Source organism: Bos indicus, chromosome 11 (genome assembly GCF_029378745.1).
Source record: "Bos indicus isolate NIAB-ARS_2022 breed Sahiwal x Tharparkar chromosome 11, NIAB-ARS_B.indTharparkar_mat_pri_1.0, whole genome shotgun sequence".
NCBI lineage: Eukaryota > Metazoa > Chordata > Mammalia > Artiodactyla > Bovidae > Bos > Bos indicus.
In genome coordinates, this window is record NC_091770.1 from 51,568,505 (window position 1) to 51,712,683 (window position 144,179).

Genomic DNA, 144,179 nt, shown 5'->3' on the forward strand with positions numbered 1-144,179 from the left:
CACTTTTCCCTTGCTGCTTTTAATATTTGATCTTTGTGTTTGACCTTCCTTAATTTGATTAATGTGTTTTTTGGGGTGTTTCACTTTTTTGTTTATCCTGTTTGGAACCCTCTGGGTTTCTTTGACTTGGGTAGCTATTTCCTTCCCCATTTTAGGGGAGTTTTCAACTATTATCTCCTCAAGTATTTTCTCATGACCTTTCTTTTTGTCTTCTTCTGGGACTCCTATGATTTGAATGATCGGGCCTTTAACATTGTCCCAGAGGTATCTGAGGTTGTCCTCACTTCTTATTAAAAGAATTAATCTTTTTTCCTCTTTGCTTCATTTATTTCCACCATTCTATCTTCCACCTCACTTATCCTACCATCTGCCTCAGTGATTCTACTGTTGGCTCCTTCCAGAGTGCTTTTTATCTCTGTTATTGCATTAATCATTATTGATTCTTTTTTATTTCTTCTAGGTCCTTAATAAACATTTATTGCATCTTCTCAATCCTTGTCTGTTGTCTATATATCTGTAATTCCATTTTGTTTTTAAGATTTTGGATCATCTTTACTCTCATTATTCTGAGTTCTTTTTCAGTAGATTCCCCATCTCCTCCTCTTTTGTTTAGTTTGGAGGGTACTTACCATGTTCTTTTACCTGCTGAATATTTCTCTGCCTTTTCATTTTGTTTAGATTGTTATGTTTAGGGTGGACTTTCTGTATGCTGGAAGTTTATGGTTCCTCTTTATTGTGGAGGTTCCTCCCTCTGGGTAGGGTTGGACGAGTGGCTTGTCAAGGTTTCTTGGTTAGGGGAGATTGTGTCTGTGTTCTGGTGGGTGGAACTTCATCTCTTCTCTCTGGAGTGCAATGAAGTGTCCAGTAGTGAGTTTTGAGGTGCCTGTGGGTTTGGTTTGACTTTGAGCAGCATGTATTTTAATGCTCAGAGATATATTGCTGTGTTGCTGGAGAATTAGCATGGAATGTCTTGCTCTGGAACTTGTTGGCTCTTGGGTGGAGCTTGATTTCAGTGTAGGTATGGAGGAGAAGGGGAGGACAGAGGATGAGATGGCTGGATGGCATCACTGACTTGATGGACATGAGTTTGAGTGAACTTTGAGAGTTGGTGATGGACAGGGAGGCCTGGCATGCTGTGATTCATGGGGTTGCAAAAAGTCGGACACAACTGAGTGACTGAACTGAACTGATCTGAACTGATGGAGGCTTTTGGATGAGTTCTTGTCAATTAACATTCCTTGTAGTCAGGAGTTCTCTGGTGTTCTCAAGTTTGGATTTAAGCCTCCTGCCTCTGGCTTTCAGTCTTACTCTTCCTGAAGCCTCAAGACTTCTCCATTCATACTGCACTGATGATAAAACATCTAGGTTAAGGATGAAAAGATTTTCCACAGTGAGGGACACCCAAAGAGATTCACAGAGTTACACGGAAAGGAGAAGAGGTAGGAGGGAAATAGAGGTGACCAGGAGGTGAAGGGGAAATCAAAATGGGAGAGAGCAATCTAGCCAATAATCAATTCCCTATGTTTATTCACCATCTGGAACACCCAGAGAGGTTCATGTAGTTACATAGAGAAGAGGGAGAAGCAAGATAGAGGTGATCAGGAGGAGAAGAGAGGCAGTCCAAAGGGGGAGACCAATCTAGCTAGTAATCAGTTCCCTAAGTGTTCTTCACAGGCCAGAACACCCAGAGAGATTCACAGAGTTTAGTAGAGAAGAGAAGGGGGAGGGAGGAGATAGAGGTGACCTGGGGAAAAAAGGGGAGAGTCAAAAGGGGAGACAGAAATCAAGCCAGTAATCACACCCCTAAGTAAACATGGGTACTGAAGATTAGATTCTTAAAGGTACAAAATTGATAACAAACACCAAAAAGCAAAGATTAAAAATCTAGATTAGAGGTTAGACTCTCAAAAATACATAACAAAATCAATCACAAAAATTATAAAAATATATATATATATATATATATATGTGAAATTTGCTTTAAAAATAAGGTCTTTTTTTTTTGCAAGGCAATAGTAGGTTATAAAAATGAAAATTAAAGGAGTAATCAGTTCAGTTCAGTCACTCAGTTGTGTCCGACTCTTTGCAAACCCATAAATCGCAGCACGCCAGGCCTCCCTGTCCATCACCAACATCCGGAGTTCACTCAAACTCACGTCCATCTAGTCGGTGATGACATCCAGCCATCTCATTCTCTGTCCCCTTCTCCTCCTGCCCCCAATCCCTCCAAGCATCAGAGTCTTTATCAATGAGTCAACTCTTCTCATGAGGTGGCCAAAGTACTGGAGTTTCAGCTTTAGCATCACTCCTTCCAAAGAACACCCAGGGCTAATCTCCTTCAGAATGGACTGGTTGGATCTCCTTGCAGTCCAAGGGACTCTCAAGAGTCTTCTCCAACACCACAGTTCAAAAGCATCAGTTCTTCGGTGCTCAGCTTTCTTCACAGTCCAACTCTCACATCTATACGTGACTATTGGAAAACCATAGCCTTGACTAGATGGACCTTTGTTGGCAAAGTAATGTCTCTGTTTTTGAATATACTATCTAGATTGGTCATAACTTTCCTTCCAAGGAGTAAGCGTCTTTGAATTTCATGGCTGCAATCACCATCTGCAGTGATTTTGGAGCCCCCAAAAATAAAGTTGGACACTGTTTCCACTGTTTCCCCATCTATTTCCCATCAAGTAATAAAGAACTTAAAAATAAAATAATCACTAAGTGATAATAGTAAAAATGTATTTAGGAATTTCTCTGAAGCTGTTGAGAGCAGTTTGGGGTCCTTTCGATTTCAGATAGTTCCTTGTTCCAGCTTATACTTCGTCTTAAGGCCTATAGGCCCCTTCCAATGTAGTCAGTGCTAACTACAGGGTTTTAATCTGTTGCACTTGTCACTTCCAGAGTGGCTCCCTCTTCTTTGTTTATTTTGGCTTCCTCTGTTTGCAAGTTTCTTCAGTGTCTAATTTCTGCCCTGACACAAGGGGGTGAATGTGGTCACTTATTTAGGCTCACTTATGGCAATTGTCCTGTGGGGAGGGAGGAACACTGCAAACAAATATCACTGCCATGTATGGGGAGTGCTTACAGTGTCTTGGCCACACTGGGGTTGTCCCAGCTCATGGCTCCTGTGCTTTCCCGGTCTACACTGCTCAGATTGCTCTGAAGCGGAACTGTCCAAAGCAGGCCCCGGGTTGCATGCACTTCCCAGGTCTAAGCTGCTGAGGTTCAGGTTCTCGGGTACTCCACAAAAGCACAAACTCGGTTGGGCCTGTTTTTTGTGCCCTTCCTAGGTCCGAGGGGCTCAGGCAACCAGATGCTTGGTGAGGGCACTATCCCAGGTGTGTGGTGCTTCTTATCACCTCCCCAGTCCCACCACTCAGTTTCCTGGGTGTGCTATAAGAACGCTGTTTCAGGTGTGCCATGTGTCTCCTCTCAGGGCCTGATCTCAGGCTGTGACCCTTCTGGTAGATGTCAACCGTCTAGGATCCCAGGAAAATTTGGTTAGCAACTGGAGCCTGCTCACAGTTTGTAAGAGGATGCTGTGTCTGGGGCCGAGATGGCCTCTTGCCTTCTGGCTCTGGCTGTTTCCCACCTGCCTCTCTGCCTCCAGCAAGGGGATGGGCTGTTCTGCAGCTAGCTGGCTTAGAGCTTTTCATGGGAAGGTTCTCTCTCTCTCTCTCTCTTTTTTTTTTTTTCCTCTCTCTCTCTCTCTCTCTCTGGCAATCCCACAGTTTGGGTTGCTGTCTCACATTAGCTCCTTCAGATTGTCCTCAGGGCATTCAGTCCTGGTCCTTACCCTAAGGATGCAACCCATGACTCCCCTGCTGGCTGGTGGCAGACATGAGCATCTGGGCTATTTCTCCACTTGGAGTTGTGGTTAAGGCATGTATTCTGTTTTTTTTTTTCTTCCATCCCAATTATGTTTCCCTCTGAGATTCCAAAACTCCCCACAAACCAGCTGAAGAGAGGATTTCCTGGTATTTGGAAACTTCTCCTCCTTTGCAACTCCCTCCCCAGTATGAGTCTCTGTCCTTAACTCTTTTGCCTCTCTTTTTGTGTTTTATATTTTTTCCTCCCTCCTTTCAAAGAATACAGGCTGCCTTTCTGGGTGCCTGGTGTCCTCTGCCTGCTTTCAAAAGTTGTTTTGCTGAAATTACTCAGCATTCAAATGATCTTTTGATGAATTTGTGGAGGAGAAAGTGGTTTCTCTGTCCTATTCCTCACCATCTTAAGTTCTTGACCTCAGTAAATCTTTAATCTAATTTTCTGTTGATGGGTGGGGCTATGTTCCCTCCCTGTTGTTTGACCTGAGGCCAAAAAGATACTGGCAAAATTTTCTGGTTTCAGTTAGACTCATCCCCAGTCTTGAGAAATGTTTCTCCAAGCTGATTAAAAAGGGAGCTTCATAAGAGACCTTATTTTTCCTCAGAGCCCTGTCACTGAGAATCGTGATGAAGTTGCAAAGACTGGTTAGAGGGCTGAAAGTGCCTAAAGTTTTTGAATTTATAACAATTCCTGGCTCTTTTCAATAATAGTAGAAACCAGGAGAGTTTTAATTTTTTTTTATTTTTTTACTTTACAATAAAGAGACACAGATGTATAGAACAGTCTTTTGGACTCTGTGGGAGAGGGAGGGGGGATGATTTGGGAGAATGGCATTGAAACATGTATAATATCATATAAGAAATGAATTGCCAGTCCAGGTTCGATGCAGGATACAGGAAGCTTGGGGCTGGTGCACTGGGATGAACCAGGAGAGTTTTGGTTTCATTTAGAGGCCTTCACTTGTTGAGAGTAATCATATGTACAGTCTTCTTTTTAAGTGACTCATGTTGAATTTTAGAGAATTGGTTTTCCAGATTAAGTAAATAGTAAATGGACATGCTTTTCCATTCTACTCTGGTCTTTTTGACTAGAAGAGGTAAGTCCCAGTGCAGCCCTTTAATAAATATAGAGTTAAATGCTACCCCTATAGAATCAATATCTGAAGGAAGGTCAGAATTTATTTTTATTTATTTAAAAATAATTTTGATTATTTATTTTTGGCCATGCTGGGTCTCCATAGCTGTCTGAGCTTTTCTCCAGTTGTGTCGAGTGGGGGTTATTCTCTAGTTTTGGTGCATAGGATTCTCACTGTGGTGGCTTCTTTTATTGCCGAGTGTAAGTTCTAGGATGCATGGGCTTCAGTAATTGTGGCACATGGACTCAGGAGTTTCAGCTCCTGAGTTCTAGAGTTCAATAGCTGTGGTATATGAGCTTGCTCCAAGGCATGAGGGATTTCCCTTGGATTAGGAGCTGAACCCATGTCTCTTTCATTGGCAGGTGAATTCTTTACCACTCAGCCACCGGGAAAGCCCCAGAATTTTATTATAAAACAATTTGAAGTTGATTATAATATTCATGAATGGTTCATCAGAATTTTCTGTGCAAGCGTGAATTTTGTTTCAATAGATAGGTTTGGAAGATCGCTGAGAATTTTTGATGAAGTCACCTGGCTCTAGGTTGATTGTATACTAAGTAAGTGAGATGTTCCCTTGGTTGCAACTATAGAAACCTTTCAGCATTTTCTGAGTCAGAAGTTTTATCTAAGGCTGGACCTGGCTTTACTGAAAGCATGTGAAATAGTTGACTTAAATTAGAATAATAAGATTGATTAGTTTAATTAACTATATTAAATGCCTTAACAAATCTGGAGGATCTTCATTTACTTTGGGAAAATCTTTGACTATGGCTTGCAGTTCAGCTGTAGTCCATGCAATATAATAAACTGAGAATTTAGTATTTGGATCCTCATAAGGCTTAATTTTAAAGTAGCAGATTCCGGTAAGTTCAGAAGGAAAATACGTAAGAAGAGTTTCATAGTAAAAGGGAAGTCTGATGAAATAATATGGGGGAACTGAGGGTATAAGGCAGGTGTAAATGGTATAAAAGTGGGGATGAAGATGGTGCTAGAAGTGAAGCCTGACCATAAGGAGCCAAAAATGAGAGACAAGATGGTACCAGAGCTGGAGCCTGAGACAAAGGAGCCAAGAAAGAAGAAAATGAGACTTCAGGAGCTATTTTAAATTTCTTTAATCATTTTTATTTTGCCTCAGTTAATCTTAAATTCTTATTTTGCAGAGAGAAAATTTTCCTGACAATGTTTGGAAACCTCAAAATACCAATCAAAATAGACATACTGTTCAGTTCTGAAAATTCAGTTTTAAGAAAATTAAGTATGAGAATTTAAAAAGTTTCCCATAATAGCCATTGATTATCTAAGTTTCCTTTGATCAGACAGGTCCATTTAATTAGAAATGCACATAAAGAAGATCATGGTTTTTAAACATGAAATTGGTCAAAGTCCTTATGGGGGACATGCTCTCAAAACACTTAGATAGCTAGATCCCATTTTTCAGAGGATTTTCTTTAGCATAAAAGAACAACAGGTTAAAAAGCAGCTTTAGAAAGTGGTCCAGTTTCATTCTTTTACAAGTGGTTGACCAGATTTCCCAGCACCACTTGTTAAAGAGATTGTCTTTAATCCATTGTATATTCTTGCCTCCTTTGTCAAAGATAAGGTGTCCATATGTGCGTGGATTTATCTCTGGGCTTTCTATTTTATTCCATTGATCAATATTTCTGTCTTTGTGCCAGTACCATACTGTCTTGATAACTGTGGCTTTGTAGTAGAGCCTGAAGTCAGGTAGGTTGATTCCTCCAGTTCCATTCTTCTTTCTCAAGATCGCTTTGGCTATTCGAGGTTTTTTGTATTTCCATACAAATTGTGAAATTATTTGTTCTAGCTCTGTGAAGAATACTGTTGGTAGCTTGATAGGGATTGCATTGAATCTATAAATTGCTTTGGGTAGTATACTCATTTTCACTATATTGATTCTTCCAATCCATGAACATGGTATATTTCTCCATCTATTAGTTCCCTCTTTGATTTCTTTCACCAGTGTTTTATAATTTTCTACATATAGGTCTTTAGTTTCTTTAGGTAGATATATTCCTAAGTATTTTATTCTTTCCGTTGCAATGGTGAATGGAATTTTTTCCTTAATTTCTCTTTCTGTTTTCTCATTATTAGTGTATAGGAATGCAAGGGATTTCTGTGTGTTGATTTTATATCCTGCAACTTTACTCTATTCATTGATTAGTTCTAGTAATTTTCTGGTGGAATCTTTAGGGTTTTCTATGTAGAGGATCATGTCATCTGCAAACAGTGAGAGTTTTACTTCTTCTTTTCCAATTTGGATTCCTTTTATTTCTTTTTCTGCTCTGATTGCTGTGGCCAAAACTTCCAAAACTATGTTGAATAGTAATGGTGAAAGTGGGCACCCTTGTCTTGTTCCTGACTTTAGAGGAAATGCTTTCAATTTTTCACCATTGAGGATAATGTTTGCTGTGGGTTTGTCATATATAGCTTTTATTATGTTGAGGTATGTTCCTTCTATTCCTGCTTTCTGCAGAGTTTTTATCATAAATGGATGTTGAATTTTGTCAAAGGCTTTCTCTGCATCTATTGAGATAATCATATGGTTTTTATTTTTCAATTTGTTAATGTGGTGTATTACATTGATTGATTTGCAGATATTGAAGAATCCTTGCATCCCTGGGATAAAGCCCACTTGATCATGGTGTATGATCTTTTTAATGTGTTGTTGGATTCTGATTGCTAGAATTTTGTTAAGGATTTTTGCATCGATGTTCATCAGTGATATTGGCCTGTAGTTTTCTTTTTTTGTGGGATCTTTGTCAGGTTTTGGTATTAGGGTGATGGTGGCCTCATAGAATGAGTTTGGAAGTTTACCTTCCTCTGCAATTTTCTGGAAGAGTTTGAGCAGTATAGGTGTTAGCTCTTCTCTAAATTTTTGGTAGAATTCAGCTGTGAAGCCATCTGGACCTGGGCTTTTGTTTGCTGGAAGATTTTTGATTACAGTTTCAATTTCCATGCTTGTGATGGGTCTGTTAAGATTTTCTATTTCTTCCTGGTCCAGTTTTGGAAAGTTGTACTTTTCTAAGAATTTGTCCATTTCTTCCACGTTGTCCATTTTATTGGCATATAATTGTTGATAGTAGTCTCTTATGATCCTTTGTATTTCTGTGTTGTCTGTTGTGATCTCTCCATTTTCGTTTCTAATTTTGTTGATTTGATTTTTCTCCCTTTGTTTCTTGATGAGTCTGGCTAATGGTTTATCAATTTTATTTATCCTTTCAAAGAACCAGCTTTTGGTTTTGTTGATTTTTGTTATGGTCTCTTTTGTTTCTTTTGCATTTATTTCTGCCCTAATTTTTAAGATTTCTTTTCTAACACCATACACAAAAATAAACTCAAAATGGATTAAAGATCTAAACGTAAGACCAGAAACTATAAAACTCCTAGAGGAGAACATAGGCAAAACACTCTCCGACATACATCACAGCAGGATCCTCTATGACCCACCTCCCAGAATATTGGAAATAAAAGCAAAAATAAACAAATGGGACCTAATTAACCTTAAAAGCTTCTGCACATCAAAGGAAACTATTAGCAAGGTGAAAAGACAGCCTTCAGAATGGGAGAAAATAATAGCAAATGAAGCAACCGACAAACAACTAATCTCAAAAATATACAAGCAACTCCTACAGCTCAACTCCAGAAAAATAAACGACCCAATCAAAAAATGGGCCAAAGAACTAAATAGACATTTCTCCAAAGAAGACATACAGATGGCTAACAAACACATGAGAAGATGCTCAACATCACTCATTATCAGAGAAATGCAAATCAAAACCACTATGAGGTACCATTTCACACCAGTCAGAATGGCTGCGATCCAAAAGTCTACAAGCAATAAATGCTGGAGAGGGTGTGGAGAAAAGGGAACCCTCTTACACTGTTGGTGGGAATGCAAACTAGTACAGCCACTATGGAGAACAGTGTGGAGATTCCTTAAAAAACTGGAAATACAACTGCCTTATGATCCAGCAACCCCACTGCTGGGCATACACACTGAGGAAACCAGAAGGGAAAGAGACACGTGTACCCCAATGTTCATCGCAGCACTGTTTATAATAGCCAAGACATGGAAGCAACCTAGATGTCCATCAGCAGATGAATGGCTAAGAAAGCCTTGGTACATATACACAATGGAGTATTACTCAGCCATTAAAAAGAATACATTTGAATCAGTTCTAATGAGGTGGATGAAACTGGAGCCTATTATACAGAGTGAAGTAAGCCAGAAGGAAAAACATAAATACAGTATACTAACGCATATATATGGAATTTAGAAAGATAGTAACAATAACCCAGTGTACGAGACAGCAAAAGAGACACTGATGTATAGAACAGTCTTATGGACTCTGTGGGAGAGGGAGAGGGTGGGAAGATTTGGGAGAATGGCAATGAAACATGTAAAATATCATGTAGGAAATGAGGTGCCAGTCCAGGTTTGATGCACGATGCTGGATGCTTGGGGCTGGTGCACTGGGATGGCCCAGAGGGATGGTATGGGGAGGGAGGAGGGAGGAGGGTTCGGGATGGGGAACACATGTATACCTGTGGCGGATTCATTTTGATATTTGGCAAAACTAATACAATTATGTAAAGTTTAAAAATAAAATAAAATTAGAAAAAAAAAAAAGCAGCTTTAACAGCTAAATTCAAAGAGTTTATAACTCAAATAGCCTTTAGTGCTAATACCAGCCAATTCTAAGAAAACAGCTTGGTACCAGGGGAGCCAGACTGAAGACTTCTCTGCCAGTTCTCATAGAACAGCCCCTATTCCCAAGAAATGGGCCAACAGAAGAACTGGCAAAATTTCAATGAAATGGCCCCTGCTCCCCCAAAAGAATGGGCCAAATCCTTCTCAGCCAGCTTTGGTTGAAATAGCCTGATCTCAAAATCAAATCAAAATTCCAATGAGTATTCATATATAGAGCAGTACCTTAGCCAGAATGGAGGAAACCTTAGAACGGATCCCAAATAAAGTCTGGAGAGTTTTAAATGGAAAGAGGGCATGAGCTTGGATTCAGAAGAAATACATACCTTCAAACTTCACTGTCAGGGAGAAAATCAAGGAACTCTATGGACTCAGTTGTGGATATTGCATCTGTTTTCTCATAAGCCCCAGAGCCTTCAGAAGTTTCTCTCTGATTCCCATATGAATAAGCAAATGTTGACGAAAAGCAAAAAGATGCAGTTCTCTCTTTAGTAAAGGCTTCACTCACGATCAGCAGAAAATCACACTATGGGTTCCGCAACCATAGAGAGGCATGAGCAAGTTCCTGCACAGCAAGGCACCATTTTTATAGAGGGGGAAAGGAAGTTGAGAGGATTACAGTTAACAAAAAGTTAAAGTTTACCATGGCTTTTTATTGGCTGAGTCCTTGACAAGAAAAATATTGGTTCTTTCTTATTCCTGTTGGGTTCTGGTATTATCACAGGATGTAAGAGCTCCCCTTTATGGTCCCCTGACTATTTAATTGGAGCTTCTGTTTATTAATTATTAGTGCATTTTAATTACTTTCTCTATTCATCTTTATACTTTTCTTTTGGCTTAGTTTGATTTTTTCATTTATATTTTGTTCCTTTCCTAAGCTGATAATTGACTATCTCTTGCTTTATCTTTTTATTGTTTACCTTTAAATTAAGATGCCACTTTAAAAAACTAAATATATCCATTGCTTTCACTCAACTTCCAAATACTTCTAGGATTTAGGATGATTAATATCCCACACCCCCCACCCTCAATCAGTCACCTGGATTTCACGTTATTATCATTTTCTACTTTCATTCACATTTAGTTTTTCTGTTTTGATCTATTGTAGATAAACAAATAATGATGTGTGCACCTTTGCACATTTCTGTATTAACTCTTTCTTCTTGAATTTCAGACTTTCTTTTTGTGATTATTTATCTTCCTACTAAATGTAAATAAAAGTGCATAGTAATTATATCTCAGAACTTTGAAGTTTTCTCACATTGTTCTGTCATATGGTTGTGCTGTTAAGATAATGTCTTGATGTTCATTTTGCAGTCACTTGCTTTTTCCTCCTTCTTAGTTTTTTTTTTTTCCTCCTAGATTTTCAATGTTGATACACTTATATGGGCATTTTTGTTGATTTTTCTTTGTTGATATTCATTGGACTTCTTGAATTTGAGATATGGTATCTTTTATTGTTTCTGTGCCATGCTGTGCTTAGTCACTGTCATGTCTAACTCTTTGTGATCCCATGGACTGTAGCCCACCAGGTTTCTCTGTCCATGGAAATTCTTCAGGCAAGCATACTGGAGTAGATTACCATGCCCTCTTCCAAGGGGTCTTCCCAACTCAAGGATTGAACCCAAGTCTCCTGCATTGTAGTCAGATTCTTTACCATCTGAGCCATGAGGGAAGCCCAAGAATACTGGAGTGGGTAGCCTATCCCTTCTCCAGTGCATTTTTCCTGACCCAGGAATTGAACTGGGATTTCCTGAGTTGCAGGAGGATTCTTTACCAGCTTAGCTACCAGGGAAGCCCTAGTAGAAGCCTTCTTTCTAGTATATCCAAAATAAACATTTATTTAAAAATTGCCTCTCTCTATGAGATTTTTTTTTCAGTTTAAATGCCAGTTGCTTTACAGCATTTTATCCTATCCAGATTCTTAAATTCCCCATCCTACTTAACGTGTGATTTGTATTATAATACTTATCATCTACTTTTTAACTTGATCTTTATTTGACTCTGATTATTTGCTTTTTTCCCAAGTCCTTTTAAATTTACTGATTTTATTTTTTTCATTTTAAACAATCTAGTAATAAATTTATTTTGATATGTTTGCCCATTTTTGATGATTCCTTGCTTCTTGAACACATATTCAATCCCATGTTTGTTCTCTTCAAATACGTATGATGTCATTCTTTATGTTTCAAAATTTGAAGATTTTGAGGATTGAGTCTGAAGCTTATTTATTTATTATTCCTAAGTCCTCATAATAATAGCAAATTTGCATGTGTTTGTAAGTGTGTATTTATGAATTTAAGCAAACTCCAGGAGAGAGTGGAGGACAAAGGAGCATGGCATGCTACCATCCATAGGGTCACAGAATTGGACATGACTTAGCAACTAAACAACAATAACATGTGATAATACAAAATACAAATATAATAATGTACTATGACATAACACAAATATATGTCATGTAAGTATATATACTTTGATTAAGTTAACCAGTGGGTATCTTGAGGAATCTATTTTAGGGTTATTTTATGCATAAGTGATTATTTACATTATCTTATGCACAAAGCTCAAAGGCTGCCAATCTCAGCACAATTAATTAATTTATTAACTTGGAATCTTTCTGATAATTCAAGTGTTGTATATTGGAGCACCAAATCCAGATGAGGGAATAGCTATAGTTTGAATTCTGGGGGCTGATTTTAGTACATTTTCCACTTGACCTGTAGGTCAAAAAGAAGTTCCTTGATTGCCTTCTTTTGCCATCAGGGCATATTTTCCTATCTTACCCCTTCACAGAAGGAAGAGCTTTCTGACATGTCTCTTTAGGTGAAGTGCTTTGAAGAACCCAAGGGATTATTTATGTTTCTCGAGTGGTAGTTAAAACCAAGTTTGTACCTCTCTGATATTGGCTAATCCCCTCAGATTTACCACTCAGATTTTCATTTTTCTATTTTTATGTATTCTTTAAATTTTCTCTCTGGAAGTTATTTTATTTTCTCTTTTTGCTTAGCTTTGCATTTATAATGATTTTTAAAATTATTATCTAGCATATTTTGTCCCTTCAGTCTTACCTGTCTGTTTGCAAGTTATACATTTCTCAGAAGGGATCCCTTCCCAGAACACTCAGTTTGTCTTTTTCCATCAATGGGAGTCTTCTGGTTTAATCCCCATTTGCTTTCACTTCATCTAGTACCTCTATTCTGACCACGAACTAACATTTATAACTCCAACTGTATTTCTCATGTTCTAAATCCTTATAACACTCAATGTTTATTCCTTAGTTCACATATGGTACTTGCTTTTGAACTCTTCTTGAGATCAAAAGTTGTTTTGTGCTTTCTAGACCTTGAATCCAAATTAATCAAGTTCGGATAATCTCAGGTTCCTACTTTCCAAATGTGATGAATTCAACTATTCTATTCTTAATAGTTAACAAAATGCTTTATCTGACCTCCATAGAACCTGTCAATTTTACAGCTATTACATGAGACAAATTTTCTGTTTATTGTATGTGTATTCCAGTTAAAATGCTAGACACAAAATAAAAAGATAGACAAAATTGTCCATAGCTAGTCAATTTGTTTGACAAAATGTGAACTATGCAAATGAAAATGAATAATGATAGTTACTACATATATATATATATATATATATATATATATATATATATATATATGCAGTGGAAGTGAGAGATATATTTAAGGGACTAGATCTGATAGACAGAGTGCCTGATGAATTATGGACAGAGGTGTGGGACATTGTACAGGAGACAGGGATCAAGACAATCCCCATGGAAAAGAAATGCAAAAAAGCAAAATGGCTGTTTGAGGAGGCTTTACAAATAGTTGTGAAAAGAAGAGAAGTGAAAAGCAAAGGAGAAAAGGACAGATATTCCCATCTAAATGCAGAGTTCCAAAGAATAGCGAGGAGAGATAAGAAAGCCTTCCTCAGGGATCAATGCAAAGAAATAGAGGAAAACAACACAATGAGAAAGACTACAGATCTCTTCAAGAAAATTAGAAATACAAAGGGAACATTTCATGCAAAGATGGGCTCAATAAAGGACAGAAATGATAGGGACCTAAGAGAAGCAGAAGATATTAACAAGAGGTGGGAAGAATACAGAAAATAACAATACAAAAAAAGATCTTCACAATCTAGATAATCACGATAGTGTGATCACTCACCTAGAGCCAGACTTACTGGAATGCAAAGCCAAGTGGACCTTAGGAAGCATCACTACAAACAAAGCTAGTGGAGGTGATGGAATTCCAGTTGAGCTATTCCAAATCCTGAAAGATGATGCTGTGAAAGTGCTACACTCAATATGCCAGCAAATTTGGAAAACTCAGCAGTGGCCACAGGACTGGAAAAGGTCAGTTTTCATTCCAATCCCAAAGAAAGGCAGTGCCAAAGAATGCTCAAACTACCACACAATTGCACTCATCTCACACACTAGTAAAGTAATGCTTAAAATTCTCCAAGCCAGGCTTCAGAAATACTTGAACTGTGAACTTTCAAATGTTCAACCTCATTTTAGAAAAGGCAGAGGAACAAGAAATCAAATTGCCAACATGTGTTGGATCACCGAAAAAGCAGGAGAGTTCCAGAAAAACACCTCTTTTTGCTTTATTGACTATGCCAAAGCCTTTGACTGTGTGGATCACAATAAACTGTGGAAAATTCTGAAAGAGATGGGAATACCAGACCACCTGACCTGCCTCCTGAGAAATCTGTATGCAGGTCAGGAAGCAACAGTTAGAACTGGACATGGAACAACAGACTGGTTCCAAATAGGAAAAGGAATAAGTCAAGGCTGTATATTGTCACCCTGCTTATTTAACTTATATGCAGAGTACATCATGAGAAACGCTGGACTAGAAGAAACACAAGCTGGAATCAAGATTGCTGGGAGAAATATCAGTCACCTCAGATATGTAGATGACACCACCCTTATGGCAGAAAGTGAAGAGGAACTAAAAAGCCTCTTGAGGAAAGTGAAAGTGGAGAGTGAAAAAGTTGGCTTAAAGTTCAACATTCAGAAAACGAAGATCATGGCATCTGGTCCCATCACTTCATGGGAAATAGATGGGGAAACATTGGAAACAGTGTCAGACTTTATATTTTTGGGCTCCAAAATCACTGCAGAGAAGGCAATGGCACCCCACTCCAGTACTCTTGCCTGGAAAATCCCATGGACAGAGGAGCCTGGTAGGCTGCAGTCCATGGGATCGCTAAGAGTGAGACACGACTGAGCGACTTCACTTTCACTTTTCACTTTCATGCATTGGAGAAGGAAATGGCAGCCCACTCCAGTGTTCTTGCCTGGAGAATCCCAGGGATGGTGGAGCCTGATGGACTGCCATCTATGGGGTCACACAGAGTTGGACACGACTGAAGTGACTTAGCAAAATCACTGCAGATGGTGACTGCAGCCATGAAATTAAAAGACGCTTACTCCTTGGAAGGAAAGTTATGACCAACCTAGATAGCATATTCAAAAGCAGAGACATTACTTTGCCAACAAAGGTTCGTCTAGTCAAGGCTATGGTTTTTCCTGTAGTCGTGTATGGATGTGAGATTTGGACTGTGAAGAAGGCTGAGTGCTGAAGAATTGATTCTGTTGAACTGTGGTGTTGGAGAAGACTCTTGAGAGTCCCTTGGACTGCAAGGAGATCCAACCAGTCCATTCTGAAGGAGATCAGCTCTGGGATTTCTTTGGAGGGAATGATGCTGAAGCTGAAACTCCAGTACTTTGGCCACCTCATGTGAAGAGTTGACTCATTGGAAAAGACTCTGATGCTGGGAGGGATTGGGGGCAGGAGGAGAAGGGGACGACAGAGGATGAGATAGCTGGATGGCATCACTGACTCAATGGATGTGAATCTCAGTGAACTCTGGGGGTTGGTGATGGACAGGGAGGCCTGGCGTGCTGCAATTCATGGGGTTGCGAACAGTTGGACACGACTGAACGACTGAACTGAACTGAACTTATAACATACTTCACTCTATATGAGTCTCTAGGTTCACCTACAGCTATGCAAAAGGCACAGTTTCATTCCATTTTTATCTGTCTACCTCTTTAAAGCAGTAATTTTCCATTGTGAAACATTCTGGTCCCCTTTCTTTGTCTTATCTACATCTGTTCTAGGTTTTTGCTTTATTGTTACCATGGATTTAATTAAAACAACTTAAAGCTGACAAAAACTGCTTCAATCACATACAACAGCTTCATTTTATATTATTTATTTATTAAGAAATTATAGTAGCTATAGTTATTTTTAATACTCCTTTAATTTAACCTTTATACTATAGTCAAGTAGTTGACATACTACCCTATTATACAATAGGGGTTTTCTAAATATATTCAAAAAATTAAGATCATGGCATCCAGTCCCATCACTTCATGGCAAATAGAAAGGGAAAATGTGGAAGTGATAAGATATTTTATTTTTTTTGGGCTCCAAAGTCACTGCAGACTCTGACTGCAGCCATGAAGTTAGAAGACACTTGCTTCTTGGAAGGGAAGAGATGAGAAACCTAGACTGAGTATTAAAAAGCAGACACATCACTGTGCCAAGCAATGTCCATTTAGTTAAAGCTGTAGTTTTTCCAGTAGTCATGTATAGATGTGAGAATTGAACCATAAAGAAGGCTGAGCACCGAAGAATTGACACTTTTGAATTGTGGTATTGGAGCCAGCTTATAGGAAAATACCCTGACACTAGGGGAGATTGAAGGTAAAATAAGGGGGCAACAGAGGATGGGATTGTTAGAGAGCATCACTGACTCAATGGACATGAATCTAAACAAACTCCAGAAGATAGTGAAGGACAGGAAAGCCTGGTGTGCTTTCATGGGTTCACAAAGAGTCAGACATGACTTAGCCACTAGTTAGCTTTTTTTTTTTTTTTTTTTCTTTCACTTTTAAGAACTCCTTGTAGCATTTTTCACAAGGTAGTTCTAATGGTGAGGGACTCCTTCAGCATTTGTGTCTCTGAGAAAGTATTTTTTCTTCATATTTGAAGGATAACTTTGCTAAATATAGATATTTTTAAATTTCAACATTTTGAATGTATCATTCTATTCTCTGGTAAGATTTCTGCTGAGGAATCAATAATAACCTCATGAGGGTTCTTTTTCAAGTTGAGATTATTTTCTTTGGTTGCTTTTAGGCTTTTAATTTACCTTTGATTTTTGACACTTTTAGTGTATCTTAGAGAGGATCTTTTTGCACTGAGATAATAGAGTGATCTATTAATTTCATGAAGTTTAGTATCTAAATATCTCTGCTGGTATAGGAAAGTGAAAGTGTTAATCACTCAGTCAATCTGAGTCTTTGCGGCCCCATGGACTGTAACCCACCAGACTCCTCTGTCAATGGAATTCTCTAAGCAAGAATACTGGAGTGGATAGCCATTGTCTACTTCAGGAGATCTTTCCTACCCAGGAACTGAATCCAGATCTTCTTGCACTGCAGGCAGATCTTTTACCATCTGAACCACCAGAGAAGCCAGGTTTGGGAAGTTCTGAGCTATTATTTATTTAAATAAAAAAAAAATAGCTTTGACTAGAAAGATCTTTGTTGGCAAAGTAATGTCTCTGCTTTTTAATATGTTGTCTTGGTTGGTCATAGCTTTTCTTCCAAGGAGCAAGTGTCTTTTAATTTCATGGCTGCACTCACCATCTGCAGTGATTTTGGAGGCCCCCCCTCCCCGCCCCCAAACAAAAACTCTCACTATTTCCATTGTTTCCCCATCTTTTTGCCATGAAGTGATGGAACTAGATGCCATGATCTTAGTTTTCTGAATGTGGAACTTTAAGCCAACTTTTTTCACTCTTCTCCTTCACTTTTATCAAGAGGCTCTTAAGTTCTTCTTCACTTCCTGCCATAAGGGTGGCATCATCTGTGTATCTGAGGTTATTGTTATTTCTCGCAGGAATCTTGATTCCAGCTTGTGTTTCACCCAGCCCAGCATTTCACATGATGTACTCTGCATATGAGTTAAATAAACAGGGAGACGATTTACAGCCTTGACTTACTGCTTTTTCAATCTGAAACCAGTCTGTTGTTCCATGTCCAGTTCTAACTGTTGTTTCTTGAACTACATACAGATTTCTCAGGAGGCAGATAAGGTGGTCTGGTATTCCCATCTCTTGAAGAATTTTCCACAATTTGTTGTAATCCACACAGTCAAAGGCTTTGGCATAATCAGTAAAGCAGAAGTAGATGTTTTTCTGGAACTCTCTTGCTTTTTTGATGATCCAACAGATGCTGGCAATTTGATCTCTGGCTCCTCTGACTTTTCTAAAACCAGCTTGAACATCTGGAATTTCACAGTTCACGTCCTGTTGAAGCCTGGCTTGGAGAATTTTGAACATTACTTTGCTACCATGTGAGATGAGTGCAATTGTGTGGTAGTTTGAACATTCTTTGGCATTACCTTTCTTTGAGATTGGAATGAAAACTGAACTTTTCCAGTCCTGTGGCCATTGCTGAGTTGTCCAAATTTGCTGGCATATTGAGTACAACACTTTCATAGCATCATCTTTTAAGATTTTAAATAGCTCAACTGGAATTCCATTGTCTTCACTAGCTTTGTTCATAGCGCTGCTTTCTGAGGGCCACTTGACTTCACATTCCAGGATGTCTGGCTCTAGGTGAGTGATCACACCATTGTGGTTTTCTGGATCATGAAGATCTTTTTTGTATAGCTCTTCTGCATATTCTTGCCACCTCTTTTTAATGTCTTCCGCTTCTGTTAGGTCCATACAATTTCTGTCCTTGATTGTGCCCATCTTTGCAGGAAATGTTCCCTTGGTATCTCTAATTTTCTTGAAGAGGTTTCTAGTCTTTCCCATTATATTGTTTTCCTCTATGTATTTTCATTGATCACTGAGGAAAGCTTTCTTATCTCTCCTTGCTATTCTTTGGAACTCTGCATTCAAATGGGTATATCTTTTCTTTTCTGAATTGCCTTTAGCATCTCTTCTTTCATTAGCCATTTGTAAGCCCTCCTCAGACAACCATTTTGCCTTTTTGCATTCCTTTTTCTTGGGTATGGTCTTGATCACTGCCTGCTTTGCAGTGTCAGGAACCTCCATCCATAGTTCTTCAGATCTAATCCCTTGAATCTGTTTGTGACTTACACTGTATAGTCATAAGGATTTGATTAAGGTCATACCTGAATGTTATAGTGGTTTTCCCTGCTTTTTTCAATTTGTCTGAATTTAGCAATAAGAAGTTCATGATCTGAGCCACAGTCAACTCCCTCTCTTGTTTTTGCTAACTGTATAGAGCTTGTCCATCTTTTCCTGCAAAGAATATAATCAATCAAATCAATCAATCAATATAATCAGTGGCAGCGATGGTTCTGGCATATCCCTCTTAACAAATTCAATGTGTCTGTCGATGATGGAGAGTGAATTAATCTAGTTGAGTTTCATCAAGAAAGTTCTAGAATGAGGAATTTTCCTCTAGTAACCTTATACAGCAGCAAAATTGAAAGAATAAATAGTTACAATGATAAGTAGAAAGACTAAGTTCAATAAAGAAATGAGGGAGTGCAAGTTGATGAATCATAAAAGTAATTTAGAGTACAAAAATATATTTAGTTGTAAAGCTAAGCTCTAAGTTAACATAAGAATGCCTAGTCTACAGAATTTATTGTAGGGTATAATGTTGTTGCCTAGTGAATAAAATGTTTGTTTATATTTTGTTTTAAAAAACAAAATATACAGTAAAGAATAAGTGGGTCAAATTGACTAAGTGGCCAGATTAGAGCAGAAAAGAGAAAAAGATAAATGGAAAGAACTATCATCAGTTCAAGCTGGTTTTAGAAAAGGCAGAGGAACCAGAGATCAAATTGCCAACATCTTCTGGATCATCGAAAAAGCAAGAGAGTTCCAAAAAACTATCTATTTCTGCTTTATTGACTATGCCAAAGGCTTTGATAGTGTGGATCACAACAAACTGTGGAGGATTCTTAAAGAAACGGTAATACCAGACCACCTGACCTGCGTCTTGAGAAACCTATATGCAGGTCAGAAAGCAACAGTTAGAACTGAACATGGAACAACACACTGGTTCCAAATAGGAAAAGGAGTACATCAAGGCTGTATATTGTCACCCTGCTTGTTTAACTTATATGCAGAGTACATCATGAGAAACGCTGGGCTGGAAGAAACACAAGCTGGAATCAACATTTCCAGGAGAAATATCAATAACCTCAGATATGCAGATGACACCACCCTTATAGCAGAAAGTGAAGAGGAACTCAAAAGCCTCTTGATGAAAGTGAAAGTGGAGAGTGAAAAAGTTGGCTTAAAGCTCAACATTCAGAAAACGAAGATCATGGCATCCGGTCCCATCAGTTCATGGGAAATAGATGGGGAAACAGTGGAAACAGTGTCAGACTTTATTTTTCTGGGCTCCAAAATTACTGCAGATGATGACTGCAGCCATGAAATTAAAAGACTCTTACTCCTTGGAAGGAAAGTTATGACCAACCTAGATAGCATATTGAAAAGCAGAGATATTACTTTGCCAAGAATGATCCATCTTGTCAAAGCTATGGTTTTTCCAGTGATCATGTACAGATGTGAGAGTTGGACTGTGAAGGAGGCTGAGCGCCTAAGAATTGACGCTTTTGAACTGTAGTGTTGGAGAAGACTCTTGAGAGTCCCTTGGACTGCAAGGAGATCCAACCAGTCCATTCTTTTTGTTTGTTTGTTTGTTTGTTTTTCTTTTTTAATTTTATTTTATTTTTAAACTTTACATAATTGTATTAGTTTTGCCAAATATCAAAATGAATCCGCCACAGGTATACATGTGTTCACCATCCTGAACCCTCCTCCCTTCTCCCTCCCCATACCATCCCTCTGGGTCATCCCAGTGCACTAGCCCCAAGCATCCAGTATCGTGCATCGAACCTCGACTGGCATCTGGTTTCATACATGATATTTTACATGTTTCAATGCCATTCTCCCAAATCTTCCCACCCTCTCCCTCTCCCATAGAGTCCATAAGACTGTTCTATACATCAGTGTCTCTTTTGCTGTCTCATACACAGGGTTATTGCTACCATCTTTCTAAATTCCATATATATGCGTTATTATACTGTATTGGTGTTTTTCCTTCTGGCTTACTTCACTCTGTATAATAGGTTCCAGTTTCATCCACCTCATTAGAACTGATTCAAATGTTTTCTTTTTAATGGCTGAGTAATACTCCATTGTGTATATGTACTATAGCTTTCTTATCCATTCATCTGCTGATGGACATCTAGGTTGCTTCCATGTCCTGGCTATTATAAACAGTGCTGCAATGAATATTGGGATACATGTGTCTCTTTCCCTTCTGGTTTCCTCAGTGTGTATGCCCAGCAGTGGGATTGCTGGATCATAAGGCAGTTGTATTTCCAGTTTTTTAAGGAATCTCCACACTGTTCTCCATAGTGGCTGTACTAGTTTGCATTCCCACCAACAGTGTAAGAGGGTTCCCTTTTCTCCACACCCTCTCCAGCATTTATTGCTTGTAGACTTTTGGATCGCAGCCATTCTGACTGGTGTGAAATGGTACCTCATAGTGGTTTTGATTTGCATTTCTCTGATAATGAGTGATGCTGAGCATCTTTTCATGTGTTTGTTAGCCATCTGTATGTCTTCTTTGGAGAAATGTCAACCAGTCCATTCTTAAAGAGATCAACCCTGGGATTTCTTTGGAAAGAATGATGCTAAAGCTGAAACTCCAGTACTTTGGCCACCTCATGCGAAGAGTTGACTCATTGGAAAAGACTCTGATTCTGGGAGGGATTGGGTGCAGGAGGAGAAGGGGACGACAGAGGATGAGATGGCTGGATGGCATCACTGACTCGATGAACGTGAGTCTGAGTGAACTCCAGGAGTTGGTGATGGACAGGGAGGCCTGGTGTGCTGCGATTCATGGGGTCACAAAGAGTTGGACACGACTGATCGACTGAACTGAACTGAACTGACCATAAGAAAGGGAGTCTTGGTGACTCACTTTGCTTACTCTTGAAACTAACACAAGGTTGTAAATCAACTATACTTCAATGCAAATTAAAAAAAAAATCATCATTGAATTGAACTCCATAGTCATACATTATAATAGTAAAATGGAACTAAATTTGCTAGTTCCAGCAGTAAAGGAGAATCCCTTGACAAGGTAAAAGGCAATAATGCCTAATTAGACAATCAAAATGAATATATATAGGATTTAAGCTCTAACTCAGTGGCTTAATATAGGTCACTTAATATAGGTCACTCCTTAATATAGGTCACTTAATATAGGTCACACCTTAATATAGGAGAGGAACTGCTGGGGTTAGATAAAATTCTTGATATAATAGTTTAAGATCGGTAGTCGTAGCAAGGTGAGGTTGTTGAATTAGTCTTTGAAATTAAACAGTTGCTCCTTAAGGAGGCCATTTTCAAGGAGATTGATATATCAGATCATTGATCTACATGGCATTCCTGATGCAAGCAGTAACATTATTTATTGGTTTACAGTTTTATGCTTCCCAGGACGTTTCCCTGAGCCAAATAACTAGGTCATGTTGACTGAGATCATCTTAATTCATGGTAGTGATAGCTCAGCTATGTTAACACAGGTGGTCATAGTTGAAAAGTCTAACAGGCTGTGATAACAATTAGGTCAATCAAGTTTTAAGGTCTGTTTTCCTTTGATTTATTTTTTAATATGTATACATTCATTCTTCTAGTGTGGTCATACTTTAGTCATATTCCACTATAAGTGTCTGTTCAGAATAGTAATGTCATTATCTTGCTGATGTCTGTATACTATTTCATTGAGCATGTTAGAGTTCAAATACCACACTATTTGGGGATAATTGCAGCACTAAAATTTTTCTCTATTATAAAATAAAGTCTGTGAACATGTCAATAGTGCACTTTTTCAGAGTATTTTTTGTTCTAACTACATTGAAAATTATACTAGACTTAATATTTCAAGTTTCCATCAGTTTCAATCAGGAAGATAATGTAATTTATTTGACAGCAGTATTGGCATCTAACAGTTAAGCATTGATTTAAGTTCCATATCTCCCCTGAGACAATCAAAATGTTGTGACAGGACTTCCACATGATGCTTTAACTAGAGAAGCAATCATTTTAGACAGTATTATCATCAACAGTGTTCTTATTCAAGTAGTGCTGGCACTAAGAATGTGTACTATCAATAAGTGAAGTATAACACACAACATGTTTTTCTTTTAGGATTCTGATCCAAAAGTTATATACAAATTTCCTTCAAAATCACACAGCTAAGATTATTTTCATAAATGTTTATTCCAGAAGTCTAGAGTGCCTCTTCAATCAAGGAATACAGCTTTATAAGTCTTATTATAAACAGTCTAGAGCAAAATTAACTTTGGCATTTCACAGCAAGACCAAAGTTATTATATACTAATCTTGAGATAGCATTATTTTAAATGCTCTATAAAAATTATTTGATCAAGATTATAGAGACTTTGGAAGATTCCTGAGCCCCTGTATTATGGAGTAGATAGAGTGTAGATTACTGAAGGTAAGAGGAGTAAGGAAGGAAATGGGAAGAATTGTGATAAATAGAAACTGTGCCAAATAGAAAAAAAAGTTCTTTAATGTATGTTATACCGATGGAATGAAGAATTTAGGAAAACCATCCTTATACTGATCAGGAAAGTAGCAGGAATTCTGGCATCATTAGTTAGTGAAAGAATTAGTTGCTCAGTCCTATACGACTTTTTGTGAACTCATGGACTATTTCTCTACTCATGAAATATTCCAGACACGAACACTGGAGTAGATCACTGTTCTCTTTTCCAGAGGAACTCTCTGACCCATGGGTTGGACTCCAGTCTCCTGGATTGCAGGAAGATTCTTTATCATCTGATTCACCAGAGAATCATTAGTGAGGTAGACAGTTAATTGAATAACTCAAGTGCAGGCGGCTGCGACAGGCACACCAAAACGCGCCCAAGAGGAGCCACCCCATGTCCAAGGTCAGGGGCAGAAGCCGGGAAGACCCCATGCCCGAAGGGCAGTGGCCAAGAGGAGTTACCCCATGTCCAAGGTCAGGGGCAGCAGCCGAGAGTACCAGACTGCGACTGCGCAGGAATGACTGAGAGGAGCTACCCAGCATCGGAGGTCAGAGGGGGCGGCCGAGAGGAGATACCCAGCATCCGAGGTCAGGGGCAGTGACGAGAGGAGTTATCCTGCGTCCGAGGTCAGGGGTGGCTACGAGAGGAGTTACCCTTCGTCCGAGGTCAGGGGCGGCTGCTGGGAGGAGATACCCTATGCCCAAAGCCCGAGGCCAGGGGTGGTGGGCAGGAGGAGCTACCCCATGCCCACATGCCCCCATGTCTGAGGCCAGGGGCGTGGCCAGGAGGAGCAACCCCACGCCCATACCAGGGGTGATGGCAGGGAGGACCAACCCCACATCCAAAGAGCCGTGGCTGCACGGGCGCAGGGGGGCCTAGAGGAGCTATCCCACGTTGAAGGTCAGCAAGGATGACGGTGAGGAGATACCCCTCGTACAAAGTAAGGAGCAATGGCTAGGCTTTGCTACAGCAGCCGTGAAGAGATACCCCACGCCCAAGGTAAGAGAAACCCAAGTAAAATGATAGGGGTTGCAAGACGGCATCAGAGGGCAAACACACTGATACCATAGTCACAGAAAACTAGTCAATCTAATCACACTAGGAACACAGCCTTGTCTAACAATGAAACTAAGCCATGCCCGTGGGGCAACCCAAGACGGGCGGGTCATGCTAGAGAGAGTTGACAGAATGTGGTCCACTGGAGAAGGGAATGGCAAACCACTTCAGTATTCTTGCCTTGAGAACCCTATGAGCAGTATGAAAAGGCAAAATGATAGGATACTGAAAGAGAAACTCCCCAGGTCACTAGGTGCCCAATATGCTACTGGAGATCAGTGGAGAAATAACTCTAGAAAGAATGAATGGATGGAGCCAAAGCAAAAACAATACCCAGCTGTGGATTTGACTGGTGATAGAAGCAAGGTCCGATGCTGTAAAGAGCAATATTGCATAGGAACCTGGAATGTCAAGTCCATGAATCAGGCAAATTGGAAGTGGTCAAACGAGAGATGGCAAGAGTGAATGTCGACATTCTAGGAATCAGAGAACTGAAATGGACTGGAATCGGTGAATTTAACTCAGATGACCATTATATCTACTACTGTGGGCAGGAATCCCTCAGAAGAAATGGAGTAGCCATCATGGTCAACAAAAGAGTCCGAAATGCAGTACTTGGATGCAATCTCAAAAACGACAGAATGATCTCTGTTCGTTTCCAAGGCAAACCATTCCTTATCACAGTAATTCAAGTCTATGCCCCAAACAGTAACACTGAAGAAGCTGAAGTTGAACGGTTCTATGAAGACCAACAAGACCTTTTAGAAATAACACCCAAAAAAGATGTCCTTTTCATTATAGGGGACTGGAATGCAAAAGTAGGAAGTCAAGAAACACCTGGAGTAACAGGCAAATTTGGCCTTGGAATACAGAATGAAGCAGGGCAAAGACTGATAGAGTTTTGCCAAGAAAATGCACTGGTCATAGCAAAAACCCTCTTCCAACAACACAAGAGAAGACTCTACACATGGACATCACCAGAAGGTCAACACCGAAATCAGATTGATTATATTCTTTGCAGCCAAAGATGGAGAAGCTCTATACAGTCAGCAAAAACAAGACCAGGAGCTGACTGTGGCTCAGACCATGAACTCCTTATTGCCAAATTCAGACTTAAATTGAAGAAAGTAGGGAAAACCACTAGACCATTCAGGTATGACCTAAATCAAATCCCTTATGATTATACAGTGGAAGTGAGAAATAGATTTAAGGGCCTATATCTGATAGATAGATTGCGTGATGAACTATGGAATGAGGTTCGTGATATTATACAGGAGACAGGGATAAAGACCATTCCCATAGAAAAGAAATGCAAAAAAGCAAAATGGCTGTCTGGGGAGGCCTTACAAATAGCTGTGAAAAGAAGAGAAGTGAAAAGCAAAGGAGAAAAGGAAAGATATAAACATCTGAATGCAGCGTTCCAAAGAATGGCAAGAAGAGATAAGAAAGCCTTCTTCAGCGGTCAATGCAAAGAAATAGAGGAAAACAACAGAATGGGAAAGACTAGGGATCTCTTCAAGAATATTAGAGATACCAAAGGAACATTTCATGCAAAGATGGGCTCGATAAAGGACAGAAATGCTATGAACCTAACAGAAGCAGAATATATTAAGAAGAGATGCCAAGAATACCCAGAAGAACTGTACAAAAAAGATCTTCATGACCCAGATAATCACGATGCTGTGATTACTGACCTAGAGCCAGACATCCTGGAATGTGGAGTCAAGTGGGCCTTATAAAGCATCACTACGACCAAAGCTAGTGGAGGTGATGGAATTCCAGTTCAGCTATTCCAAATCCTGAAAGATGATGCTGTGAAAGTGCTGCACTCAATATGCCAGCAAATTTGGAAAACTCAGCAGTGGCCACAGGACTGTGAAAGGTCAGTTTTCATTCCAATCCCAAAGAAAGGCACTGCCAAAGAATGCTCAAACTACCGCACAATTCCACTCATCTCAGATGCTAGTAATGTAATGTTCAAAATTCTCCAAGCCAGGCTTCAACAATATGTGAACCATAAACTTCCTGATGTTCAAGCTGGTTTTAGAAAAGGCAGAGGAACCAGAGATCAAATTGCCAACATCCGCTGGTTCATGGAAAAAGCAAGAGAGTTCCAGAAAAGCATCTATTTCTGCTTTATTGACTATGCCAAAGCCTTTGACTGTGTGGATCACAATAACCTGTGGAAATTTCTGAAAGAGATGGGAATACCAGAACACCTGATCTGCCTCTTGAGAAATTTGTTGCAGGTCAGGAAGCAACAGTTAGAACTGGACATGGAACAACAGACTGGTTCCAAATAGGAAAAGGAGTTCTTTAAGGCTGTATATTGTCACCCTGTTTATTTAACTTATATGCAGAGTACATCATGAGAAACGCTGGACTGGAAGAAACACAAGCTCGAATCAACATTTCCAGGAGAAATATCAATAACCTCAAATATGTAGATGACACCACCCTTATGGCAGAAAGTGAAGAGGAACTAAAAAGCCTTTGAGGAAAGTGAAAGTGGAGAGGGAAAATTGGCTTAAAGCTCAACATTCAGAATACGAAGATCATGGCACCCAGTCCCACCACTTCATGGGAAATAGATGGGGAAACAGTGGAAACAGTGTCAGACTTTATTTTTTGGGGCTCCAAAATCACTACAGATGGTGCCTGCAGCCATGAAATTAAAAGACGTTTACTCCTTTGAAGGAAAGTTATGACCAACCTAGATAGCATATTCAAAAGCAGAGACATTACTTTGCCAACTAAGGTCCGTCTAGTCAAGGCTATGGTTTTTCCTATGGTCATGTATGGATGTGAGATTTGGACTGTGAAGAAGGCTGAGCACCGAAGAATTGATGCTTTTGAACTGTGGTGTTGGAGAAGACTCTTGAGAATCCCTTGGACTGCAAAGCGATCCAATCAGTCCATTCTGAAGGACATCAGCCCTGGGATTTCTTTGGAAGGAATGATGCTAAAGCTGAAACTCCAGTACTTTGGCCACCTCATGCGAAGAGTTGACTCATTGGAAAAGAATCTGATGCTGGGAGGGACTGGGGGCAGGAGGAGAAGGGGACGACAGAGGATAAGATAGATGGATGGCATCACTGACTCGACGGACGTGAATCTCAGTGAACTCCGGGAGTTGGTGATGGACAGGGAGGCCTGGTATGCTGGGATTCTTGGGGTCACAAAGAGTCGGACACGACTGAGCAACTCACCTGATCTGACTTCATCTGGTTTATTATAACTATTATTTTACATTAGCAAGTATGTAAAAGACTAGCTGATAAGATATTTATCATAATTTGACAGATTTGGGTGCTCAAGGCAAATTATCTAGAGTGAGAAGAGAAAAACCTGAGTAAAAATGGACGAAAGGTAAACCAGGAGTAAAATATTGCAAGGAGAAACATACTGCTCTAAATTTTTTAGATTGTACCTCCCTGCCTAAAAAAAACACACTTATTTCTCTTGGACCTCTGAATAATTCATTTGGAAATAATAATTCATGTTCTCTGTATTCCTCTCCTTTGGAGATTGTAGTGGAAGAAACTTGTTGATATGTTGCTTGGTGACATGAAGCTTACACATTAACACATTATCTCTTGCACCCAGGGCATGTTCTGCACACAGTTAGAATGTAAAACATTTATCAAACTGTTACTATTTCAAGGCTTTCTTGGCTTAATAATGATCTCAAAGCTTCTACCATTTTATACACATAAACATATATCCAGAGAATCTTTTCACTTAGCTCTGTATACAATATGAAAATAAAAAACCCTGAGGCACCACTTGCTACATGGTGCACCCAAATATATATAATCTACTCAACTAGAGCCTATAAAAGGAAATTCTATGAGATGACCATCTCAGAGCAATTAAAGACCTTGATACACATAGTAAGAAGCAGTGCTGAGCTTTGCTCCTGGATATTTTATCCATAATACCATGCTCTGTGTCAAAAATGTTAAATTTTTTTGATTAATATAATTCTTTTACTTCAAGATATTTTACTTCTTTGATTCATCTCTTAAAATCAAAACTATTAATGACATCAGTATTAGTTATTATTGTACCTGATGTTTAAAATCTTTCATTTATTTTAATCAAAACCTTCTGTACTTTGATAATAAAGCTGACAGCAATTATTGGTTACAGCGGAGAAGGCAATGGCACCCCACTCCAGTACTTTTGCCTGGAAAATCCCATTAATGGAGGAGCCTGTTGGGCTGTAGTCCATGGGGTCGCTAGAGTCAGACACGACTGAGCGACTTCACTTTGACTTTTCACTTTCATGCATTGGAGAAGGAAATGGCAACCCACTCCACTGTTCTTGCTTGGAGAACCCCAGGGACGGGGAAGTCTGGTTGGCTGCGGTCTATGGGGTCGCACAGAGTCGGACACGACTGACACGACTTAGCAGCAGCAGCAGCAGCAAGCCAATATAAATAGCATAAGATACACAAGAAAAACATCTTGTGTTCCAGAAAAATATCTACTTCTGCTTTATTGACTATGCCAATGCCTTTGACTGTGTGGATCACAACAAACTGTTGAAAATTCTTAAAGAGATGGGAATAACAGACCATCTGACCTGCCTCTTGAGAAATTTTTATGCAGGTCAAGAAACAACAGTTAGAACTGGACATGGAACAACAGACCAGTTCCAAATTGGGAAAGGAGTGTGTCAAGGCTGTATATCGTCACCCTGCTTACTTAACTTATATGCAGAGTACATCATGAGAAATGCTGGGATGGATGAAGCACAAGTTGGAATAAAAATTGTTGGGAGAAATATCAATAACCTCAGTTACACAAATGACAAAACCCTTATGGAAGAAAGTGACAAAGAACTAAAGAGACTCTTGATGAAAGTGAGGGAGGAGAGTGAAAAGGTTGGCTTAAAGCTCAGCATTCAGAAGACTAAGATCATGGCATCTGGTTTCATTACTTCATGGCAAATAATTGGGGAAACAATGGAAATAGTGACAGAATTTATTTTTGGGGGGCTCCAAAATTACTGCAGATGGTGACTACAGCCATGAAATTAAAAGACGCTTGCTCCTTGGAAGAAAAGTTATGACCAACCTAGACAGCATATTAAAATACAGAGACATTACTTTGCCAACAAAGGTCCACCTAGTCAACACTATGTTTTTTCCAGTGGTCATGTATGAAAGTTGGACTATAAAGAAAGCTGAGAACTGAAGAATTGGTGCTTTTGAACTGTGTTGTTGGAAAATACTCTTGAGAGTCACTTGGACTGCAAGGAGATCTAACCAGTCCATCTTAAAGGAAATCAGTCCAGAATACTCATTGGATGGACTCATATTGAAGCTGAAACTCCAATACTTTGGCCACCTGATGTGAAGAACTGACTCATTTGAAAAGACCCTGATTCTTGGAAAGATGGAAGGCAGGAACGACAGAGGGTGAGATGGTTGGGTGGCATCACCAACTCAATGGACATGAGTGTGAGTAAACTCTGGGAGTTTGTGATGAACAGGGAGGCTTGGCATGCTGCAGTCCATGGGGTTGCAAAGAATAGGACATGAATGAGCGACTGAACTGAACTGAACACAAGAATAGGTGTTTCCCAGGTAGTACTAGTGGCAAGAATTCTGCCTGCTAATGCAGGAGATGTAGAAGATGCTGATTTTATCCCTGTGTCAGAAAGATCTCCTGGAGTTCATGGCAACCCATTCCAGTATCCTTACCTGGAGAATCCCATGGGCGGAGCAAACTGGTGAGCTACAGTCCATAGGGTCACAAAGAGTCATATACAACTGAAGTAACTTAGCATACATGCACACACAAAAATAAATCAAAATGGCATAGAAATAACAAACCTGGAAATGAGATATTTTATAAGATATTGAGAAAACACACAGAAAAGAAAACAGCTTTGTTTAAATCAGCTTATGCAAATTTACTTTTCCTTTCTTGGACTGAATATTGGTCTATTCACCATAAGCTATCCCTTCTGAGCTAGGTTAGCTAAGATTATATTTGAAAACCATCAAGTAGACTCTAAGATGTTTGTTCAAAAGGTTGATTTTACTTAAGTAAGAAGATATTTTATGCAGGAGGAGAGGCTAAAAGAAAATTTACAATCTAGTTAATCTTTAACAAAAGGAATTGGTTAATTAAATTTAATTAAATTAGTAAATTAAATAATATAGGAGCTCATACAGCTCAATATCAGAAAAACAAACAACTCACTCAAAAAGTGGATAGACGACCTTAATAGACATTTCTCTAAAGACTTACCGATGACCAAGAGGTACATGAAAATATGCCGAATATCATTAATTATTGTGTGTGTGTGCTCAGTCACTCTGTTGTGTCTGACTCTGTACAACCCTGTGGACTGTAGCCCGCCAGACTCTTTTGTTCCTGGGATTTCCCAGGCAAGAATATTGGAATGGATTTACGTTTCCTCCTCCAGGGAATCTTCTGGACCCAGGGCTGGAACTCAAGTATTCTGTGTCTCCTTCATTGCAGACAGATTCTTTCCTGCCGAACCATCATTAATTATTAGATAAATGTGAATCAAAACTACTGTGATATATCACATATACATATATTTATATATACATGCATGTGTGTATGTGTAAGTATAACTGAATCATTTTGCTATACACTTGAAACTAACACAACATTGTAAATCAATTATATTTCAATAATGTTTTTTGAAAAAATTCAAAGCATATTTATAGTGGAATCTCTTTAAGGTGCAATAATCAACCTTGGGTAGATACTTATGTATGTTTTAGAGGTACAACAGAATGGTCATGTTGTAGAGAATGCCACTGTGAAGCTATAGCCTTTTTCTGTCACCCTTACAGCAAAGACTATGAATCTTATTCACAGCCACTTTCAAAGATTCTGATAGAGATTAATACACAATTATTCACGGAATACTCTTACTTTCTTCTTCCATCATGATATAATTTTAAGTAAAGAACAAAAGATGTGTTTAAATGCAAGAATGAAAATATACTTTTATAATTTAAAAATTAGTGTTCTTCTTATGATTATTTTTCCTGTTTTTATTTAAAATTTTAGGTCACATCTTTCCTGCCTATCATTTTTTGGAATGAAGAACTTTTACCTATTTATAAACTCTGATATCTCCTTTGTCCTTTTAAATACCATTTGCTCCTATACTGTGATAATTATATCCTTCTTGTGGTTTAAAAAAAATATATATTTATATATATATATATATCCTTGTGAGTTTCTGGTAGTCTCATTGTTCATTTGATGAACTCAAATTTCCTGCACACTAAGACTGCATACATGGAAGATGATCATTTATCTTAGGAAGATAGAAAGAAGCCCTATTATGTAATCCTTATTATATATATATATATGTGTGTGTGTGTGTATATATATATATATATATATATATATATATATATAGTTAAATTTGTTCAGTCATGTCTGACTCTTTGAGAAACCATGGACTGTACTCCAGGCCAGAATACTGGAGTGGATAGCCTTTCCCTTCTCCAGGGGATCTTCCCAAACTAGGGATCTAACACAGGTCTCCCACATTGCAGACAGATTCTTTACCAGCTGAACTACAAGGGAAGCCCAGGAATACTGGAGTGGGTAGCCTATCGGTTCTCCAGTGGATCTTCCCAGACCAGAAATCAAGCTGGGGTCTCCTACATTGCAGGTAGATTCTTTACCAACTGAGCTATGAGGGAAGCCCATATATATATGGGGATGTATGTATATATATATATATAATTTTATATAGTATTATACATAATATGTTTGCATGCTTAGTCACTACAGTTGTGTCCAACTCTGTGATCTATGGATTATAGCCAACCAGGCTGCTCTGTCCTTGGAATTCTCCAGGCAAGAATACTGGAGTGGGTTGCCATTTCCTTCTCTAGGGAATCTTCCCAATCCAGGGATCAAACCTGCGTCTCTAATGTCTCCTACATTGGCAGGCAGATTCTTTACCACTACCACCATCTGGGAAGCCCATTATACATAATATATATACATATATAACAATTTTACTCCATTGACTTTGATAATGAAAAAGAAAGCTACCGTGGTACCAGGCTTTTGCCTGAGTATCCTGATCACATAGACTTTTGTAAGGTTGCTGTCTGAGGCAGTAAGGGCCTTAGGAAAGTTCTATCTGTGCCAGACTTTATATTGCATCAAGGACATCAATTTTGGGTTGTTTTCTTTTAATATGTGGTATGTGTTTAATATTTCCCTCTGGCTGTGATGAATAGTTGACTTATACACTCTTTTGGTAATTGTGCTAAAATGAATAGTCACTACTGCTTGCATAGTTTTGCCTTTCTCTGAAGAACAGAAACAGCACACTATAATCACACACTGTAAATCATACTCTTGGATCAGAGTAAAGAATAGAAAGCTGCTCATGCTATATATTGATCCTGTGTTCATCTCTTTAAGAGTTGCACTGTATTCTCCATCCTGCAGAATTGGTCGGGTGAAAATCCTTGAATCAGTTTCTCTTCTGAAGGCCAAATCCCATGCCAGCTTTGACCAGGACCAATGCTGGTCCTTTACACACTGCCAGGCTGATCTCTACACCTTTCCCTCAGCATCTTTACTTACCCTCTGGCCTGACATATCTATCCTCTTAGTAATTCAAATATGTTCTATCTTCAAGTTTCAACTCAAGTCGAGTTTTACTTTATTTTATTTTATGAGGATGTTCTGAATACCTTAGCTAGCAACCACTCCCAAAATCTTTGTGACTAAATAAAACAAAAAAACTTTTTTATTCACTCAAATTTCCCTGCAGATTTGGTGACTCATGAAAGTCATAGTACTCCGTATAATGACTCAGTAATTCAGGCTACTCGATATCTTGACTCAATATTTCAGCACCACACTTCATCTACTTTGGCTGTAGAAGAAAAGAGGAGGCTAGAGAATTTGGGTGAGTATTAAATGCTTCAGTTCAGTTCAGTTCAGTCGCTCAGGTGTGTCCTACTCTTTGCGACCCCATGAATCACAGCACGCCAGGCCTCCCTGTCCATCACCAACTCCCAGAGTTCACTCAAACTCATGTCCATCGAGTCAGTGATGCCATCCAGCCATCTCATCCTCTGTGGTTTCCTTCCCCTCCTGCCCCCAATCCCTCGCAGCAACAGAGTCTTTTCTAATGAGTCAACTTTTCGCATGAGGTATTGGAGTTTCAGCTTTAGCATCAGTCCTTCCAATGAAAACCCAGGACTGATCTCCTTTAGTATAGACTGGTTGGATCTCTTTGCAGTCCAAGGGACTCTCAAGAGTCTTCTCCAACACCACAGTTCAAAAGCATCAATTCTTCAGCACTCAGCTTTCTTCACAGTCCAACTCTCACATCCATACATGACCACTGGAAAAACCATAGCCTTGACTAGATGGACCTTTGTTGGCAAAGTAATATCTCTGCTTTTTGATAAAACCTAACATAACCCATATCACTTCTACCAGCTTGTCGAACAGAACTAGTTGTATAAGCTCTACTCATAACTCCATACTACATGTGTCTGGAAACTGCGGAAACAGGACACCTGTAAATATAATCTTACTATAAAAATGTAGTAATAGACAAGATTTAAATGATGCAAAAGGAAAATTTTACACAGACATACAAAATACTCATTCTTTTGAAATCTCTATGAAACTGATAACTAAGCAAATCATATATATGACCAGTTTAAAAATCAAAATCAGTTCAGTTCTGTCACTCAGTCTTGTCTGACTATTTGCAACCCCATGGACTGCAGCATGCCAGGCCTCCCTGTCCATCACCAACACCTGGCATTTATTCAAACTCATGTCCATTGAGTTGGTGATGCCATTCAACAATCTCACCCTCTGCCTTCCCCTTCTCCTCCTGCCTTCCATCTTTCCCAGCATCAGGGTCTTTTCAAATGGCCAAAGTATCAGCCATCAGGTGGCCAAAGTATTGGAGTTTCAGCTTCACCATCAGTCCTTCCAAATAACACCCAGGCTGATCTCCTTTAGGATAGACTGGTTGGATCTCCTTGCAGTCCAAGGGACTCTCAAGAGTCTTCTCCAACATCACAGTTCAAAAGCATCAATTCTTTGGCACTCAGCTTTCTTCACAGTCCAACTCTCACATCCATACATGACTACTGGAAAAACCATAGCCTTGACTAGATGGACTTTTGTTGGCAAAATAATGTCTCTGCTCTTTAAAATGCTGTCTATATTGGTCATAACTTTTCTTCCCAGTAGTAAGTGTCTCTTAATTTCATGGCTGCAGTCACCATCTGCAGGGATTTTGGAGTCCCAAAAATAAAGTCTGACACTGTTTCCATTGTTTCCTCATTTATTTGCCATGAAGTGATGGGACCGGATGCCATGATCTTAGTTTTCTGACTGTTGAGCTTTAAGCCAACTTTTTCACTCTTTCACTTTCATCAAGAGGTCTTTAGTTCTTTTTCACTTTCTACCATAAGGGAGATATCATCTGCATATCTGAGGTTAATGATATTTTTCCTGGCCATCTTGATTCCAGCTTGTGATTGAGTCAAAATAAATAGTGATAAAGAATTCTAATAATAATGCAATTGACATTGCAATTAATAGCAAAAATAGAAAACACTAAAGCTAAACCATTGATAGTTACTTAAAAGAGTCCCATCATGAGTGCATGAGTGAATGAAAAAGTTATCTATAAACCAATGACAATACTAACAATAAAATTTAATATTTTATAGACTTTATTGCTTGGCAGGCATTATGTACAGTTTTTACTTCATTGATTTTAACAACTTCCCTATTAGTTTTTTTGTTTGTTTGTTTGTTTTTAAATCAGTCTTACTTTACAGAAGAGTAAACTGAGGTACAGGTAAGTAACATGACAAAGATCACAAAACAGTAAGTGGAGAAACAAAGATAGGATTTGCACTGCCACTTAGATGATAATGATCCTATCAAAAATTACATAGCATGACTTTCAGGAATGCTCAGAAAAAATTAATTTAGCTTGTTCAAACAAGATATTTGGAAAGTGAGCCAAACTATGCCTGGAGATGAAAAAGGAAGAGAGGAGAAAGAAGAACTGGCAAACAAAACCTAGAATTATTTCTTTAGATAGATAAATGTCTAGCCAGTCCAATCAAAAATGCTTTAAAAATCACCCCGAATACCTTAAAATTATCTTAAGTATAGAAACAGGATTCCCACCATCAAATTATTAGTCATTGTATTCACTCCACAATGATGCACTTTATCAGATCAAGCTCTCAGGGAGGCACTGGGATATATAGGAGTTTTTGTGACAAAGACAAGGTTAGTTAGAACATAAAAAGATTGCCATTAACTAAAGAAAAATAGATATCACAAGCTAAGGAATTTAATGCTTTTCTATGTATGGAAAGATGCAAAATTCTGGGCTCATTGAAATCATTCCTTTGATGTGCACCCCAGCTATCTGGGGCCAGTGTCCTGTTTTTTTCTCATCCTGAGTCTCCTCCAGGTGCACGATTGTCGGGGTGGCTGCAGTGTTTGACAGCTTGGTGGCAGACATCGTGTTTCTATCCTGAGTTCCCTCAGAGCCCACCATTAAGGCAGTTGTAATGTGATGATTTGATTGCTGTAGCACCTTTATTTACTCAATACAAGTTACCTGCCATATGAGTAAATATATGAGTGATTTTTGTTTTTCACTCACAAGATCTATGAAATGGAACTAGATTACTTAGTATATAATATTACTAATGACTTTAAATAAAGCCTGTGTAGTTGGTGATAGGATCTTCTTGATTAGTTTGAGGGAGAAATATAATCAACTTCTGTCTCTGTCTCTGCCTCTCTTTCTCTTTTCAGGCCAGAGTAACTTATCAAAGTCTCCTCACATGTTTCTATCAGAAAAAAAAACCTCTTAAAATAGCCTCCAAACTTCCATTAAACCTTATCCCAAATTGTTCCAATATTCCAGATTCTTCCAAAGCTGTCAGTTTACACCATGTGTCCCAGGAGGTACAGGAAAATAAATAATATTTTTCAGGGTTTAGTTGTTTCAATATACTTTTGTTTGTTTGTTTGTTTGCTTTTACAGACAAATGTATTTGATTTATTGCTGAAAGCTTTCTGTTCAGTGTATTATTTTCTTAATATGACCCATTTACACAAGTGACTAGGTGTCATGCTAAATTATAACCACCAGCACACAATGTCAGAAATGAGCCATTTTCCTGGTTTCTGAATCTCCAAACCACAATTTCCTCAGGATGAATTTAACTTTGTAGTGAGACTTTCATTTCAAATCAGCTTCAATTATAATTATCTCAAACCATCACATATTCTCTAAAAATGCTATTTTTCCCAAAATGCAGTCACTCATATGCAAATGTATTCAATTAGCTCTCAGATATCAGCATATAGGGGAGTGTTAGAGAGTCGAAGATATCCTTTCCCTGAAGCATTGGGTCCCATCTCATCTTAGGTTAAATGCTTTATGCTCAATTTAGTTTTAGCAAACTGGAAGCTAGTACATTACAATTTTAATTTTAGGCTTCCATTACTTCTCAGTCTATTGCATATTTAGCCCACACATTAAAAAAAAAAAAAAGAAAGAAAGAAAGAAAGAAAACACAGGCATCCATACTTAAAAGTGAAAATGTTAGTAGCTCAGTCATGTCTGACTCTTTGAGACCTCATGAACTGTAGCTCTCCAGGCTCTTCTGTCCATGGGATTTCCAGGCAAGAATATTGGAGTGTGTAGCCATTCTCTTTTCCAGGGGATCTTCCTCATCTTGGGTTTGAACCCGAGTCTCCTGAATTGCAGGTAGATTCTTTACTGTCTGAGCCATTCATACTTAAACTGAACACTGATTTGTGTATATAATTTTAATGCACTGAACATACACATATTTCTTAAATTTTACACAACATTTTTCTTTATTTCTTTGTAGGTAACTGGCATTATTTTTCCTTTAGAAAGGCAATATATAATGCTCATGAAAGAGATTTAAGTTAATAATTGTTTTAAAATTAACTTTTTTGTTTAATTTTCTTCTTGACTAAAGATAAATGTGGTTGCTTCCAAGGCTGGATTTTTCTTCTCACTGATGCTCATTGTTCTTCCTTTTAGAAGCACAAAAACAATTTTCTTCAGGAACTACATACCTGCCATAGTGTATTGATTGCTTTTTGGTTTGAGGAATTTGAATGTGCAACTGTATTTCTTCCTACTGGGAAACATTAAACTGTACTAGTATTGCATTTTAGTGGGAGGAAGATGAAGGAGCTAGGATAGAATGGGAAAGAAGATAAATGAGATCAATTTCATACAAGTAGGACTTTTTTTTCTGCCTCACAATACTTGTACCTTTCTCTCATGTTAATTCTTTCTTTTACACACATGCACACACACACAAACTGCATCTTAATCTTCTTTTACTAAAATAAGGAATTCCATAAATAGACCACGAATATACAAATGATTAATTTAACAGTTGAATCAAAACAAACTGCATCCAAGTGATTTGGTAAAAATAAGTGGCCAACAAATGGAAAATTAGCAAAGATCTAGATAGTAAAATGTGTACATAGCAGTATAAGGAGCTAAGAGGATTAGATCTGACACTAAAAATGAGAAAAAAGAGACAAGCTTCTCTCAATTATCCATTGAGAATTAATAGTCTAATTATAATCTTGATTCAACATTATTTATGGCACTGAAGTGAAGTGAAATGAAGTCGCTCAGTCGTGTCTGACTCTTTGCAACCCTATGGACAGTAGCCTGCACCAAGCTCCTCCATCCATGGGATTTTCTAGGCAAGAGTACTGGAGTGGGTTGCCGTTTCCTTCTCCAGGGAACTTTCCCGACCCAGGGATCAAACCCAGGTCTTCCACATTGTAGACAGACGCTTTACCATCTGAGCCACCAGGGAAGCACTACCATGTTCCAATTATTTTATTTTTTTATTTTAAAATTTGTAAAAAGAATAAAAGATTTCATTGCTTATTTCTGGCCTTGTAAGAGTATGTTTTAAACTGAGAGCAAAGAGTTGGGGGAAAGATACTTAAAATGCTTAGAAGGAAGTGAACAGAATAATAGTCCCAATCAGAAAGAACTTTGTTGTTTATATCTGCCAAATTCTCATATTCTGCTTTGGAAAAGTGTGCCCTTATGGGTATTAAGCGATTAACCCAAATCCATTCAACATGGTTTGTATATATTGTATGTTGGCATACATAGTTTGCACAATGGTGATAGCAAAATCTTATTGTCCATAATTCCAGTGTTATTTATTTTATCAAATATACTTTCTAACAATGTATTTATGTATATATCTAATTTTAAATAGTGGATTATTCATTGAATAAATGCAAATCTTAAGGGGAAAAATTGATCCTTGAGAAGTTTATAAATTGCTAAAAGAAAAGCTAAGAAGCTAACTTCATATCTTACTTCAGTTTCTACTAAAAACTCCTTTTGTTGTAGAATGAACATCAAATTGGATTTAAGACAGATCATTATTTTTCTGAGGTACTGTCTTGACTCTTCACATACGTATAGATTCTTAAGCACTATTCTCTCCAGTAACTCTTAACCAGGAATTCTCATCCATCACAGGGAGCATTCACAATACATCAGGCTACCCTCAAGGTCAGAAAAGTATGATTAGCCTTATCTCCATCAGGGAGTAGAATAGTAGTCAAAAGGAGCCTCAACTTTCAAAACCTTCCATCTTCTCTTTATAAAGCTTTCTTTATTGCATCAGTAATTTTGCTTATCTGGGTCAGATAATAACTTAATTAACTGAGAAGAAAGTTGAAGCTATCTCAGTCCTCATCAATGTATATCATAAAATAAACTGAACTCCACTCAAAATAATAGCAAAAACCTGGAAACAACTCAAATGTCTATCGATTGATGACTGGATTAGCAAAATGTGGTATACCCATACAATTATGTCATTCAGTCATAACAAGAATAAAGTACTGATTCATGCTAAAAAAAAAAGCCAATCAATACAACAATGTTTTAAGTATGATTGGCAATATGATAGAATGCATTTTCAATAATATTTTATAATATGAAGGGAAATGTGAATATATTTTCAATCTTCTTTCTCTTAAAATCTACTTGGTATAGAAAAGTTAACCTAGTATACTGTATTGGTGTTTTTCTTTCTTGCTTACTTCACTCTGTATAATAGGCTCCAGTTTCATCCAGGTTCGATGCATGATACTGGATGTTTGGGGCTGGTGCACTGGGATGACCCAGAGGGATGGTACAGGGAGGGAGGCGGGAGGGGGATTCAGGATGGGGAACACGTGTATACCTGTGGCAGATTCATGTTGATGTATGGTGAAACCAATACAATATTGTAAAGCAATTAACCTCCAATTAAAATAAATAAATAAAAGAAAAAAAAAAGAATAGTTAACCTATCACTAACTTATTTGTGATTCAACTGAATATACAATTCCACTTGACTAAATCTTTTTAATATTGATTTTCATTCCATAAATATGATTTGTCATATTGCAAATAAGTTCAGTTATGTAAAATAGACACAGAATATAAAGAACTGAATGAGCTAAGAATCAGAGAAAAATGTATAAGATATCCAAGCTAAAATACTGAGATAAATTAAAAAGACAAAAATCAACAAAATAAATTATAGAGATACAGATATATTCTGCCTGAAATCAAGACTTATTATATAATTGAGACAGTAAGACATGTTTAAGATAAATAAAAAGAATAATAGCATATAATGGAATTTTAAAAAATTGAGATTGAATTTATGAAAAGGCTGGCACTGAGGAATAGTGGTGTAAGAATTTCTTCTGGATAAACTTCTTTCTAGAAAAACACACACACAAAACAAAGACAAAGACAAAAACAAATATAAATAAAAATAATAGGAAAAGGAAGTTTAGTAAGAAAAATACTATTAGAAAATAACTGCTGTATTTCAGACAAACCTCATGGGAAAAAAACTTATGACCCCACCCCAAGTCTTGCCAACAATGGCTGAGAGTGCAGACTTCCATATTTGACAGGCTGTAATGAAGCAACCCATTTCCTTCACCAGGGTACTGTCAGAGATGACCAAGTAGAGAACTCAGACTTTCAATCACACTGGTAGTAAAATAAGGTTCCTTCCCATTGTGTCAGTGGAGACCAGTTAGGGACTTGGGCTTCTACCTTCATTGAGGGAAATGGAACAGCCTTTCATGCCTTGCTGAAGAGTTTGGGAGGAGGTCTAGTGGAGAGTCAGAACTTTTACCACTGTTCAGTTCTAATGAGGCTGCTATGGTGACTCATTATAAAAGACCCTGATGTTGGGAAAGACTGAAGGCAGAAGGAGAAGGGTATGACAGAGGATGAGATGGTTAGATGGCATCACTGACTCAATGGACATGAGTTTGAGCAAACTCTGGGAGATAGTGAAGAAAGGGAAGCCTGGTGTGCTGCAGTCCATGGGGTCACAAAGAGTCGAACAGGACTGAATAACAACAGCAACTATTATGCACTTATAATTCTTTCAGTTTATGTTATTGCATCTTGATGGGAAACAATATGAATATCTTCTAACTTTTTCATAGTCAGGACTTTCTGAATAAAAACTAATAGCAATTTGAGATAAAGGACAAACCTTGAAAGTCAAAGGATGACTTAAAAGAGTGCAATTATATGATAGTGGTGGATTTTGGGGAGATTTTCATCCTCCAGAGATGAGCTTTTACCAAAAGGGAGTAACCTTAAGCCATACATTTGTCCTCTGAAGGGCTGTAAAACATTAGGTAACATAAGTTTCTCTTGCTCTTTTCAGGGAGAGGGGGAAAGTGACCAGAATCTATATATGCTTTTAGAGTCCTATTTTCTGTGTACTTTTCCTGTGTTCCTCTTACCACGGGAAGAGTGAGATGTGCTCTCATCTCATTTCCATGAAGCTAAAAATATGAGGCATGAGAAAATGATGCATGCATTGCTATAAAGAAAAATAACTTTCCCTTTCATCCAGAAACATCATGTTTTCTTTCATGACAATAATTAAAAATAAGCACACATGTTAAAAACCTATCTGAAGACTTCCTTTATCATATTATTTAAAGTAGAACAAAGAATGAAGAATATTATTTTTATTTCAGCTTCTGTTTTTCTTTATTTAATGTACTTATTAATATTGTAAATATTTATGTGATTCATTTATGACAGTAGGTTTAAAAAAATTATTGGTGTTTTCAATCTCCACAAGTAGGTTTCTCATCTACAATGTCTGCACATAAGTGAATAACCCTTGTTAATATCATTTCCAATTCTGTTTTACAAGTAACTTGAAGATGTTCCTTCAAGAACATTAGGGGCGGCAGCTGGGAGGAGCAACCCCATGACCGAGGCCAGGGGCGGTGGCCAAGAGGACCAACCCCATGTCCAAGGAGCCATGGCTGCGTGGGCACAGGAGGGCCTAGAGGAGCTATCCCACGTTGAAGGTCAGGAAGGGCGGCAGTGAGGAGATACCCCTCGTCAAAGGTAAGGAGCAATGCCTGCGCTTTGCTGGACCAGCCATGAAGAGATACCTCACGCCCAAGGTAAGAGAAACCCAAGACGGTAGGTGTTGCAAGAGGGTATCAGAGGGCAAACACACTGAAACCATACTCACAGAAAACTAGTCAATCTAATCACACTAGGAACACAGCCTTGTCTAACTGAATGAAACTAAGCCATACCCGTGGGGCAACCCAAGACGGGCTGGTCATGGTGGAGAGATCTGACAGAATGTGGTCCACTGGAGAAGGCAATGGCAAACCACTTAAGTATTCTTGCCTTGAGAACCCTATGAGCAGTATGAAAAGGCAAAATGATAGGATACTGAAAGAGAAACTCCCCAGGTCAGTAGGTGCCTAATATGCTACTGGAGATCAGTGGAGAAATAACTCCAGAAAGAATGAAGGGATGGAGCCAAAGCAAAAATAATACCCAGCTGTGGAGATGACTGGTGATAGAAGCAAGGTCTGATGCTGTAAAGAGCAATATTGCATAGGAACCTGGAATGTCAGGTCCATGACTCAAGGCAAATTGGAACTGGTCAAACAAGAGATGGCAAGAGTGAATGTCGACATTCTAGGAATCAGCGAACTGAAATGGATTGGAATGGGTGAATTTAAATCAGATGACCATTATATCTACTAATGTGGGCAGGAATCCCTCAGAAGAAATGGAGTAGCCATCATGGTCAACAAAAGAGTCCGAAATGCAGTACTTGGATGCAATCTCAAAAATGACAGAATGATCTCTGTTCGTTTCCAAGGCAAACCATTCAATATCACAGTAATCCAAGTCTATGCCCCTTCAGTAATGCTGAAGAAGCTGAAGCTGAACGGTTCTATGAAGACCAACAAGACCTTTTAGAACTAACACCCAAAAAAGATGTCCTTTTCATTATAGGTGACTGGAATGCAAAAGTAGGAGGTCAAGAAACACCTGGAGTAACAGGCAAATTTGGCCTTGGAATACAGAATGAAGCAGGGCAAAGGCTAATAGAGTTTTGCCAAGAAAATGCACTGGTCATAGCAAACACCTTCTTCCAACAACACAAGAGAAGGCTCTACACATGGACATCACCAGATGGTCAAAACTGAAATGAGATTGATTATATTCGTTGCAGCCAAAGACGGAGAAGCTCTATACAGTAAGCAAAAACAAGACCAGGAGCTGACTGTGGGTCAGACCATGAACTCCTTATTGCCAAATTCAGACTTAAATTGAAGAAAGTAGGGAAAACCACTAGACCATTCAGGTATGACCTAAATCAAATCCCTTATGATTATACAGTGGAAGCGAGAAATAGATTTAAGGGCCTAGATCTGATAGATAGAGTGCCTGATGAACTATGGAATGAGGTTCGTGACATTATACAGGAGACAGGGATCAGGACCATCCCCATGGAAAAGAAATGCAAAAAAGCAAAATGGCTGTCTGGGGAGACCTTACAAATAGCTGTGAAAAGAAGAGAAGCGAAAAGCAAAGGAGAAAAGGAAAGATATAAGCATCTGAATGCAGAGTTCCAAAGAATAGCAAGAAGAGATAAGAAAGCCTTTTTCAGTGATCAATGCAAAGAAATAGAGGAAAACAACAGAATGGGAAAGACTAGGGATCACTTCAAGAAAATCAGAGATACCAAGGGAACATTTCATGCAAAGATGGGCTTGATAAAGGACAGAAATAGTAGGGACCTAACAGAAGCAGAAGATATTAAGAAGAGATGGCAAGAATACACAGAAGAACTGTACAAAAAAGATCTTCACCACCCAGATAATCACGATGTTGTGATCACTGACCTAGAGCCAGACATCCTGGAATGTGAAGGCAAGTGGGCCTTAGAAAGCATCACTATGAACAAAGCTAGTGGAGGTGATGGAATTCCAGTTGAGCTATTCCAAATTCTGAAAGATGATTTTGTGAAAGTGCTGCACTCAATATGCCAGCAAATTTGGAAAACTCAGCAGTGGCCACAGGACTGGAAACTGCCCGTTTTCATTCCAATCCCAAAGAAAGGCACTGCCAAAGAATGCTCAAACTACCACACAATTGCACTCATCTCAGACGCTAGTAAAGTAATGCTTAAAATTCTCCAAGCCAGGCTTCAGCAATATGTGAACCGTGAGCTTCCTGATGTTCAAGCTGGTTTTAGAAAAGGCAGAGGAACCAGAGATCACATTGCCAACATCCACTGGATCATGGAAAAAGCAAGAGAGTTCCAGAAAAACATCTATTTATGCTTTATTGACTATGCCAAAGCCTTTGACTATGTAGATCACAATAAACTGTGGAAACTTCTGAAAGAGATGGGAATACCAGACCACCTGACCTGCCTCTTGAGAAATCTGTATTCCGGTCAGGAAGCAACAGTTACAACTGGACATGGAACAACAGACTGGTTCCAAATAGGAAAAGGAGTACATCAAGGCTGTATATTGTCACCCTGTTTATTTAACTTATATGCAGAGTACATCATGAGAGACGCTGGACTGGAAGAAACACAAGCTCGAATCAAGATTTGTGGGAGAAATATCAATAACCTCAGATATGTAGATGACACCACCCTTATGGCAGAAAGTGAAGAGGAACTAAAAAGCCTCTTGATGAAGGTGAAAGTGGAGAGTGAAAAAGTTGGCTTAAAGCTCAACATTCAGAGAACGAAGATCATGGCATCCGGTCCCATCACTTCATGGGAAATAAATGGGAAACAGTGGAAACAGTGTCAGACTTTATTTTTTTGAGCTCCAAAATCACTGCAGATGGTGACTACACCCATGAAATTGAAAGACGCTTACTCCTTGGAAGGAAAGTTATGACCAACCTAGATAGCATATTCAAAAGCAGAAACATTACTTTGCCAACAAAGGTTTGTCTAGTCAAGGCTATGGTTTTTCCTGTGGTCATGTATGGATGTGAGAGTTGGACTGTGAAGAAAGCTGAGCGCCGAAGAATTGATGCTTTTGAAGTGTGGTGTTGGAGAAGACTCTTGAGAGTCCCTTGGACTGCAAGGAGATCCAACCAGTCCATTCTGAAGGAGATCAGCCCTGGGATTTCTTTGGAAGGAATGATGCTAAAGCTGAAACTCCAGTACTTTGGACACCTCATGTGAAGAGTTGACTCACTGGAAAAGACTCTGATGCTGGGAGGGATTCGGGGCAGGAGGAGAAGGGGACGACAGAGGATGAGATGGCTGGATGGCATCACTGACTCGATGGATGTGAGTCTCAGTGAACTCTGGGAGTTGGTGATAGACAGGGAGGCCTGGCGTGCTGGGATTCATGGGGTTGCAAAGAGTTGGACACGACTGAGCGACTGATGTGATCTGATCTGACCTGATGGTCTCAAAGTGACTAGCTGGTAAAAACCTACCTTATAGAACAAAAATCAAAATATGGAGATAAGAGAATATAACCCCATAAGTATTATCCATACAGTTCAGTATTAAAATAGGGGAAATATGACCCATATTTTAGAAAAACAGTGGCCAAAAAAAAAAAAAAAAAAACAAAACACTGAGACAATTTTAGAGTTGCCACATTAGGAGTATACAGAAGCTCTTAAAAATATGTTTACAGAGTATGAAAAGTTGAAATATTCAGAAGAAAAAAGCTGGTAAAACAAAAATAAAATAGAAAAACTGCACAAAATATTTAAATAGACTGGGCACAAGTGTTGATATGAAACAAGTTTAGTACACAAATATGCCAGGAATAAAAGTGGAAATAGAAATTACCCCATATGAAGTAAAAACAAAACAAACAAACAAACAAAAAACCACATTTTTAAAACGAGTAGTTAGGAATTCAGTGAATCAAGAGGGAATAATAGATCCACACCCTCACTCTGTATTGGAAATACCAGTTAAAGAGAAACATATTCATGGACATAGCTTAATGGGAACTCTCAGTTCAGTTCAGTTCAGTCTCTCAGTCATGTCCGACTCTTTGCGACCCCATGAATCACAGCACGCCAGGCCTCCCTGTCCATCAGCAACTCCTGGAGTTCACTCAAAATGACGTCCATTGAGTTAGTCATGCCATCCAGCCATCTCATCCTCTGTGGTCCCCTTCTCCTCTTGCCCCCAATCCCTCCCAGCATCAGAGTCTTTTCCAATGAGTCAACTCATTGGAATGGCCAAAGTACTGGAGTTTCAGCTTTAGCATCAGTCCTTCCAAAGAAATCCCAGGGCTGATCTCTTTCCGACTGGAGTGGTTGGATCTCCTTACAGTCCAAGGGACTCTTAAGAGTCTTCTCCAACACCACAGTTCAAAAGCATCAATTCTTCGGCGCTCAGCCTTCTTCACAGTCCAACTCTCACATCCATACATGACCACAGGAAAAACCATAACCTTGACTAGATGGACTTTTGTTGGCAAAGTAATGTCTCTGCTTTTGGATATGCTATCTAGGTTGGTTGTAACTTTCCTTCCAAGGAGTAAGCGTCTTTTAATTTCATGGCTGCAGTCACCATCTGCAGTGATTTTGGACCCCTAAAAAATAAAGTCTGACATGGTTTCCACTGTTTCCCCATCTATTTGCCATGAAGTGATGGGACCAGATGCCATGACCTTCATTTTCTGAATGTTGAGCTTTAAGCCACCTTTTTCACTCTCCACTTTCACTTTCCTCAAGAGGCTTTTTAGTTCCTCTTCACTTTCTGCCATAAGGGTGGTGTCATCTGCATATCTGAGGTTATTGGTATTTCTCCCGGCAATCTTGATTCCAGCTCGTGCTTCTTCCAGTCCAGCGTTTCTCATGATGTACTCTGCATATAAGTTAAATAAACAGGATGACAATATACAGCCTTGACATACTCCTTTTCCTATTTGGAACCAGTCTGTTGTTCTATGTCCATTTCTAACTGTTGCTTCCTGATCTGCATATAGGTTTCTCAAGAGGCTGATCAGGTGGTCTGGTATTCCCTTCTCTTTCAGAATTTTTCACAGTTTATTGTGATCCACACAGTCAAAGGCTTTGGCATAGTCAATAAAGCATAAATAGATGTTTTTCTGGAACTCTCTTGTTTTTCCATGATACGGCAATGTTGGCAATTTGATCTTTGGTTCCTCTGCCTTTTCTAAAACCAGCTTGAACATCAGGAAGTTCACGGTTCTCATATTGTTGAAGCCTGACTTGGAGAATTTTGAGAATTACTTGACTAGCATGTGAGATGAGTGCAATTGTGCAGTAGTTTGAGCATTCTTTGTCATTGCCGTTCTTTGGGATTGGAATGAAAACTGACCTTTTCTAGTCCTGTGGCCACTGCTGAGTTTTCCAAATTTGCTGACACATTGAGTGCAGCACTTTCACAGCATCATCTTTCAGGATTTGAAATAGCTCAACTGGAATTCCATCACCTCCACTAGTTTTGTTCGTAGTGATGCTTTCTAAGGCCCACTTGACTTCACATTCCAGGATGTCTGGTTCTAGGTGAATGATCACAACATTGTGATTATCTGGGTTGTGAAGATCTTTTTTGTACAATTCTTCTGTGTATTCTTGCCACCTCTTCTTAATACCTTCTGCTTCTGTTAGGTCCCTAATATTTCTATCTTTTATGGAGCCCATCTTTGCATGAAATGTTTCCTTAGTATCTCTTATTTTCTTGAAAAGGTCTCTAGTCTTTCCCATTCTCTTGTTTTCCTCTATTTCTTTGCATTGATTGGTGAGGAAGGCTTTCTTAGCTCTCCTTGCTATTCTTTGTCACTGTGCATTCAGATGCTTATATCTTTCCTTTTCTCCTTTGCTTTTCACTTCTCTTCTTTTCAAAGCTATTTGTAAGGCCTCCCCAGGCAGCCATTTTGCTTTTTTGCATTTCTTTTCCATGGGGATGGTCTTGATCCTTGTCTCCTGTACAATATCACGAACCTCATTCCATAGTTCATCAGGCACTCTATCTATCACATCTAGTCCCTTAAATCTATTTCTCAATTCCACTGTATACTCATAAGGGATTTGATTTAGGTCATACCTGAATGGTCTAGTGGTTTTCCCTACTTTCTTCAGTTTAAGTCTGAATTTGGCAATAAGGAGTTCATGATCTGAGCCACAGTCAGCTCCCGGTCTTGTTTTTGCTGACTGTTTAGAGCTTCTCCATCTTTGGCTGCAAAGAATATAATCAGTCTGATTTCGTGTTTACCATCTTATTATGTCCATATGTAGAGTCTTCTCTTGTGTTGTTGGAAGAGGGTGCTTGCTATGACCAGTGAGTTCTATTGGCAAAACTCTATTCACCTTTGCCCTGCTTCATTCCGTATTCTAAGGCCAAATTTGCCTGTTACTCCAGGTGTTTCTTGACCTCTTACTTTTGCATTCCAATCCCCTATAATGAAAAGGACATCTTTTTTGGGTGTTAGTTCTAAAAGGTCTTGTAGGTCTTCATAGAACCATTCAACTTCAGCTTCTTCAGTGTTACTGTTTGGGGCACAGTCTTGAATTACTGTGATATTGAATGGTTTGCCTTGGAAACGAATAGAGATCATTCTGTCGTTTTTGAGATTGCATACAAATACTGCCTTTCAGGCTTTCTTGTTCACCATGATGGCTATTCAATTTTTTCTAGGGGATTGCTGCCCACAGTAGTAGGTATAATGGTCATCTGAGTTAAATTCACCCATTCCAGTCCATTTTAATTTGCTGATTCCCAGAATGTTGACATTCACTCTTGTCATCTCCTGTTTGACCACTTCCAATTTGCCTTGATTCATGGACCTGACATTCCAGGTTCCTATGCAATATTGCTCTTTACAGCATCGGACCTTGCTTCTATCACCAGTCACATCCACAGCTGGGTATTCTTTTTGCTTTGGTTCCATCCCTTCATTCTTTCTGGAGTTATTTCTCCACTGATCTCCCATAGCATATTGGGCACCTACCGACCTGGGCAGTTCCTCTTTCAACATCCTATCATTTTGCCTTTTCATACTGTTCATGGGGTTCTCAATGCAAGAATACTGAAGTGGTTTGCCATTCCCTTCTCCAGTGGTCCACATTAGTCCGACCTCTCCACCATGACCTGCGTCTTGGGTGGCCCCACAAGACATGGCTTAGTTTCATTGAGTTAGAGCAGGCTGTGGTCCGTGTGATTAGATTTACTAGTTTTCTGGTGATTATGATTTCATTGTGTCTGCCCTCTGATGCCCTCTTCCAACACTTACTGTCTTACTTGGGTTTCTCTTACCTTGGATGTGGTGTATCGCTTCACAGCTTCTCCAGCAAGGCACAGCCACTGCTCCTTACCTTAGACTAGGGGTATCTCCTCACTGCTGCCCCTCCTGACCTTGAACGTGGAGTGGCTCCTCTTGGCCCTCCTGCTCCCTCGCAGCCATCACTCCAAAGGACCTAGTCTAAAGTCCATCCCATAATCTAGTCCAAAGTCCACCCCATAATCAGATGATTGTTTCTCTAAACTTGTATATATTAAAGTTTATTGCAATTTTTTCTATTAAAGAGGAAAATGTCATTGGTAATTTGATAGCACTTGCACTGAGTCTATAGTTTGCCTTGGGTAGTACAGTTATTTAGACAATATTGATTCTCCTAATCCAAGAACATAGTATAACTTTTCATCTTTTTGTGTTATCTTCCATTTCTTTCATAAACATTTTATAGTTTATGGAGCACAGATTGATGGACTTCTTAGGTAGTTTTATTCTTAAGAATTTTATTATTTTAGATTTCTTAATTTTCTCTTTCTGGGCTTTCTTTGTTAGTTTATAGAAATGTAACAGATTTCTGTGTATTAATTTTGTATCCTGCAACTTTACCAAATTCATTGATGAACTTTAGTAGTTTTCTGATAGCATATTTAGTATTTTCTATGTATAGTATCATTCATCCACAGTGACAGTTTTACATTTTTTCCAACTTGAATTTTTTATTTATTTTTCTTATTATAACTACAAAAATTACATTTAATGAAAGTGGCAAGAGTGTACATGCTTGTCTTATTCCTGACCTGAAAGGCTTTCAGCTTTTCCCATTAAGCTTGATGCTAGCTAGATATTTTTGACATATGGCTTTTCTTATGTTGAGGTATATTGCCTTAATGCTAACTATCTGGAGAGTTTCATTTAATGAGTGTTGAATATTGTCAAAAGCTTTCCCTGCTTCTGTTAAGATGTTCATATAGCTTTTATTCTTTAATTTGTTGTGGTGGTATAACACTCTGATTAATTTGTGGTTACACAAAAGACTCTGACTGGTCAAAACAATCTTAAGAAAGAAAAAAGGAACTGGAGAAATCAGGCTCCCAGAATTTATACTATACTACAAATCTTTATATACAGTCATGCCTGACTCTTTGTGACCCAATGAACCATAGCCCACCAGGTTCCTCTGTCCATGGAATTTTCCAGGCAAAAATACTGGAGTGGGCTGCCATTTCCTTCTCCAAGGGATCTTCTCAACCCCAAAACTAAACCTGGGTAGACTGCATTGCAGGCAGATTCTTTACCACCTAGCCACCACTACAAAGCTACAAACATCAGAAAAGTATTGCACTGAAACAAAAACAGAAATATATATTAATGGGACAAGATAAAAAGCCCAGAGATAAATCCACACACCTATGGTCAATTAGTTTTTGACAAAGGATGCAAGGCTACACAATGCAGAAAAATAATCTCTGTAATAAATGCTGCTGGGAAAACTGGACAGCTTCATACAAAAAATATAAAGAACATTAATTAACATTATATACAAAAATAAGCAGATTGAATGGATTTAAATGGATTACATTGTCTAAATGTAAGACAAGACAGTATAAGGCCCTTAGAGGAAGACATAGGCAGAACAGGCTTTGACATAAATTGCAACAATATCTTTTTTGATCCTTCTCCCAGAGTAATGGAAATAAAAACAAAAATGAACAAATGGGACCTAATTAAACTTAAAAGCTTTTGCACAGCAAAGGAAGCCATAAACAAAATAAAAAGACAATCCACGGAATGAGAGAAAATATATTTAAAGTGATGTGACCAACATGAGATTAATCTCCAAAATTTTTAAACAACTAATGCAGCTCAATAAAATACAAAAACAAATAACCCAATCAAAAAAATGGGCAGAAGATCTAAACAGACATTTCTCCAAAGAAGATATACAGCTGGTAAAGAGGTATATGAAAAGATGCTAGACATTGCTAATTATTAGAGAAGTTCAAAACTGTAATGAGGTATCACCTCACACTAGTCAGAATGTCCATCATTGAAAACTCCACAAATAATAAACACTGTGGAGGGTGTGGATAAAAGGGAACTCTCCTGCACTGTTGGTAGGGATGTGAATTGGTGCAGCTACTAAGAAAAGAGTATAAGTTTGCTTGAAAGACTGAAAATAGAATTACCATATGATCCTGCGTCCCACTCCTGGACATATATCAAGAGAAAGCCATGATTCAAAGGGATTCATTTACCCTAATGTTCATTGGAGCATTGTTTACAATAGCTAAGACATGGAAGCAACCTAAATGTACCTCAAAGGATGAATGGATAAGGAAGATGCGGTACATATTCACAATGGACTATTACTTAGCCATTTAAAATAATGAAAAAAATGGCAGTTGCGGCAACATGGATGGACCTGGAGTTTATCATACTAAGTGAAGTAAGTCAGAGAAAAACAAGTATCATATGATATTGCTTATATGGGGAATCTAAGAAAGTGATACAAATGAAGTTTTTTACAAAACAGAAACAGACTTAGACTTTTTAAAAATTTATGATTACCAGTGGAGGAGGGTTGGGGAAGGATAGATTGGGAGTTTGGGATTGATATGTACATGCTTATTTAAAATAGATAACCAATAAGAATCAACTGTATGGCATAGGAAACTGCTCATATTTTGTAATAACCTAAATGGGAAAAGAACTTGAGAATGAATAAATTTATGTATTGTATTACTGAATCACTTTGCTATATGCCTGAAACTAATGTAAAATTGTTAATCAACTATACTCATATGTATGTTAAGAATTCTAGACATAATGGTAGGCACAAAGATATAAAGATGAGGGAGTTATAAGACTCTTTTTGAAGGAAATTGCTCCAAGATCCTAGTTGTATAGGGGAGACCCAATTATTACTGGCTAGGAGACCACTTACTTTTCAGAGAGCCTAGAAATGAACTGGCCAGTCTCCAGCTGATCTCAACCCTGAAATGCCAAATATCCAATACAGCTCATCTCTTCAATCAGTATGTCCATCTTTCCAACGAGGTAATGTGCTCAACCATGTGAATCCAGGCATTCTAATTTAAATTTCTACAATAATGTTTGGGTAACCCTGCTGCATTTCAACTTCCTGCTTAATTTGTGAAATAGTCTGGGAATGGGACAGATTCTCTTAGATCATTCTACTTTTAGAGGGAAGATTAGAGCTCACTAGACCATGAACATTTTGTTGATTGTTTGCTTTAAAATTTCCCCTGCAACCTTGCCTTATGTATATACTGTACTAGGGTAGTGCTTGTATCAACTCAGTTTTTGTGCTGCATGTGTTCAATTCACATACCGAATTTCAGTTTTCAAGCACCTATTCTTGCATATTTTCAAACTTGTTGCCTAATTTATATTTTATTTATGCATTAATTTATACCAGTTGATTATCCAGCTCTTCTATTCTTGCTCTTTGAGTTTACTATGCTATCTCTCTTGTATCAAAATGAAGCACGTGATAAAATGGGATTTTTAAAAAATATCCCATTGAAAATTTGCTTCACAGTTCATCAATATTTCACTTAAATGACTGTTATTCAAACACGCTCTTCTCTTTGAGGTAATGTAACTGACAATATGTCAACAATTTTTAAAACATTTTCAAGGGAATACTTTATACAGTAATATCATTAATAGATGATCTCCTTGAAATTAGTTGTAAATAAGCAATTCTATGCCTTTAATGACAAATGATAAAATATTCATCATTCTCCTCCTGGATTTATATTAATAGAGAAGTTATCCTCCAAATTCCTCCTAATTTCTGAGGAAATTATTTTCTTTATAAAAGTCACTGTAATATTTAGTGCACAAAATGAAAGCAATTTTAAATAAAGCTGAAAATCTTTGCAGCGAATTTCTGCCAGACATTATTTGTTAGGCTGTAAACCCTTGAAATATCATAGGCAATAAATATGACAACTGGCCTTTGGCTATAATACCATAAATGTATTTATCCTATAAAAATATCTATGCTCATTTTCTTTTGTTGAGGTCATTTGAGGAGAGCTTGTTTTTAGTATTTACTAGGAAAGAGCCCTAACTTTGTCATAGATTTGATAACAAAGTGTATCATTTCTATGCTTCCATAGAAGCACCATCCATTAGCTGCAGGGAAGAAGTAAAGTCAAAGTCTCAATTTTATGAAACTTATCACTGTGTCTCATTTAACATGCCCTAAAGAATTGAAAGTATCTTTTACTTAAAAATTGAAATAAGATGATCACATGCCAAACAGTCTATCTTTAAATACCATTAAAATCTCTTTTTCATGAAGAATAATACTATGGCATGTTTATCTGGATGTCCAGAGTCCTCTCAAGACAAGTAAAGTAATGGCCTAACTTCAACCTGGCACATAGATAGAGCACTTACAAAATTGAAGCTGATGTTTTCCCTATCTGTAAAACAAACAAACAACAATGACAACAAAAATCTCAGCTCTCTAATTTCTACTTCTTATCTCACCTAGTCAGTATCCTAACACCTTAATCAAAAATCTGTCCTTAATCCCAAACTCTTTTTTCTCTCTAGTTATTCACCAACTCCATGCCATCTCATTTATTTCTTTGTATCCTTAGCATCCTTTTTCACTGATTCTCAACAGAACTCCATCATATATGACCAGCTGTGCTTAGTCACTCAGTTGTGTCTGATTCTTTGTGACCCCAGGGGCTATAGCTCACCAGGATCTTCTGTCCATGGGGATTCTCCAGGCAAGAATACTGGAGTGGGTTGTCATGTTGTCTTCTCCAGGGCATCTTCCCAATCCAGGGATTGAACCCAGGTCCCCCCAGTTGCAGGCAGATTTTTTACCATCTGAGTCACTGCTGCTGCTGCTGAATTGCTTCAGTCATGTCTGACTCTGAGCAACCCCACAGATGGCAGCCCAACAGCCTCCCCCGTCCCTGGAATTCTCCAGGCAAGAATACTGGAGTGGGTTGCCATTTCCTTCTCCAATGCATGAAAGTGAAAAGTGAAAGTGAAGTCATTCAGTCATGTCTAACTCTTAGCGACCCCATGGACTGCGGCCTACCAGGCTCCTTCATCCATGGGATTTTGGAAGCCCATATGACCAGCACTGATATGAAATCACTTGCTCATTCCTTTCTCTTAACCAGTTTTCAGGCAATTTATATTTAATACTTCTGCCAAAATCTGATCAAGTTAGTCATGTTTGAGTAAGTCAATCGTTTCCCCTGTGTATGCTGCTGCTGCTGCTCAGTCACTTCAGTCGTGTCCGACTCTGTGCAACCCCAGAGACGGCAGCCCACCAGGCCCCCCAGTCCCTGGGATTCTCCAGGCAAGAATACTGGAGTGGGTTGCCATTGCCTTCTCCAATGCATGAAAGTGAAAAGTGAAAGTGAAGTCGCTCAGTCGTGTCCGACTCCTAGCGACCCCATGGACTGCAGCCCACCAGGCTCCTCTGTCCATGGGATTTTCCAGGCAAGAGTACTGGAGTGGGGTGCCATTGCCTTCTCCGTCCCCTGTGTATAGGGGTTCATGTTTAAATGAAGCTGGACCTTTTATATTGGATGTGCTCCTCTGAGAAGGAAATTGGTGAAAGACTAAGAACAAACTGTGTAGGAAATACCAGAGCTCTTGGAGATGTCATTGTGCCTGGCCCCAACTCTCAGGGCCTATGAAATATTTAAATGACTACTGTATTTTCAACACATAGGTATGTGCACAGTAAACAATACAAAAGAAAAACTATTATTTATACTAAAGTAATTTTGTCTAGTCTGTATGATTGAAACAATAATAAGCATTCTCATTCATTCAAATAAAAGTGTCTATTCAGTTCTTACAAGACACTGGAAACTGTACTGAGTGATGTAATAAACAGTTGGATAAAAGAGTTGTACATTAGGAACTATGGCATGCAGAAAAAAGAAAATTAAATTTTAAAGAGACAGAGATTAAGCATTTCAGCAACTGAGGAGGGAGTGATAATTAAAAGTGCAAGTCAGTGACAACCTCAGTAGAAGATGCAGCATTCAAGTTAGAACCTTGAATAGGAAATTCTTTTTAACAATTTTCAGGTGGATTCTGAAGACAGTTTGAGACCCCTGTGTCCACAAATACAATTATACCATTAACTTGCTTTGCTGTGTTCTTTTTTTCATTTCCCAGCATTCAGAATATGTTTGCTTCTGTAAGCAATGTGATATTTAACTAAAACTGTTAAGGAGTTTTATTAGCTTATAAGACACCTGATACAAGGCCCTGAGAGTTACAGCCAGGCACAGTGACATCTCTAAGAGCTCTGGTACTTCTTATACAGTTTATTCTCAGTCTTTCAGCAATTTCTCCCTCAGGGGAGCACATTCAATAAGGAAGGTCCAGCTTCATCTACGGAGAAGGCAATGGCAACCCACTCCAGTACTCTTGCCTGGAAAATCCCATGGACAGAGGAGCCTGGTATTCTGCAGTCCATGGGGTCACATAGAGTTGGACACGACTGAGCGACTTCACTTTCACTTTTCACTTTTCATGCATTGGATAAGGCAATGGCAACTCACTCCAGTGTTCTTGCCTGGAGAATCCCAGGGACGGTGGAGCCTGGTGGGCTGCCGTCTATGGGGTCACAGAGAGTCGGACACGACTGAAGCGCCTTAGCAGCAGTAGCAGCAGCTTCATTTAATATGACCATATATACAGCAGAAGAAATGAAGCATTACCTTCAAGTGTCCCAGTACTAAGAAGGAAGATTTTCTGGGAGACCTTTTCAGTTCTCATTGAACACAATAGTGTACTGGGCCATACACTATTGTTCTAGTTTCAAGAGGAGATGGCAGAAAAGCAAAAATGTGACGTTTTCAATACTTATCTTAGAATACAGGCTTTGTTAGCAAGTAAAAACAGCATAAGGTTGTAATCAACAATATCTTTTCTTCTTTCCTAAGGTTTCTCTTTACACCATATGATCTTTTTACTGTCATCATTCCTCTAAACTGCTATATCATTTCACAGATAGACAATGAGCTGTACTGCTAGGTACTGTTTTGTGAATATGTCTCCATTAGTTTCTTAGAACTGACATAACAAAGCCCCATAAACTGGGTGGCTTAAATATTAGGAATTTGTGGTCTCACATTTCTGGAGGCTAGAAGTCTGAAATCAAGGCGTTCATAGGGCCATGGTCTCTCTGAAGTGCTATGGAAGGATCTATGCCAGGTTTCTCTCATAGCTTCTTTTTTTTTTTTTTTTGATTTTTGACATTAACTTTCTTTAATTCAACCCAATTTTCCAAAATTGGCCAGAGTCAATAAACTCATAGCTTCTGATAGTTCACTGACTTGTGGCAACATAATTCCAGTCTTCACTTTGTGCTCTCCCTGTGTGCATGGAAGTTAAAGTATTAGTCACTCAGTTGAGTCCAACTCTTTGTGACCGCCAAGCTTCTCTGTCCATGGAATTCTTCAGGCAAGAATACTGGAGTGGGTAACCATTCCCTTCTCCAGGGGATCTTCATGACCCAGGGATTGAAGCTGGGTCTTCCACATAGCAGGCAGATTCTTTACTATCTGAGACATCAGGGAAGCCTATGCACTTTTGTCAAATTTCTCCTTTTAGTAAGGATACAGTCAGATTGAAACCTAATGACCTCATGCTAACTTGCTGCTGCTGCTGCTAAGTCGATTCAGTCATGTCCGATTCTGTGTGACCCCATAGACAGCAGCCCACCAGGCTCCCCCGTCCCTGGGATTCTCCAGGCAAGAACACTGGAGTGGGTTGCCATTTCCTTCTCCAATGCATGAAAGTGAAAAGTGAAAGTGAAGTCGCTCAGTCCTGTCCAACTCTTAGCGACCCCATGGACTGCAGCCTACCAGGCTCCTCTGTCCATGGGATTTTCCAGGCAACAGTAATGGAGTGGGGTACATATATACAAAGTTTCAACTTTCAAATAAAGTAATATTCAGAGATACTTGGCATTAGAACTTAAATATCTGTTTTTTTTTTTTCTGTTTGTTTGTTTGCTTTGGGAAGGGAGGGGGTGAATTTCAATCTATAGTAATGTCTAACTAACCTGATGAGAAAGTAAACAATCTCATGATAAAATATTGTTTTTAAACATGTGTTTCACAGAGAGAATGTAGTAGAATATCTCTCACATAACATTTGTTTAATAAATATTCTGGTTGAACATTATTCAAATTTTCCTGCTCTGACTCAGTGTTACTCCAAATAACTTTGAAAAATTTGTATTCGGGCAGATTCTAATATGCTTTCAATGGAGGAAAATATTCCAAGGTCAAAGGGGATTTGACAGTGGGTTAAAACTTGTTATTATAATATAATAATTTATATAACATATGTTATTTTACCTCTGGATAATTTCAATGATTTTAGCATGCCATATGAATCTTTCAAAGAGGACTGAGTTATCTGATATTTCTCAAGAATATGTGCCTTTCTTATTTCTCCTGTAAAGAATGCTTGTTAGCCTTTTGATGAAGAGTATCGAGCCATAAATCCTGTTTGGGAAAACAGTTCTCAGTTTAATTAGGAATTAGTGAATGAGGAAATGGCTAAGATATCACAGCTAATGAAACCAATAGATCTAATTTTTCAGCTCCCGATTTTTATATTAAGCCAATGTATAATTCATTTTAATAGGTATATAGTTTTTATAATTATTTATGAACCTCAAAGGTTTAGCTATTTTGTAATGTAATATTAAAACCATCCAAAGGGAGTGTGAAATTTTGAAAAAAGGGAGTGTGAAGTTTTGAAAAAAAAAGTACAGACATAGCTGATCTTGTTATTATATTTAAATTTTATTTAGAAACCTAAAAATGTCTGTAGCTATTATTATAGAGTAGATTGTTGTTGTTGTTTTTTAGATTTTATTTTGTTTTTTAATTTATTTTTTTATGGAAGGGTAATTGCTTTACAGAATTTTGTTGTTTTCTGTCAAACCTTAACATGAATCAGCCATAGGTGTGCATATATGCCCTCCCTTTTGAACCTCCATGGAAGCAACCTCGATGTCCTTCAACAGATGAATGGATAAAGAAGCTGTGGTACATATACTGTGGAATATTATTCAGCCATAAAAACCATTTGAGGCAGTACTGATGAAGTGGATGAACCTAGAACCTATTATACAGACTGAAGTGAGTCACAAAGAGAAACACAAATATCGTATTCTAACGCACATATACGGGACACAGAAAAATGGTACTGAAAAATTTATTTACAGGGCAGCAATGGAAAACCAGACATAGAGATAGACTTATGGACATGAGGAGAAGGGAGGAGAGGGTGAGATGTATCGAAAGAGTAACATGGAAACATATTACCATAGGCAAAATAGAAAACCAACAAGAATTTACTGTGTGGCTCAGGAGATGAGAAGGATTAGTAGGTGTTTTAAACCTCTTCCTTTTGCAATGCCCAATACTTGGTTATATAATTTGTTTATTTGAGTTTTCAGATTTGATCACATTTCAGTTCAGTCCAGTTCAGTTCAGTCACTCAATCGTGTCAGACTCTTTGCAACCCCATGAACGGCAGCACACCAGGCCTTGCTGTCCATCACCAACTTCTGGAGTTTACCCAAACTCATATCCATTGAGTCGGTGATGCCATTTAACCATCTCATCCTCTGTCATCCCCTTCTCCTCCTGCCTTCAATTTTTCCCAATATCAGGGTCTTTTCAAATGAGTCAGCATTGCACATCAAATGGCCAAAATATTGGAGTTTCAGCTTCAATATCAGTCCTTCCAATGAACACCCAGGACTGATTTCCTTTAGGATGGACTGGTTGGATCTCCTTGCAGTCCAAGGGATTCTCAAGAGTCTTCAACACCACACTTCAAAAGCATCAATTCTTCCGAGCTTAGTTTTCTTTATAGTCCAACTCTCACATCCATAACATGACCAGTGGAAAAACCATAGCCTTGACTAGATGGACCTTTGTTGACAAAGTAATGCCTCTGCTTTTTAATATGATGTCTAGGTTGGTCATAACTTTCCTTCCAAGGAGTAAGCGTCTTTTAATTTCATGGCTGCAATCACCATCTGCAGTGATTTTGGAGCCCCCAAAAATAAAGTCAGCAACTGTTTCCATTGTTTCCCCATCCATTTTCCATGAAGTGATATGGCCAGATGCCAGATTTTAGTTTTCTGAATGTTGAGCTTTAAGCTAACTTTTTCACTCTCCTTTTTCACTTTCCTCAAGAGGTTTTTTAGTTCCTCTTCACTTTTTGCCATAGGGTAGTGTCATCTGCATATATGCGGTTATTGATATTTCTCCTGGCAATCTTGATTCCAGCTTTTGCTTCCTCCAGCTCAGCATTTTTCATGATGTACTCTGTATAGAAGTTAAATAAGCAGGGTGACAATATACAGCCTTGATATACTCTTTTTCCTATTTGGATCCAGTCTGTTGTTCCATGTCCAGTTCTAAAAATTGCTTCTTGACCTGCATACAGGTTTTTCAAGAAGCAGGTCAGGTGGTCTGGTATCCCCATCTCTTGAAGAATTTTCCACAGTTTATTGTGATCCACACAGTCAATGGCTTTGGCATGGTAAATAAAGCAGAAATAGATGTTTTTTTCTGGAACTCTCTTGCTTTTTCCATGATCCAGCATATGTTGGCAATTTGACCTCTGGTTCCTCTGCCTTTTCTAAAACCAGCTTGAACATCTGGAAGTTCATGATTCACATATTGCTGAAGCCTGGCTTGGAGAATTTTGACCATTACTTTACTAGTGTAGGAGATGAGTGCAATTGTGTGGAAGTTTGAGCATTCTTTGACATTGCCTTTCTTTGGGATTGGAATGAAAAGTGACGTTTTCCAGTCCTGTGGCCACTGCTGAGTTTTCCAAATTTGCTGACATATTGAGTGCAGCATTTTCACAGGATCATCTTTCAGGATTTGAAATAGCTGAACTGGAATTCCATCACCTCCACTAGCTTTGTTCATAGTGATTCTTCCTAAGACCCACTTGACTTCACATTCCAGGATGTCTGGCTCTAGGTGACTGATCACACCATCATGATTATCTGGGTCATGAAGATCTCTTTTGTACAGTTCTTCTGTGTATTCTTGCCACCTCTTCTTAATATTTTCTGCTTCTGTTAGGTCCCTACCATTTCTGTCCTTTATTGTGTCCATCTTCGCATGAAATGTTCCCTTGGTATCTCTAATTTTCTTGAAGAGATCTGTAGTCTTTCCCATTCTATTGTTTTCCTCTATTTCTTTGCATTGATTGCTGAGGAAGAATTTCTTATCTCTCCTTGCTATTCTTTGGAAATTTGCATTCAAATGGATATATCTTTCCTTTTCTCCTTTTCTTTTTGTTTCTCTTCTTTTCACAGCTATTTGTAAGGCTTCCTCAGACAGCCACTTTGCTTTTTTTTTTTTTTTTGCATTTATTTTTCTTGGGGATGATCTTGATCTGTGTCTCCTGTACAATGTCACGAACCTCCATTCACAGTTCATCAGGTACTCTGTCTATCAGATCTAGTCCCTTAAATCTATTTCTCACTTCCACTGTATAATCATAAGGAATTTGATTTAGGTCATACCTGAATGGTCTAGTGGTTTTCCCTACTTTCTTTAATTTAAGTCTGAATTTGGCAATAAGCAGTTCATGTTCTGAGCCACATTCAGCTCCTGGTCTTGTTTTTGCTGACTGTATAGAGCTTCTCCATCTTTGGCTGCAAAGGATATAAATCAATCTGATTTTGGTGTTGACCATATGGTGATGTCCATGTGTGGAGTCTTCCCTTGTGTTGTTGGAAAAGGTGTTTGCTATGACAAGTGTGTTCTCTTTGCAAACTCTATTCGCTTTTGCCCTGCTTCATTCTGTACTCCAAGGCCAAATTTGCCTCTTACTCCAGGTATTTCTTGACTTCCTACTTTTGCACTCCAATCCCCTATAGTGAAAAGGACATCTTTTTTGGGGGTGTTAGTTCTAGAAGATCTTGTAGGTCTTCATAGAACCATTCAACTTCAGCTTCTTCAGCATTACTGGTTGGGGCATAGACTTGGATTACCATGATATTGAATGGTTTGCCTTGGAAATGAACAGAGACCATTCTCTCGGTTTTTGAGATTGAATTTAATTGATCACATTTAACTGTGACCATGTAAGAATGTACTGAAGAGAGCTCTCAGAGGCAGCCTTCAGTTAGAACTGTCAGGAAGAAGAGAGAAAGAGGAATATGAAAAATCAAAAATCTGCATAGAGGAAGCCAGTTTAAACGTTATTTAGAAAAGATCATTCTAACACTTGCATATGCATGTGCACTGAGAATGAACTCCCCTCCCCACAGATACATTCCAAACAGGTATCTGGCTTTCAAGACCCAGATGAAAATGACACTAAGTCCAAGAAACTTTCCATCTGATTCCTCTGGCAATATGAGTGTTTCTTTGTTTGATCCTGAAGAGTTGCTCTGTACTTAAAGCCAACTCAAAAGGCCTAAATGTATGTAGTTTAAAGCACAAGAAAAGATAAGGAGACAATATCTAAAATATATTAAAAACTCATACAGCTCAACAGCAAAAAACCCACAAAATGTGATTAAAAAATAAGCAGAAGATTTGCCTAGCCTTTTCCCCAAAGATACACAGATGGCCAATATGAACATGAAAAGATGCTCAACATCAGTAATCATCAGAGACATGCACAAAACTACAATGAGATATCGCCATGCCTGTCAGAGTGGCTATCATATAAAAGACCAGAAATAATAAATGTTGATGAGGATGTGGAGAAAAAGGAAACTTTGTGTACTGTTAGCCAAAATGAAAATTGGTATAGTTACTGTGAAAAGCAGTATAGAGGTTTCTTAAAAATCTAAAAATGGAAGTTTTATAGAATCCAGCAATTCCTTTTTTGGGAATATGTCCAGGAAAAATGAAACACTAACATAAAAAAAAAAAAAAAATCCATGCATCCTCATATACAGTGCAGCATTATGTTCAATAGCTAAGATTTGGAAACAACTGAGGTGTCCATTGAATAAAGAAAATACACACACACATAAACACATAATGGGATATTACTCAAGTATAATAAAAGAAGAATTAAATCTTTTGCGTGTGTGTGACAAAAATGGATGGACCTTGAATTTACTTTGCATGAGTAAGCCAAGCAGAGAAAAACAAAAACTGCATAATCTCACTTATATCGAAAATCTTAAAAAAAAAAACAAATTTCAAGTTCATAGATACGAAAGAGAACAGATGGGTGGTTGCCAGAGCTATGGGCTGAGGGAAAAATGACTTGGGTGAAAGGGATCAAAAGTACAAACTTCCAGTTATAAACTAAGCGAGTCATGGAGATGTAATGTACAGAATGGTGACCTTAATTAATGATCCTGTATTGGATGTCTGAAAACTATCAAGAGAGCTCTTAAAAGCTGTCATTCCACAACAAAAATATGTAACTATGTATAATGACAGATGTTAACTAGACTTATTGTGGTGATAATTTTGCGATATATACAAATATTGAATCATGTCGTTTACCTGGTTACCAATATAATGCTATATGTCAGTTATACCTCAATTTGAAAAAAAGAAATCAAACTTTACTTAGGACTCTTACTTCAACCACATTATTTGTCAAGGTAAAATAATTGGGTAAACAACTAGAACTTAAGGGTCATGAAATAAATAAACACTCAAGTCAATATGCATGCTTGTGTTGTAAGTCACTTCAGCCATGCCCCACACTTTGCAACCCTATGGACTGTAGCCTGCCAGGCTCTTCTGATCATGAGATTTTCCCAGCAAGAATACTAGAGTGGGTTGCCATTTCTTCTTTCAGGGGATCTTCCCAATCCAGGCGTTCAATCTGAGTATCCTGCAATTCCTGCATTGGTAGGAGGGTTATTTTCCACTGGCACCACCTGGAAAGCCTAGAGTTGAATCAGTATATTTTCAAATTAATGCTGAATTTGAACTCAAAAGAAACTGTGCTGAACACTAGCTGAATTCTTTGCAGCCTTTTTATCTTTTTGGAGCATATGACTTAACCTCTCTTTGGCAAAATGAAGTCAGGGATATTTATTAGGTTGAATAGTATGAAATAGCTGCTTTTAAAAATCAAAATATTAAAATATTACAACTTTATGTGCTTAAACTTACTATCCAGATCATAATTATAGGATTTAAACTGTAAATGGATCTAAAGTACTTAGCCATTTTTAAAGAGTACCAATAATAAGAAGTTATCATCATTATGTTTCCATCTAAAGGAGTCTTTACTCTCGATTAAACACTGTAAACCATAGAAAGAAGATATTGGTCACTCCCATGGAACACATGTGTTAAATTAAAAATTCAAAAATCAAAATTTCAACTTAATATCACTACATATTTCATTCATTCATATTTTAAAAGAATCACAAAGGAAATGAAGCAATATATTTGGGCATCACAACATGTCTATTTTTATGGACTTTCAATTCATAAAAATAATAGCCTAAACCAGTGGTTTTTCTAAAGATTCAGCTTATCTTTCTAAACAAAAGATTTAAGATTTTAAGTGTTTTTAAAGAAAGAAAAATATTTATTGTCATGTTTGTAAAAATCTGTCAAATAGCTGTTTGTTGATCATACAGTAGGAAAATAAAAGCCTGTTTGGAGTTGTAGCTTGAGCTCTTACTTCTTATAAGGCCCAAAGCTCCATTTCAAAGCAGCACAATTGCAATTGGCAGAGTCTTCTCTGGCCACCTGGGCTGAAATTTGCAAACACAGTTGGAAATGTATTGGCCTCAATCTGACTTCAGGCAAGTATTCTATACTCCAATCTATTAATTTCACATGTCCAGATTTGGCTGAAAACTGACAGCTCTTGGCTAAGAAAGGTAGGGAGTAGATTAAATTATATTGACTTCTGAATCTAAGCCCTATAAACAAACAAACAAAACAAAACAAACAAAAAACAGTGACACTGACTTTATTTTAAGATTTCAAGGTTTGAAGTAATTATGCACAATGATAAAATTCAGTAGTTGGCATTTGGTGGCTAGAAAGTCATTCATTTATTTGGATGAATAAATTAAATAATAATAAATTAAACAATAATAAATTAAATAATAATAAAAATATAATAAATATAATAAAAATAAAAAATAAATAATAAATTAAATAATAATAAATTAAATCTATGCCTCATAGATTTAATCTACAGCAACACCCAGTAAACTTTAGGACCTGGGCTTGTCCACTGATGATCAAGAGATCTTCATCCCCCACCCATCCTGAGAGGGATGCACCTGGTCCCTGGGACCTACAAGCAAAGGCTGGTGATAATTTTTGTCTCTTTAGTTGTCATCCTCTCACCTAAATTTCATGAAGCATATTGGTCCTAAAATATACACAGTATTCCACAATTCCACAGAATTATGTCTTTAGTTTTTAATTTAGATGCAAATGGAAAGTTAAACTAGGAGTATAATTGGTTCTTAGTGACTGTGTTTGAGTGATTTGGAAGGATATCTTTGCTTGAGCAGCCAGGAATTTTTATTGGCTTCTTATTCTCCCCCTTTCAATGGGGGTTTGGAAATTAAGCTTTATTTAGATTTGTTCTTAGATGGTGAATCTGTATTCTATGCATAAGTCCCCTCTAGGTTAAAGGAAATAAACTATTATTTGGTTTCTCTGTAAAGTGGGAAAATTATTCACTAACTAAATAAACCCAAGCAAAAACTATTATGGTAAATGAATCTATCTTTTTTTTTTTTTTCCTTTCTTTTAAATAGAGACATACAGACTTCCTTTTTAGTGAACTTGGGCATAAATTTTGGAACTGAGGGCTATGACTTCAACAATTTATCAGCCTTTATATTTACAATTTTCATTTGTCATATTTCAAGGTTTAATAGTTTACAAAAAGAGGAACTAACCAAAGATATTCTTTGAAATGCCATTGTTCAGAGCGAGCTAATTTACCCTTCTCTCCCCATTGGATTCTTATTCTTTTCTCTCCTTCATCTGCCACGAGTTTCCACTCTCTCATGCTGATGGAAAGTTTCTATGAAGATTTTCCTTAACTATAAGCTGAGACTTTTTGAATTCACAGATTTTATTGTTACCTCTAACAGTAAACTGAAAGTACAAAATCAGAATGTGGTAGATTTGTAGTCCTACATCTTCTTAGAAATCATACTGGATAACAGATTATTTATATTTATGTTGAGCCCAAAGTATCATCACTTACACAAGTATTTTCTTTTCTGCCACCTTATTTCATTGGCAACATGGAGACAATAAAAAAACTTATTCAAAACACAGGCTAAAGTATATATACTGACTTTTTAATATCAAACTTTGAAGAATAATTTCCACATGAATAAGAACAATAGTTCAGTTATGATTATATTTTTTCTCAGTTTTAGAAGACAGGATGCATGCATGAACTGAATTCACTCTAGAGATAGCAAGGCTATATTATGCTTTATTTAAGCATCCCTATTGCAATAGGGAGGAGAAACTGAACTCAATTTCACTGAAACAAAATGTAGGACAGATTTAAATGCTAGAGTGAGCAAGTGGAAAAGTACTGGAGGGCTTTAGCCGAGAGGTCTGTCCACCTGATTAGGCGATCTATGGCTTATTAATAACTGCTTATCTACCTTAGACTCCCCAACCTACAGGGATTTGGGAGGTATAGAACCATCCTTTCTTTTTGATTATATTTCAGAAGGACAGCTCCCCTGTCTTTGAGAAAGACATTTCTGGATCCTAAAACTGGCAAGAGGATTTTAAGATTTTCAGAGAACCTCACGAGCAATTAAACATATTCTAAAGTAAGTACTTACTTACTTACTTTAAGAATGGGAAATTCAGATATTCCCATCTGAATGCAGAGTTCCAAAGAATAGCAAGGAGAAATAAAAAAGCCTTCCTCAGAGATCAATGCAAAGAAATAGAAGAAAACGACAGAATGGGAAAGACTAGAGATTTCGTCAAGAAAATCAGAGATACCAAGGGAACATTTCATGCAAAGATGGGCTTGATAAAGGACAGAAATGGTAGGGACCTAACAGAAGCAGAAGATATTAAGAAGAGATGGCAAAAATACACAGAAGAACTGTACAAAAAAGATCTTCGCCACCCAGATAATCACAATAGTGTGATCACTCACCTAGAGCCAGACATCCTGGAATGTGAAGTCAAGTGGGCCTTAGAAAGCATCACCACAAACAAAGCTAGTGGAGGTGATGGAATTCCAGTTGAGCTCTTTCAAATCCTAAAAGATGATCCTGTGAAAGTGCTGCACTCAATATGCCAGCAAATTTGGAAACCTCAGCAGTGGCCACAGGACTGGAAAAGGTCTGTTTTCATTCCGATCCCAAAGAAAGGCAATGCCAAAGAACGCTCAAACTACCGCACAACTGCACTCATCTCACAAGCTAGTAAAGTAATGCTCAAAATTTTCCAAGCCAGACTTCAGCAATACATGAACCATGAACTTACAGATGTTCAAGCTGGTTTTAGAAAAGGCAGAGGAACCAGAGGTCAAATTGCCAACATATGCTGGATCATGGAAAAAGCAAGAGAGTTCCAGAAAAACAGCTATTTCTGTTTATTGACTATGCCAAAGCCTTTGACTGTGTGGATCACAATAAACTGTGAAAAATTCTGAAAGAGATGGGAATACCAGGCCATCTGACGTGCCTCTTGAGAAACCTATATGCAGGTCAGGAAGCAAGAGTTAGAACTGGACATGGGCCAACAGACTGGTTGCAAATAGGAAAAGGAGTACGTCAAGGCTGTATGTTGTCACCCTGCTTATTTAACTTCTATACAGAGTACATCATGAGAAACGCTGGACTGGAAGAAGCACGAGCTGGAATCAAGATTGCCGGGAGAAATATCAATCACCTCAGATATTCAGATGACACCACCCTTATGGCAGAAGGTGAAGAGGAATTAAAAATCCTCTTGAGGAAAGTGAAAGAGGAGAATGAAAGAGTTGACTTAAAACTCAACATTCAGAAAATGAAGATCATGGCATCTGGTCCCATCACTTCATGGGAAATAGATGGGGAAACAGTGGAAACAGTGTCAGACTTTATTTTTGGGGGCTCCAAAATCACTGCAGATGGTGATTGCGGCCATGAAATGAAAAGATGCTTACTCCTTGGAAGGAAAGTTACGACCACCATATATAGCATGTTCAAAAGCAGAGACATTACTTTGCCAACAAAGGTTCATCTAGTCAAGGGAATGGTTTTTCCAGTGGTCATGTATGGATGTGAGAATTGGACTGTGAAGAAGGCTGAGCGCGGAAGAATTGATGCTTTTGAACTGTGGTGTTGGAGAAGACTCTTGAGAGTCCCTTGGACTGCAAGGAGATCCAACCAGTCCATTCTGAAGGAGATCCTTCCTGGGTTTTCATTGGAAGGACTGATGCTGAAACTGAAACTCCCATACTTTGGCCACCTCATGCAAAGAGTTGACTCATTGGAAAATACCTGATGCTGGGAAGGATTGGGGCAGGAGGAGAAGGGGATGACAGAGGGGAGATGGCCGGAAGGCAACACCGACTCGATAGACATGAGTTTTAGTGAACTCTGGGAGTTGGTGATGGACAGGGAGGCCTGGCATGCTGTGATTCATGGGGTTGCAAAGAGTCGGACATGACTGAGTGACTGAACTGAACTGAACTGAACATAGGTGCTTGTCATGATGAAGAATTTTAGTGCTTTTCTAGATATGAGGAGATACCAGAACATAAGTTTAAGAAGTGTGCCCAGTTGCTCAGTCATGTCTGTCTCCTTTGTAACACCAGGGATTATGTAGCCTGCCAGGCTCCTCTGTACATGGACTTTTTCAGGTAAGTATACTGGAGCAGGCTGCCATTTCCTACTCCAGGGAATCTTCCCGACCCAGGGATTGAAACTGAAATTCTCTCTCCTGCATCTCTTGCTTTGGCAGTTGGATTCTTTACCGCTTGAGCCACCTGGAATACCTCCTGCTTAGGAAGAAATCTGTCTAAAATTTAGTCAAAATGAGGAAGTCACCAAGTTCATCTTAGTCATCTTCCAGGTGGTAAAGTCGTGCAGCCAGGGTAATTATCACCATATCAAATTTCCTGAACATGATGACATCGCCTGTCCAACCAAACTGTTAGGAGCTGGTATATTCCTTCACCCCATAAAGGCAGAACAAAGAATTTGACTGCTCACTTGAATATTTCAGCATGCTGAACCAGAATCCTTTTTTATTATAATTACTGATACTGATGTGTCAGGAAGGAAGTATTTCTATCTTTCATAAAAAAGTTGTTTTTTAATTTCTCTTAAGAATTTAAAATTGTCCACTTAAAAAAAATGCTCCACATGAGAGTTGCAGCTTAAGTTTTATTTGGGACAATATGAGGATGGCAGCCCAGGAGACAGCATCTCAGACAGCTCTGAGAAACAGTGCCAAAGAGGTAAGGTGGAAGGACAGTATATATGTGATTTTGGTAAAGGGGAGTACCTGCAGTCAAACACTTGCTCACTCTAGCATTTAAAAACTCTCCTATGTTTTGTTTCAGTGAAATTGAATTCAGTTTCTTCTCCCTATTACAATAGGGATGCTTGCTGCAGTTGCTATTGCTAAGTCACTTCAGTCGTGTCCAACTCTGTGCGACCCCATAGGCGGCAGCCCACCAGGCTTCCCCGTCCCTGGGATTCTCCAGGCAAGAACACTGGAGTGGGTTGCCATTTCCTTCTCCAATGCATGAAAGTGAAAAGTGAAAGTGAAGTCGCTCAGTCGTGTCCGACTCCTAGTGACACCATGGACTGCAGCCTACCAGGCTCCTCCATCCATTGGATTTTCCAGACTAGAGTACTGGATTGGGGTGCCATTGCCTTCTCCTAATAGGGATGCTTAAATAAAGCATCATATAGCCTTGATATCTCTAGAGTGAATTCAGTTCATGCATGCATCCTGTCTTCTAAAATTGAGAAAAAAGATAATCATAACCTGCTGGTTCTCATGAAGCTTCTGCTAGTCCCAAGAAAAAAATCATTATCATGAAGAATTTTGGTTCTTTTCTGGATATGAGGAGATACCAGAATTGGGCTTATAAAATCAACTGCTGAGAATATCTAAGTATCTGGAGACCTGTCTTGCCAGTTTCCCAAAGTACAGAGTGCCTCACTTCTGCCCTCCACCCTGAACTCTTTCAGGGGAGTTTGGAGGTCAACCGCTGCAGTGGTACATGACTCAATCCTTGTAGAGGCAGATGGCAAGCACCCACAGCAAGTGACAATTTGTGGTTGACAATATAATAGACTATTTCATGTTTTTCTCTTTTGCAATATTCAAGAAGATTTTAAAAATTCCCATAATGACAGATTTTAGAGAATATTTCAGTCAAATGTCCATAGAAAGAGGTAAGTGCTGGAGTCAATGTATCATCTCAGTAAACCATCTCTCATTTGGCCAGAACCCTTAGAGTTTCAGGAATAGCAAAGTTATGCACTGTTGAATAATAAAAGCTGTTTCACGCAACAGCCACCTGGGAACCTGCCCAAGCAGCTGTAAAGAGACCCACCAGCCAGAATTACCCTAAAGTTCTCTGTGCACTTGTCTGATTAATTCATTCAGAACAACATTTACATGTAGTCCTATGGAAAACACACCCTAAATATTTCATTTCAGGGACACTGGGCCGGTTTTCTCTGTTAAAATAGTAACTCCAGAACAGAGAATTCCAGAAGACAAAATGCTTCCATCAGGAAATACTTTGTTTATGATACTTTTACATAACTGCTTATCTTTCCTTGGAGTGCTTTTTAAAATAGATCTGGCTAGGTATGTTTGCTTATCTAGTCTTAGAGACAGATGTCAATGTTCCCTGTGTCCATTTCTCCCTTCAGGTTAGTTGATAAGTTTCACTCAGTCTGTGTCTCGTAACGCCTTTCACAAAGCAGGAGAAAAAAAAAATCATTATGCATTTTACATCAACACCTGTTCTTCTATTCCCAGGAATATTCTCAATGTTATTGATGTCTCTCCAGTCCAGTACATATCACCAATCATTTCCAATGCCTCACATAGGTCTTTGCAGATCTTTCAGACAAATATGTACCAGGTTGAGTGAGGTGCAGTTAAAAAATGCTTTCAAACCTCCCCAGTTGCGTATAAAGTACAACCTAATTTATTTTAGTATAAACAAAAAGATAAATCTCTTACACTATATTTTTGTTGGTCAATGGATGAAATTAAATCACAGTTAAATGATTAATCTCAATTTCTTAATCAGTTTCTATTTTAAAATAGAAATAAAAAATGTCTACCTCAGGTGTACTGTGTTATCAAATATGATTATACAACATGTGTCTGTGTATGTATGTTTGCACATGAATATATATGTATATGTTTATGTGTGCATCTATACACATAGAAATTGCTTAGCCCAGTATTTGGTTATTGCTAAGCATTTTATATGAAATGCTTATATGAATGCTTTTAGATATAATAATAACAATAATTGTTTTCTTTCTTGTTATTAAAATTGGTATTAATCCAAACAGGTTTCACTGAAATTTCCACATGAATCAGGATGTTATTTTACAAGAAAAATTTTATGAATTCCTCAGTAGTTCAGTAATTGGGACTCGACCTTCAAGTGCAGAGAGTGTGCTTTTGATCCCTGGTTGGGGAGCTAGGATCCCACATGCTTCAGGGTGTGGCCAAAATGAAAATAAAACTTGAAAAAAAAAATCCTTTAAAAATGCTTAAGAAAAATTTCATTTTTTTTTTTGAAAATTTGAAAACTATTTAAAAATATCAAGGATGACATGCCAGGCAGATGAATGGAAGGTGAAGAAAGATAATGTAGATATACAAAATGATGAGATTTTTGATTTGATAGGTCATACATTTGGCAAAGATGAGTAGAGGGATATGTGTATGTGATGTTTGCTATGTGAAATTTATGGAAGGGTTTTGAATTCAGGCTGTTATAGTCATTTTTGTGCTGAACAGTGAAAAGCTAAAGTCCTTTCTATTAAAATCAGACACAGCTGTGTGTTGGAACGTTAGGTACTACTTCTCTCTGGTTGGATTGGTGTTAAGAAAGAAAATAGATAACAATGGATAAAACGGGGACTGAGTATTAACTCTTTGAAGACTCTCAAAGAATAGATTACCAAATTTAAACTAAATGAGAGACTATATGCCCAGCTCAAAGACCAAGACAAGATATGTTATTATATCATCTGCGTTCAACATTTCATCACTTCAGTTCAGTTCAGTTCAGTTGTTCAGTCATGTCCGACTCTTTGTGACCCCATGAATCACAGCACGCCAGGGCTCCCTGTCTATCACAAACTCCTGGAGTCCATCCAAACCCATGTCCATCAAGTCGATGATGACATCCAACCATCTCACCTCTGTCATCCCCTTCTCCTCGTGCCCTCAATCTTTCCCAGCATTAGAGTCTTTTCACATGAGTCAGCTCTTTGCATGAGGTGGCCAAAGTATTGGAGTTTCAGCTTCAACATCAATCCTTTCTATGAAAACCCAGGACTGATCTCCCATCGGATGGATGGATTAGATCTCCTTGCAGTCCAAGGGACTCTCAAGAGTCTTTTCCAAAATCACAGTTTAAAAGCATCAATTCTTTGGCGCTCAGCTTTCTTTATAGTCCAACTCTCACATCCATACATGACCACTGGAAAAACCATAGCCTTGACTAGATGGACCTTTGTTGACAAAGTAATGTCTCTGCTTTTTAATATGCTGTCTAGGTTGGTCATAACTTTCCTTCCAAGTAGTAAGTGTCTTTTCATTTCATGGCTGCAATCACCATCTGCAGTGATTTTGGAGCCCAGAAAAATTAAGTCAGCCACTGTGTCCTCTGCTTCCTCATCTATTTGCCATAAAGTGATGGGACTAGATGCCATGATCTTCGTTTTCTAAATGTTGAGATTTAAGCCAACTTTTTCACTCTCCTCTTTCACTTTTCTCAAGAGGCTTTTAATTCTTCTTCACTTTCTGCCATAAGGGTGGTGTCATCTGCATACCTGAGGTGACTGATATTTCCCCCAGCAATCTTGATTCCAGCTTGTGCTTCCTCCAGCCCAGCATTTCTCATGATGTACTGTGCACGGAAGTTAAATAAGCAGGGTGACAATATACAGCCTTGACGTACTCCTTTTCCTATTTGGAACCAGTCTGTTGTTCCATGTTCAGTTCTAACTGTTGCTTTCTGACCTGCATACAGGCTATCACTTACCAATGGGGAAATCCAGGTCAAAATATAGTCAAATATATTTACCAGTGAGCTAAACAGAGACCCATGCTTTAGTTCTAGCACTGCTGCTGCTGCTGCTAAGTCACTTGAGTCGTGTCCAACTCTGTGCGACCCCATAGACGGCAGCCCACCAGGCTCCCCTGTCCATGGGATTCTCCAGGCAAGAACACTGGAGTGGGTTGCCATTTCTTCCTCCAATGCATGAAAGTGAAAAGTGAAAGTGAAGTCGCTCAGTCGTGTCTGACTCCTAGGACCCCATGGACTGCAGCCCACCAGGCTCCTCCGTCCATGGGATTTTCTAGGCAAGAGTACTGGAGTAGGGTGCCGTTGCCTTCTCCATGTTCTAGCACAGCCAGTCCCAAAATCTCTTCTCAATGCAGTGACTCTGTCTTCTGGAAACACAGCCCAGTGAATATGAAGATCTTACTGTTTCACCCAATTGTAAAGTTATTGATCCCATGGGATGCAATGAAAAGCACAAAGAGGGACCTTGATTTTGTGAAGAAAAGTGGTAGCTCTAACTTTTAGGAAAGCACCAGAATGGTGGAATTAACTTTTCTTTCCAACATTGTGAAGCATCTACATGAGATGTCATTGTGGAAGTACCAACCCATGTATGTATAATGTAAAAAACAAGGACAGAAGAAAAGTTATAATTATTTTATATAAAATGATGTAGTAAAGTGTTTGGAAGTGACTGACTACAATAGGTTTATACAGTGTTCCTCAATGCCAGAAATCACAATTTGCATGATAAAATTTAGTGAAGTCTTAATCCTAATGGGAGTAAGACATGTAAAGATACACAAAAATATCTGAAATATAATCTTAGTAAAAAATAGGCAGAATTTCTTATTGGGACACAATATGTATATTTCACTAAAATAAAAAAAAAACATATATTTGATTAAATAACTTAAATATGGATTTTATTGAAATGTACCCATTCAAAGATTTTTGACAAATAGAATTATAATAGCAATTCAAATAAATTTCATTCCAAAATAAGACAAAATAATGTATGTTTTATTTAGAAGAACTATCAGGAGAATATATATAGGACACTGTGGCATTGAGACCCCCCATAGGAAACTGAATCCAGACGTAAAAGTCAAAGAGGTTATTCAAGAGTTATGATCAGGGTTAAGATAATAGGCATAATGTAGGGAATAGGCATAAAAGTATCAAGTCTTCAAAAACTGACAACAACATGAAGAACTGATCTATCAACCCAGAGAAGGAACTGGGTTGCTAGATCCTGGAGAGAGTGTTCATAGCCTTGGAAGAAGAATGTCCTGTGGAATCCAGCTTCTGTCAGAATGGTGATGAAGAGCACTAGGAAGGAGACACCTACCTGATCACTGGTGGATCCTGCTGCTGTCATGGAATGTCCAAATCTAAGCAGTCATGGGGCAAGAGGGAGTGGATGTGAGAGTATGAACAAAATAAAAAATATCCTTAACAAGTACTATCAGATCAGATCAGATCAGATCAGTCACTCAGTCATGTCCAACTCTTTGCGACCCCATGAATCGCAGTATGCCAGGCCTCCCTGTCCATCACCAACTCCCGGAGTTCACTCAGACTCATGTCCATCGAGTCAGTGATGCTATCCAACCATCTCATCCTCTGTCATCCCCTTCTCCTCTTGCCCCCAATCCCTAACAGAATCAGAGTCTTTTCCAATAAGTCAACTCTTCACATGAGGTGGCCAAAGTACTGGAGTTTCAGCTTGAGCATCATTCCTTCCAAAGAAATCCCAGGGCTGATCTCCTTCAGAATGGACTGGTTAGATTTCCTTGCAGTCCAAGGGACTCTCAAGAGTCTTCTCCAACACCACAGTTCAAAAGCATCAATTCTTCAGTGCTCAGCCTTCTTCACAGTCCAACTCTCACATCCATACATGACCACAGGAAAAACCATAGCCTTGACTAGACGAACCTTTGTTGGCAAAGTAGTGTCTCTGCTTTTGAATATGCTATCTAGGTTGGTCATAACTTTAAGCGTCTTTTAATTTCATGGCTGCAGTCACCATCTGCAGTGATTTTGGAGCCCAGGTAAATAAAGTCTGACACTGTTTCCACTGTTTCCCCATCTGTTTCCCATGAAGTGGTGGTACCGGATGCCATGATCTTTGTTTTCTGAATGTTGAGCTTTAAGCCAACTTTTTCACTATCCATTTTCACCTTCATCAAGAGGCTTTTTAGTTCCTCTTCACTTTCTGCCATAAGGGTGGTGTCATCTGCATATCTGAGGTGATTGATATTTCTCCCGGCAATCTTGATTCCAGCTTGTGTTTCTTCCAGTCCAGCATTTCTCATGATGTACTCTGCATATAAGTTAAATAAACAGGGTGACAACATACAGCCTTGACGAACTCCTTTTCCTATTTGGAACCAGTCTGTTGTTCCACTTCCAGTTCTAACTGTTGCTTCCTGACCTGCATACAAATTTTTCAAGAGGCAGATCAGGTGGTCTGGTATTCCCTTCTCTTTCAGAAGTTTCCACAGTTTATTGTGATCCACACAGTCAAAGGCTTTGGCATAGTCAATAAACAGAAATAGATGTTTTTCTAGAACTCTCTTGCTTTTTCCACGATCCAGCAGATGTTGGAATTTGATCTCTGGTTCCTCTGCCTTTTCTAAAACCAGCTTGAACATCTGGAAGTTCACGGTTCACATATTGCTGAAGCCTGGCTTGGAGAATTTTGAGCATTACTTTACTAGCATGTGAGATGAGTGCAATTGTGTGGTAGTTTGAGCATTCTTTGGCATTGCCTTTCTTTGGGACTGGAATGAAAACTGACCTTTTCCAGTCCTGTGGCCACTGCTGAGTTTTCCAAATTTGCTGGCATATGGATTGCAGCACTTTCACAGCATCATCTTTCAGGATTTGGAATAGCTCAACTGGAATTCTATCACCTCCACTAACTTTGTTCATAGTGATGCTTTCTAAGGCCCACTTGACTTCACATTCCAGGATATCTAGCTCCAGGTCAGTGATCACAGCATCGTGATTATCTGGGTCGTGAAGATCTTTTTTGTACAGTTCTTTTGTGTATCCTTGCCATCTCTTCTTAATATCTTCTGCTTCTGTTAGGTCCATACCATTTCTGTCCTAAATAGCAAGAAGGGATAAGAAAACCTTCTTCAGCGATCAATGCAAAGAAACAGAGGAAAACAACAGAATGGGAAAGACTAGCGATCTCTTCAAGAAAATCAGAGATACCAAAGGCTTGATAAAGAACAAGTACTATAGGTATTGCTAAATTAAAAAATAATGTTTAACCTCAACACATGAATGATACATTTATTGAAATAGTGATATGTCTAGATAGTCTGAGACAAGTGGCAAACACAGCAGGACAGAGTGTTTGCAAATACCCCTTTATAGATTAGTCTAAGTTCCATTATGCTGTTGGAATGAAAACCAAAATCCTGGTGTCTTACAGTAACAAAGCCTTATTTTTTGCTTTCATCATATGTCCACTGTGGGTCAGATATGGCTTTGATCCATGTCACCTTCACTGTAGCCCTAGGATGACAGAATAAGCTCAATATGGAATGTGATTGTTTTGTTGGCAGTGGAAATAGGGATGTGCTAGTGGCACCCCACTCCAGTACTCTTGCCTGGAAAATTCCATGGATGGGGAGCCTGGTAGGCTGCAGTCCACGGGGTCGCTAAGAGTCGGGCACGACTGAGCAACTTCATTTTCGCTTTTCGCTTTCATGCATTGGAGGAGAAAATGGCAACCCACTCCAGTGTTCTTGCCTGGAGAATCCCAGGGATGGGGGAGCCTGGTGGGCTGCCGTCCATGGGGTCACACAGAGTCGGACATGATTGAAGACTTAGCAGTAGCAGTAGCAGCATGTAAAGGTTATAAACCTCCCACATAGGACGTACAATGTCATTGTTGCTCACATTTTATTGGCTAAAGAATGTCACATGTCCAATTCTCAATAGTAGAGGATGCAAGCATTCTTGGAGGGGAGGAAGGGCAAGACACTATTTTTCTTTTTTTTTTGGCCAATGAATCACACAATTTATCACTCTTCCTTATCTATGAATGAATACATTATAACAAAAGTATAATTTTTCAATAAAAAGCCCATCTAAAACTTGTTCATATGTTATATAACTGTAGTGAGTTGAAGGTGGAAGGGAGCTAAAGCAATATCTGGATTTTACTCATGTAGAAAATGAGCTTCAGAAAGAGAACCCTAATCAATTTGGGAGAGATCAAGAAGAGCCAGTTCTACACTAAGCCTTTGTTCCAGTATTTGTCAGTTCTTCGAGAACAGGCATTGTTGAGCAGGAAAAAGCTCATTTTTTTGTGAATTTAACACAACATATTAGAGCCTAGGATCAACGCCAATTCATTTTTTAGATGTGAGATATAATGCATTTTTAGGGATCTGGAGAAATAACATGGTCATTCCTCCCCCAACCCCAAATCTCCTCCATTCCTTCTTCTGCATAAGAGAGCATGAGCAAGAGAAAGAACAATGGGCATGGGGTTAGCAGACAGAGTACAGGCACTCAGACTCAGATTTCAGAAGAAACGTTTTTTCCATAATTTTTTTTTCTGGATTAACTATGGATAAGCAATTAATTTCTGTGCTAAGATTATTTTAAACGGGAAACTATAAAGAAAGCAAAAATTAATTGATCTACTTAGGTAGCCAAGTGACCAAAGTCTCAAAGTCTTTAGGCACTTTATTGCAGCGGTTGCCCAGAAACCCATTGTTTTATTCATACTGTGAAACCACTGAGAATTATTTGTTTGTGCTGTTTGAAGCAACAAGACAAATTGTATGCCTCGAAATCACATGCCTTGAAAAGAAGTAAGTACAATGCCAGCCTTCCTTCTGTCATCTTGAAAAGACAAAACATAACACTTTGATAGCATTCATACTAACATCCTATGAATCAGTACTGCTTATAAAATACATAAATATGTTAAAGAGCTATTTCAAATCCTGAAAGATGATGCTGTGAAAGTGCTGCACTCAATATGACAGCAAACTGGGAAAATTCAGCAGTGGCCACAAGACTGGAAAAGGTCAGTTTTCATTCCAATCCCAAAGAAAGGCAATGCCAAAGAATGCTCAAACTACCGCACAATTGCACTCATCTCACACGCTAGTAAAGTAATGCTTAAAATTCTCCAAGCCAGGTTTCAGCAATATGTGAACTGTGAACTTCCAGATGTTCAAGCTGGTTTTAGAAAAGGCAGAGGAACCAGAGATCAAATTCCAACATCTGCTGGATCATGGAAAAAGCAAGAGAGTTCCAGAAAAAAACATCTATTTCTGTTTATTGACTATGCCAAAGCCTTTGATTGTGTGGACCACAATAAACTGTGGAAAATTCTTCAAGAGATGGGAAAACCAGACCACCTGACCTGCTGCTGGGAGCCAGTGTGAGGAACTCTGCCCGTGGCAAAGGTCATGAGGAAGAAAGCTCGGCATACGCAAAGGCGGGATCGAGCCTTAGGAGTCCCCCTGGAAGTTCTCGAGCATCTACCCCCAAAACCAGAGTCTGCCTACTTTACTGCTTTGTGCTTTCACCTATACTTCTGACTTTACGGGGGGCTATCCCCCACCACCTGTTTCGGGAAAAGAGTTAACTTAGAGCTCCAGTTAATAATAATTCCTGGGCATGACAGGAGTGTTTCAACCTACAAACTCCTCTGAAGGTTCTCTAGCCTGTCTTACAGGTTTGTGCAGCCACATGTGATTGTTCACAGCCTCCCAACCGTGACAGGCACGAGATGCTTTAAATCTTCTAAAAACAGGTTCTTTAAAGAAGTTAGAAAACTATTAGTATAGTATGGTGGGCTGATTAGAAATTATACTGGTGAGGGTTTTTTCATTTGTTGAGCCAATGTTTGCTGCTAAGTCCCCACATCTCCTGCCCTTATACACATTAATGAATATATAGAAGAAATAAGTATTAACCTTTGATATTAATCATGTTATACCTTAGGCTAAGCAAATTATTTCCTTAATTAAAACCCACTACACCCTCACCCTATAGGAATGTAACTTTATCTGATACCTTCATCTGTTTTAAAAATAATCACTCCTGGAGAAATAAGTGTTCTGGTTGACTGATCTCTGTCACAAGGAGAGGGTCATAAATTGTTAGCAGGCCCTCTGGCCAGAAGATGATGTAACACCCCTAAGACCTTCGTATACATTTGTATAAAGCACCTGACTTTAATAGAAGTCAGGACTGCTGACCCCGCGTGACTTTTGTATAACATCTCAGTGTATAAAAACAGACCCTGGAAAAATAAAAATGGGATCAGTTCCTGGAAAGACTGGTCTCCCCATGTCATTCTTTCTCTCACCTTCTGGCTGAATTCCCATCTGGAACGTGGAGGCTCGTCAAGCCTGCTAATTATGCCTGGGCTTCTAAGATCTGACCGGGCAGGCCTTAGTGTCTCCTCTCTTTTGGGAGAACGGGAGGATGCCTGCGGTCTACGTAGGTGACGTAAATTCCTTGCCTTGGAATTTTATTAGCTTTCCACATAAACCAAGTTATTCAGCCTCTTTTCTCCACTGAATTTTCCCACTGAGCTATCCTTATTCTATTACTCTTTGTATCTCTAATTAATATTTAATTAAAGCTATTGTATCCAGTTTGCCAAAGCCGTCTCCCCTTTGAATTCCCTGGATCTGTTGGGGCTGGACTCCGGCAACCTGCCTCTTGAGAAACCTATATGCAGGTCAGGAAGCAACAGTTAGAACTGGACATGGAACAACAGACTGGTTCCAAATAGGAAAAAGAGTATGTCAAGGCTGTATATTGTCACCCTGCTTATTTAACTTCTATGCAGAGTACATCATGAGAAACGCTGGACTGGAGGATGCACAAGCTGGAATCAAGAGTATTGGGAGAAATATCAATAATCTCAGATATGCAGATGACACCACTGTTATGGCAGAAAGTGAAAAGGAACTAAAGAGCCTTTTGATGAAAGTGAAAGAGGAGAGTGAAAAAGTTGGCTTAAATCTCAACATTCAAGAAACTAAGATCACGGCATCCAGTCCCATCACTTCATGGCAGATAGATGGGGAAACAGTGGAAACAGGGGCTGACTTTATTTATTTATTTTGGACACCTAAATCACTGCAGATGTGATTGCAGCCATGAAATTAAAATTATTCCTTGGAAGAAAAGTTATGACCAACATAGACAGCATATTATAAAGCAGAGACATTACTTTGCCAACAAAGGTCCATCTAGTCAAGGCTATGTTTTTTCCAGTAGTCTTGTATGGATGTGAGAGTTAGACTATAAAGAAAGCTGAGCACTGAAGAATTGATGCTTTTGAACTGTGGTGTTGGATAAGACTCTTGAGAGTCTCTTGGACTGCAAGAAGATCCAACCAGTCCATCCTAAAGGAAATCAGTCCTGAATGTTCATTGGAAGGAATGATGTTGAAGCTGAAACTCCAATACTTTGGTCACCTGATGCAAAGAGCTGACTCATTTGAAAAGATGCTGATTCTGGGAAAGATTGAAGGTGGGAGAAGAAGGGGACAACAGAGGATGAGATGGTTGGGTGGCATCACCGACTCAAGGGACATGAGTTTGGGTGGACTCTGGCAGTTAGTGATGGACAGGGAGGCCTGGAGTGCTGCAGTTCATGGGGTCACAAAGAGTTGAACACAACTGAGAGACTGAACTGAAATGAATTGACAAACCCAGGGGATATTTTATTCATTGTGTTCATGCATTTGATAAAAGTTTGATTCAAGTGTGTTGAGACCATTAAAATGGGCATAAATCATCTGATACCACCAGACTGGGTTGGTGTGTTCAATGTTGTTTGCTTATTGATGTGTTTATCTCCCACTCTTTAAATACAGCTGGACTGCTATTCTCAAAAGGAGAAAGTACATGCACACCATAGTCAGAGTCTTGTGCATGACCTCTGATGATCTCTCTGTAAGCTGCATCAGCTCTTAAATAGATTCTCTCAGTACTTTAGAGAAATTTCACAGACAACGGAAGCTCCACCAGACAGCGAAATGCAAAAAACTAAATATGTGCTTGAATTCCTGCCAGGCCAAACTGATTGACTCATACATTTAAAAAAAAATAAGTTTTGGGTCAGTAAATGCATAAACCAACTTAGTCAATGAAAATTTTTAAAAAAGTGCTATTAAACACTGCAACAACATGCATATGGCAACAAGAAAAAAAATATTTTATTATCCACAGCTACTCCTCCCTAGATTGCAATGCATCTTATCAAGATACGATTGGATATATACAAAATATGGACAGTTTTCTCCCAAAATAACCCAGAGAAATATTTGGGAAAGTCTCAACTTGTAGTTTCTATGTCAAATAAATCACATCTAATATTGTGTAATTCTGACTATTAAAACATATTAGGAAATATGGCCTGTCACTCTTTTGGCAGAAACACATGATTAAGCAGCTTGGTGAATAGAATGAACAGGTGCTGGGATAAAAACCAGAAAGCCCATTCATCTTTATGCTTCTGGAGAGAAAATAAACCGTTTGGGGATTTCAACTAGGAAAACATTACTTTCTTGTTTTGGTAATTTCATATATTAAGCATGTTTCTCTGATAATTTTAGGTGAGCCAATGTGGGAAACAATGATACTGAATTGCTTTCAGTGTGTTTGCTGCCTTATTGTGAAATCATGCCAAGCATTAATGGGGAACAGAGCTGTTTCCTACCACTTAGGCATCACTGAATTGTATCTATCCTTTGTGTATTGAGTGAAAATATTGAACTATGAAATCTGAATGCAAGATCATGTTTGAGTTATTAATATCAACAGTTTCTTACATACAATAAATTATCAAAAGTGTTGGTTGAATATTGAATTTGAAATTACAATTAATTTAATAAGCGGGTGCTGGTTTTGTATGTGTCATTGTCTATCCCTGATAAATATCCTCCTTATCTGGTGCATGCTAATTCATTCTTTAAATTTGGTGTCAGACATCACTACTTACAAGAATTCTTCCCTGGTCATACCCCAAAGCAAAGATAATTTTTATCTCCTCTGAGATATATTGATACTATATGTATGCTTTTATGCTGTGTATATACACTCTTTTAGAGTTGGGTCTCTTGTGTAATTGGAAATAATTTCTTTTGGTTATAGAATACAGAATGGTATTTCTCTACCTCTGCATATTATTTTCCAAGTATAGGCTATGTAACAGATATACCATACAGTTGAATAAATGCAAGGACGGGTAAATGGGTTGAAGAACAGATGGTGTCTGTATACCTGATTTCCAGACAAATATCTTTAAATAAATATGTGTTGCTAACATAAAATTAGTCGAATGTTATATGTGAGCTACTAACTTCCCCTTCAGTGGCTAAAAAGAGAATTACTTAAAGATAATTTTGCATAAGGAAAATGGGTGGAGATGTTGGATAGGTGACAGTGTACACGGGATTTCACTCCAAACAAAGGAATATTTCACTTGTTCTTCAGTTGTTTCACTATTAATTCTAAACAATTTTTAAATTAATATGTACATTACAATTATAAGTGAGAAAACCTACTATTCTACAATCAGCTATATTTTGTATATCATGACTAATAAATGTTCTTGAAGGAAAATTTTAAATTCCTCAAAGCTTTGCTTTGAATATACTTGCTAAGAATAGATGATACATATAAAACTCAGGATTTTTGTTTTGTTTTTTTGCTGTTGTTATTTTGCCATACCAACAAAAATGATGGTGGGATATTTTGAAGTTTAGTCAAATTCTTCAGGTCTCAGTTTTCATCTAAACACTACCATGTTTCAGGAACACTACCATGTTACTGAAGTTAAATGAGATAACTTGTGATATCAAAAATTAGAATCCTGAATATACTTACAGAATTTTAATTACCTACAATAACTTAATTAAATTCAATTCTACTCTAATGAGCTCATTATACTGTTCCTTGAAGTAACATTATAGTCACCTTAATAGACTGGTAATATTTTTGTTACTAGCTGCATACTTTTTCTAGGACTTTTTAAACTTACATTTTATGCAATGTACCAAATATCCTTTGCACAGAGTTGTGGAGAAAATAGTACTGGATTGATTAGTATCTTTTATTTGAAACTCAATTTATAACTTCTTTTTGATGTAATATATATATATATATATATATATATATATATATATATAATCCATATATGCTAATTCAAGTCCTAAAACATTTCTTTTATTTTTCTAAATTATAGTTTATGATAGCTCATGAAATCACAAAAATGTCAATTGAAAATGAATATATACTTATATGTTTTAGTTATTCTGAAATTAGAAAATGGGAAGACTATCTAAATTTACTGTTTGATAGATAAATTAATAAATATTCTAAATGGTTGCAAGATGATATTATAGTTTTACATTTTTGCTGAATATGTGGTGGATGGAGAAAAAAGGAAGCAGTATTTATTAAGTGTGTATTAATAGCAGAAATCAGATTTGGAAGCCTGTAGCCTAGAGACTTGCAGGCTGGCATGCTGTCCATGGGGTCACAGAGAGTCAAATACGACTAAGCAACTAAACAACAATAAATAGCAGAAATAATACCTATACTCCATCTTTCATCATTAAAACAACTTTCAATCTTACAGTTATAGTACTTGAGGCACTGATATTTGACATAGTGTATTTCATGCCCTGGGTCTGGAAATAGGCTGGCCAAGATTTGAATTTACAATGCTCATTTTTTTAAATCCGTGAAAGTTGATTTTTACCAAATAGAAAACTATTGCATTATTATTCTCTATTTCTTTTGCTGATTATAACTACTTTATAAGAAAAAGTGCAAAAATTATAAGAGTTCAGCTTGATTAATATTAATGAATTGGACAAGGACCTAGATAAAGAGACAGAATGTAAATAACCCTCCAAAAGCACTCCTCATGTTATTTTCCAGGAATTAGCCACACAAATTTAAAAGTAAAACTTATTCTTATTTCTGACATGATATATTTTTGTCTGTTTATGAAGTATAAATAGTGCAATATTTAAGGTGATTTTTGTATGTGTCTTTCTCTCAGCATTATATCATGGTATTTTATCTATTTTTTGAAGTAGTAGTAATAGTTAATTCATTGTTATTGTTGTATAGCTTTCCTTATTATGAATATTCACAGTTTATTTATCATTGTACAGCCACAGGATGATTTTTTGTTGTTGGATACTAAAAATAATACAAATTTGTACTGTGTGTTCACCTAAGGGAAGAATTTCTACGCTAAAAGAATTTGTTCTGATTTGAGTTAAAAATCAACTTGATGTGTACAAATTAACACCCTTGTACATTTCTAGTGAGAATGTAAAATGGTGCAGCTTTTGTGGTAAATCGTTAGGTGTTTTTTTTTTTATATAAATTTAAATATGAATTACCTTCAACAATTCTACTCCTAGGTAGGTACATACCAGAGAGAATTGAAAGAAGGGACTCAAACTGATATTTGTATGGCAATGTTTTTGTAGCTTTATTCAAAATAGCCAGAAGGTAGAAACGATCCAAATGTTCATTTACAGATGCCTGGATAAATACAATGGACTTGCTAGGACATAAGTGAACCTTGAAAACTTTTTAAGTGAAACAAACCAGATACAAAAGAGAATATGTTTTATGATTCTACTTACATGAAATATATAGAAAAGGAAAATATGATGGTAATACAAATTAGATTATTAATTATCAGGGGTTAAAGGGAAATAGGGAGTTGTTACTTCATGGTTATAGAATTTTTATTTAGGATGAAAAAAAAGTTTTGGAAATGGACTTCAGTTCAGTTCAGCTCAGTTCAGCCACTCAGTCATGGCCAACTCTTTGCAACCCCATGAATTGTAGCACGTCAGGCCTCCCTGTCCATCACCAACACTTGGAGTTCACTCAAACTCACGTCCATCGAGTCAGTGATGCCATCCAGCCATCACATCCTCTGTTATCCCCTTCTCCTCCTGCCCCCAATCTCTCCCAGCATCAGTCTTTTCTAATGAGTCAACTCTTTGCATGAGGTGGCCAAAGTATGGGAGTTTCAACTTTAGCATCATTCCTTCCAAAGAACACCCAGGACTGATCTCCTTTAGAATGGACTGGTTGGATCTCCTTGCAGTCCAAGGGACTCTCAAGAGTCTTCTCCAACACCACAGTTCAAAAGCATCAATTCTTCGGTGCTCAGCTTTCTTCATAGTCCAACTCTCACATCCATACATGACTACTGGAAAAACCATAGCCTTGATTAGATGGACCTTTGTTGGCAAAGTAATATCTCTGCTTTTGAATATGCTATCTAGGTTGGTCATAACTTTCCTTCCAAGGAGTAAGCGTCTTTTAATTTCATGGCTACAGTCACCATCTGCAGTGATTTTGGAGCCCCAAAAAATAACGTCTGACACTGTTTCCACTGTTTCTCCATCTATTTCCCATGAAGTGATGGGACCAGATGTCATGATCTTAGTTTTCTGAATGTTGAACTTTAAACCCACTTTTTCACTCTCCTTTTTCACTTTCATCACGAGGCTTTTTAGTTCCTCTTCACTTTCTTCCAGTTAAATACAAATTTTCTTACTTATCAGATCAGATCAGATCAGTCGCTCAGTCGTGTCCAACTCTGAGACCCCATGAATCGCAGCAGGCCAGGCCTCCCTGTCCATCACCAACTCCCAGAGTTCACTTAGACTCACGTCCATCGAGTCAGTGATGCCATCCAGCCATCTCATCCTGTCGTCCCCTTCTCCTGCCCCCAATCCCTCCCAGCATCAGAGTCTTTTCCAATGAGTCAACTCTTCGCATCAGGTGGCCAAAGTACTGGAGTTTCAGCTTCAGCATCATTCCTTCCAAAGAAATCCCAGGACTAATCTCTTTCAGAATGGACTGGTTGGATCTCCTTGCAGTCCAAGGGACTCTCAAGAGTCTTCTCCAACACCACAGTTCAAAAGCATCAATTCTTCGGCGCTCAGCCTTCGTCACAGTCCAATTCTCACGTCCATACATGACCACAGGAAAAACCATAGCCTTGACTAGACAAACCTTTGTTGGCAAAGTAATGTCTCTGCTTTTGAATATGCTATCTAGGTTGGTCATAACTTTCCTTCCAAGGAGTAAGCGTCTTTTAATTTCATGGGTGCAGTCACCATCTGTAGTGATTTTGGAGCCCAGAAAAATAAAGTCTGACACTGTTTCCACTGTTTCCCCATCTATTTCCCATGAAGTGGTGGGACCGGATGCCATGATCTTCGTTTTCTTACTTATACATCACCACAATTTTTAAAAATGTATGAGAATCACTGACTTTAAGGAATTTGTTACTTATTTGAGAAGAGAGACATATAAGATGATCTATAATTTCATAGCAATAATCAATAATTTTTTACTTTACCATTTTGTTATCTCTCCCCCATAGTTTGTATTTTCACACAAGTACATAAAAACATACATTTAAATTCCAGGTCAACAGTTTTTTTTGTGTGTGTATTATAATGTTTTAGCATAATTGATTATCAAATTTCTGCTCTCCTTGGTCTACATTTCTCATGTGTGATTTATTTAGTCTCCTAATCCCCTGCTTCTAGGTTTGTAGCCAGTCTTACACAGCTGCCTGATTTAAGTTCTATTCATAGTACTCATCAGTTTGAGAACTTTAATGACTCTCCATTGCCATGTTGTTTTTTTCTACACTTTCAGGTCTTAAAATTTATCATAAGACCTTTTCTGATATGGCATAGAATTATATCTCTAGTCTGTTTACTCATTACACCATGATGCAAGTAACTTATTTTCCACAGTTCAGGATGGGGAGCACATGTATACCTGTGATGGATTCATTTTGATATTTGGCAAAACTAATACAATTATGTAAAGTTTAAAAATAAAATAAAATTAAAAAAAAAAGAAATGTTTACCCATGAACGTTGTAGATGCCATTCTCTCCATCTAGAATACACTACAACATCTGTATATTTAGAACAGAAGTCTTAGCTTTTACCTTTTGAGTCACATCATATCTTCATTAATTAAAACTGTTGCACTTAATAGAAAGATTTTGCTGCAATCCTTCATACATATTCTTTCTAGGTATAAAAACTCTGATAACAGAGTGTTTCACTCATCCTTGCAACTCCAAGACCAAATAAATTTGTGTTGACTAAATACATCATAAAGAAATTGGGGAAAGGCTTTGAATATGAAAGAAAACTTTACTTTCAAAATCACACAGTAATCAGAACATTTAGCTTAGGAGCTGTTTCAAGGACTAACTCTTTTCAATCTATCAGTCACATTAGTAGAAGAACATATCTGCATAGAGATCACTAATATATTCAAACCAATAGATAGTTTTGCTGTTTTAAGTAGGCTGAATGCATCCTATACAATCTCATTTACAAAAGGTATTCTTTGTCATATTTGCTCACAATAGGTTGTGTGTCAGATGGTATTTCCTTAATATATTGAATACTCACAAATGTCTATAGCTCATATTGTTTAAAAAAAAAAGTGAAGATCGTGTACATCTTTAGCCAATAGAATGAATCCTTACTGTAGTGAAATATTAAACTCTAATAAAGCTAGTGAATCAGTGAAACTGGAAACCTAAAAAGAATTTCTGAAATCAGTCTACAGTCTATTGCTAAATCAAAAATTAGTCTGCTTGGGTCTTTAATTTTCAGAGAGAAACTTGATCCCATTTTTGACATTATCATTTCTCAGAAAAAAATATGCAATTTGAAAAGCCTAACTTTATGGCAGAAATAGCTTCAAAAAAGGATAATCCTAATTTTGCTAGCACAATTTATTTCCCAAGAGGAAAACTTTGCTATGAAACACAAGCAAATTCAGCTAAAATCCCAAGCTACAAAATCCTGTTAAAATTTTTTGAATATGTCTTTAGAAAACAACAGATGTAATCATAATAAAATAAACAGAAGCAATATAGAAAATAGACAAGTTATTTTACAGTACAACAGTATCTGCCTTAGAGTTTTTACAAGAGGACAGAAGAATTTTCCAATGTGAGCACCCGAGAATTGATGCTTTTGAACTGTGGTGTTGGAGAAGACTCTTGAGGGTCCCTTGGACTGCAGGGAGATCCAACCAGTCCATTCTGAAGGAGATCAGCCCTGGGATTTCTTTGGAAGGAATGACGCTAAAGCTGAAACTCCAGTACTTTGGCCATTTCATGCGAAGAGTTGACTCATTGGAAAAGAGTCTGATGCTGGGAGGGATTGGGGGCAGGAGGAGAAGGGAACGACAGAGGATGAGATGGCTGGATGGCATCACTGACTCGATGGACGTGAGTCTGGGTGAACTCTGAGGGTTGGTGATGGACAGGGAGGCCTGGCGTGCTGTGATTCATGGGGTCACAAAGAGTTGGACACGACTGAATGACTGAACTGAACTGAATGTGCAATATGAAAAATCACCGGGAAGCATCGAGGAAAAGATAGAGAAGGAGAGGATGAAAAACATCTAATTGGCCTGCACATACTCTTCTGCATCAGAACTGAGCAATTTGTAGCATTCTAGAATGGCACAGAGGTTGAACACAAAGAGAGAAGTAGCAATCAGCATTTTGTTTCATTTATTTTTCTTCCCATCCCTGCTTTTTCTACAAGTTTTCTCAGGTGTCTTTGACAACATTATGCAATTTGTGAAACATATACACCCTCAAAACCCCAACATTACAACATTCCAATCTGAGTGAATCAACAGCCCTTAGAGAAATGTCTGGAGAAGGCAATGGCACCCCACTCCAGTACTCTTGCCTGGAAAATCCCATGAACGGAGGAGCCTGGTAGGCTGCAGTCCATGGGGTCATGAAGAGTCGGACACGATTGAGCAACTTCACTTCCACTTTTCACTTTCATGCATTGGAGGAGGAAATGGAAACCCATTCCAGTATTCTTGCCTGGAGAATCTCAGGGACAGCGGAGCCTGGTGGGCTCCTGTCTATGGGGCAGAGTCGCACATGACTGAAGCGACTTAGCAGCAGCAGAGAAATGTCTAACGTCTTACTTTCTACTTTAATTAAAGTGGAACGTATAAAAATTCAAAAGTTAAATCTTAGAATAAGACTTGTAACACAGAAAAGCAGTTTGTTTGCAAAGTCTACTCTAAGCTCAAATTCAGTTCCTGCTCCCTCAAATAACACACACACACACACACACACACACACACACACACACACACAAATGCACATACTGCATATATGTAACTGTATGCCTTTTTTCCATCCTTGAATGTTTTTCATGTTTACTTTAATGAATATTCTCTTTATATTACTATGAGAGTGAGCAATAGTTCACTGCTGAGTTAGTCATAAACTATCATTACACGTTTTTTTTGAGACTCTTTTTCAAGTAATTAATAACTGTCTTTTATTTTTGTTGGGACTTCCCTGGTGGCACTAGTGGTAAAGACTCTGCCTGTCCATACAGAATATGCAAGAGACATAGGTTCAATCAATACTTAAGTCGGGAAGATCCCCTGGAGGAAGAAATGGCAAACCCACTCCAGTATTCTTGCCTGGAAAATTCTGTGGACAGAGTAGCCTGATGGGCTACAGTCTATGAGGACTCAAAGAGTCAAACATGACTGAGAGACTGAACACAAACTCACTTCTTCCTGGACAAGCTCTTTATTGAAGTCTAAATCAATTGTTCATAAATGCAAGCACAGAGACTTTGAAACAGTCTGGGACCCTTTGCAGTGGTGTTTGCCTCTAGACTAACTTCTCCTGGAGCAACAAAAAGGAAAAAGCAAAAAATATAAGTTATAGACTAAAAATAACTGCATGCATGCACAGTTGAGGCAAATTATGAACAACACAACATGATACAAAAGACCAATATCTCAAATAGCACCAAGAAGGGTACAGACATACCATCTAAGGCCAGTCCTCTGGCCCTACCCCTGGACTTACTCCTAACCTCACCCTTCTTAAGAAACTAGCTGACTACTCACACTCCCCACTCCCAGCAGGCAAGCACTGGAACCTATTGTTTTCACCATGCCCACACACCACCTCCTCACTGCAGCAAGAACCCTGATAAAGCCTTGCTAGAATTTCTTGTTTGGAATCTTATCAATTTATATTGATAAGATAGACCAGGAACCCTAGTTGGTAATAAGTTGATCATCTCTGTTCTGTTACTTTTCTTTGGTGATGGAGTCTGAGTTCTTGGACACCATCTTGGAATGACTGTTCTCTAGGCTCCTAGAAACAAATTGACAATGGGGTTGAGCATCTTTCACTTCTATTTTTAGGTATTGATTTGTAGATGCCAGGAATTCTTTGTTTTGGTTTATTTCCTTGATTTTGAAGGACCACATTTTAACTTCCTACTTTCCTAAAGAGTTACAAGTTTGTTTTTTTTTTTTTTTTTTAGTATTTTCATATTTACTCGTGTCTTTCTTTCTTTTCTTATTTGATCATTTAACTGGATATAAAATTTTAAATTCAAAATAATTTTCTCTCATAATGTTGAATGTAATGCCCCATTGTGGGGTGTTGATAGTTGGGGGTCTGATGTTATTTTGTTTCCTAATCTACTTTTGTGACTTGTTTATATTGTATATTTCATAGTAAGCATTGTTTCAAATCTGTTTGTTTCACTAAAATCTAATTGAACTTTCTGAGAATAAAATCAAAATTCTTATGGTAACTAGGCCAATGTTGAATTTTTGATTGACTTCACTGAAGGAGAAGCAAGAGAGAGTTAACATAGAATTGTTTCATAGAGCAGTTGGAATAGACTTATTATTGTTTATTTATTGCCTCTTTTCAGCATTAGGGTAGATTACGAATATTTACTGCACTGCTTTTGCCACAGGTCCTTTCTAGACTTCCCAGATGGTCAGTGGTAAAGAATCCACCTGCCAAGCAGGAGACACTGGTTTGATCCCTGGGTCAAAATACACTCCAGTATTTGAATACACTCCAGTATTCTTGCCTGGGAAAATCTATGGACAGAGGAGCCTGGAGGACTGCAGACTACGGGTTTTCAAAGAGTTGAACGTGACTTAGTGACTAAACAACAATGTCCTTTCTAAACCCCTTTTCCTTCTGAAAGAATGAGAGAAAGAAAGAAAAAAAGATGTTATTTTAGTATATGTCTTCTGGTATATGTGATGCTTTTGTTCTGTTTTTCGATTTTTTTGTCACCTAGACTCATCCCCTAGCTGGCCTTATAATAACATTTAGGGGACTGGGGGCCAGAGGAATAGTATAATTAACAGAAGCCACTTAAAAGAGGCCTGACCCCAAGAAATTGGTCCCATTAGGACTCTATGCTAACTTTTAAATATCTGAGCTAAGCTAGGCCACAAACCAAAAGGCATTACAAATACTGTGAATGTGATTCAGACTACAAAGTAGATTAAAACAAACAAACAAAAAAACCCACAAAAACAAAACAACATTCAAAAAACTATCTTTTCTGGAAGCTGAAGAGTCATAGATCACATGCATGCATGCCAAGTTCCTTCATGTGTGTCTGACTCTGTGCGACTCTATGGACTATAGCCACCAGGGTTCTCTGTCCAGGGGATTCTCCAGGCAAGAACACTGGAGAAGGTTGCCATGCCCTCCTCCAGGGGATCTTCCCGACCCAAGGGTTGAACCTGAATCTCTTATGTTGCCTGCATTGGCAGGAGGGTTCTTTACCACTAGGACCACCTGGAAAGCCCTGTCATGGATCACAGGTGTGTGCTTCTCCTGTTCTTGCCTTTTGTCACTGCTGAGTTGTCTTGCTCTTCCTGCTAAGAGACCTTTGTTCATGGGACTCCTTAGTAACAGGAGATTCTATGCAGGTGTGAAAGTGAAGACAACCCCCCAGATTTCTCTAACAAATGTTAAGTAGGCTCCCATGGGAAGGAGAAGCATAAAGGATAGGAGTACATATTCTGGATTACTTACCTTGTTCGTGATGACATGACATCCTTGAGACACAAAACAGCTCTGAATGCTTTTTTTGTTTGTTTGTTTGGTTCTATTAATTTAAAAAATCAATTGAAGGATAATTGCTTTACAATGTGGTGTTAGTTTCTGATGTATAGGAGCATGAGATGTAAGTATACATGTGTCCCCTCCCTCTTAAATTTCTCTCACAATCCCCACCCCATCCCACTCCTCTAGGTTGTTGCAGAGTACTAGATTGAGCCCCATGTGATATACAGCAAATTCCCACTAGCTGTCTGTTTTACATATGGTAGTATATGTGTTTCAATGCTACTCTCTCAATTCGTCTCAACCTCTCCTTCCCCTACTATGTCCATAAGTCTGTTCTCTATGTCTGTGTCTCTATTCTGCCCTGCAAATAGGTTTATCAGTACCATTTTTCTTGATTTTATATATATGTGTAAATATATATATTTGGCTTTGTTTTTCTGACTTACTTCAGTCTGTATAACAGATTCTAGGTTCATCTGCCTCACTAGAACTGACTCAAATGCATTCCTTTTTATGGTTGAGTAATATCCCATTGTATATATGTACCACAACTTTGTTATCCATTCATCTGTTGATGGACATCTAGCTTGTTTCCATGTCCTCTGGCTATTGTAAGATAATGCTGCAATGAACATTGAAGTATATGTGTATTTTTTAATTACGATTTTTCTCAGGGTGTATGCCCAGTAATGGGACTGCTGGGTCACATGTTAGCTTTACTCCTAGTTTTTAAGGAATCTCCATATTGTTACCCATAGTGATTGGGTAACATTCCCACCAACAGTGTAAGAGGTCTCCTTTTTCTCCACATCCTCTCCAGCATTTATTGTCTGTAGACTTTTGATGATGGCCATTCTGACTAGTGATATCTCATTTTAGTTTGATTTGCATTTCTCTGATAATGAGTGATGTTAGGCATTTTTTTTCATGTGTTTATTGGCTATCTGTATGTTCTGTTTGTATGTTTAGATCTTATATTGTTTTTGATTTGGGTTGTTTGTTTTTGTGATATTCAGCTGCTTGTATATTTTGGAAATTAACTTTTTATCAGTAGCTTCATAGGCAATCATTTTCTCCCATTCTGAGGGTTATCTTTTCATGTTGTTTTTAGTTTCCTTTACTGTGCAAAAGTGTTTAAGTTACATTAGATTCCATTTATTTATTTTTTGTTTTTATTTATATTACTCTAGGAGGTGGGTCAAAGAGGATCTCTCTGCAATTTATGTCAAAGAGTGTTCAATGTTTTCCTCTAAGAGTTTAATAACCTCTGGTCTTACACTTAGATCTTTAATCCAGTATGAGTTTATTTTTGTACTCTTGCCTGGAAAATCCCATGGATGGAGGAGCCTGAAAGGCTGCAGTCCACGGGGTCGCTGAGGGTCAGACACGACTGAGTTACTTCATTTTCACTTTTCACTTTCATGCATTGGAGGAGGAAATGGCAACCCACTCCAGTGTTCTTGCCTGGAGAATCCCAGGGATAGGGGAGCCTGGTGGGCTGCTGTCTATGGGGTCGCACAGAGTCAGACACAACTGAAGTGACTTAGCAGCAGCAGCATCGTGTTCTAATTTCATTTCTTAAAATCTCCTTTTCTTCTAATATGCTCTGTTTTTTCTTCTGGAAGTTTCTACTTCAAAGCCTCCTCAGCCTTTGCTTTGTGCCTATAAATGGATTCATCCCTTCCTGAATGAAGTTTTTAATGAATGTTTCTGTTATTTTTGAAAAAAAAAAATCACTCAATCTCCAATTATGCATAATATGGAGTACTCATTTGCCTGCTGAATGAGTCCTTTCCAGACTGGAACCCAAGAAAATTGCTGTGAAAATAATGTAAATAATGCACTACAGAATTATGCATGTGATAATACCAATGTCAAAATATCTGTGATCTCCCATCCAAGTACTAACCAGGCCCAACCCTGCTTAGCTTCCAAAATCAGATGAGATCAGGCATGTTCAGGGTGGTATGGTAACCACCATATGACCCAGCAATCCCACTACTAGCCATATACTCTTGAGTGTGTAACAGGTAGGAAGGCCAGAAGTCCCCAACAGGCAGGAAGAAATAAACTGCAAGTGGCAGACTTTTTTGTTGTTTTTTGCTTTTCTCTTCTCTACACAGAGTTAAAAGAAACTTCTTTTAATTCTGTGTTGAGGACACTTGATTTCTGCCTGACTTTTCTCAAACCTTGAACTAACCAATGCTTTTTTCTTATGGAATTTTTTTTCTTAAATTATGGTAATAAAACTATATATTAGCTTTCAAATCTGCCTTTCTTCAAAATGGTTCCACCTAAATTTTTTCTTTTCTCAATCCTTGGGCTGATAATGGCTCAACAAGCCAGTATTCACATCAATTGTCTTATGGCGGGGATGACACATCTCATGCCATTCTACCTCAAAAATGCATATTGTGGGAGAGGGGCCTGGTGAAACTCCCTCCGCCTTGAAGTGTTTTCCTTATCTGATTAACAACTTGCTAACAGACATAAAATGCCTTACTAAAGGGGCAAAGGGGCGTTTTTTCTGCTCCCTTCTGATGTCTATGTCAGAGACTTACTCTATCTCTTTCATACTTTAGTAAAATTCTGTTACACAAAAAACTCCAAGTGATCAAACTTGGTCTCTGGCCCTGGATCGAAATCTTCTCCTCTGGAGGTCACAAATAGGCATAGCACACAGCTTGTGGCAGCAATCTTTCACTATGAGGAACGAAAATTGAAAAAGACACATGTACCACAATGTTAACTGCAGCACTATTTACAATAGCTAGAACATGGAAGCAACCTAGATTTATATCGACCTAGATAAATGGATAAAGAAATTGTGGTACATATATACAATGGAATGCTACTCAGCCATAAAAAGGAACACATTTGAGTCAGTTCTAATGAGGTGGATGAACTTAGAGCCTATTATTTAAAGTGAAGTAAGTCAGAAAGGAAAATATAAATATAATATTCTGATGCTTATATATGGGCTTCTCTAGTGGCTCAGATGGTAAAGCGTCTGTCTGCAATACAGGAGATCCAGGTTCAATCCCTGGGTTGGGAAGATCCCCTGGAGAAGGAAATGGCAGCCCACTCCAGTATTCTTGCCTGGAAAATCCAATGGACCACACACCCTGGTAGGTTACCGTCCTTGGGGTCGCAAAGAGTCAGACACGACTGAGCGACAGGAATCTAGAAAGATAGTACTGATAAATTTATTTTCAGGTCAGCAATGGGGAAAGACATAGAGAACAAACCTATGAACATGGAGAGAGGGAAGGAGGGATAGGGTAAGAAGTATGAAGAGAGTAACATGGAAATTTAGAATACCATATGTAAAATAGATCACCAATGGAAATTTGCATATAATTCAGGGAACTCAAACAGGAACTCTGTGACAATCCAGAAGAGTGGGGTGGGGAGGGAGATGGAAAGGAAGTTTAAGAGTGAGGGGACATGGGTGTACCTATGGCTGGTTCTTGTTGATGTATGACAGAAAACCACAAAATTCTGTAAAGCAACTATCCTTCAATTAAATAAAAATAAAGTGGCAAAAACAAATATCCATGATCATAAGAATTTCCTTGATCTGTTGTTATAGGAGTTCTTGGGCTGGTATAGCTCTAAACAGGTTATTTTTAACAATTGAATGATTTGATAATTCATATATTATGGAAAAATCAGGACAAGCTTCATAGATACATGCAAGCCAAGAGAGAGGTTGTACTGTCCACGTCTAGCTATGACCTACACAAAGGAATTCAGCTGTTGGTGAGAATCATACCCAAGACAGCATCCCAGCCAAACTGTCACAAAGAACATGACAGACATATTCCCAAAACTTTGCTTCAGAATCAGGAGAAGGACATTGTTTCAGTGTTAATGTAGTTCCCAGTAGAGGCCATTTATTTATATATATATTTTACTCCAATGTGCCCTTGAACATATATATATTTTTTAAATCTAAGTTACCTCTTCTTGTGTAATTAATACAAACATCTTTTTTCCCCAGTGTAAATACTCTAGGAGGTCCCTAACTGCCTCCAAACAACCATCTGTAACTGCAGAGATTGCTTTTCCATGGAAATATCTGTATATTTTTGTTCAAAGATATATTATTCCTTTGGATGTCTGTCTGCACATAGGACTGTTACTCTTATGTGTTTTATATCCTCTAAGGATTTGCTGAGGGGATCCATGGATAATAATGAATAAATAAATAAATGAATAAATTCATTATCATGTATGAACAACTGAGTTCAAGTAAGTTCATAAACCTTGTTAGATTTTAAAAGATTCTGAAAGAATGGAACTCAGAACAGGATAAAATTGATACGATGGGGGAAATCAAGATATTTAATAACAGTTTTAAAAATTTGTTATTGTCTTTTGACAGTATTTTTCAGTCACTCATCCATATCCATCTTCTTGCAACCCCATGGACTGCAGCATGCCAGGCTTCCCTGTCCTTCACTGTTTCCTGGAGTTTGCTCAAATTTGTGTCCATTGCATCGGTGATGCCATCCAGCTCTCAAGTGAAGTCAAGTGGGCCTTAGGAAGCACTTCTGTCAATAAAGTTAGTGGATGAGATGGAATTCTAGTAGAGCTATTCAAAGCCCTAAAAAGATGATGCTATCAAAGTGCTGTACCCAGGAGTACCTCTAAGTGACTCTGTGTGCTGTTCTAAGTTGCTTCAGTCGTGTCTGACTCTGTGGGACCCTATGGAATGTAGCCTGCCAGACTTCTCTGTCCATGGGATTCTCTAGGCAAGAATACTGGAGTGGGTTGCCATTTAGTTCAAATATTGAACTACATTTCTTTTTTTTTTTAATATAAATTTATTTATTTTAATTGGAGGCTAATTACTTTAAAATATTGTATTGGTTTTGCCGCATATCAACATGAATCTGCCACAGGTATACACGTGTTCCCCATCCTGAACCCCCCTCCCACCTCCCTCCCTGTACCATCCCTCTGGGTCGTCTCAGTGCACCAGCCGCAAGCATCCTGTATCCTGCATCGAACCTGGAATGGCAATTCATTTCATATATGATATTATACATGTTTCAATGCCATTCTCCCAAATAATCCCACCCTTGTCCTCTCCCACAGAGTCTAAAAGACTGTTCTATACATCTGTGTCTCTTTTGCTGTCTCGCATACAGAGTTACCATCTTTCTTACCTTACCATCTTTCTAAATTCCATATATAAGCATTAGTAAACTCTATTGGTGTTTTTCTTTCTCCCTTACTTCACTCTGTATAATAGGCTCCAGTTTCATCCACCTCATTAGAACTGATTCAAATGTATTCTTTTTAATGGCTGAGTAATACTCCATTGTGTATAGGTACCACAGCTCTCTTCTCCATTCATCTGCTGAGGGGCATCTAGGTTGCTTCCATGCCTTGGCTATTATAAACAGTGCTGCAATGAACATTGGGGTACACGTGTTCTTTCCATTCTGGTTTCCTTGGTGTGTATGTCCAGCAGTGGGATTGCTGGGTCATAAGGCAGTTCCATTTCCAGTTTTTTAAGGAATCTCCACACTCTTCTCCATAGTGGCTGTACTAGTTTGCATTTCCACCAACAGTGTAAGAGGGTTCCCTTTCTCCACACCCTCTCAAGCACTTATTGCCTGTAGACTTTTGGATCACAGCCATTCTGACTGGCGTGAAATGGCACCATATTGTGGTTTTGATTTGCATTTCTCTGATAATGAGTGATGTTGAGCATCTTTTCATGTGTTTGTTAGCCATGTGTATGTCTTCTTTGGAGAAATGTCTGTTTAGTTCTTTGGCCCATTTTTTGATTGGGTTGTTTATTTTTCTGGAATTGAGCTGCAGGAGTTGCTTGTATATTTTTGAGATTAGTTGTTTGTCAGTTGCTTCATTTGCTATTATTTTCTCCCATTCTGAAGGCTGTCTTTTCACCTTGCTTATAGTTTCCTTTGTTGTGTAGAAGCTTTTAAGTTTAATTAGGTCCCATTTGTTTATTTTTGCTTTTATATCCAATACTCTGGGAGGTGGGTCATAGAGGACCCTGCTGTGATTTATGTCAGAGAGTGTTTTGCCTATGTTCTCCTCTAGGAGTTTTATAGTTTCTGGTCTTACATTGAGATCTTTAATCCATTTTGAGTTTCTTTTTGTGTATGGTGTTAGAAAGTGTTCTAGTTTCAATCTTTTACAAGTGGTTAACCAGATTTCCCAGCACCACTTGTTAAAGAGATTTTCTTTAATCCACTATATTCTTAAGGGCCTCATTTGTCAAAGGTAAGGTGTCCATAGGTGTGTGGATTTATCTCTGGACTTTCTATTTTGTTCCATTGATCTATATTTCTGTCTTTGTGCCAGTACCATACTGTCTTGATGACTGTGGCTTTGTAGTAGAGCCTGAAGTCAGGCAGGTTGTATTTCCATACAAATTTTGAAATTATTTGTTCTAGCTCTGTGAAAAATACCATTGCTACCTTCATAGGGATTGCATTGAATCTGTAGATTGCTTTGGGTAGTATAGTCATTTTCACTATACATTTCAACTACATTTTACTCAAGCTCATAGGACCTCCAACTGTTTCTGACCCTCTTGGATCAGATGAATGCCAGTTGTGTTCTTCCATGCCCAGTGCCTCTCATGTCTTTTGAATGAGACCAGGTCCAGCAAACCAGAGCAGAAACTTTAGGTGTTGATCAAGGAATGATAAATGGAGAACTCCTACTGTAAAGATACAACCTTGTTAAGGGGAGGGAGGCAAGAAACTTTTAAGAAGTAAGAACTGGGTACTTCCTCAGAATTCAGGGAAAGTGGCAACAATTTCTAGAAATTGCCAGATTATGTACAGTCTTTTGGACTCCTTTGCACACAGCACTGTTTGTGCCTAGCAAAATGCAAGTCCTCATGTTGGATACAGGTCTGGGACCTGGGACTTTTTGCTGTAATATTGCAAGGCTTACACCTGGACACACCTCTTCTTAAGCAACAAAATACAAGAAAATATATGGAACTAAAAATAACTGCATGTAGGGGGCTTGGGGAGGAATGGATACACGCATATGTATGGCTGAGTCCCTTTGCTGTTCACCTGAAACTACCACAGCATTGTAAATTGGCTATAATCCAATACAAAATGTTTTTGGTGTTAAAAATAATAAAAATTAAAATTACAAAAAAAATGCATTCATGCACAGTTAGGGTAAATTCTTTTTTTTTTTTTTTTTCATTTTTCATTTTATTTTTAAACTTTACAATATTGTATTGGTTTTGCCAAACATCGAAATGAATCCGCCACAGGTATACATGTGTTCCCCATCCTGAACCCTCCTCCCTCCTCCCTCTCCATTCCATCCCTCTGGGTTGTCCCAGTGCACCAGCCCTAAGCATCTAGTATCGTGCATCGAACCTGGACTGGCGACTCATTCCATATATGATATTATACGTATTTCAATGCTATTCTCCCAAATCATCCCACCCTCTCCCTTAACACCAATACAGTATACTAACGCATATATATGGAATTTAGAAAGATAGTAACAATAACCTTGTTTACGAGACAGCAAAACAGACACTGATGTATAGAACAGTCTTTTGGACTCAGTTAGGGTAAATTCTGAACAAAAATATGAGGAGACCAAAAACAAAACAAAACAAAAAACACCCCACTGCCACTTCTGAAGACCTTGAAGCAAAAGCAGGGGATTGGTGGCAAATCCAGATTACTGAGCATGACCAGCCCCCCTTTCCAGTACACAGAATCACCTAAGATGTGGGCAAACTACCTAAGCCACCAGTCCAGCCCAACCCCAGGACACAGCCCTACTCTCACCCCATATAATAAATAAGCTCTCGCCCGCCGCCCCACCACCTCTCGGGGAGCTAGGCAGTAAGGGCACTATCAAACAATAGGTTCTCACTGCTTCCTACTGCATCAGAGGCCCCAGTAAAGCCTTGCCTGAATTTCTTGTCTGGTCTCTGATCAATTTACATTGATTAAGGCAGCCAAGAACCCTGGCCGGTAGCAGTTCAGGCAGAGATTTTAGGATGTTAATAAAACAAAGGCAACTTCTGTACACTTTGGGTCTCTGGTTACCCTCATGGTTGGTTAGCACCTGGTTCAGGGCAGCTGACTGTTGCCACCTTGGCTGATGCTGACTCTGGTTGGTTCTGCATTTTGTCTTATGTCTCCATCTGCCTTAGTTTCTGTTAAGTGTGGGCATATGCTAATGGATTGTGGTACAGAATAAAGTAGGTCAGTTTCTACTGTAACTGTAGACCACAGTTACAGCCGTGGGTCTCTCCCAGTGACACAAACAGGGGTTTGGAACAGCTTTGATGACTAACGTGACTCTGCCCCTACACCTTAAAGTGACATCGCCAAGGACTTTATCCACTGCAAGTTCTGATGTGCCCAGAGTTGAGCAACCTGTCTTTAAAATCAGGAGAAATATAAAGGACCCAAGGCTGGGTCTTTGAGGCTTTGATCACTCAGTTCATCCTACTATAATCCTACTGTGCTTTGCAAAGTCGTTTCAGTTGTGTCCGACTCTTTGCAACCCCACGGACTGTAGCCCACCAAGCTCCTCTATCTATGGGATTCTCCAGGCAAGAATATTGGAGTGGGTTGTCATGCTCTCCTCCAGGGGACCTTCTGGACCTGGGATAAAACCAGCATCTCTTATGTTTCCCGCATTGGCAAATGGGTTCTTTACCACTAGCACAACCTGGCAAGCCTACTGACTGGTTCTAGTTACTGGGCTCTTGTTCTCTTTCTTGTTCACAAAACTTTATACTGTGGTACTCTTCTAGGAAGGGATAACCCTTTCACTGTTTATTCCCAATGCAATATAGCAATTCCTCTGAGACAGTGCTCCTTCTTGGCTCTCTATACTATTACTTTGGAGTATGGTTGGGTCCCAGTGGCTGTGCCAATAACCTGTTTGCCTGATGGACTTGTTGCTGCAAGTGGAATGCTCAACCCCTGGGACTCCTGGCTATCATCAGGTGCCTGAAAACTGTCTAGTTACCAGTTCATGACTCCTTCTGTCTTGGTGCATTCTATAAAACTGAACTTCAGACCATTGGGTTGGAGTGAAGAAAGGAAATTAAGATGTAAAATAAACCAGTGCTGACAATGTCAGTTTGGTTAGGATTATGCTTGTCATAGCTCACTAGATAGTTTGGGAGGCATGAACTGTGGTTCTCTCAATTCTCCCATGTGTTTAGATGTAATATTGAAAAAATCATTTTCCTAAATATCAAGTTCTCTATTTGTGGAATGATTTTCTGGACTAAATAACCTCTAATATACTTATAATAATTTACAATATATCTGATATTTTAGGGTTTCACAATTGTACCATGGAAAATAAACACTGTGTTCTTTATCTTTCCATTTGTGCTACAAATGCTTTTTAATTGTTTCTCCTTGTACCTCCAGATTGTATTTCCATACCCATTCATATCTATGTGATTTATTTTCTAGTGACACAGAGGAAAATGTGCTCCACAATCGCATCACTCACCTCAAACTCCAAATTTCTACATTGAGAAATTAATCTCTGGGCTCTTCATTATTCAGGCGTTCCTCATCTAATTCTCTTTTGGATCATCAGAGACGTCAAGACAGACATAGTCTTCCTGAAGGTCATTTCCACAATGAATAACTTGGAAATTATAATATGCCATGCCCTTCTTCTAAAATGTATCAACATATTGAATTTGAACTATAATTTATGAAATAGTTTATTTTTCTCATTTTACAGATGGAACATCTGAAACACAAAGAAATTATGTATATAGATGAAGGTCACTTAGATGGTTGAACTGGGATTCAAAGTCCAACAGATCCAGCATCCATCCTTTTAAGCACTGTATTGTGCTACTTTTCTGATGGAGAGGTGAAGGTTCCTTATAAATAACTTCTGACAGGCACATGACACACACAAACCATTCTTCTCTCTTTCTCCCACTCTTTTGCCAGAAGTTTTTTTCACCATGAGTGAAATCTCTAAGATGTCAGATTATTTATCTGATTTCTGCAACAAAGCAAAACAAAACTATTTCCTCAAAAGAAACTCAGTGAAGCAAACCTTAAATTATAAATGTCAGACCTGCCAATTAGCAGTGTGACCTTTACCAAGTCACTCTCCCTCTGTCAGTCTAAGTTCTGCTTCTCTATGGACTCTGAGTTTTGCTATAGCCTGGAGAAGGCAATGGCAACACACTCCAGTGTTCTTGCCTGGAGAATCCCAGGGATGGTGGGGCCTGGTGGGCTGCCGTCTATGAGGTCGCACAGAGTTGGACATGACTGAAGCGACTTAGCAGCAGCAGTAGCAGGTGATATTTTAGAACTCTGATTTCAAATAGGCATATATTTCCTTTTCTCCTTTGCTTTTTTTTGCTTCTATTCTTTACATAGCCATCTGCAAGGTCTCCTCAGATAACCATTTTGCTTTTTTTGCATTTCTTTTTCTTGGAGATGGTCTTGATCCTTGTCTCCTGTACAATGTCACAAACTTCCATCTGTAGTTCATCAGGCACTCTGTCTATCAGATCTAGTCCCTTAAATCTATTTCTCACTTCCAGTGTATAATCGTTAGGGATTTGATTTAGGTCATACCTGAATAGTCTAGTGGTTTTCCCTACTTTCTTCAATTTAAGTCTGAATTTGACAATAAGGAGTTCATGATCTGAGCCACAGTCAGATCACTGTCTTGTTTTTGCTGAGTGTATAGGCTTCTCCATCTTTGGCTGCAAAGAATATAATGAATCTTATTTCGGTGTTGACCATCTGGTGATGCCCATATGTAAAATTCCCTCTTGTGTTGTTGGAAGAGGGTGTTTGTTTTGACCAGTGCATTTTCTTGGTAAAGCTTTGTTAGCCTTTGCCTTGCTTCATTCTGTATTCCAAGGCCAAATTTGCCTGAGACTCCAGGTGTTTCTTGACTCCCTACTTTTGCATTCCAGTCCCCTATAATGAAAAGGATATCTTTTGGGGGTGTTAGTTCTAAAAGGTCTTGTAGGTCTTCATAGAACCATTCAACTTCAGAGTTGCTGAAGTTGAATGAAAAGGATATCTTTTGGGGGTGTTAGTTCTAAAAGGTCTTGTAGGTCTCCATAGAACCATTCAACTTCAGTAACAGCTTCTTTAGTGTTACTGGTCAGGGCATAGACTTGGATTAATGTCATATTGAATGGTCTGTCTTGGAAATGAACAGAGATCATTCTGTCTTTTTGAGATTGTATCCAAGTACTGCATTTTGGACTCTTTTGTTGACTATGATGGCTATTCCATTTCTAAGGAATTCTTGCCCACAGTAGTAGATATAATGTTCATCTGAGTTAAATTCACCCATTCCAGTCCATTTTAGTTCGCTGATTCCTAAAATGTCGACATTCACTCTGGCCATCTCCTGTTTGACCACTTCCAATTTACCTTGATTCATGGACCTAACATTCCAGGTTCCTAGGCAATATTGGTCTTTATCGGACCTTGCTTCCATCACCAGTCCATGACTAGGTGTTGTTTTCACTTTGGCTCCATATCTTCAGTTTCCCTGGAGTTATTTCTCCACTGATCTCCAGTAGCATATTAGGCACCTACTGACCTGGGGGAGTTCAGTGTCCTATCTTTTTGCCTTATCTTTCAGTGTCCTATCTTTTTGCCTTTTCATATCATTCATTGGGATTCTCAAAGCAAGAATACTGAAGTGCTTTGCCATTTCCTTCTCCAGTGGACCACACTTTGTCAGAACTCTCTACCATGACCTGTCCTTCTTGGGTGGCCCTATATGGCATGGCTCATAGTTTCACTGAGTTAGACAAGGCTGTGGTCCATGTGATTAGATTGGTTAGTTTTCTGTGATTGTGGTTTTCAGTCTGTTTGCCATCTGATGGAGGATAGGAAAATGGCAACCCATTCCAGTATTCTTGCCTGGAGAATCCCACAGACAGAAGAGCTGGGCAGGCTACAGTCCATGGGGTCGCAAGAGTCGGACATCACTTAGCGATCAAACCGCCACTGTGGCCAGAGGATAAGAGACATATGGAAGCTTCCTGATGGGAGAGACTGACTGAAGGGAAACTTGGTTTTGTTCTGATGGGTGGTGCCATACTCAGTAAATGTTTAATCCAATTTTATGTTAATGAGTGGGGCTGTGTTCCCTCTGTGCTATTTACCTGGGGCCAAACTATGGTGGAGGTAATGAAGATAATGGTGACCTTCCCTCAAAAGATTCCATGCATGTACTACTACACTTGGTGTCCCCAACCCTGCAGCAGGCCACCATGGATCCATGCTCCACCGGAGACTCCCTGATACCCATAGTCTAGTCTAGGACAGTCTCTTATGGGGTCACTACTCTTTTTTCCTGGGTCCTGGTGCACAAGTTTCTGTTGTGCCCTCCAAGAGTCTGTTTCCCAGTCGTGTGTAGGTTCTGGCAGGTTTATGGTGGGATTAATGGCGGCCTCCTCCAAGAGGGTTTATGCCATACCCATGTCTGCTGAACCCAGGGCCTCTGTCCCTGTGGCAGAGCACCACCAACCCATACCTCCATAAGAGATACTCAAACACAGTTCTGTCTCAGTCTCTGTGGGATCCCTGGGTCCTGATGTGCACAAGATTTGTTTGAGCCCTCTGAATGAAAAGGAAAGATATAACCATTTGAATTCAGAGTTCCAAAGAATATCAAGGAGAGATAAGAAAGCCTTCCTCAGTGATCAGTGCAAAGAAATAGAGGAAAACAATAGAATGGGGAAAACTAGAGATCTCTTCAAGGAAGTTAGAGATACCAAGGGAACATTTAATGCAAAACATTTTCATGCAAAAAAAAGATGGGCTCAGTAAAGGACAGAAATGGTATGGTCCTGACAGAAGCAGAAGATATTAAGAAGAGGTGGCAAGAATACACAGAAAAACTGTACAAAAAGAAGATTTTCATGACCCAGATAACCACGATGGTGTGATCATTCACCTAGAGGCAGACATCCTGGAATGCGAAGTCAAGTGGGCCATAGGAATCATCACTACAAACAAAACTAGTGGAGGTGATAGAATTCCAGTTGAGCTATTTCAAATCCTGAAAGAAGATGCTGTGAAAGTGCTACACTCAATATGCCAGCAAATTTGGAAAACTCAGCAGTGGCCACGGGACTGGAAAAGGTCAGTTTTCATTCCAATTCCTAAGAAAGGCAATGTCAAAGAATGTTCAAATTACCACACAATTGCACTCATCTCACACACTAGTAAAGTAATGCTCAAAATTCTCCAAGTCAGGCTTCAACAAAACGTGAACTGTGAACTTCCAGATGTTCAAGCTGGTTTTAGAAAAGGCAGAGGAAACAGATCAAATTGTCATCATCTGCTGGATTATCAAAAAAGCAAGAGAGTTCCAGAAAAATATCTATTTCTGCTTTGTTGACTATGCCAAGACCTTTGACTGTGTGGATCACAAGAAACTGTGGAAAATTCTGAAAGAGATGGGAATACCAGACCACCTGACCTGCCACCTGGGAAACCTGCATGCAGATCAGGAAGCAACAGTTAGAGCTGGACATGGAACAGTAGACTGGTTCCAAATAGGAAAAAGAGTACGTCAAGACTGTGTATTGTCAGTCACCATGTTTATTTAACTTATATGCAGTGTACATCATGAGAATCACTGGGCTGATTGAAGCACAAGCTGGAAACAAGATTGCTGGGAGAAATATCATTAACCTCAGATATGCAGATGACACCACACTTATGGCAGAAAGTGAACCAAGAACTAAAGAGCCTCTTGGTGAAAGTGAAAGAAGAGAGTGAAAAAGTTGATTTAAAACTCAACATTCAAAAAACTATGATTATGGCATCCTGTCCCATCACTTCATGGCAAATAAATGGAGAAACAGTGGAAACAGTGGAAGACTTTATTTTCCTGGGCTCCAAAATCACTGCAGATGGTGATTGCAGCCATGAAATTAAAAGATGTTTATTCCTTGGAAAGAAAGTTATGAGCAACCTAGACAGCATATTAAAAAGCAAAGGTATTACTTTGCCAACAAAGTTCCACCCAATCAAGGCTGTGATTTTTCCAGTAGTCATGTATGGATATGAGAATTGGACTATAATGAAAGCTGAGTGCTTAAGAATTGATGCTTTTGAACTGTGGTGTTGGAGAAGACTCTTCAGAGTCCCTTGGACAGCAAGGAGATCCAACCAGTTCATCCTAAAGGAAATGAGTCCTGAATATTCATTGGATGGACTGATTTTGAAGCTTGTACTCCAATACGTTGGCTACCTGATGTGAAGAGCTGACTCATTTGAAAAGACCCTGATGCTGGGAAAGATTGAAGGCAGGAGGAGAAGAGAACAACAGAGGATGAGATGGTTGGATGTTTGAGTAAACTCCAGGAGTTGGTGATGAACAGGGAGGCCTGGCGTGCTGCATTCCATGGGTCGCAAAGAGTCGGACATGACTGCGCAACTTAACTGAACTTAACTGGCGAAATTTTATAATGTTGTGAACAAAAGAATTTGACTTTTCATATTTAATGGAAATTATTTGGTGTTAGCAGTTAATGAAATTATTAGTTATGAATGTTTTTACCATTTTCAAGTAATTAACTAAATTTAGGTATATAGTGAGAAGCTTTAAAATGAGATGAGTTTTAAACATGTAGAGATCCTTGAAGACAGCTTGGTATACTCAAATAAATTACTTAATGATCTTCCCTTCAATTGGTGAAAGAATGAATGCACATATTTATGGAATTAATTAACAAAGTAAGTACTGTCATGTTTAATAAAATTTTTGATCTTTATAGCTTTATTAATATGATTTTCCAAATATGATCGGCCCAAAGATTCTTGGCATTGCACCTCCCGCAGGTCAGATTTTATCAGATACTCTCATTGTTTCTGACTCTACATCTTCCACCTATAACTCTCAAACAGCTTATTTTTTTTTTAATCAAATCATTGAGATGTGGAGAACCAGAGTTCTCATTACCCTCTAGATCATATAATCTAAAAGCTGTCTTTTTTGCCAATTGATTCTGAAAGAATGATTCTCAGAGTACATGCTCCCTTTGACCATGGAGTCACCTCCATTACAGCAGTTATCCTGCTTCATTATGATTATTTATCTCCTAAACCCTCTAGACAGTAAGCACTTTGATATGAGAGACTGTACCTTGTTTCTTCCTCTTTCACTTTCTACCCTTCTTCTCATGACTGGTCTGTGTGTTACTTGAACTTTATAACAAATGATGTAATAGAGGCTATAAAATTATAATTGCAAATAGTCCCCATTCAACAAGTATGACTCATAAGACTTTGAAAGCTGTGAAAGTTCTGTAAGCATGCTCTTTGGAAGGAAAGCTATGACAAACCTAGACAGAGTATTAAAAAGCATAGACATCACTTTGCTAACAAAGATCCATATAGTCAAAGCTATTTTTTTTTCCAGTAGTCATATACAGATGTGAGTTTTGGACTGTAAAGGAGGCTGAGCACCAAAGAATTGATACTTTCCTACTGTGGTGCTAGAGTAGACACTTGAGAGCCCCTTGGACTGCAAAGAGATCAAACCAGTCAATCCTAAAGGAAATCAACCCTGAATATTCATTGAAAGACTGATGCTGAAGCTGAAGCTCCAATACTTTGGCTACCTGGTGTGAAGAGCTGACTCATTGGAAAAGACCCTGATGATGCTGGGGAAGATTGAGGGCAAGAGGAGAAGAGGGTGACAGAGGATGAGATGGTTAGAAAGCATCACTGATTCAATGGACATAAATTTGAACAAATTCTGGGAGATGGTGGAGGAAAGGGGATCCTGGTGTGCTGCAGTCTATGGGGTGACAATTAGTTGGACATGAGTTAGCAACTGAACAATAACAAAAGTTCTGTAGAAATTATTATGTTTTTGGAAACATCTGCTGGGATATCACATAGGAGACATTTCAGCCTAACATCACTTCTTCCAGATGTCCCTCTTGGGCAATCACTTTTGCTCCTAAGAGTATCTTTTGTGAAGTAGCTCTCTGCTGTCAGAAAGTCAAGGGCTTCAAACCTTTATGTGAATCCTGGAGCTTCCTTAAGAAATCTTGGGCAGATCATTTCAGTGCTTCATATACAATTATCTAATCTAGATTTTCAGTTTTTCTTCCAAGGTTATAGTACATATCCTATTCCCTCTGTTTCATCTGTTACCATCTTAGAGTAGAATTTAAATTACTCAAAACATGGTCCTTCTATTCTTTCTAAAGATAATTGCCTTTTTACCATGAATAATATAATTTTTCTCACCTTATATAATACTAAGTTATATAATTCATATTATACCTGCAAAATATTTGCAAAGAAATTGTGTAAACAAATTTGGACATAGATGAGAATAAAATAGTTCTGTAATATAGCAAATCAAAGTTGTCCAGCTTATAGTAATAATAACACTGCCAGATATTGTGAAATAAGAGCCTTAAGAGAGAAACAGAAACCTAGGGGTGTTCAGACTTCTTCAGTCCCATCATTGCCTGAACAAGCCATCTTAAAAAATTGTGTAGACTGAATATTTGTGTCCCACCCAAATTCATATGTTGAAATTTATTCCCCAATGTGATGGTATCTGGAGATGGAGACATTGAGGAGCATTAGGTCATGAGAATGGAGTTCTCATGAATAAGATTAGTGCTTTTATAAAAGAAACACCAGAGAGCTCTCTTGTCCTCTCTGCCACATGAGGTCATGGCAAAATGATAGCAGTTTACGAGCCAAGAAGCTGGCTGTCATCAGACACCAAGAAATAAATGATTATTACTTATATATCACCCAGTTTTTGTTATAGAAAGCATTTTTTGTTATAGAAAGAGACTAAGGCACAAATTTTGTATCAAGAAATACAGTTGCTACTGTAACAGATGAAAATGGAGTGTATTTCTTAAACTTAAAAAAAAAAAAGAAAATGGAGAAATAACTTTAAAATCGGGAAAAGGGTAGAGGTTAAATGAGGTGTATGCTGGAAAATAAGTCCATATTGCTGTGAATGAATCATTAGGGACAATTCTAGTGAGGTCTTAGAAAGAAAAGAAGGGAGCTGTACAGGAAGTCTCAGTCTTCTTAGAGAATACATAAGTAATCAGGCACAGAATGTGGGCAGCAACATGGATGGTACAGCCCATTCTGATGAGGTCTCAGATAGAAATGATGAACCTGTTATTGGACACTGGAGGAAAGATCATCCTTGTTGGTAAAGGTCTTGACTGAATTGTATCTGTTTTCCAGTGTTTTGTGGAAGGTTGAAATTGCAAGTGATAGCATTGAATATTTAGCTGAGCAAAGTGTTGTTTGGAATGGCCCTGTTCCTCCTGATGCCTTAGAGTAAAATTTCTAGAAGAGAAAATCATTTAAAGGTTGAAATATAGAAAAAAAGAAGTAGAACTTAAATACTTGGAAAGAAGTAAAGAAGGAAGAAATAAAATTATTGCTGCAGAAGACATGATCATATATGTAGATAAACCCTAACTAAAAGTATTCTTTACAACTAAAATGTGAATTCACTCAAGGTAAAGGCTGCAAAGTCAACATACAGAAATCATTCATATTTCTGTACATAAACAATGAATTATCTGAAAATAAAATGAATAAAATAATCCCTCTCAAAGTAGCAACACAAATAAATACTTAGGAAAAAACTTATCCAAATAGATTAAAAATTTGAACAGTGAAAATATAAATGTTGATGAAGAAAACTAAATAAGACACACAGATAAATAGAAAAAGACTCCATGTTCAAAAATATGAATTAATACTGCTGAAACATTTCTTCTTATTCTGGGAATAACTTAATTGTATCCCACAGGTCCTTTAGGCACTGATTCTTTCTTATTTCTTCAATTATTTTTCTTTATTTTATCCAAATTAGACACATTCAATTATCTTATTTTCAAGTTCACTTTTTCTGTCTTATGTCTGCTCATAACTGCCATTGAATTCATCTAATAAATGTATATTTTAGTTATCATACTTTCCAGTTACAGGATTTCCATTGTATTCCTTATTATTATATTCATCTCTTTAACATTCTCATTTTGTTCATATACTGTTTTCCTGATTTTTTGTAATTTCCTGATCTTTTATGATTTTTTTTAATTTCCAAATTTTCCTTTGTCTATGGTATTATTTTGCCCTTTCAGTATATTTAAGACAGTTGTTTTTAAGTGTTTTTTCTAGTAATTTTATATCTGAGTTCACTTGGAGACAGTTTCTTTTTTTTAAATAATTTAAAAAATTTATTTATTTTTCGCTGTGCTGGGTTTTTGTTGCTGCACGAGCTCTTCTCCAGTTGTAATGAACATGGGCTACTCTTCATTGCATTGCACAGGTTTCTTGTTGCAGTGGCTTCTTTTGTTGCCAAGCACAGGCTCAAGAACACAGAGGTTCAGCAGCTGTGGCACATTGGCTCAATAGTTGCAGTTCCCAAGAGCTCCAGAGCACAGGCTCAATAGCTATGGCCAACTGGCTGAGTTGCTCTGCTGGCATGTGGGATCTTTACGGATAAGGGATCAAACACCAGTCTCCTGCACTAGTGGGCGGATTCTTCACCACTGAGCCACCAGGGAAGTCTCGACAATTTCTCTTCATTTATTTTGTTCCTTTGAAAGGGCCATATTTTCCTGTGTTTTTGTAAGTTTTGCATTTTATATAACTGAACATTTGACTATTGTAATGTCATGCCACTGGAAATCATTTCCTCATACTTACTCAAGAATTTCCTATGTTTTTAGAAAATTATTGAAGGCTGGGAATTGACTCTTCAATTATTGTTTCAGAGACTGCACTTCTTCTTGTGCGTCAGTGAAGTCTCTGTTCTTTAGTTGTTTGTAGCTAGTATTTTGATAGATATTTTATTGATTGTCAGATGTTCAAATAAACAAACAAGATTCTCTCTTTGTCTTTTGGATTTCAGTAGTTTGATGATGATGATATGTTTCAGTGTGTGGCTTTTCAATTTTATCCTACTTGGATTTTGTTGAGATTCTTAGATTTATAGATTCATCGTTCATCAAATTGGGGATAATTTCAGGCATTTTAAAAAAATATTCTTTCTTAATCCCCCTTTTTTCTCTTTTCTCTTTTACTAGGATACCCATATTGCCTATGTTGATATAATCGATGGTACCCTTAGGCTCTGAGGATTTATTTAATTTTTTACAGTTTCTCATTTCTGTTCTTCAGGTTGATATATTTTAATTAACCTGTATTCAAGTTTATTGATTCCTTCTTCTTCAAGATTAAATCTGCTTCTGATCCCTTGTATAAAATTTTAATTTCTATTATTTTAATTTCAATTAAAATTGTATTCTCTTTTTATTATAGTGTCTATCTCTTTATTGGTATTTTCTGTTGGTGAGTCATAATTCTCAAGTCTTCTATTATTTATTCATGATTTTGTTTAGGCATTTGAACATTTTTATTATATTAATAATAACTGCTTTAAAGCCTTTGGCTAGTAAGTCCAATGTCTGTGTTTCCTTAAGGATTGTTTCTGTTGACAACTTATTTACTTTCTCTGTATGGATCACACTTTACTCTTTGTAAAGTGATCACACTGCCACTCTTTGTGGCATTCATGAGTTTTTATTTAAATCTGCTGCTGCTGCTGCTAAGTCACTTCAGTTGTGTCCGACTCTGTGCGACCCCATAGACGGCAGCCCATCAGGCTCCCCTGTCCCTGGGATTCTCCAGGTAAGAACACTGGAGTGGGTTGCCATTTCCTTCTCCAATGCATGAAAGTGAAAAGTGAAAGTGAAGTCACTCATTGGTGTCCAGCTCTTCACGACCCCATAGACTGCAGCCTACCAGGCTCCTCAGTCCATGGGATTTTCCAGGCAAGAGTACTGGAGTGGGGCGCCATCACCTTAAGCTAGGCATTTTAAATAATATAATATGTCAATCCTGGAAATTAAATCCTCAGATTTTTATTGTTTTTCTGAATTTTTCTTCTGCTGTTTGTTTAGTAATTTTACTAGATTAATTTTGTAAACTTTTATTCTTTCTTGTGTGCAATTTTCTGCTTGGATTGCATTTTGTTCAGCTGCTGACCAGATATTCCTTAAATATCCATGTGTGTATATATATAAATACACTAGACAAATAATATCCCCAGCCCATGTGTGTGTTATGATACCACTTAAAACCTTTGTCAGGTTATCACTTGCTTAGACTTCATTTGCTGTTTGTAAAAAGATTTAAGGTCAGCTAGAGGTGAGACTTTAGGACCTTCTTTAGTCATTCTTGGACATATGCACAGCTTTGGATATGTACCTGGCTTTATAGATTTACAAAAATATGTTGGCACTTATTAAATTCTTCTATAGGCATCTCGTTCTTTATATTTAGTTTTAAGTTTTTTGGTAAGCCTCTTGTAGACCTTGTAAGTATCATCAACTAATGCCACTGTAGTCTTAGAACAATTGCTGATTGTTTTTGACAAATATTCTCAGGATAAGGCTGTTCATAGAAAGAACAATCTGAAACAGGTTAAGCAATGACCATCTCTAGGGAGCGAGATTTTCACTTCAGCTACCAATCAAGTTAAATATAAAAAATTTTCAGGGATAAGTTTTGAGGAGGGTGTGCCAAATCCATTCTGCCTTCTTCAGTGCTTGCTCAAAGGTTAGTTTTCATAGCTTTTGAATCTGTTAGTCTTTAAGGCTACAGGAAGCTAAGGAGAGGATGATAGGATTAAGAAAAGTCACGGTGTCAAAAGTAAGCTATTCTGACAAAGATCAACTACTTTTTCAAAAAATACTTTTCATATTACAGACAGTAAATTTCTAAAGTTCTAAAATGTTGATTTTCACAATTTGCTAATGTTCTCATTGTCATTATGAAAAGTGAATTTTTAAAGAACTTTGCAATTCCAGAAGTGTCTTCCATTCTTGATGTTTAGTCACTAAATTGCATCCCACTTTTCTTGCTTCCCCATGAACTGCAGCCCTGCCAGGCTCCTCTGTCCATGGGATTTCCCAGGCAAGAATACTGACGTGCATTGCCATTTCCTTCTCTGGGGGATCTTCTAGACCCAGGGATCAAACTCAGGTCTCCTGCATTGGCAGGTGGATTTTTTATTACTAAGACACTTGGGAAGCCTGATGATGTTCTTTTAGGTGATTTTTATTTAAAAAATTTTTTCACATTATGCAAATGTTACCTGCATGATAAAAATTATCGATTTTTAAATTTTTTATTTGAATCATATCTATAGTTCATATCTATTATCTACCTATATGTCTGTTTTTCTATCAATTATATGACTAATTTATATCTATATTTAAAGGAAGAGCATAGACTTTGGAATCATAAGCAATTATCTTGATTTATATAAACATTTGTTTACCCATTTTGTGAGATTGTCAGATTGACCATTTTATCCAAACTTTTTGTATGTTAGTCTTCTCATTTTGAATAAACATCTCAATACTGCTCTGTGAACTAAAAAGTAAGACATATAGAATATATTAATTATCATTCCTGATTTATTTAATGAATAAAAGTCATATAATAAATAAAAGCTATATTAGTGGATTTATTTGTTCCATGATATATTTATTCCATTTGTCATGGACTCAAAGTAGTTCCTTAAGATACATGCTGAGGCTTTATATACATAGATTCTCTCTCTCCTGGTGAGAACAAAAAGTGCCTAGAGATGGGACAGAATATGATGAATAGGGTAAATCTGAGAGGTGTTGAGTTTCATTAAAACATAGGCTGAAATAGGAGTGAGCAGAAGTGAAATCATTGCTGAGCAGACTTAAAACCCTAAAAAACAATTTATCAGATTATAAATTATGAAGTGAGAATTAATCAGGAGACCTGTATTCATAGTAGCAGAAATGTCTGAGGTGTATGCAAGATTCAGTTAAGAGTCCTTCAGAAACTTCAGACTATAAGTGGACATGCAAAAGGAATTCTCTCCATGAGGCTAAATACATGCTGTGATAGTAAAATCATTGCCAAAAAGGAGTCTTGTAGGCCTAGCAGCTATAATCACATTTTATCAAAGTAATTCAGGAAACAAAAAGAAAAACAGCAAAAGCAAAAAATAGAGTATAGGGTATTAAAAATCGTGTATTTTGGGAGATATGTTGAACATGTAATAAGTGATGTGAAAAAAATAAATAAAAGTTTGGATTCCTTTGACTACTTGATCCTTCCTTTGTAAACATAATTCATGAAGACAAGTTAGGAGACAATGAAATATAAGAATGAGGCTGAGCGTGAGTCTGGGTGAACTCCGGGAGTTGGTGATGGACAGGGAGGCCTGGCGTGCTGCGATTCATGGGGTCGCAAAGAGTGGGACACAACTGAGCGACTGAACTGAACTGAGCATCAGAGGATAGGGGAGTGGTCTAACGAAGTAATAAAGCCTGTGAAGCAAGTCTCAGTTTCTTTTAAAAAAGTTGCTCTATTTTTATTTTTTTTAAATTTTATTAAATTTTATTTTTTAACTTTACAATAATGTATTGGTTTTGCCATGTATCAAAAGGAATCCGCCACAGGTATACATGTGTTCCCCATCACACATTTCCTTCTCAGTTCCACATTTTATTTTCCAGCTGATTCTGCATGTATTCTGCCTTTAACTACTAGCACATTAACTTTAAGCAATATACTAAACCTTGGGGGTAAAAGCCATAATATAAATGGATGGAAAGTTTATGGTAAACCTAATCAATTACTCCTAGACACACATAGAGAATACTCCCTGAGAACGTTCTTTGTAGTTGTATGCACCAGAATTAACCAGAATAAATTTAGCATTATCTACATCATAGGAGCAACAATTTTTGCCCATTCAAATAGTGTTTTGTCTACAATAATTCTCTTACTTCTCTTCAAAGTCATCAATCTATCATTTGCATGTAATCATGGAAACAATGCTTACTGAGGTTTCACTCAATTCTCTGTTTTTGAAATTTTTATTTTTACCTGGACAATAAAATGTTATTACTATTTAATAAACTTTAGTTATATTTAATATAGAAGACATAAAATGTTAATAATAAACCTAATATAAATTTTACTTCCAGAATGAATAATAAATGTGAAAGAAAATAAGACAAAATAGAGTCATATACTATTAGAACCGATAGATGCGCAGTGGTAAATCTTAGGGGAGATAATTGACTCTAAATCTGCTTATGATCTGATCATTTGCATAGAAGTAAATGGGGCTTCCCTGGTGGCTCAGAGGTTAAACCGTCTGCCTGGAATGCGGGAGACCCGGGTTCAATCCCTGGATCGGGAAGATCCCCTGGAGAAGGAAATGGCAATACTCTTGCCTGGAGAATCCCACGGAGAGAGGAGCCTGGTAGGCTAAAGTCCATGGGGTCACAAAGAGTTGGACACAACTGAGCGACTTCACTTTCACTTTCAAATGTTTCCTAGGATGTTCCCTAATGTTCTTAACTGTTTAGAATTTTTAAATTTTCACAATATTGCTATTAAAATATGTACATTTAGAATTATAGATTCCCAAGTACTTTGGCCACCTCATGAGAAGAGTTGACTCATTGGAAAAGACTCTGATGCTGGGAGGGATTGGGGGCAGGAGGAAAAGGGGACGACAGAGGATGAGATGGCTGGATGGCATCACTGACTCGATGGACGTGAGTCTGTGTGAACTCTGGGAGTTGGTGATGGACAGGGAGGCCTGGCGTGCTGCGATTCATGGGGTCGCAAAGAGTCGGACACGACTGAGCAACTGAACTGAACTGAAGGCCATAAAACCAATCAGTAGTAAATCCAAATTGCAAATAAGATTCTCCTTACCCCTTGACCAGCACTCATTCATTCCAATTTCCTTCTGTTCTCCAGGGGCATTTATTTACGTTTGCTCTCTGTGGCACTAGTAGTAAAGAATCTGTATGCCAGTGCAGGAAACGCAAGAGATGTGGGTTCCATGCTTGGAGTAGGAAAGTTAACCCACTTCAGTATTCTTGCCAAGAAAATCCATGCACAGAGGATCCTGGCAAATTACAGTGCATGGGGCCTTAGAGAGTCAGACACAACTGAGCAACTAAGCAGCACCAGCAGCAGCTCTTTAGAGAAAACTACCCTGTTACACATTATTACTCATTTTTTCCCCCTAAAATCCTCAATTATTTAATGTCTTGCTAACAAAGTGGAAGAAGAATTTCCTATTTTATTCCAATATGAAAATTATCAGTTACTTAGCGTGTTAGCTTCCTCCCAGAGCATGACATTTTCAAATAGGATACTTATTTTTCCTTTAGGGATAATCTCTAACCCCTAAGTACAGGCTCCGATGGCAACTTGCTGTGAATATTATTAGGCAGGGATCCAGCATTTTTGCCTGGAGAATCCCATCGAGAAGGGAGCCTGGCAGTCTACAGCCCATGCTGTCACAGAGTTGGACACAACTGAGCAACTAACACATGTAGAAATTATAAATATGTTTGTGTATTCATACACATATTTTATTGGTAAATTATCTATACCTAGGAAATGAAATGTGTGAAATCAGGAGTTTGACTAGATATTGAATATATGTGTATGATGTGTGTGTGTATGTGTCTGGGTCAACATATTAAATGAAATAAAATGCATAAAGTATAAGAGAAATATTAACTTATGTATCCTAACATACTTTTGTACCATCAATGATGGAAGATACAGATATAGTTTTAAGCAATGGTGAAGCTGGTGTTATTTTTGAACATAGAGGGAATTGTTTAAAGAAATCATTCCAAATAAAACAACACATAAAATTTCCGTATAATTTATTACTTTTAAACAATTCCTGGTTTAGCTAATGACAGATAAAGGGAATCACAAGAAACCAGAAGCCACAGAAAACATGTTTTGATCAGAGAAGCAGGGAATCAAGCTGGTGCTTCCCTTGGGTTTATTTTTCAAGGCTGTTGGTCTACAGCCAGAGTATGAATGAGTTATACAACTTAGTTGGTGGGAGACAAAGATGCTCAACAGAATGAGTGTTCAGATATAAGGATCCCACAAAAAGTCAAATAATTCAAGTAAAAATTTTCTCAGGTGAAATTGAAAGGAAATCTAATTTTATTTAAATGGAAAGGATGCCTGAGAGATAAGCTTTGGTCCTGAGTCAGAATAAAATGCATCCTTGGGGAATTTATGTCACCCCTCATAAGTCTACAAGTTTGAATTTACATTTGTATTGCTCTCCACACTCCCCAAAAGTACCTTGAGATTTAAAATAGCTCAAGTTGGTAGAGTCCACAGGCACTGGATACAAACAAATATAAGTTGTATCTAGATTAAGGTACCCAATCAGAATTCCAAATGATTCTCAACATTGAAAATTCAAGGAATAAGCACTTTGAAAAACAACTAAGTACCTAAGGGAATCTTCTGCCATAAACATGTCACTAATGAAAGAACAAGAGCAAATTAGAAAAAGATCCAACAAACAAAAAATCTAAACTGAATATTGGAGTTATAGAGTTTAATACAAATGGATTTTATGTATTAAATAAATCAAAGATAAAAAGCTATAATGAAGGCACAGGAAACTAACAAGTCTATCTAATAGACTTGAAAAGAAGCTAAATAAGAAATTTCATGTTTGAAAAAAGATAAAACTGTAAGCTTAAACTTCAGATTTGTCACCTTTCAGGATAATAGTGACCTGGACATTTGTATTAAAAAAATCGCACAACACAAAGTAAAGAGACACATATTAAAAAAACAAACAAACCAAATAACAACAACAACAAAATCAGTCATTTAAGAGTATGGAGTACAGTTTAAAAAAGTCTGAAAGTGAAAGTCGCTCAGTTGTGTCTGACTCTTTGCAACCCCTTGGACTATACAGTCCATGGAATTCTTCAGGCCAGACTACTGGAGTGGGTAGCCTTTCTCCTCTCCAGAGGATTTTCCCAACCCAGGGATCGAACCTAGGTCTTCCACATTGCAGATGAATTCTTTGCCAGCCGAGTCACCAGGGAAGACCAAGAATATTGGAGTGGGTAGTTTATCCCTTCTCCGGGGGATCTTCCTGACCCAGGAATTGAACTGGTGTCTCCTACATTGCAGGCAGATTCTTTATCAACTGAGATATCAGGGAAGCTCATGTAATTTAAATGCCCCCAAAGATATAATAAATATAAAAAAGATATAATAAATTGGGTAGAGGTAAAATTTGTAGACATAATGGCTGAGGAATGTCTGGATAAACGAAAAAAACAAATTTCCATTTGGGTAAGCTCAGTGATTGAAAAGTAAAATTAACAAACACACACACACATGCATGTACACATGTGCACACACACACACACACTTACTGACACATATATTCACTAACAAAATTTAATATAACTTTAGAAAACCTAACCTCTTATAATCAAAATATTTATTTAAAAAAAGCCTGAGATAAAAGACAATCTAAAACTACAATGGTTGCAGTGAAAACTGAATGATCAATGGAAAGGAAACTTATACAAAGGAAGCACTAAATATGGAAGGAATATAATTGAGATAGTATAATTGTACACCTGGCCAAATTGTTTTCCATTTTCTTTGACTTCTTAAAAAATAAAGTTAACAGAATTCGACAAAACTTCTCATAGATTTATTCAAGGCAAATAAAAATTATTCTGGAAGAGGTGAAATGGACCCCTCATCTAAATTTTGATTTGGATATTGAGACTTAAAATGTTATGCCCAAGAAGAAGATTTGAAAACATTCACTACTCATATAATGTGATTTTCTGAGAAAAGAAGGTCAAACGTCCTAAATTTTGATTCAAAAAATATCTCTACAGAGCAGAGACTGGAGATTGGAGATTTGAAGCTTTCATGCTAATTAGGAAAGTGAGGTTAGAATGCGGGCTTTTGTGTGAAAGTAAGGTCTGACGTGCTTTGAATTTTGTGAAACGCATGATATTTCTTTTGAGCTTGCTCAGATGTGAGGTATAAGGGGAAGAGTGAAGGGTGAACCTTAAAAGGTATTGGTAGATAAATGTAAAACAGAGCACAGCACTTTTTTTTATAGTTGACCAATGAAGATATTGCTGTTGTTCAGTTGCTCAGTCATGTGTGACACTTTGTGACCTCGTGGAATGCAGCACACCTGGCTTCTCTATCCTTCACGATCTTCCAGTTCAGTTCAGTTCAGTTCAGTCTCTCAGTCGTGTCCGACTCTTTGCGACCCCATGAATCGCAGCACACCAGGCCTCCCTGTCCATCACCAACTCCCGGAGTTCACTCAGACTCACGTCCATCGAGTCAGTGATGCCATCCAGCCATCTCACCCTCTGATGTCCCCTTCTCCTCTTGCCCCCAATCCCTCCCAGCATCAGAGTCTTTTCCAATGAGTCAACTCTTTGCATGAGGTGGCCAAAGTACTGGAGTTTCAGCTTTAGCATCATTCCTTCCAAAGAAATCTCAGGGCTGATCTTCAGAATGGACTGGTTGGATCTCCTTGCAGTCCAAGGGACTCTAAAGAGTCATCTCCAATACCACAGTTCAAAAGCATCAATTCTTCAGTGCTCAGCTTTCTTCACAGTCCAACTCTCACATCCATACATGACCACAGGAAAAACCATAGCTTGACTAGCCAGACCTTTGATGGCAAAGTAATGCCTCTGCTTTTGAATATGCTATCTAGGTTGGTCATAACTTTCCTTCCAAGGAGTAAGCATCTTTTAATTTCATGGCTGCAGTCACCATCTGCAGTGATTTTGGAGCCCAGAAAAATACAGTCTGACACTGTTTCCACTGTTTCCCCATCTATTTCCCATGAAGTGATGGGACCAGATGCCATGATCTTAGTTTTCTGAATGTTGAGTTTTAAGCCACAATTTTGCCTTTCCTCTTTCACTTTCATCAAGAGGTTCTTTAATTCCTCTTCATTTTCTGCTGTAAGGGTGGTGTCATCTATATATCTGAGGTTACTGATATTTCTCCAGGCATTCTTCATTCCAGCTTGAGCTTCATCCAGCCCAGTGTTTTTCATGATGTACTCTGCATATAAGTGAAATAAGCACAGTGACAGTATACAGCCTTGACATACTCCTTTCCCAGTTTGGAACTAGTGCATTGTTCCGTGTCCAGTTCTCACTGTTGCTTCTTGACCTGGATACAGGTTTCTCGGGACGTAGGTAAGGTAACCTGGTATTCCCATCTTTTTCAGAATTTTCCACAGTTTGTTGTGATCCACACCGTCAAATGCTTTGGCATAGTCAGTGAAGCAGAAATAGATGTTTTTTCTGGAATTCTCTTGCTTTTTTGATGATCCAATAGATGCGGACAATTTGATCTTTGCTTCCTCTGCCTTTTCTAAATCCAGCTTAAACAACTAGAAGTACGCAGTTCATGTACTGTTGAAGCCTAACATGGAAAATTTTGAGCATTACTTTGCTAGTATGGGAGATTAGTGCAATTCTGTGGTAGTTTGAACATTTTTGGCATTGCTTTTCTCTAAGATTGGAATGAAAACTGATATTTTCCAGCCCTGTGGCCACTGCTAAGTTTTCCAAATTTGTTGGTATATTGAGTGCAGCACTTTCACAACATCATCTTTTAAGATTTGAAATAGCTCAGATGAAATTCCTTCACCTCAACTAGCTTTGTTCGTAGTGATGCTTTCTACACTCCAAGATGGCTCTAGGTGAGTGATCACACCATTGCGGTTATTTTGGTCACGTATATCTATGGGCCTAAAAGGAAACGCAACTGAAACTTCTTTAGCATTATTTGTTAAATTTTAATGCACATCCAGAAATCACATACAATAATTTATATATTAATTTATTTTCTATGAGATCATGTCTTATTTTCATTGTCTCATCTTTATTTTCTCAATGTTTGTGCTAAGCCCCATTGGTTATTATTCAACAATTTAAGCAGAATGCATTATTTTCCAGAATTACAATAACTTCACTGTTCACTAGAAGTGATTAATTACTGATTGCATAATTACTTTATCATGAAACTCACAGAAGACATAAAATAAAATGTCTGAGTTTGTTTCCTTGTTCATTTTTATTTTAAGGAAATTACTACTGAATTTTTAAATTAATTATTAACCCCAAATTATAGATTTGAAATGCCAACATTGTTTAATACAAAGCAATTATGTACATATATAACAGGAACTTTTTGATGGCACTGCAAAATGGAATGCTTAATTAGTAGTGCCTAGTGCTATAAAATAAATATGTGATAAAGCTGACACTCTTGTGAATTGATTATTTTTAATTATAATTTGAACAAATAAAATTAATCTTGGCATTTTAAGAGGACATTTCTTTTTATAGGATCATGGCTCTTATCAGCTTAAAGTAGTTCACTTTATGTGTTTCTAGATAAAACATTGTACTGTTTTCTGAGCAGGTTGCTCACAAAAAAATTTTTCATTCTGCTTCCTTTATATCTTCAAACAGAACAAAGGAAAATAGAGCAAAATAAATTGTCCTGCTTTTTTCAAATAAATATGCACCTTTGGTTAAAAATGTAGTATATGCTATGCAGGATGTTAGGGAATGAGACACATCATGAAATGAAATTCTACATCTTGAATGTCATTCAGCTCTTATGACCTGATCTCAAGAGTGTTCTGCAGGAAAACTATATGCATATAATCCTATAAACATATTTGACTGTATGTTTATAGTTATATATTTATAGATATATTTATATTAAAAGTGAAATAGTTAAAGTGTTAGTCTCTCAATCCTGTCTGACTCTTTGAGACCCCATTGGATATAGCTCACAAGGCTCCTCTGTCCATCAAATTCTCCAGGCAAGAATACTGGATGGGGTAGCCATTCCCTTCTCCAGAGGATCTTCCCAACCCAGGGATTGAACTCAGGTCTCCTGAATAGCAAGCAGATTATTTACCATCTGAGCTACCAGGGAAATCTATAGTTATATTTATTATACATATATTATTAAACAACTGAATTGACCTGAGTGATGAGCAAAAATATGTTGCTTTCTAAGCACAGACTGAAAAATGAAAAATGTTTGACTTTCCTGGAAAGTGTGAAATTGAGATAAGAGTTATTAGAATAATTGAATTTTAAGATTTGCCATAAGCTTGTTATGATTTGGTGTTACTCATTTAATCAATCTCAACTTTTGTCTTTATGCTTATTCAGGAATTATTTAATGTAGATAATTTCAATTATTTGTCTTTTAATGATATGAAGACTCCTGTTTAAAGGGTAAGCATGTGGGGAAAAAATAGCTTTTAAATAATACTTAATTTTGAATAGTATAATTCTGAAACTTTTTTTTTAAATAATATCAGCTCAAAATGTTATGCCTCTTTGAATATTTGCCACTGATATGACATTGACCAAATTAAGCATGTTTTCATGTCATATCAGAAAAAAATATCTTGAATAACCCTATCTAAATTGTCTTAAAAATTGAAGGTTCAACAAAGCAAACATTTACAAAACAAGGGTTATAGCCTTGTTGAATTTATCACCTCAAGATATGATAAATGAAATTATAAAATATTTCAAGTTAAAAATGTTATCCAATATTAATAAACCACTTTCATCAAGAATTTTTTCAAAATATTAGTAAAAGTTATTTTCAATGGATTCTCTTCCCTAGGGGAAAAATATGAATATGGATCATAGAGATTTTTGAGATAGGTTAAAAAAAGGTGCTTGCAACCATGAAATTAACAGACACTTACTCCTTGGAAGGAAAGTTATGACCAACTTAGATAACATATTCAAAAGCAGAGACATTACTTTGCCAACAAATGTTCGTCTAGTCAAGGCTATGGTTTTTCCAGTGGTCATGTATGGATGTGAGAGTTGGACTGTGAAGAAAGCTGAGCACTGAAGAATTGATGCTTTTGAACTGTGGTCTTGGAGAAGACTCTTGAGAGTCCCTTGGACTGCAAGGAGATCCAACCAGTCCATTCTAAAGGAGATCAGCCCTGGGTGTTCGTTGGAAGGAATGATGCTGAAGGTGAAACTCCAATACTTTGGCCACCTCATGCAAAGAGTTGACTCATTGGAAAAGACTCTGATGCTGGGAAGAACTGGGGACAAGAGGAGAAGGGGACGACAGAGGATAAGATGGCTGGATGGCATCACCGACTCAATGGACATGAGTTTGAGTGAACTCTGGAAGTTGATGATGGATAGGGCGGCCTGGTGTGCTGCAATTCATGGGGTTGCAAAGAGTCGGACACGACTGATGGACTGAACTGAACTGAACTGAAATATATGGTCATGATCATGTCATTTAATCTCTCTAGTCCTCAAATTTTCCATCTGTTATGAGGATACAGATAATGCATAAAGAAAGGTACTTAACAGTATCTGGCCAAGAGTAATCATTCAGAACATTTTGCTTCTATGGCCATTATTCAAGGATATTTAATTCATATTAATCTAATTTCACCTAAATATATATTTTCAGAGTGCATATAGATTAAGTGAATAACAAATGAATGAATTGCTTTAATCACAAAAAAGTGGATACAGTTTTTCTATGTTTCCCAAAATTTTTATAAATAAGATAAATCTTACCTCCTAGATTATGAAAGCAATTCCCAAATGAATGTGGAATAAATGACTTGTCTTATTTCTTCCTGGTTTTTGTTCTGTTCTCGTTTTTTATAGAATTTAGCTTCCCTTAACCATCAACCCTGCTCTATTACCTTTCCAGAAAATTAAAAATTTACCAACCTTTCCAAGTTTATTTAAAATGACACATTTAAATTTGAAATTTTGAAATATTTGCCTCTGAAAATATTAAAATCAAAGTATTTTTCCCATCTTTGAACTTTTATGAAATTTAGACCCTAAAATTCATTTTAGCCTTTTGATCAGATAATGTCTATTCATATGTTCCCCCCAGAATCTGATCTCTGATGACAAAAATTGAACTTAACATTCAGTACATACTTTGTGGTGGTGATGGTTGGTCATTAAGTCATGTCCAACTCTTCCAACACCATAGACTGTAAACCTACAGGCTCCTCTATCCATGGGATTTCTCAGGCATAAATACTGGAGTGGATTGCCATTTTCTTCTCCAATGAATCTTCCTGACTCAGGGATCCAACTCGTGTCTCTCGCATTGGCCGCAGTGGCCTGCATTGTATATGGATTCTTTACTGCTGAGCCACTAGGGAAGCCCTCAACATATACTTAATGCACAACAAAACCCTGTTCATTTGATTTTTTAATATTAACATGAGACATATATTACTGTACTGTATGCTGGCAAGGAAAAAATAAATGCATGTGATTTACTATCAAATTAATACTTAAGTGCCAGATTCTGGGGGAAAAAAAATCAAACAGAGGGGAAAGAGGAAAACAGTAAGTACTTTTATGTTAAAATTATAATTTATCCAAGAGGGATAAAATAGATTTCCTTTTATTTGCCAGAATTGATTAAAGTGACTGTTAAGCTTACTTTGTTGAAAAAATCTTGCAGAATTTTTGAGTTGAGCCCCCAAATGGGAAAAACAATGGTGAGATGAAATATCTCTGACTTGGATCTTGTACTGAAAGTAGTGGTGTGTATGGCTCTCATCTGCCATCATAGAAACCTCATAGCAGGGCAACAGCTGGCTATTGGAAGGGTCACATGCCTTTAATAGCATGTGTCTATAGAGCTAATATATTATAATAATCTATTATCTGATGTTACATTAGGAAAATACATGTTCGTAAAGACTGAACTTCCTTTCTTTTTAAGGAAATCTGTTGGTGTTCAGTATCTTAAGAAAGATATTTAAAGGTACATGTGTCTCTTTCAATTGTGGTTTCCTCTCAGAGGGATGGTGTGGGGAGGGAGGTGGGAGGAGGGTTCAGGATGGGGAACACATGTACACCTGTGGCAGATTCATTTTGATATATGGCAAAACCAATACAATATGGTAAAGTTAAAAAATAAAATAAAATAAAAAGAAATATATTTAGAGTACCCCCCAAAGCATTAGAAATCCAAAAAGATGATGCTGTGAAAGAGCTGTACTCAATATGCCAGCAAATTTGGAAAATCAGCAGTGGCCACAGGACCGGAAAAGGTCAGTTTTCATTCCAATCCCAAAGAAAGGCAATGACAAAAAATGCTCAAACTACCACACAATTGCACTTATCTCACATGCTAGTAAAGTAATACTCAAAATTCTCCAAGCCAGGCTTCAGCAATACGTGAACCATGAAGTTCCGGATGATCAAGCTGGTTTTAGAAAAGGCAGAGGAACCAGGGATCAAGTTGTCAACATCTGCTGGATCATGGAAAAAGCAAGAGAGTTACACAAAAACATCTATTTCTGCTTTATTAACTATGCCAAAGCCTTTGACTGTGTGGATCACAATAAACTGTGGGCAATTCTGAAAGAGATGGGAATGCCAGACCACCTGACCTGCCTCTTGAGAAACCTATATGAAGGTCAGGAAGCAACAGTTAGAACTGGACATGGAACAACAGACTGGTTCCAAATAGGAAAAGGAGTATGTCAAGGCTGTATATTGTCACCCTGCTTATTTAACTTATATGCAGAGTACATCATGAGAAACACTGGGCTAGAAGAAGCACAAGCTGGAATCAAGATTGCCAGGAGAAATATCAATAACCTCAGATATGCAGATGACACCATGACACCATCTTATGGTGTCAGAAAGTGAAAAGGAACTAAAAAGCCTCTTGATGAAAGTGAAAGAGTAGAGTGAAAAAGTTGGCCTAAAGCTCAACATTCAGAAAACTAAGATCATGGCATCTGGTCCCATCACTTCATGGGAAATAGATGGGGAAACAGTGGAAAGTGTCAGACTTTATTTTTGGAGACTCCCAAATCGCTGCAGATGGTGACTGCAGCCATGAAATTAAAAGACGCTTACTCCTTGAAAGGAAAGTTATGACCAACCTAGATAGCATATTGCAAAGCAGAGACATTACTTTGCCAACAAAGGTCCGTCTAGTCAAGGGAATGGTTTTTCCAGCGGTCATGTATGGATGTGAGAATTGGACTGTGGAGAAAGCCGAGTGCCAAAGAATTGATGATTTTGAACTGTGGTGTTAGAGAAGACTCTTGAGAGTCCATTGGCCTCTGAATCAAGGCCTGGTGTGCCTTGATTCATGGGGTTGCAAAGAGTCAGACATGACTGAGCAACTGAAGTGAACTGAATAATAATACCTGTCCTGACATTTTCTCATGTAACTATGCATCAAATAAAAGTACATACACAATTGAGCTCCACACACTGGAAAGTGGGGTGAGGGTGGGGGGATAAGTCATTCTAACTGATAGTGACAAAAAATAAATTAATAAATAAAGAAGGTTGTGATCTTGAAACTTATGTGGCTTCATTCCATTCAGTTTTAAGAGTTATATTAATTTTTTGAGTAAAATCCCAAATTATTTGGGAAATTTTCATAGGTTTTATCCTTATTTCTAAAATTAAATGCCTTTAAGTTTTTTTTTTTTTTTTAAACTTGGTATTAATTTGCTGTAGGTGCCATTGCTTTTTGTGTGTGTGTTTTATTTTTATATAAATACTTAAAATTATCTGAATTAAAACATGCAATAGGTCTTTAGTTTCTTTAGGTAGATATATTCCTAAGTATTTTATTCTTTTTGTTGCAATGGTGAATGGAATTGTTTCCTTAATTTCTTTTTCTATTTTGTCATTATTAGTGTATAGGAATGCAAGGGATTTCTGTGTTAATTTTATATCCTGCAAATTTATATATTCACTGATTAGATCTAGTAATTTTCTGGTGGATTCTTTAGGATTTTCTATGTAAAGGATCATGTCATCTGCAAACAGTGAGAGTTTTACTTAAATCTATAAAACACTGGTGAAACAAATCAAAGAGGACATTAATAGATGGAGAAATATACCATGTTCATGGATTGGAAGAATCAATATAGTGAAAATGAGTATACTACCCAAAGCAATCTACAGATTCAATCCAATCCCTATCAAACTACCAACAGTATTTTTCACAGAACTAGAACAAATAATTTCACATTTTGTATGGAAACACAAAAAACCTCGAATAACCAAAGCAATCTTGAGAAAGAATGATGGAACTGGAGGAATCAACCTGCCTGACTTCAGGCTCTACTACAAAGCCACAATCACCAAGACAGTATGGTACTGGCACAAAGACAGAAATATAGATCAATGGAACAAAATAGAAAGCCCAAAGATAAATCCATGCACCTATGGACACTTTAGCTTTGACAAAGGAGGCAAGAATATACAATGGAGAAAAGACAATCTCTTTAACAATTCGTGCTGGGAAAACTGGTCAACCACTTGTAGAAGAATGAAACTAGAACACTTTCTCACACCATACACAAAAATAAACTCAAAATAGATTAAAGATCTAAACATAAGACCAGAAAATATAAAACTTCCAGAGGAGAACATAGGCAAAACACTCTCTGACATAAATCACAGCAGGATCCTCTATGACCCACCTCCCAGAATATTGGAAATAAAAGCAAAAATAAGCAAATGGCACGTAATTAAAATTAAAAGCTTCTGCACAACAAAAGAAACTATAATCAAGGTGAAAAGACAGCCTTCAGAATGGGAGAAAATAATAGCAAATGAAGCAACTGACAAACAACTAATATAAAAAAATATACAAGCAACTCCTGCAGCTCAATTCCAGAAAAACTAATGACCCAATCAAAAAATGGGCCAAAGAAGGAAAACAGACATTTCTCCAAAGAAGACATACAGATGGCTAACAAACACATGAAAAGATACTCAACATCACTCATTATCAGATGCAAATCAAAACCACAATGAAGTACCATTTCACGCCAGTCAGAATGGCTGCTATCCAAAAGTCTACAAGCAATAAACACTGGAGAGGGTGTAGAGAAAAGGGAACCCTCTTACACTGTTGGTGGGGATGCAAACTAGTACAGCCACTATGGAGAACAGTGTGGAGATTCTTTAAAAAACTGGAAATAGAACTGCCTTATGACCCAGCAATCCCACTGCTGGGCATACACACTGAGGAAACCAGAATTGAAAGAGACACATGTACCCCAATGTTCATCACAGCACTGTTTATAATAGCCAGGACATGGAAGCAACTTAGATACCCATCAGCAGATGAATGCATAAGAAAGCTATGGTACTGGTGTGCCACATTTCCTTCTTCAGGGGATCTTCCCAACCCAGGGATCGAACCTGGGTCTCCTGCACTGCAGACAGATGCTTTACCATCTGTGCCACCAGGGAAGCCCACAATGGAGTATTACTCAGCCATTAAAAAGAATACATTTGAATCAGTTCTAATGAGGTGGATGGAACTGGAGCCTATTATACAGAGTGAAGTAAGCCAGAAAGAAAAACACCAATACAGTATACTAACACATATATATGGAATTTAGAAAGATGGTAATGATAACCCTTTATGCGAGACAGCAAAAGAGACACACATATATAGAACAGTTTTTTGGACTCTGTGGGAGAGGGAGAGGGTGGGGTGATTTGGGAGAATGGCATTGAAACATGTATAATATCATGTATGGAAAGAATCGCCAGTCCAGGTTTGATGCATGATACAGGATCCTTGGGACTGGTGCACTGGGACGACCCATAGGGATGGTACGAGGAGGAAGGTGGGAGGGGGGTTCAGGATGGGGAACACATGTATACCTGTGTTGGATTCATGTTGATGTATGGCAAAACCAATACAATATTGTAAAGTAATTAGGCTCCAATTAAAGTAAATATATTTATAATAAAAATAAAACATGCAGTAGTCTAAGAACTATAATATCACTTTATAAATTCTCTGTAATCTTTATTACTAAACAAGCATTTTATCAAGTTTTAATATGCTACAACGTTATATTTAAAGCAACCATTGTTTTTATTTCCTTAATAGCTTTCAGTATGGTTACAAAAATAAGGTGCTGTCCTCTTATATTCATGGTGTTATGTATCAAACACATATGTTAGGGGTACTAAATTAAATTTAAAGACAATAATGATAATGTTAGAAAGGATATTATATTCACAAGACATGGAATTGAAAGATTCTTGAGAGATGAGTAAGATTTGAATGGAAACTGAAAAGATTTAAGGACTCGGCAGTCAGTAGAACAGTATGAATGAACCACATCTCAGTAGGTTTCTTCCATATTTTTCTCTATGACTGAATGTGTAGGTTACACACATGTTATCACTTGTAGAATCCTTGAAACCTCTCCTTTGTTTCTTACAATTAAAGAAAAAATTTCCCATTAATTCTACTACCTTTATTTTTTCACAATCCTATATACCAATTCTCTATCACAGAACTAAAATATGCATTAATCCAATTTTATTGTAACTTTTATAAAGGTAGGAAAAATATTTATCTAGTGGTGTTTATGAGTTGGAAACTATCTTTTCAATGTAACAAGCTTCCAAACACATCTTGAAATTCAAATAATAATGTATTTCCTGGCTTTCATGCTTTGACTTCCCAGGTGGCGCTAGTAGTGGTAAAGAATCTGCCTGTCAATACAGGAGACATCAGAGATGTGGGTTCGATCCCAGTGTCTGGAAGATCAACTGGAGGAGCATGGCAACACACTCCAGTATTCTTGCCTGGAAAATCCCTATGGACAGAGGAGTCTGGGGCTACAGTCCTTAAAGTCACACAGAGTTGGACACAACTTAAGTGACTGAGCACGCACATGCCTTACCTCAGGCTACTCCCTCAGCCCAGAATTAGCTTTCCTGTTACTTTTACAGCAATCACACTCATTCTTTAAGGGCCATCTTCCCTGGTGGCTCAGACGGTAAAGTGTCTGCCCACAATGTGGGAGACCTGGGTTCGATCCCTGCGTCGGGAAGATCCCATGGAGAAGGAAATGGCAACCCACTCCAGTACTCTTGCCCAGAAAATTCCATAAAACGAGGGGCCTGATAGGCTACAGTCCATGGGGTCGCAAAGAGTCGGACACGACTGAGCGACTTCACCTTCACTTTCAAGTAAACCTATCTGTGAAGCTGTCTATGTCTTCTCATAAATCCTTCTTATATTTTCACTCACTATACCTTGTGTACAGTTAGTTCTATAGAGCATTAATTGAACATTTTCCCCAATTAGGCAAGTGGAGTCCTGAAATGATGAGTTCAGATCAAAATACTGTGTCAGTGCATCACTTTTATTTTAGAAGGTAAGAGGTAGCACAGAGGGACCACATCCAGAAAAATACCTAGTCAAACTTGGTGGGTCATCTGTAACTGATCCTTTTCGGTTATTAGGAAATGTCAATTTCCTAATTGACTAAGTGCCTACAAATTGTCACTTGCCATCTACCTCTACAAGGATTAAATCATATACTGCTACAGCTACTTGTTTCTAACATCCCATGAAAGGAGTTCAGAGTGAAGGGCAGAATGAGACACTCTGTGCTCTGGTAAAGCTGGTAAGATAGGTCTTCAGGCAGATATTTTCAGGAGCCAATCTTATGAGCCCAATTCTTGTATCTACTCGTATCTAGAAAGCTGAGCACTGAAGAATTGATGGTTTTCAACTGTGGTGTTGGAGAAGACTCTTGAGAGTCCATTGGACTGCAAGGAGATCCAACCAATCCATCCTAAAGATTAGTCCTGGGTGTTCATTGGAAAGACTGATGTTGAAGCTGAAACTCCAATACTTTGGCTACCTCATGAGAAGAGCTGACTCATTGGAAAAGACCCGGATGATGGGAAGGATTTAGAAGAAGGGGACAACAGAGGATGAGATGGTTGGATGGCATCACTGACTCAATGGACATGGGTTTTGGTGGATTCCAAAAGTTGGTGATGGCAGGGAGATCTGGTGTGCTGTAGTTCATGAGGTCGCAAAGAGTCAGACACAACTGAGCTACTGAACTGAACTGAACATATCTAGAAAAGTACTAAAATCATGATGATGACTGCTCCTCATAACAGCCAGAACTCTTCTGCAAATAATATGTTTTTGATTGTATTGCAGCTGTGTGGTGCTGGAGCAGCGAGTGGCCGAGAAGAGATACCCTACATCCAAGGTCAGTAGTGGCGACTGTGAGGAGATATCCCATGTCCAAGAAAATAAGCAGTGGCTGAACTTTGCTGGAGCAGCATGAAGAGATACCCCACGTCCAAGATAAGAGAAAACAAAGTAAAACGGTAAGCACTGAGAGATAGCATCAGAAGGCAGACAGACTGAAATCACAATCACAGAAACTAACCAATCTAATTACATAGGCCACAGCCTTGTCTAACTCAATGAAACTAAGCCGTGCTTTGTAGGGTCAACCAAGACGAATGGGTCTTGGTGGACAGTTCCAACAAAATATGGTCTACAGGAGAAGGGAATGGCAAACCACTTCAGTACTCTTGCCTTGAGAAACCCATGAACAGTATGAAAAGGCAAAAAGATATGACACTCAAAGATGAACTCCCCCAGGTCAGTAGGTGCCCAATATGCTACTGGAGATCAGTAGAGATATAACTCCAGAAAGAATGAAAAGATGGAGCGAAAACAAAAACAACACCCAGTTGTGGATGTGACTGGTGATAGAAGCAAGGTCTGATGTGAAGAGCAATATTGCATATGAACCTGGAATGTTAGGTCCATGAATCAAGGTAAATTGGAAGTGGTCAAACAGGAGATAGCAAGAGTGAATGTCAACATTTTAGGAATCAGCAAACTAAAATGGATTGAACGGGTGAATTTAACTCAGATGACCATCATATCTACTACTTTGGGCAATCTCTTCGAAAAATGGAGTGGCCCTCATAGACAACAAAAACTCTGAAATGCAGTACTTGGATGCAATCTCAAAAATGACAAAATTATTTCTGTTTGTTTCCAAGGCAAACCATTCAATATCACAGTAATCCAAGTCTATGCCCTGACCAGTAACACTGAAGGAGGTGAAGTTGAACGGTTCTATGAAGACCTACAAGACCTTTCAGAACTAAAACCCCCAATAGATGTTTTTTTCATTATAGGGGACTAGAACGCAAATATAGGAAGTCAAGAAACATTTGGAGCAACAGGCAGATTTTACCTTGGAGTACAGAATGAAGTAGGGCAAAGGCGAATAGAGTTTTGCCAAGAGAAAACACTCTCTTCCAACAACACAAAAGAATATTCAACACATGGACATCAGAAAATGGCCAGCACCGAAATCAGATTGATTATATTCTTTGCAGCCAAAGACAGAGAAGCTGTATACAGTTAGCAAAAATAAGACTGGGATATGACTGTGGCTCAGATCATGAACTCCTTATTGCCAAATTCAGACTTAAATTGAAGACAGTGGGGAAAACCACTAGACCACTCAGGTATGACCTAAATCAAATGTCTTAATATTATACAGTGGAAGTGAGAAATTGATTTAAGGACTAATTCTGATAGACAGAGTGCCTGATGACCTATGGACAGAGGTTAGTGACAGGATACAGGGATCAAAACCATCCGCAAGAAAAATAAATACAAAAAAGCAAAATGGCTGTCTGTGGGGGCCTTACAAATAGTTGTGAAAAGAAGGGAAGTGAAAAGCAAAGGAGAAATGGAAAGATCTACCCATTTGAATGCAGATTCCAAAGAATAGCAAGGAGAGATAAGAAAGTCTTCCTCAGTGATCAGGACAAAGAAATAGAGGAAAACAATAGAATGGGAGAGACTAGGGATCTCTTCAAGAAAATTAGAGATACCAAAGGAATATTTCATGCAAAGATGGGTACAATAAAGGATGGAAATGGTATGGACCTAACAGAAGCAGAAGATATTAAGAAGAGGTGGCAAGAATACACAGAAGAACTGTACAAAAAAGATATTCACGACCAAGATAATCACGATGGTGTGATCACTCACCTAGAGCCATACATCCTGGAATGTGAAGTCAAGTGGACCTTAGGAAGCATCACTACGAACAAAGCTAGTGGAAGTGATGAAATTCCAGTTGAGCTATTTCAAATCTTTAAAGATGATGCTGTGAAAGTGCTGCACTCAATATGCCAGCAAATTTGGAGAACTCAGCAGTGGCCACAGGACTGGAAAATATCGGTTTTCATTCCAGTCCTTAAGAAAAGCAATGTCAAAGAATGATCAAACTACCACACAATTGCACTCATCTTACACACTAGTAAAGTAATGTTCAAAATTCTCCAAGCCAGGCTTCAGCAATATGTTAACCATGAACTTCCAGATCTTCAAGCTGGCTTTAGAAAAGGCAAACGAACCAGAGATCAAACTGTCAACATCCACTGGATCATCGAAAAAGCAACACATTTCCAGAAAAACATCTACCTCTGCTTTGTTGACTATGCCAAGGCCTTTGACTGGACATGGGACAACACACGGGTTCCAAATAGGAAAAGGAGTATGTCAAGGATGTATACTGTTACAATGCTTATTTAACTTATATGAAAAGTATATCATGAGAAATGCTGGGCTGAATGAATCACAAGCTGGAATCAAGATTGCTGGGAGAAATATCAATAACATCAGATATGCAGATGACACCACCCTTATGGCAGAAAGTGAAGAATAACTAAAGATCCTCTTGAAAGTGAAAGAGGAGAATACAAAAGTTGGCTTAAAGCTCAATATTCAGAAAACTAAGGTCATGACATCTGGTCCCATCACTTCATGACAAATAGATGGGAAACAGTGGAAACTGTGCCTGACTTTTATTTATTTATTTATTTATTTTTTTTTTTGGACTCCAAAATCACTGCAATGGTGATTGCTGACATGAAGTTAAAAGATGCTTACTCATTGGAAAGAAAGTTAGAACCAACCTAGAGAGCATATTAGGATTCCCTGGTGGCTCAGATGCTAAAAGCATCTACCCACAATGTGGGAGACCCAGGCTCAACCCCTGGGTAGGCAAGATCCCCTGGAGAAGGAAATGGCAACCCACTCCAGTACTCATGCCTAGAAAATTTATGGATGGAGGAGCCTCGTGGGCTACAGTCCATGGGGTCACAAAGTGTTGGACACAACTGAGTGGTTTCTCAAAAAACAGCATATTACAAAGCAGAGACATTACTTTACCAACAAAGGTCCATCTAGTCAAGGCTATGGTTTTTCCAGTAGTTATGTATGGATGTGAGAATTGACTATAAAAGAAAGCTGAGCACCTAAGAATCGATATTTTTGAACTGTGGTCTTGGAGAAGACTCTTGAGAGTCCCTTGGACTGCAAGAAGATCCAATCAGTCCCTCCTAAAGATCAGTCCTGAGTGTTCACTGGAAGGACTGATGTTGAAGCTGAAACTCCAATACTTTGGCCCTCTGATGCAAAGAGCTGACTAATTTAAAAAGACCCTGATGTTGGGAAAGATTGAAGGCAGGAGGAGAAGGGGACTACAGACGATGAGATTGTTGGATGGCATCACTGATTTATTGGAGATGAATCTGAGTAGACTCTGGTAGTTGGTGATGGACAGGGAGGCTTGGTGTGCTGTCATCCATGGGTTTGCGAAGAGTTGGACATGACAGCGCAACTGAACTGAACTGAACTGATTACTCCTTTGTACTCTCCTGTTGTCTTAGACAGTATTGAATCTCCCTGCAATGCAGGAGACATGGGTTCAATCCCTGTGTCAGGAAGATCTCCTGGAGAATGGAATGGCTACTAACTCCAGTATTCTTGTTTAGAGAATTCCATGGACTGAAGAGCCTGGTGGGCTACAGTCCATGGTGTCACAAAGAGTCAGACATGATTTAGTGAATAATGCAACAACAACAATATCCCTTCACCAAAATCATATATATGATTTTGGAGTAGTTTCTCAGAGTTATCTAAGGTGCTGTCTCCTGGGCTGCAGTCCTCATTTTGCCACAAATATAACTCTAATGTTGTGAATATTTTTAAGTCAACAGAAATAGCAAGTAATTTCATAAATATTGGTGTCAGAGCATGTTTGCAGATACTTGAAGACTAATGATCTCTCTTTTTAAAATATCATTGTTAATGGTAAACAACAATGAAAGCAATTCTCAGAACAAACATTAGAAAATAGGCAAGTGGACACACTAAAAGTAGGTCTCCTTTTAGTATCACAGAGAATATATTGTTAGATATTATCAAAATAGCACACAGTTTGAAGGCCTCATTCCAAAGAAAACAGCAATATTCTGATGATGGGAGCAGGACATTTTGCAGGTGGACCGAGGGAAGAGGGTCTTCAAAGACAGAAGAATCTGCTTGACTGTCCCACTGTGAGAAGTTACTGCTTGCAGGATTTTCTGCCTAGTTCATGAAAAGTGGAGGAGTCTTTACTGTGATTCTAAACTTTATAGAAGCACTCCTTTTAGCTTCCTCACTTTGTTCCCAGTGAACTTAAGTTTCTTGTCTCTTCATGGAAGAAATCAGAGACAAAAAAGAGAGATTAAGAAAGTAAAGTGAGAATTGATTTAAGCAAGAGTAAGCTCTCAGAAGAGCAGACTGACATGTGAGGAGCTGCTGTTCTTGGTTTCTTTGGTAAGTTGGTTATGAGGGGCATACAAACAAAGCAGCAGAATATTCACTGAGGAAAAAACTGGGGGATCATATTCCCTGATTTTCATCACAGTTCCATCCATTGGGGAAGAGAGACTTTTGTCCTTATTTAGCTTCAACAGTGTATGAACCAATAACTTCCAGATGTACAAGCAGGATTTAGAAAAGGCAGAGGAATCAGAGATCAAATTGCTAACACTTGTTGGATCATAGAAAAAGCAAGATAATTCCAGAAAAAAACATCTAATTTTGCTTCATTTACTATGCTAAATCTTTTAACTGTGTGTGGATCACAACAAACTGAAAAATTCTTAAAGAGATGGGAATACCAGACCTCCTTACCTGTCTCCTGCAAAATCAGTATGCAGGTCAAGAAGCAACAGTTAGAACTGGACATGGAACAACAGACTGGTTCTAAATTGTGAAAAGAGTACGTCAAGGCTATATCTTGACACCCTACTCATTTAACTTATATGCAGAGTATATCATGGGAAATGCTAGGCTGGATGAATCACAAGCTGGAATCAAAATTTCTAGGAGAAATATCAATGTCAGATATGTTTATGACAACACCCTTATGGGAGAAAGTGAAGAGGAACTAAAAAAACCTCATGATGGAAGTGAAAGAAGAGAGTAGAAAAACTGGCTTAAAACTCAACATTCAAAAAACAAAGTTCATGGCATCTGATCCCATCACCTCATGGCTAGATGGGAAGCAATGGAAACAGTGACAGATTTTATTTTCTGGACTCCAAAATCACTGCAGACAGTGACTGCAGCCATGAATTTGAAAGATGCTTGCTCCTTGGAAGAAAAGCTATGAAAAACCTAGAGAGCATATTAAAAAAGCAGAGACATTAGTTTGCCAAAAATGGTTCATATAGTCAAAGCTATACATTTTGCAATAGTAATGTATGGATGTGAGAGCTGGATGATAAAAAAAAAAAAGGCTGCATGTTGAAGAATTGATGTCTTTGAACTGTAGTGCTGAAGAAGTCTCTTGAGAGTCCCTTGGAGATCAAGGAGATCAACCCAGTCAACGAAATCAACCCTGAATATTCATTGGAAGGACTAATGCTGAAGCTGAAGCTCCAATATTTTGGCCAGCTGATGTGAAGAACTGACTCATTGGGAAAGACCCTGATGCTGGGAAAGACTGAAGGTCGGAGAAGAAGGGGAGGACAGAGGATGAGATAGTTGGATGGTGTCAATGATTCAATGGACATGAGCTTGAGCATACTCAGGGAGATGGTGAAGGACAGGGAAGTCCTTGGGGTCACAAAGTGTCAGACATGACTGAGAGACTGAACAATAACAGCTCAGATCAGAAGTGTCCTGGCATCCCTGCACGATGAGTACTTTTTATGTGCAGGCCTAATTTTATTGTAATGAGAGCATAAGGAGCAACAGGTTACAGGGGTCCTAGGAGATTCCCACCTTTCCTCATCTTTCTTTGTCTGCTTCCTGGAGGCTTACCACCCAAAATGTATGGTTTCCTGTCAGTCTGGAGGTTCCTGCTCTTCTTTGTCTGCCCATGGACCCCTGCTGTTTACAAGATGACTGATTTCCAGCCACCTGGCTCCTTCCCCTATTTCTTTGCTAATATCTAGCTACCTGCCTGCTTTAACAATTTCATACAAGAAACATAAGTTTTAAAATTTATTATAATTAGAAAAACTTCTCATAAATGTAGATAAAGAATGCTGAACGCTTACTATATATTTTTTTTGAATATCAATACCTGCTCTGAACACTGTAAGTGCCAACTACCATTAAAGTAAAATACTTGGAGATACGTATCAGACTGCACTATTATACAAAGCAAATTTTAAATCAAGTATGTTGTCACAGAAAATATAACACTACTCAAAAAAGAAGAGATGGAATCTGGGAAAGAAATAAGAGGATGTAAACTAAAGAAATGTTAGAAATTAAAAGGAAAGAAAATAATAAAATTTTAAAAAAGAGCCCTAAATAGAAGGTGAGGATAATTTCCAGCTATAAACAACCTAGACAGCATATTGAAAAGCAGAGACATTACTTGGCAAACAAAAGTCTGTCTAGTCAAAGCCACAGTTTTTCCAGTAGTCATGTATGGATGTGAGAGTTGGACTATAAAGAAAGCTGAGCACCAAAGAATTGATGCTTATGATCTGTGGTGTTGGAGAAGACTCTTGAGAGCTCCTTGGACTGCAAGGAGATCCAACCAGTCAATCCTAAAGGAAATCAGTCCTGAATATTCTTTGGAAGGACTGACACTGAAGCTAAAACTCGAATACTTTGGCCACCTGATGAGAAGAACTGATTCACTGGAAAAGATCCTGATGCTGGGAAAGATTGAAGGCAGGAGGAAAAGGGGACAACAGAGGATGAGATGGTTGGATGGCATCACTAACTCATTGGATATGAGTCTGCACAAGCTCTGGGATTTTGGTCATGGACAGGGAAGCCTGGCATGCTGCAGTCCATGGGGTTGCAAAGAACAAAGAGTCAGACATGACTGGGTGACTGAAATGAACTGATAATTTCCTGGCAAAAAAAAGAAAAAAAAAACAAAAAAGTTTTGCTGATACACTGAACTATGCCTATGAAGTAACCCAGAGGAAGATGTTCTTTATCCACTCATTATTAACATACAAAATTATTCATATATATGCTTTCTCCCTGTTTGGATTGTAAAATCCTTGAAAGCTTGGGCTTCTTTGTTTTCACTGCTATTTTCCTTTCCCAGTGCCCATTTTAATGCTTCATATATGCATTTATATATAGGCATTTAACAAACAACTATTTCCACAAGTGAACCAACATTATTTTCTTCACACTTTGAATGGGAACCAGTCATACTGTCCTTCTTCACTGACTTCAGTTCATTGATATCATGCTTATGAAAGAACTCTGATAATTATTTATGGATAAACCATTTAATTTTATATTCCTATGAAGAAATAATTATATTGCTTCTAGAAATATACCTCTAGTATGCAAACATTTGTAATTGCACTTGCTGTTTGCAACAAATACAAATATGTTTAATAAGATTTCATTTCAGAATGCATGTTGCTTCTCTGCAAAACTTTAGCTATCTTCCAAGTACTGATAATTCTTTCAAAGATTAAGCAATGAGGAGATATAATAGAAGCAATATTGAGTAACATATTAAGATCTAAGTCATAAACTGCATTTAATAATAATGGCAACAGGTTGGAATTAAGTTAAAAATATCATAGATCTCGCCTCATTGCTGAAGAATAGCAAAATAAACAAGGTTTTATAATGCCCTAAGTTTTTGTTGTATTATTGGTGAGGTCATGTGGACATACTACTGATAATGATTAATAATTACAAGTAAAATGCATCTTGATAGTATTATGTATCTAAATTTGCTAAGGGGTAAAAAAAAAGTTGCTTCATTAAAGGGCATGATTTCTGTAACTTTCCTCCACTTCGGTTCAGTTCAGTTCAGTCATTCTGTTGTGTCGGACTTTTTGCGACTCCATGAATTGCAGCACGCCAGGCCTCCCTGTCCATCACCAACTCCTGGAGTTCACTCAGACTCACATCCATCGAGTCAGTGATGCCATCTAGCCATCTCATCCTCTGTCTTCCACTTCTCCTCCTGCCCCCCAATCCCTCCCAGCATCAGAGTCTTTTCCAATGAGTCAACTCTTCGCATGAGGTGGCCAAAGTATGGGAGTTTCAGCTTCAGCATCATTTCTTCAAAGAACACCCAGGGCTGATCTCCTTCAGAATGGACTGGTTGGATCTCCATGCAGTCCAAGGGACTCTCAAGAGTCTTCTCCAACACTACAGTTCAAAAGTATCAATTCTTCGGCATTCAGCTGGTACGTTACTTTAGTATAATATTTTTTCAATTCTAAAATGTCATGGTTCATGTGTGGGATGGAAAAGAATTTACAGACATGAGACAGAATGAGAGGGAAATAAAGTTTATTAGAGCGGGAGACACTGTTAGAACAGTAGGCCAGCTCAAGGGAGAACCAATGTTGAACAGGGGCCCTTATTCCATTTTTGTAGCCAGTGTACAAAGAGAGGGACAGGGATCTTGGGGGTCATTTTCTGATTGGATGAGGCACATATACTGGGTGGGGGAAGAGTAAGCAAATACCTTCTCCCTACGTGTGGGAGAGGAGCCAGTTTATACTGCTCAGCTCAGTTCAATTCAGTCGCTCAGTCGTGTCTGACTCTTTGCAACCCCATGACCTGCAGCACACCACGCCTCCTTGTCCATCACCAACTCCCGCGGAGCCTACCCAAACTCATGTCCATTGAGTCGGTCATGCCATCCAACCATCTCATCCTCTGTTGTCCTCTTCTCCTCCTGCCCGGCAATCTTTCCCAGGAGGACCTGAAATCTGTTAATAGTTACAACATGGGGGAGGGAAGTATGATAAGGATCTGGATTTTCCATTCCTGCATTCCAAGAACCTTCTTGACTTCATCTGTTCTTTCATCCTTAGGTCACCACATAAAACACATTTGAAAATATTTATTAACTTGGCTGCATCAGGACTTAATTGAAGCATGTGGGATCATCACTGTGTCATGTGAAATCTTTCCTTGTGATGCATGGACCCTCTAGTTGTGGTGTGCTGCTCAGTAGTTGAAGGCTTTGGGCTAAGTGTGACACACGGGTTTAGTTGCTCAGAGGCATCTTAGTTCCCCAACCAGGTATCAAACCTGTGTCCCCTGCATTGCAAAGTGAATTCATAACTACTGAACCAGAGTTATCCCCCTAAACACATTTTAATTGAATACCTTGATAATTCAAAATTTTCCATTTTATGGATGAGGAAAGGTTAAATTATTCTCTCATCAAATTTGTGATAGAACTCCAAATTCAAGCATTTGTGTTTATAAATATTGAGTTTTCTTCAACTATGTTATTTCATAGATGATATTATATTCAAAGTTCATTCTCATTTCCACTATACGAGCTTTCATGGGAATTTGGCTGGAGTTTCTGAGAACATAAACGATTGCAGAAATGTATAAGAAAGTGCAAGAAATACTGGGAATGTACAAGATAGATAACTGAAACTGCAGATTAGGACATGCCAACCACCAGGTAGAAATGACAAGTGCTAGCCAGGTTTGCTCCAATAAAATTTCTTTATCATTAATTCCACCCATCCACCTAACCCACACAAACACCCACATACACACATATAAACATACCACTTGTAGAGAAAATAAAAGATCTAGGATGGGCACAGTATGGTATGGATCTATCTACTATGTTAAGACATGTATTAAGGAAAAAGACAGATATCAAAAAAAAAAAAAAAAACTAGATTTCAGAGTATTGGAACTGACTGAAAACATTTTCATAAAAAATTCACAGGACTTTTTGGTAGTCTTTTGGAGTCACTGAATATTTCAAGATACTAATGGTATATGACACTTTCTCCTTTTTAGCCTACTCTCATTTTTCCAACAGCAGCTTTTCTATTTTACATTTGATCACAGTATAGATAAGTATAAAGCTTAAATTGTCATTAAAATGTAAAGATACCTCTTCCTGCAATAATTCAATTCATAGAAAATCTGCATAAGTGTAAATGAAACTATATTGTAGTGTTATTTTTCAACCATATAAATGCTAGAGCATCAGGTTTCCGTCATTTAATTTTCTATTCAGTTCATGCAAAAAAAAAATGTTTTGTGTGTGAGAGAGAGAGAAAAGTGGGAGAGAGATGTAGAAAGAAAGACTGAGGGGCAGAGAACAACTTAAACAAGAACTAGGGCAAAGACAGCTTCACTGAGAGTAATTAAAAACTAGAGAGATATTTTTTTCCTAGAAATAAAATGGAAAGGCAAATAGAAATCAGTGTTCTCTTTTATTGCCAACCCAGGATCTGATTGAGCCCTATGATTGTTAAGTCTTTAAGTATATATTCAGAAATATATTCCAATGTTCTGCTCTTATTGTTTTCCACAAGCTTTGGCTTTTATGCTTTTTAATCAGAGACACGGTGCAGCTCATGTGTGACTTGTGTGGCCGGCAGAGTACTGATGTAACCAATTAATTGGCTTCCTTTGGAAACACTGATGTTATGCTCAGAATACAGTGTTGTTAAGTCAGTCTCTCTCATTCACTCTCTTCTATTTTTTAACTAATTGAGCCAGAAGGAATGGGTTATACATATTTGTTGTTTTGCATATAAATTGGAAATTATTCCTTTCCTCCACCTAGGCTTGCAAATGATGTTTCCTCCACTTTTGTCTGAATAAAAATCTCCGTCTTTAGATGAGGACTGTCCAAATTATTGAAAAATAGCATTTGCTGAGAGTCTGCTTAGAAGTGATCAATCAAAGTTTCCCAAGAGAAAATTATATTTTTAAAGAAGCTTTCTAACTTTGATGGCTTCAAAGGTCAAGTTATTTCTTTTCTTTAATTTGAGGACATGTTCTAGAGTCAATCAATTTTAATTCAACATAAGACCTTACTCCTCAATTTCACCTCCTACATTAACTAACATAATTAAACCTGCATTGCTAAGCAAAATGCTGGTTACCTTTATCTGATGGACAAAATATTCCATCTGCTTTTTATTTTCTTTTTCAGTTTTTCTTAATTTGGAAGAGCAGATTTATTTTCTTTCATTGAGCATAAAATAAAAGCAATTACAAGCTCAAGGCTTCCTTGCTATCCCTCATCCCATCTGTTTGGCACAGAATTAGTTGGGCTGTGTTGAGCAGTAGAAGCCTCCGGGGATGCTTTCTGTTCAGTTCTTGGTTTCAGAAACTTCGTGAAAGTCTTACAGAAGTCCATCTAAGATGGAACTCAGTGTCCTAAAATATCTTCTTTTGCTCATTCTCTAACGCCATGAACATTATCCTGAGCTAGACTGACTTGATACGCACATTTTCATAATACTTTTCAAGAGATTCTCTGGAATTCCAATGACTTTGTTCTTACTTTTGCCTTAGACCTCCAGTAATTCATTCAGATAGATACTCACTCTTTCTTTTTAGCAATGCACAAAGCACAGTGCAATTTTGCTTTTCAAATAATAATAGTCCTAGGCTTCACTCTACCTACTCGGAATGCACTATTATATTTCTATACCTTCATTAATGCTAGTGGAAAAAAGCTAACACTCACTTTTACAGAACAATTTTATCCAGCAAAAACTAAGCTAAAAATGTAAAATCAGATTGTCCATTCCTAATGCAACATTCAATAATATTTGTGAAAATGTTGTGAAGAAGATTAGGTATGTAAAAAAATAAGGGCATACAAATATGTATGAATATGTGAAATTATTTGCAAGGATAGTAAAGTATAAATATATAAACATACAACATATATTAAAGCATATATATATAATGCAAGCTTTTGTGTGTGTAAATTAAAAATACCCAATGTGGTATATAAAAATATAAGCAAATACAGTTGGCCTTTGAACAACATGTACTCATATTAGCTTAAACAATTTGCAGTTGACCCTCTTTGTGTTTGGTTGCTCCATATCCACGGTTCCACATGTGTGAATTCAACCAACTATAGATGGTGCAATACTGCAGTATTTACTGTTGAAAAAAAAAAAAAAATCCATGTATAGCTGGATCCACCCAGTTCAAATCTGCTGTTCAAGAGTCAACTGTAGTTTACATTACACATATGTTTCATACCAAAATAGAAAAAAAAAAATAGAGTGGAAACTTTCCTATAATAGAAGTTTTATAATTTTGACACATATGTACAAATTTGAGAACATGTACTTTGAAATATCATAGTCTATTATGTTCTTTTGACACATATGTACACATTTGAGAACACACATACTTTAAAATATCATAGTCAAAATGAAGTCAAGCCAATCCACGTCACTTAAAATTATGGACATTTCCTTCCTCTTTTTAAGCCTGGTTGACCATTTTTATTTATTTGTTATACCATAGCTGTGAAAAGAAGAGAAGCGAAAAGCAAAGGAGAAAAGCAAAGATATAAGTATCTGAATGCAGAGTTCCAGAGAATAACAAGGAGAGATTAGAAACCCTTCCTCAGTGATCAATTCAAAGAAATAGAGGAAAACAACAGAATGGGAAAGACTAGAGACCTCTTCAAGAAAATGAGATACCAAGGAACATCTCATGCAAAGATGGGCTCAATAAAGGGCAGAAATGGTATGGACCTAACAGAAGCAGAAGATATTAAGAAGAGGTGGCAAGAATACACAGAAGAACTGTACAAAAAAGATCTTCATGACCAAGATAATCACGATGGTGTGATCACTCCCTAGAGTCAGACATCCTGGAATGTGAAGTCCAGTGGGCCTTAGAAAGCACAACTACGAACAAAGCTAGTGGAGGTGATGGAATTCCAGTTGAGCTATTCCAAATCCTGAAAGATGATGCTGTGAAAGTGCTGCACTCAATATCCCAGCAAATTTGGAAAACTCAGCAGTGACCACAGGACTGGAAAAGGTCAGTTTTCATTCCAATCCCAAAGAAAGGCAATGCCAAAGAATGCTCAAACTACCACACAATTGCACTCATCTCATACACTTATTAAAGTAATGCTCAAAATTCTCTAAACCAGGCTTCAGCAATACTTGAACCATGAACTTCCAGATGTTCAAGCTGGTTTTAGAAAAAGCAAACGAACCAGAGATCAAATTGCCAACATCTCCTGGATCATGAAAAAACAAGAGAGTTCCAGAAAAACATATATTTCTGCTTTATTGACTATGCCAAAGACTAACTACAATTAATAAATTGTACAATTTATACAATTAATAATTAAAACAATCAATAAATTGTATTAAGTAAATCATGCTAATAAAAATACTTTTATATAAAACAGCTTCAAAATATCTCTGTTTCATAGATTTTTATAATATACATAGAGCTGGATCATCAAAAAAGCCAGAAAGTTCCAAATCCTGAAAGATGATGCTGTGAAAATGCTGCACTCAATATGCCAGCAAATTAGGAAAACTCAGCAGTGGACACAGGACTGGAAAAGGTTAGTTTCCATTCCAATCCCAAAGAAAAGCAATGCCAAAGAATGCTCAAAGTACTGCACAATTGCACTCATCTTACATGCTAGTAAAGTAATGCTCAAAATTCTCCAAGCCAGGCTTCAGTAATACGTGATCTGTGAACTTCCAGATATTCAGGCTGGTTTTAGAAAAGGCAGAGGAACCAGAGATCAAATTGCCAACATCTCCTGGATCATTGAAAAAGCAAGAGAGTTGTAGAAAATCATATATTTCTGCTTTATTGACTATGCCAAAGCCTTTGACTGTGTGGATCACAATACATTGTGGAAAATTCTGAAAGAGATGGGAATACCAGACCACTGGACCCGCCTCTTGAGAAACCTATATGCAGGTCAGGAAGCAACAGTTAGAACTAGACATGGAACAACAGACTGG